Below are 144,179 nucleotides of genomic sequence, written 5' to 3'. Positions count from 1 at the left end.
ACAGGGAGGTTGTCATGAATGAAGTTCACAAGACTAGATACTCCGTTCACCCAGGTTCAGATAAGATGTATCTGGATCTCAAACAACTCTATTGGTGACCGAACATGAAAGAAGAGATCGCTACCTTCATGGGAAAGTGCCTGACTTGCTCCGAGGTGAAGGTGGAATATCAAAATCCCTCAAGTCTACTTCAGTAGCTAGAAATACCTGAGTGGAAGTGGGAAAGTATTACAAGGGATTTCATTACTAAGTTTCCTAAGTCTCCGAGTGGGCACGACGCCATCTGAGTAATTGTCAATCGACTAACTAAATCCGCCCACTTCCTGCCAATCAAAGAAAACTTCAAAATGGAGAAACTAACACGAATCTACCTTCGAGATATAGTTCGCCTGCATGGTGTACCTATATCTATTATCTCCGATCGAGATAGCAGGTTTACATCGCGATTTTGGTAGTCTCTGCAGAAGGCTCTTGGAACTAAGTTGGATATGAGCACAACTTACTATCCACAGACAGATGGGCAGAGTGAGAGAACCATTCAAACATTGGAAGATATGTTGAGAGCCTGCTTCATCGACTTTGGCATGTCGTGGGACACTCATTTGCCCTTGGTCTAATTTTCCTACAACAACAGCTACCATACCAGCATCAAGGTTGCGCCGTTCGAAGCCCTCTATGGCCGTAAGTGCAGATCCCTTCTGTGCTGGGCTGAGGTAGGTGACACGCAGTTTGTCACACCCCAAAACTAAGAACGGCGGAAACGTTCAGGGGTGGAGGACGTCATGTAAAGTATCATAACAGTGCAAAGTAGTAAACAAGGAACAACATCATCCATTGCATTAAAAGTAAAGTTTTAATACATGAGTGTTCTTTCGTAGTAATAAGACACCAAAATATGTAATCAAAATAAAAGACGAGTCTTGTCTGTGCTCCGTCTTCTCAAAACCTGGTCATCGTACCTATCTACAGGTGACCTGAGAATACAAGTTATTTTGAAAGAGTTGATCAGCATAAAGCTGGTGAATTCATAAGTATTATGGTGTCATTGATTTGAAAAGCTGTTATGAAAGACTTGTAAATGTTTAATAAAACATTTAGTATAAGTGTGAAAACCCTAGAAAATCCCATATTTCCTACTAGTATAAAAGGTAGTCTTCTACCTAGACCTGAATGCTTTGAAAGTTGAATTTCTGTATCAATGAAAGTTTTTCCCATGTGTGACTATTATTATAAATACATAGTCTACCTCATCGTTTATGTGAATGTGTCACAAAATAAAAGTAATAGGGAAATTTATATAATCATTGAAATCGTATCCTGTTGCCATAGGATAAACACGACGTGGAAACTCGCAGAACAGTACAACCGAGAACATCCGTCGATGAACAGGTCCCGCTGTAGCTAGCAGCCAGGTGTAGGATGGCCAGTCCTGTAATGTATATATATATATATATCGTATCTCTCTCTGTATAGTATATAGTATTTCTCTCCGTATAATAAGTAAGAGTATCTCTTCATATATTAGTATAGACTCATGAATGAACTGACTCTGGTGTAATTCCTTGTAATAGGAATAGTAATTTGTATCCCCTAAACTATACCTATAATAGTTTACTGGAATGTAAATTGAATGTCCAAGTAGGTTTATACACCCTTGCTACACAAGAGTGTTGGAACTGAAGAAAGAATGAAAGCTCTCATATCAATACATATGTATATGAAACATAAGTGTATAGATATGGTTTTTAACAATAAGTTGAAAGAGGTTTTGAAATACATTTCAGAGTTTTGAACAATAAATAATAATGACTTGATGTCAGTTTATAAAAAGATTCAAAATTAAATCATTTGATAACAAAGTATAAAACAACTTAAAACTATTGTATTTATCACATTTTGAAGTATGTGAAATCAGTTGGTTGAAAACACAGTTATAAATCACATGTGATTGATTCTATAACTTCCTGTTTTCTATTTGTATTCCCCTCATGAAAGCATTTAAAATCATTTAAAAGATTGATTACGGGGTATGAACTCACCTGTAATGAGTGGTTTGGATGAACGGAATGTATAGGATGCTAGGTGTCAAGTGAAGACTTGTACACACCCAAAGATCCTAGTTAACATATAATCACACATATATGTATCAAATTAGTCATTTAAACAAGTAATTAACCATGTTAAGACATCCTAGGACATGATTAACACTTTATTTAAGTGTTACAAGTACTAAGGATTGCATCTAAGTTTTGTAGAACATTGCTATTGAGTTTGGGGTTTAAGGGTAAACTCCCTTGGAGTTTACGGTTTTGTGACCATAACTCATTGAGTTTACGGTCATAAACCCATGAGTTTACGGCCTTAAACTCATGATACTTGACCATTTTGTGTTTTGAAGCCATAAATATCATAAGAAGCATTCCTACTTCTTGTTTAAGCCTTAGGAAGAGATTAGGGCACCATTTCACTCCTTTAGGGAGTTTATGGTGCTTTGACCACTTCTCCTTGGGTTTACGGCCGTAAACCCAAATGGTTTATGGTCTTTTGATGTTTTCAAGTACTAAGCACATCAAGGAAGGGGTCAAGGCTAGTTTCCAAGGCTTGGTAAGGGACTAGGGTCACTTTGGCCCCTTTGTTAGGGTTTACGGTCCAAGAACACCTTGGACCGTAAACACCTTTGATCTTGATCCTTGGGTATTTTCTTTATGATTAAGAAGTGTAAATAGCCTTATAACTCACTAGGGTAAGAAAACTTACAATAGAGAAGCTTGAAAAGTGCTAAAAGTCCAAGAACACTAGTGTGTGTTCTTGGTGTTCTTGGTGAAACTTGAAGATCTACAAATTTGGAATGATTTCACGGATGGAATCATGTAAGATCACTAGATTAAGGTAGATATCAACTTATTAGGGTAACAAACACTTACAAGTTGAAGGTCAAGAAGGAAAATTCGGATGCTACTTGAGAGGATTTGAGTTCTAGCTTGAAAATGGTGAAAAAGTGCTAAAAATGGCTAAGTGACATATTTATACCCTTGGGGTTTACGGCCGTAAACACCCTGTTTAGGCCGTAAACTCCAAACTCTTGGAGTTTTGGGACATTATTGCTACACAATAAACCCTAGGGCATCCTCTCTCCTGTTATTTCCTGAAGTACTAACTTTAAAAACACTCAAACTGACTCTACACAGCTCAAAAGTTAGCAGAAACTGTTCTGACTTCTATTGAAATGAATGGTTGTACAGAATAGAAATTTCGGGTTGTCACATCATCCCCCCGTTAGAAGGAATTTCGTCCCGAAATTAGAGTTTAAGTAAATAAGTAGTTACAAATAACTAAGTAAAAAGACGAGAATATTTCAGTTTCATCTGATCCTCTCGCTCCCAAGTGAATTCAGGTCCTCGCTTGGTGTTCCAGCGAACCTTCACCATCGGGATACGGCTTTGTTTCGTTTGTTTGACCTCCCAGTCCATGATCTCTACTGGTTCTTCTACGAAGTTGAGGCTCTCGTCGGATAGACACTTTTTCAAGTTCGAGACGTGGAAAGTAGAATGTACGTTACTGAGTTCGCGCGGTAAGTTAAGTTTGTAAGCTACAGGGCCGACTCTGGCAAGAATCTCGAAAGGCCCTATGTACCTTGGATTTAGCTTTCCACGCTTTCCAAAACGTATCAAGCCCTTCCAAGGTGAGACCTTCAATAGAACACGGTCTCCCACCTATAATTCCAATGGTTTCCTTCGTTTATCAGCGTAGGTTTTCTGTCGGTCTCTAGAGGCTTTCAATCGTTCACGAATCTGAACGATCTTCTTTGTCGTTTCCCGAATGATCTCCGGACCCGTGAGAGTGCTTTCAAGAACTCATCCTTTAGCTAACTGGGTATCACCCACCTCAGCCCAGCACAGAGGGGATCTGCACTTTCGTCCATAGAGGGCCTCGAATGGAGCAGCCTTTATGCTCGTGCGATAACTGTTGTTGTAGGAAAATTCGACAAGGGGTAAATGAGTATCCCATGCCTTCCCAAAGTCGATCATAAGGCTCGCAACATATCTTCCAAGGTTTGGATAGTTCTCTCACTTTTCCGTCGGTCTGTGGATGGTAGGTTGTACTCATGTCCAGCCTAGTTCCTAGGGAGCTTTTTAGCGACTGCCAGAACCTCGAAGTGAATCTACTATCTCTGTCCGAGATAATGGATATGGGAACACCGTGTAGTCGTACAATCTCCCGAATGTAGGTTCTTGTAACCTTCTCCATCTTGTCTGTTTCTTTGATAGGAAGGAAGTGTGCGGACTTGGTCAATCTGTCGACGATGACCGATATGGTATCAAGTCCACCCGTTGTCTTGGGCAACTTGGTTATGAAGTCCATAGTGATCCGCTCCCACTTCCATTCCGGTATCTCTGGTTGTTGTAGAAGACCGGAGGGTTTCTGGTATTCGACCTTGACCTTGGCGCAAGTAAGGCATTTACTTACGAAGGTAGCAATCTCTGCTTTCATGTTAGGCCACCAGTATAGCTTTTTAAGATCCAGATACATCTTATCTGAACCTGGGTGGACGAAATAACGAGTGTTGTGTGCCTCGGTCATGACCAAGTCTCTGAAGCCACCATGTTTCGGTGTCCAGATCCGATCCATGAGGTATAAGGCTCCACCACCCTTGACTTCCAAGTTCTTATCCATCCCTCTTAGGGATTCACTCGCCACATTTTCAGGTTTCAAAGCGTCGAGCTGAGCCTCCTTAATTTGCGTGGACAAGTGTGAATGGATAGTTAGAGTCAAAGATTTGACTCTACGACCAGAGTATTCTTTCCGACTTAGGGCGTCGGCTAGTACGTTGGATTTACCCGGATGCTAACGAATTTCACATTCGTAATCACTAAGTAGCTCGACCCACCGTCCTTGTCTCATGTTGAGCTCCTTCTGGTCGAATATATGTTGTAGGCTTTTGTGATCTGTAAAGATAGTACTTTTTGTACCATACAGGTAGTGTCTCCAGATCTTCAGAGCAAACACAACTGCTCCTAGCTCAAGATCGTGGGTGGTGTAGTTGACCTCGTGTATCTTCAGCTGTCTCGAGGCATAGGCGATGACCTTACCTCGTTGCATCAAAACACAGCCGAGCCCTTGATCTGAAGCATCGCAATAGACAACGAAGTCTTCTATCCCTTCGGGGAGGGATAGTATTGGTGCGGTGCACAAGGCTCGCTTGAGCTTTTGGAACGCTCTCTCTTGCTTCTCTTCCGAGTCAAAGGCCACGCCCTTCTGGGTCAGTGTTGTAAGAGGTTTCGCAATGCGGGAGAAGTTCTGAATGAACCTGCGATAGTAGCCAGCGAGACCTAGAAATTGACAAATTTCTGTAGGTGTTTTAGTTGCTGACCAGTTCTCAATGGCCTTGATTTTGGAAGGGTCCACGTGAATTCCCTCTTCACTAACTACGTGGCCCAAGAATTCGACTCTTCGAATCCAAAATTTGCACTTGGAGAACTTCTCATAGAGCTTCTCCGATCGTAATGTTTCTAAGACTTGACGAAGATGTTGACTAGGTTCCTCCTTACTATGAGAGTATATGAGTATGTCATCGATGAAGACGATGATGAACTGATCCAAGTAAGGACGACACACCCTATTCATTAAATCCATGAATACTGCGGGCGCGTTAGTTAATCCGAATGGCATCACTACGAATTCGTAGTGCCCATAACGAGTTCGGAAGGCTGTCTTGGGAACATCCTCCTCTAACACTCGTAGTTGGTGGTATCCGGATCGTAGATCTATCTTCGAGAAGTAGTTGGCTCCTTGAAGTTGATCAAATAAATCGTCAACGCGAGGTAAGGGATAACGATTTTTAATGGTAAGCTTGTTGAGTTCCCTGTAGTCGATGCACATACGAAACGATCCGTCTTTCTTCTTGACGAACAAGACCGGTGCTCCCCATGGTGAGAAGCTTGGCCTAATGAATCCCATCTGGAGAAGTTCGTTAAGCTGACTGGAAAGTTCCTGCATCTCTGCTGGTGCCAGACGATATGGAGATTTGGCTATTGGAGTAGCCCCTGGCACTAAGTCGATTATGAACTCGACTTGGCGTTGTGGTGGTAATCCTGGAAGTTCTTCTGGAAAGATGTCGAGAAACTCGCGTACTTCTGGGATGTTCTGAATATCTTTGACTTCTTGACTAGCATCGACGATGTGTGCGAGGAATGCATGATATTCCTTTCGCAAGCACTTCTGAGCTTGTATGCACGAAATGATGCGAAGGTTCGTACTAGGTTTGTCGCCGTAGATAACTAGAGTTTCGCTGCTAGGACGGTTAAGACGAACTGCTTTTTCAAAGCACAAGATGTCGGCGCGATGAAGACTCAACCAATCCATGCCGATAATGACGTCGAAACTTTTAATTGGGACCGACATGAGGTCTATCTTGAAAGTATGGCCATCTAAAGTTAGAGTACAACCTACGTATGTGCAGTTAGTACTTTCCGTTTTCCCGTTTGCCATTTCTGCAGTGAATGATTTATCTAGTGCACGTGGTTTTTGTCTAAGCAAGTGTGCAACTTTCTGGTTTACGAAGCTTTTCTCCGCTCCACTGTCGAAAAGTAAGCAAGCATATGAGTTATCGAGGAGAAACGTACCAGTAACTATCATAGGATCAGCTACGGCTTCCTCGTGGCCTATGGCCAGAACTCTCCCTACTCCGCCAGCTAACCCTGCCTTAGGGCAGTTTCTCTTGAAGTGGGCCACTTCGCCACAACCGTAGCAAGCTTGGGCCACGCCGGCGTTAGGAACTTGAGCAGTCGGCCTTGCTGGAGTCTTGCAGAAACGGGCAGTAGGCCCCCTTCTGTTGCAGTTGGTGCACTGCATTTCCTGACAAGGTCCGTTGTGATGGAAGGTGCATTTGTTGCACTTCGGAAGATTACCGGCGTAAGGCTTCGCTGGTAAGGGATTAGCAAGGACAACAGGAGTTACCATGGTAGCATTGATTGTAACTAGTTATTGTCTCTTTGAGGATTCTTGCGAAGTCCCGATTTTCCTCTTGTTCCACCCCTTTTTCTTGTTGTTGTTGTTGTTTCCCTTTTGTTGCTCGGTTGTAGAAATCGTTGGGTTCTGGTAGTTTCCGTGATCTATAAGAGATCGTGCCAGCTCTTTAGCGCTATCAAAAGTAACAAGCCTTGATGCTAACACACTTGACTGGATCTGGGGCGAAAGTCCCCAAATATATCTCTCTATTTTCTTGCTCTCTAGAGCAACCATATCAGGGCAAAGAATTTCCAGATCACAGAATCTATTAGTATAGGTTGATATGTCAGAACCAACCATTACAAGACCCCAGAGTTCCTGCTCGAGATTTTGAATTTCCCCTCATGGACAGTACTCTCTCATCAGCATGGCTTTCAAGTTCTCCCAGCTTATTGAATTTTCCACTATTAGGGTCAGTGACTTAACGTGGCCATTCCACCAAGTTAAGGCCCTGTCAGAAAAGGTACAAGTAGCAAACTTGACCGTGGGGTTTACGGTCAAGTTTGAGTTCTAGCTTGAAAATGGTGAAAAAGTGCTAAAAATGGCTAAGGGCCATATTTATACCCATGGGGTTTACGGCCGTAAACACCCTGTTTAGGCCGTAAACTCCAAACTCTTAGAGTTTTAGGACATTATTGCTACACAATAAACCCTAGGGCATCCTCTCTCCTGTTATTTCCTGAAGTACTAACTTTAAAAACACTCAAACTGACTCTACACAGCTTAAAAGTTAGCAGAAACTGTTCTGACTTCTATTGAAATGAATGGTTGTACAGAATAGAAATTTTGCGTTGTCACACAGTTAGTCAAGGGTCAAGTCCCTGATAGCACTCTTATAGGCCCAGAGATCATCCGAGAGACTACTGAAAAGATCATACAAATCCGAGAATGACTAAAGGCTTCAAGAGATAGACAAAAGAGCAACGCCAATAAGAGACAAAAACCCTTGGAGTTCCAGGTTGGTGACCGTGTTCTATTTAAGGTCTCACCCTGGAAAGGCATGATACGCTTCGGGAAGCGTGGAAAGCTAAATCCAAGATACATTGGACTATTCGAGATCCTCGCTAGGATCGGTCCCGTAGCATACAAACATCGCCTACCACGAGAACTAAGCAACGTACATCCCGTCTTCCACGTGTCGAACCTAAAGAAGTGTCTGTCCGATGAGACACTTGTGATACCCCTCGATGAGATCGAACTAGACAAGAGCTTACACCTCATGGAAGAACCCGTAGAAATCATGGATCGAGAAGTCAAGCGAACAAAACAAAGTCGTATCCCGATAGTGAAGGTTCGCTGGAATGCCAAGCGGGGACCTGAATTCACTTGGGAGCACAAAGGTTCAATGAAACAGAAGTACCCTCATCTTTTTCCGAGCCCATGATTTGTATTCTGTGTCTGAATTTCGGGACGAAATTCCCTCTAACGGGGGGATGATGTGACAACCCGAACCTTTTTCCGTTTCCATTAACCGATTTTCGTTAATAAAATTTGAATTTTTTTAAGTTCCCGTCAAACTTCTTGGTTTAGGAAATCATCTAGTTTTATATATAATTAAATTTTTATAAGAGTGGGGACCAAAACTTCGCGAAATTTCGAGTTATCCTTCGATCAAAACATTGGTTTTTGTCCTGACTGAGTTTACAGCCGTAAACCCGTGTACGGCCGTACACTCGTTTACAGCCAGCGTCGGGTGGACCCCACCACTGTAACACTAGTCAAAATAGGTCAATAGACAATCACATGTGATTATGCCAATCATGTAATGTGATAAGAGTGCTATGTAGTTCATGATAATTTCTAATACAAATATGAACTTTCTTTATGATACAACGCAAAGTATACGTCCATACGATTCCAAAAATATAGAGAATGTCTGAATCTGACTTCGCATGAAGAAGTTATGATAAACCGAACACTATAAATCTCTATAGAAGAAGGAGGAATTTAAAATAGACTTAGAATTAGCTCTTGGAGTCTAAAATATAGTTGTAGTGCTTGTAAATACCTATGCGTGCATATAAAGAACGTCAAAAACGGAGTTGGTATGTTAAAGTTACGACCTTCCGAAGATTCAGCTGTCAGAAACCCGAATCTGACTGAGCTCACGACGTGAGCACAAAAACTCACGACGTGAGGAGTCATTTTGCCACATCTCGGAATCTAGAAGGTGTGTTACGAGGCTGCGAGGGGATAAGATCCAGACCCACGACGTGAGCAAGGATATCTCACGACATGAAGAGTCACATGGCCACCTTCCGAAGCTAGGGACGCAAATGGCAAGTCTACGGGGATAAGATCCAAACTCACGACGTGGGCCTTATCAAACTCACGACGTGGGGGTCCAAAATCCTTACTATAAATAGCAAGTCCGACTTCAGCCATTCTTACACCTAAACTTATTTGTCCTCCCTCCTTTGCTGAAGCCATCTTGCATCCCGAGCTCCGACGACCTCGTACGCTGACCGTTTCTGCTTAGATTACATAAAATCACACTCCTAGGGTGAGTTTCATGGCCCCACTTTCTAATATTTTGGAGGAAAACGCATGCTAAATATTGTATATACATTACTATTATGTCTATATGATAGTATATACTTATAATAGTCGGGGTATAGTTGTTCTAAATATAATATTTTGAATATATACAACTATTATCAACATGTCAGCATGTTATTATACTAATGTAGATCTTGAGTTATACTTAGTATTCTATATATATGTTGTGTGCGATATAGTTCTGAGGTTATATTCGGAAGTTCTATAAGATAATTTATAAAGTATGTTGCTTTTATTGGTTTTATGTCAAGATAAAACTTGGTATGTTGTATGTTGTTATTGTTAGTTTTATGACACGATAAAACTTGGTATGTTATATGTTGTTGTTGTTATTTGTTTTATGTCAAGATAAATCCTAGTTTTACTTCAAGTTATAGCTGTTATACTGCCTAAATGTTATGATGTTAGTAGTAATGTTTAAAAGCATAGTCTAGTAACTTAGGGTTTTAGACATGAAAATGCTTTTGTTGTTAGAGTTATAGGAAGCCGTCGAAGTCTACATGAGTAATTGTATTCATCAACTAAGACTGGGGATCTTAGTGGAAATCCTATGAACTGTAGCTGTTAATCCCGTGTGAGCGAGGAAGTCGTGTATAAGTAGTATACGGGTTGACCACCCCACTTGTGACTGTTAGCTACAGTCAACCAAAAGCGAGTGATGAACTATCCTTTTACGTGTTATAGTTCCAGCGTCGATGAAGCGTACGGTGTTGTTTCTCATGGTAAATCATGAGTGTGTTGTTTCTCATGGTAAATCATGAGTGTGTTTTATCAGAGGTATTGTGTCATAGCAGCGGTTACACGCTCATGGTAGCAAATTGTTAGAAACATTATACTTTGTTGTATACAAGTATTAATGTTAAGTATAAGTTTCCCCCTACTTATACCTTAGGTTTAAGGAATGTTTAGGTATAACACTTAATTGATAAGTAAACTATTATTCCTAATATACATACTAAATGTTGGAGAGTCAAAATGATACTTTCAAAACTATACTTTTGAAGGTGGAAAATATATTATTTTATGGAGTCAAAACCTGTGGACTCACCAACTTTATGTTGATGTATTTTAAAATGCATGTGTTTTCAGGAACTTGAAAAGCTGGTATGTATTCGAACAGAAGAAGTTTTACTATTACCTTTCTTTTCATTAAGAAGTATGCCATAGTCGGATATTATGTAATAGGTCCTAGAAAAACAGTTATGTAACTTTCAATTATCAATAAAGGTATGTATTTTCTGTAGTACTGTTCAATGTATGTTATATAGTTGTGATACGAAGAATGACGTTACACCACCCGGTGTTTCCGCCGATGGTTGGGGGTGTGATAACCACCGACCACGAAGACCCCTATAAATACGAGACCCTGCCCCCTCATTTACACTTTTCTGGCCGAACACTCACCCCCTCCTCTCTCTACCTCTTGACCGTACACCCCAAAAACACCCTTATTCTTCCTGGAAACATCGAGAATCATCATTTGGGGTCATTTCGGAGCATCTAGAACACGTTTTTCATCGATTTCAATGCGACAACCCGAAATTTCTATCTTGAATAGTTGTTCAAATCAATCAAGGTTGGACTCATTTTGCTATCTTCTAGCATTTTTAGGGTCTATTTGAGAGTTTTAATCAATGTACATCCAAGGATCGGGTATTAAGAAGTAACTGCTTGAGTCCATTGTGCACTAAGTGAGCCATAAACTTCATCATGTGGAGTTTACGACCACACCATATGAGTTTACGGCCGTAAACTCAAGGTGGCCGTAAACTCAAGGTGGCCGTAAACTCACCCTATAAACATGATATTCCACCCTTTCTTCCTCATTATTCACCATTTCAACCTCAAATAGTCGAATTCTCTCTCAAGCATCATAAGGATCTTCATTTTATTCTTCAAAAATATAAGTGTTTCATCCTTTGTTTAGTTGATACATCTCATTGTCTAGTATCAACCTTTGATTTCATCCATTAACTTCATCTTTTTGTGTTTGATCTTCAAGATCACGAAGAACACCAAGAACACACACTAGTGTTTTAGGCCGAAATCAACTCTATTTGCTTCCATATTGTCAGTACCTTCTTCCTATACATGCTATCTAGTAGGAACCCTCGATTTGCACCTGCAAAACATCCTTTTCCCATGAAAAATAGGAGTTTACAACCAAGAGCATCTCCCTTGGCCGTAAACCCTTGTTAAAGGTGCATTTGTTGGCCATAAACTCCCTTAAGCTAAGCATTGAGTCTAGAACACTTCCTTGATGTTTGCAAGGCCTTAACAACACTTTTTGGCACAAAATTTCTTGAGTTTATGGTCGTAAACTCATAGGGCCGTAAACCCTATGGCCGTAAACTCATGAGGCCATGAACACATGGCAGTAAACTCTAAGGTCGTAAACCCCATGGCCGTAAACTCCAATGTTTGGCCATACACTCCTTAGATGCAATCCCTTGTGATTATAACACTTCCATATAAGTGTTTCCTAGTTCCTAAGGTGTGTTCCTTACATGATTAGTTGTTTAAACACTAATTATATACATATATGTGTCATTATATGCTTATTAGGATCCGTTGTGCTCAAGACTTCACTTGGCACTTAACATCCTTCAAATCGATCTTTCATTCGTATAACTCAGCAGGTGAGTTCATACCCCTTAACTTATCTTTTAAATGATTTTAAATGATTTTATGGGGGAATACAAAGTAGAAGTATTATAGTTATTATATCAATCACATGTGATTAATAACTATCAAACAAGTGGATTTCTTATATTTCAAACTGTGTTATCAATCAAACTGCTTAAAATCATTTTATAAACTCTTTTACATGTTAAATTCTTTCTATTAAACTCTTTCAAACTTATATTTTGTCAAAAGCATATCTATATAGATATAGTTATATAAGTAGGGTTGAAAGGAATTAGGACTGATAACTCGCATTACTTCCTGTTCCTTGTTTGGTTGTGGGCTTAGGGTATCGGTTGTTTGTCCGAAGGTCGATTGAATCTTAATTATATATTATGTGTATGTATATAGATATAAACGTTCATCCTTCAATTCAATACCTTTGGGTAGCAAAGGTGTATAAACATGTTCATTCAAACAAACAACATTGCTAGTAAACTATAATAGGTATAGTTTAGGAAGTCACTAATACTATTACTAGAACAACGAAACATACAAAGAGTCGGCTCATACATGAGTCAATACATACTATAAGGAGAAACAATACTTACTATAAAGAGAAACGGATAGAGAATACTATAACGAGAAACAATACTCACTATAAAGAGAAACAGATAGAGCATACTATAACGAGAATCAATACATATTACACACTATACACTAGAGAACATACTACATACTAGACAGAGAGAACATACACTACACTAGTACATACTATACAAATACAAGAATATTATAACATTAATGTGGGATACTACTTCAAGGCTCGGCAATATACTGCTGCGTCACGTTTTGTACCCAGAGTCTCCTGGAGGGAGAGCGTGAATTTGTGTATAGATCTATACGGGACTGACCCTCCTACACCTTGCTGCTAGCTACAGTGGGACCTGCAAGTCTGCGGGTGACGAATGTCATATCATTTCGACGTCTCGAACGTCGTGTATTACTGGTCGATCAAGTATGGTTACAATCATATCACATTTTACCTTAATTAACTAACAAGTTAAAGGTAGTTAGTACATTAGTAGTTACCTAGATAAAACTACAGTACATCTTTATTTTCCCAATTCATTCACATTGTGATCTTCTCACATAAACGGTAATGAGAAACTATATTTTGGTAATGATAGTCATACTTTGGGAAAACTCACACTTTTACAAAAGAACAAACATAGAGATCAGTTGAGTCTTGGTAGAAGACTACTTTAGTAGAAAATATAGGATTTTATAGGAAGTTTACAAACATTTACATCAAATACTTACAAACTTTTACATCAAACATTTACAAGTACATTCTCCAAACTTATACAAATAATGACACTAAAATACTTATGAACTCACCAGCTTTAATGTTGATCTGTACTTTCAAAATAACTTGTACTCTCAGGTCACCAGTAGACAGGTACCGATGACCAAGTTTTGAGAAGATGGAGCACCATCAAGACTAATCTCTTATTTTGATTATTCATTTTTGGTGTCTTATAAACTTCAGAACACACTTGTATTAAAATATTACTATTAATGAAATGGATGATGTTGTTGCTTGTTTACTATTATGCATTGTTGTGATACTATACATGACGTCCTCCACCCCCGAACGTTTCCGCCGTTCCTGTTTTGGGGTGTGACAGATTGGTATCAGAGCATTGTTTATTGTGAATTGAGTATATCAACCCATAAAAGATATACATCTATAAACACAATGGGATTAAAATACTCTGACCAAGAGTTTATACTTTTAAATAAGAAAATATTTAACCTAAGTATACATACCTGCATTCATACTAAAATCAGTGTCACTAGGACAAAAGAAAAGTATTACGATTGTTGAACAACACAAGTATGCTTGGGGACATATAATCAGATCTGGGAGTGATATAGCCTGATCAACTATATCTTTCCGAGAAGTGATTGCATGTGCCTAGGAATGGTTGTGGCGTTGCAGCAAGTCTAAAAACTTACCAACACTACTACAATGAAAACATTAGAACAGAACATAAACTTAAAATACTATAGGAGTATTTTGTGTTACCATAATTACTTATGTGCAAACTAAAAAGGTCTTTATTAGTATGTCAATAGTTGTTCAGTGGATACGCTAAGGTTATATGTGACTAGGGTGTTATAGACTTAGAATCTGTGATCTCTGCTTTACTTCATGTTCCTTGTTTGGTTGTGGACTTAGAGTTAGGGTCACTTATTCGAAGGTCTATCCTGGTTTGGTTACATATGGCTGGTATGCACTACGCAAATGTTGGAGTAACTGGTAAGCATCATCTTATAATTATCTTAATTAGTACGTCTATTAATTATTTCTTTTACCCCTTTTCTCGCTTAGATAACATGGTTGGATTCCATATCCTCGGAGACCCGTACTTTCCCAACCAAGGCGACGGAGGATGGCACGATGTTGAGCCAGAAGAGGAACCTGAAATTCCATTGGATGATGACTTTGCTAAGAACTTCCCGGAGGATTCTGACTCCGAGCCAGAAGTCAACGATCAACCCCTGGTATCTCCAAACCCAAATCCAAACCCACGCCCGACTTTTCAAGGCCCGACGCCTCTGTGGGTGGAAAGTCTGGAGACCTGGACTCAGGAACAGGGCCAACCCATACCGTACAATGGAGATCGAAGTTTCTACAATGTGAGCGAACGAGGCTCAGCGGACAGGGTCCTGCCTATCCTGGTCCGCAGGGTTGCTCGTAACGAAATTCAGGGTAGGACAGCCCTCCAATGAATTGCGGAACTTGATGCCAATACAGGGATCAACACTATCCGAATTTCTCGGCTGGAAGATGCTCTTGAGAGAGCTGAAAGAGACCGTGAGTCTCTACTTCAAGCACTAGCTGAGACTAGAGCTGAAGTCATAGAGCATCGCGTGCGCCAGCGAGTGTACGAGCGATACCTTCTTGAAATGGAACGTCAGATGGGTGATTTAAGGGTTCGTCCAAGGGGTTTCCGTCGTCAGTAGGGGATGCTCTGCTCATCTTTCCTTTTGATCTAAGGATTAGCCTTTTTATCTATGCTCTCAGTAGTACTTTTTCCTGTAATTTCCTATTATTGTAAGACCTTGAACTTTCGGTCGATAGGTCTTTATTCTGTCAAAATTTTCTTATCTTGGTGTGATGTAGGACCTAATTTTAGGTCATTTTCCCGAACTTATTACATCTGTAATACCAATATATTTGGCAGATATCTAACCTCTTGAAAATTATTATCCAAATTCTTTCATCTTTCTAGTACTAGACTTCTATCCAATCATACTTTCATCTGTGTTGTTGGGCTATGGAGAGTTAGTCCATGAGTCACTCTCATCATACTTTCTATTAAATTCTCATCAATATCTTCATCTTTTAAACTTATAGCTACAAGATGCCTCCACGCCGAGTAACGAGGCGCAACCCTCCGAATCAAACTCCACCTCCTCCTCCTCAATACAACCCAGCAGCTATCCAAGTTGCTGTGAATGCGGCTGTTACGTCAGCTCTAGCATAATTCACCACTACTGGTACTAGCGGGAGTGGGACTAATGTGCCTCCCACCGTGGTCGAAGCTCTAGTGCGCTCTAGGGAGTGCTCATACAAGGACTTCACCAGCTGCAAACCCAGGGCCTTCAATGGGACTGGCGGAATCATTGCCCTCTCGCAATGGTTCGAGAAGACGGATTCGATCTTTGAGATCTGAACCTGTCCGGAAGCGAGTAAGGTAAAATTTTCCGCTTGCACCTTCGTGGACCGAGCTTTGACGTGGTGGAACAACCATGTCAAGTCATTATCTCTTATAGTGGCAAATGCTATCGGCTGGGAAGCTCTTAAGGAGCTCATGATCGAAGAGTACTGCCCGAGGGGCGAAGTTCAAAAGTTGGAGCAGGAACTCTTGAGCCTAACCATGAAGGGTTCCGACATAGTTTCCTACACTGCCAGATTCAGCGATCTGGTGGCACTATGTCCATCCATGGTCTCAAGTGAGGGGAAGAAGATAGAGAGGTATATATGGGGGTTGGTGCCTCCATTTCAAGGGAACGTACTAGCTTCTCACCCCACTACCTTCGATAGTGCCAAGCGATTGGCACAAATGTTGGATATAATGTCTAAGTCCATAACTATATTTGGTATGTACTTGACCCGACCCGGCATGGTCCATTTGGGTTGCACTTCACCCGAACAATTTATGGATAATCGTTTGAGAATAGTATAAGTTATGATTTATTAATATATTATAAGTCCTAATATATTAATATAAAATCATATTATTTAATTAGTATTGATCTATAATTAATTTAGAATTAATTTAGAGATCAAAAGTATGACTAATTAAATATGGGCTCTTGTATTTATATAGTGTGGGCTAATGCTTATCTGGAATGGGCTAGGCTTGCATGGAAAGTCCATGGATACTCCATGGAGCTTTAACCCATGGATCTCATGGAAATGAAAATACATGCGTATTAGGGTTTACATAGATGTAACCCTAATCCACCACACTATACAAAGGAGGCTTTGGTTCTTGAAATTGCACTAGTTGATGTGTGTAAACCAAGATGGCCGATTTCAAGAAATTTGTGACTATTCTCTCAAGTTTCCAAGTTTGTGGTGATTTGTGACTTCCATTTGAGGCATCCACATTATTGGTGCTAGGCTCTCAAACTCCAAGCAATCAACTACTACTGCAAGGTAAGTAATTCTACTAGTTTTATTTGATTCAAGTATCCCATGCCATGCTAGTTAGGATAAGAACCTTGGAAAAATAATTATTTGCATGTATCTTAGTCAAACATAGATCCAAGGTTTCTAGGGTTGCATGTACAACATAGGAGTGTTAGAATGCTCAAAACCCATCAGTGGTATCAGAGCCTGGTTTGTTTATTTGATACTTGATGCAAAAAAAAAAAAAAAAAAAACTTGAAAATCGAAGTTTTGTTCAAAAGCTCGTATCAAAATTTTAAGTTTTGTATATGTACTTACGATTCTTGAAATTTTTGATATGAACATTCATAAACATATGAGTTTAGAAGATCATAGAAATTATGTGCTAATAATTGATTAGATTAATTCTTGATCTTTATGTGTTTTAATGGAGTCCATAACTAATTCTTAAGTTATGGATAACCAAACGTCACATTTATAAATAACCATTAAAAGAACACATAGGTTACAAAAAATGAAGAGTCTTCATTTTTAATAACCATTAACTCATAAGTTATGAGAAATGAAAAGTTTTGAAAGTTTACAAAACTTGCCCTCAAGTTTTGGAACATGTAAAGTCATATTAAAAACTTTAGTTCCAACCCCTAGAATTTTAAAAGTTAAAATTCAACCCTTATACTTTATAATATTATAAGTTTAATAATATTTATATATATGTATAAGATCAAGTCGTCTTACCGCTAGTACGCCTCAGTCACGAAGCCGGTTTATAAGGGGGGTATAAGGTTGTTACCTATAAAATGGCAACTTAATGGGTGTCCACTCTCGCCCACCGCTTCCTTGATCGGTGGAGGGTCGTTAGCCGAACGGGTAGGACAAGGACTTATAAATTCTCATTAAAAGTATAATGATAATACTAAAGTAACTAAACTTTATTGAATTCCCAATCTTAGTTATTTTAGGAAAATGTGAATAAGGTGCTAATCCATGAAATTACACTTTACACTTTGTTTAAGTCGTTAGTGGAGCGTGTGTGGTTAACCGGCACACTAACTTGAACTTAACAAGGTAGGTAAAGGGTGACTTAATGTTTATCATAGTATCGATGGAGCGTGTGTGGTTAACCGGCACATCGATTGAGGGGTAATACATTAAGGGTACCAAGTAATTTGCATGGTTACTTCACACCTTGTTTTGTGATCCTCGGCATCCCAGTCACAAAACTTGAAGGGCACACTCGAGATTGAAACATGCCATTGAAGAAAGTTCAATGAATCTCAAAGAATCTAGGAGTTTCTACACCAATTAAAACCTAATTAAATATTTTGTTTTTCATAGTGGAAATTGGTGAATCGTCATTCACCTACCTTCAAATATCTTATAGCTTAGATTACGGCATCCCTCTTCTAAGTTATAAAATATTGTGTTGGGTCCTAGCCTTAATATTACATTTGGGTGTTTTGTTAAGGACTATCTCTATATCTAATCTAATCTATTCCCTCTTTTTTTCAGATGTCTTCCAATAACAATGCTTCTGGCTCAATCCCTACTAGCTCCTTCTCTCTCATGAATCTTTGTGGGAGAGTCATCTTTGATGGGTCCAACTTTACAGATTGGATCAGAAACATCAGGATGGTTACTCGGTATGAGAATAAAGAATATGTTCTCGACAAGGAGCTGAAGGTACCGAGCCAACTGCTACTCCTGAAGAGCTTGCTGAATATGAGGTACATGAAAGAGATGCTACAAAAGTGGCATGCATCATGATGGCCACCATGACAGCCGAGCTCCAAAAGTCCTATGAGGACTATTATCCTTTTGAGATGCACCAGGACTTGATGGACCGCTACCATCAAAGTGCTCGTCAAGAGCGATATGAAATAATCTCCTCCATGATAACAACTCGAATGAAGGATGGTGAACCCACCACGGGCCACATGCAGAAAATGCAAAGGTATGTGGACCGTTTACTGAAGCTGAATGTGAACTTCCCTGAGGAGTTAGCAATAGTCATCATTTTGCATTCCTTGCCATCGTGTTATGATCAATTCCGCATGACATATCACATGAACAAGGAAGAAGTCACCCTCAGCAAACTTCAAGGACTCTTGAAGACCGCCGAAAGTGGTCTAAAGGGTAAGTCGGTTGTTACTACTCCTACTCCTACTCCAACTGCGGCCAATGTCTTGGCAATCGGGCATGGCAAAGGGAAGAAGAGAAAGAACCCTTCTAAGGGTACCAAGGGTAAGACCCTTGAAGGCTCCTCTTCAAGTAAAACCAAGAAAGGTTTTATCGCTCCTTCCGCTAACCCTAATGAGGCTGAATGCTTCTATTGCCATGAAAAGTCACACTGGAAGCGAAACTGCCCAAAGTACCAGCAAGATTTGAAGGATGGGAAAGTAAAAACCCAACCATGCAGGTATATACACTATATTGTCTAATAACTCACCTCATTCTAAGTCTTGGGTCCTTGATATAGGTTGTGGTATTCACATATGTTGTGATTTGCAGGGACTAAAAAGAAGTGAGAATGTGGAGCAGGGAAAGATAAACTTGATCATGGGAAACAGGAAAGCTTCACCTGTCACCAAGATATGAGTTTATTCCTTAGTGCTAAATAGTGGGTTTACATTAGATTTGAATAAATGTTATTATTCGCCAGAAATGGCAAGAAATGTTATTTCCTTTCATGCATTGTATAAACAAGGTTTTACCTTTTATTTTGATAATAATAATGGTAGTATTGATGCTTTCTTTAATAATGTTCTTTATTTTAAAGCATTACCTTGTGATGGCGTGTATGAAACTGTATCTGTTGTAGATAATCTAGGAAATAATGTATTGTGTATTAACTCTTCCACTAGTTTAGATAAAGCATCCTTATGGCATTGTCGTCTTGGACATGTAAGCAAGAAAGGCATAGGCCAAATCCAAAAGGATGGAGTCTTGGAGTCATTTGACCTAAAGTCAGATGATAGTTGTGAATCTTGTTTGCTTGGTAAAATGACAAAGTCACCTTTTACTGGCACTTGTGCTAGGGGTGAAGGTTTGTTGGACCTCATACACACGGATGTGTGTGGATCCTTCAGAACCGCCACAAGAGATGCTAATCGGTTCTATGTGACTTTTACTGATGATTTTAGTAGATATGGATATGTCTACCTAATCAAGCATAAGTCAGAAACCTTTGAGAAATTCAAAGATTTTAAGCAAGAAGTGGAGAATCAGTTGGGCAGGAACATTAAGATGCTTTGATCCGATCGTGGTGGTGAGTATCTTAGTACTGAGTTCCTTGACTATCTTAAGGAATGTGGGATTGTCTCACAATTGACACCTCCTAGGACACCACAGTTGAATGGTGTAGCTGAGAGGCGCAATCAGACCTTGTTGGACATGGTTCGTTCCATGATGAGTCGAGCTTCGCTACTAATTTCATTTTTGGGGTATACCTTAAAGACTGCCGCCCATATCCTTAATCTAGTCCCTACAAAGAAGGTTGCCAAAACACCTCACGAGGTGTGGACTGGAAAAGTTCCCAATCTAGACCACATCAAGATTTGGGGTTGCGAGGCTTTCGTGAGACGCGAGACTCACGATAAGCTCGAACCCCGAAGCAAAAGGTGTATTTTCATCGGCTACCCACAGAAATCCTTTGGTTACATCTTCTACAGACCCAGTGATAATGTGGTCTTTGTAGCAAGAAGAGGATTCTTTGGAGAGAGAGAATTCATGAGCCAAGGAGACAGTGGGAGGAAAATTGACCTTGAGGAAATTCAAGAGTCAAGTGGTGAAGGAACCTCAAACCCTAGCCCTCAACCTGAGGAGGAAACTCCTGTTGAGCCGACTGAAGAATCTATACCTCTGAGGCGTTCCACTAGAGTTAGGAATGCACCTAAGCGTTATTTTGGTTTTCATATTACTGCAGAAGGTGAGACACTTATCAGTGATAACACACTGGTAAATCTGCATGAGCCTAACAGCTACACGGAAGCCATCGCAGGCCCTGAGGCTGCTAAATGGAAAGAGGCTATGGATAGCGAGATACAGTCCATGTATGACAATCAAGTTTGGAACTTGGTTGACAATGTACCTGATCGTAAGATAGTTGGGTGCAAATGGATCTTCAAGAAGAAGACCGACATGGATGGAAATGTACACACTTATAAGGCACGACTGGTTGCAAAGGGTTATTCTCAAACTCCGGGAGTTGATTATGATGAGACCTTTTCACCAGTGGCCAAGATTAAGTCTATTAGGGTTCTGTTAGCCATTGCTGCATTTCATTATTATGAAATATGGCAAATGGATGTCAAAACCGCTTTCCTTAATGGAAATTTGGCAGAAGATGTTTACATGGTTCAACCAGAGGGTTTTGTCAGCACAGAGTACCCCAATAGAGTGTGTAAGCTCGAGAAATCCATTTACAGATTAAAACAGGCACCTCGCAGATGGAATCTTTGCTTTGATGAGAAAGTCAAAGAATTTGGCTTTTCAAGGAGTGAAGATGAATCTTGTGTCTATATCAAGGCTAGTGGGAGTATAGTCAGCTTTTTGGTACTGTATGTGGATGACATACTACTCATAGGAAATGACATTCCAACCCTGCAGGAAGTAAAGTCCTGGCTTGGGAAGTGTTTCGCTATGAAGGACCTTGGAGAAGCTGCCTATATCCTAGGGATAAGGATTTTGAGAAACAGGAGTAAAAGACTAATTGGACTTAGTCAAAGCACCTATGTGGACAAAGTGTTGAAAAGGTTCAACATGCATAACTCCAAGAAAGGAGAGTTACCCATCCAGAGTAACGCCAGATTGAGTAAGACACAAAGCCCTAGTACTGAGGCTGAGATAGCAGAAATGAGTCGAATACCTTATTCTTCAGCTGTAGGATCGATCATGTATGTTATAACGTGTACTCGACCTGATGTAGCCTTTGCTTTGAGCATGGTTAGCAGGTATCAGAGGAACCCTGGCAAGGCACACTGGACTGCGGTAAAGAATATCCTCAAGTACCTACGGAGGACTAAGGACTGGGTCCTTACCCTCGGTGGCAGTGAGGACTTGAGAGTTGTAGAGTACAGTGATGCTAGCTTTCAGACTGACAGGGATAATTTCCGCTCTCACTCGGGCTGGGTCTTTACTCTAAACAGAGGGGCAATTACTTGGAAAAGTTCCAAGCAGGAGACAGCGGCTGATTCCACTTGTGAATCAGAGTATATAGCAGCAAGCGAGGCAGCAAAGGAGGCTATATGGCTAAAGAACTTCATCGGAGACCTTGGAGTTGTACCAGCTCTAAAGGAGCCAATGGAGATTTTCTTTGACAGCAATAGTGCGGTTGCCTTAGCCAAGGAATCAAGAGATCATGGGAGATCCAGACACATTGACAGAAAATATCACTTCATCAGACATCGAATAGAAGAAGGAATCCTCATGGCAAAGAGGGTATCATCGGATGAGAACCCAACAGATCCCCTCACGAAGGGACTGACTCGGGCTAAGCATCTCTAACATGCTCGGAGCATAGGGCTGAAGGATGATATTAGTTTTAGTAGTTAGATAATCTTGAAATTTGTAAAATGTAATTGACATTTGATGATAAATAAACGCTGTTATTTATGAGTAAAGTGTTGCTATCTCTTGTCAATCGTTTACTATTATTTCTTTTTGCATGTTTTGACTTCCAGAATAATTATGTTATGGTTTATATCATATTATTCAAACTCTCCACAGTCGGTCATATGTTGGAAGTAGATATGAATCAACACGGTCATGGGTTGGCTTGTAGAGGTCTAAGATGTTAGACAAAGCGGGGCTACAACACTCATGAGTGCTCATAAGTTCTGAGTATTGGATTCAACCCACGCTCACTTGTATCACTTCATGGAATTTATTTCGAGTGATCGTGAGATGGTAATATCATATAAGTCTTCAAACCTAGAGATATGATTTGTTGCCTATGAGTTGGTTATGCATTGATTGCACAAAAACGCATTGGTAACTCGATGTTATAAACCGTGCTTTTGTGTGTAATTCAACAAGTAGTAGAGCAAACATATGAGTCGAAGTTTATCTGTTCCTTCTAGGATTAGAAGCGATATCTGGGCCCCTCGATGATTTTGTTTTGACCTATGTACCGGGCCCGATCAGAACTAAATTGATGTGTTTAGTTAAGTTCTATGTCAAACAAATCGGAAATCGGGAAACAAATGTTGGACAATAAGCAAGACCATGTTCCATGTATTTGTCCGGCTGATATCTTGAACAGAGGATTATATGATCACTTATCTAAAATGGCGCTTCATAGTTCAACAGAGTTTAAAGAGCTACGATTGCTGATCGGTTCCTGAAGTCATACTTGCAACTATAGTTATTAGACTTATCCAAGTGGGAGACTGTTGGATATAGTGTCTAAGTCCATAACTATATTTTGTATGTACTTGACCCGACCAGACATGGTCCATTTGGGTTGCACTTCACCCGAACAATTTATGGATAATCGTTTGAGAATAATATAAGTTATGATTTATTAATATATTATAAGTCCTCATATATTAATATAAAATCATATTATTTAACTAGTATTGATCTATAATTAATTTAGAATTAATTTAGAGATCAAAAGTATGACTAATTAAATATGGGCTCTTGTATTTATATAGTATGGGCTAATGCTTATTTGGAATGGGCTAGGCTTGCATGCAAAGTCCATGGATACTCCATTGAGCTTTAACCCATGGATCTCATGAAAATGAAAAGACATGGGTATTAGGGTTTACATGGATGTAACCCTAATCCACCACACTATATAAAGGAGGCTTTGGTTCTTGAAATTGCACTAGTTGATGTGTGTAAACCAAGAGGGCCGATTTCAAGAAGTTTGTGACTATTCTCTCAAGTTTCCAAGTTTGTGGTGATTTGTGACTTCCATTTGAGGCATCCACATTATTGGTGCTAGGCTCTCAAACTCCAAGCAATCAACTACTACTACAAGGTAAGTAATTCTACTATTTTTATTTGATTCAAGTGTCCCATGCCATGCTAGTTAGGATAAGAACCTTGGAAAAGTAATTATTTGCATGTATCTTTGTCAAACATAGATCCAAGGTTTCTAGGGTTGCATGTACACCATAGGAGTGTTAGAACGCTCAAAACCCATCAACAAAGGCTCATTGACCATGGGGTCCGAACCCCGTCAGCAACAACGACCCTAGCCATCTCATAACCCTCCAAAGCCGCCGACGACAAGCGGAAGTTCTGGGATGACAAGAAAAAGCAGAAAGCTTCCAAAAAGCAGCAGGTCGTAGCTGTTCACGCTGCGATACCACCTGTCGCTGCTACACCGGTAAAGCAGTACGCGGGAAACTTGCCGAAGTGCAACAAATGCAGCTTCCACCACAATTGACCCTGCCGGGAAATGCATTGCTCTAACTGCAACAGGAAGGGGCACACTGCCCGTTTCTTCAAGGCTCCAGCAAGGCCAATCACCCAAGTCCCCAACGCTGGTGTGGGCCAGGCTTGCTACGGTTGTGGCGAGGTGGGCCACTACAAGAGGAACTTCTCGAAGGCAGGGAATGCCGGCAGAGTGGGAAGGGTTTTGGCTATAGGCCACGACGAAGCAGTTGTCGACCCTACAGTGGTCACTGGTACGTTTCTCCTCGATAACTCATATGCATGCATACTGTTTAATAGTGGCGCGGAGAGGAGTTTCGTGAATAAGAAATTTGCTCAATTACTTAAGCAAAAAATGCATGCACTTAAAGAACCATTCACAGTAGAAACGGAAAATGAGAAGACAGAGAGTACTAGCTTCATATACTTAGGATGTACACTAACATTAGATAGCCATTCATTCCCAATTGACCTCATGCCGGTCTCAATTAAAAGTTTCGACGTCATAATCGGCATTGATTGGTTGAGTTCTCATCGTGCCGACATTATGTGTTACGAAAAGGTTGTTCGCCTTAATCTGCCATCTAGCAAAAGCCTAATTATCTACGATGACAAACCCGGCACGAACCTTCGCCTCATCTCGAGCATTCAAGCCCAGAAATTCTTGCGAAAGGAATGTCGCGCATTCCTTGCTCATGTTGTCGCCGTGTAACACCCGTCAAAATTAGGTCAACAACAATCACATGTGATTATGCCAATCATGTTATGTGATTTTGTTAAACTAGTAATATGATAAACTTACTATGTAAATCATGTTAAAGTATGAACATTCATACATAATTTATGATACAACTCAAAGTATACATCCATACGATTCCAAAAATATAGAGAACGTCTAAATCTGACTTCGCGTGAAGAAGTTATGATAACCCGAACACTATAAATCTCTATAATACGATGAATTTAAAATAGACTTAGAATTAGCTATTGGAGTCTAAAATAGAGTTGTAGTACTCGTAAATACTTACGCGTGGATATAAAGAACGTCAAAAACGGAGTTCGTATGCAAAAGTTATGGCCTTCCGAAGATTCGTATGCAAAAGTTATGGCCGCCGTGAAATATCAAAATTCACGACGTGAGGAGTCATTTTGCCACATTTTGGATCTAGAAGGTGCGTGATGAGGCTACGAAGTGATAAGATCCAAACTCACGACGTGAACATTGATATTTCACGACGAGAGGAGTCATATGGCCACCTTCGGAAGCTAGAAGACGGATGGCAAGTCTACGAAGATATAAGCTCGAAACTCACGACGTGAACAATGAGTTTCTCACGTCGTGAGGGTCTAAAATCCTTCTTATAAATAGCAGGTCCGACTTCAGCTATTCCTTACACCATTCCCCTTGCATCTCGAGCCCTGACGACCTCGTACGCTGACCGTTTCTGCTTAGATTACATAAAATCACGCTACTAAGATGAGTTTCACGGCCCCACTTTCTAATATTTCGGGGGAAAACGCATGCTAAATATTATATATACATTATTATTATGTCTATATGATAGTATATAGTTATATTAGTCGGGTATAGTTGTTCTAAATATAATATTTTGAATATATACAGCTATTATCAACCTATCGGCATGTTATTTTACTAATGTAGATCTTGAGTTATACTTAGGATTCTATATATATGTTGTTTGCGATATAGTTCCGAAGTTATATTCGGAAGTTCTATATGTCAAGTTATAAAGTATGTTGCTATTATTGGTTTTATGTCAAGATAAAACTTGGTATGTTATATGTTGTTATTGTTAGTTTTATGTCAAGATAAATCTTAGTATGTTATATATTGTTATTGATAGTTTTATGTCAAGATAAAACTAAGAACGTTATATGTTGTTATTATTGGTTTTAGGTCAAGATAAAACCTGGTTTTACTTCAAGATATAGCTGTTATACTGCCAAAATGTTATCAAGATAGGAGTAATGTTTAAAAGCATAGTCTAGTAACTTAGGGTTTTAGACATGAAAATGCTTTTGTTGTTAGAGTTATAGGTATTGTATTAATGTCTAAGTCCATAACTATATTTGGTATGTACTTGACCCGACCCGGCATGGTCCATTTGGGTTGCACTTCACCGGCACAATTTATATGGATAGTCTTTTGAGAATATTATATTTATGATTTATATTAATATATTATAAGTTCTAATATATTAATATGGAATCATATTATTTAATTAGTATTCATCAAGAATTAATTTAGAATTAATTAAGTGATCAAAAAGAACTAATTAAATATGGACTCTTATATATATGGAATGGGCCAAGTTCATTTAGGTTGGGCTAAGCTTTCATGGATAGTCCATGGAGTGTTTAACCCATGGATCATATGAAATAAAAGGCCATGGGTATTAGGGTTTAACCCTAATCTCCACACTATATAAAGATGTCCTTGGTTGGTGAAATGGGCACTAGTGTGTGTATACAAAAGGGCAAGGCCGATTTCACTAGAGAGAACCAAAGTATCCTTATTCTCAAGGTTATTCCAAGTGTTCATGGTGTTGTGTGAACCATTTGAGGTGTCACACTTGGGGCACTAGGCACTCAAGCTTCATGAAGACAAGTTACATCAAAAAAAGGTATGTATTATATCTATTTTATTACCCAAGTATATGATATTTGTATGCTAGTATAGGGTAATATCTTGGAAACTTCATATTTGCATGTATAATAGAGAAAACATAAATCCAAGGTATTTAGGGTTGTATGTGCACCATAGGATGTTGTAGTATACTAAAACCCAACAGTGGTATCAGTGCCATGGGTTGTTTTCTGTTATATTCATGCAAATGTTTGATTTTCAAAGTTGAAAAAAAAAAGAAAAAAAACATGAAGTTTGTCAAATTTTAAGATAATTACTTGTTTTGTGAAAAACTAATTATTTGTAAAATTTGAATCATTTGCTATATGAGTTGAATTAAGTCAAATTTAGTAAAAGATAAAATGATATGACTAAGTAGATACTCCGACTAAGTCCAATTAGTCTTTTACTCCTTTCTCTTAATATCCTTATCCCTAGGATATAGGTAGCTTCTCCAAGGTCCTTCATAGCAAAGCACTTCCCAAGCCAGGACTTAACCTCCTGCAAGGTTGGGATGTCATTTCCTATGAGTAGTATGTCATCCACATACAGTACCAAAAAACTAACTATACTCCCACTAGCTCTGACATACACGCAGGACTCATCTTCAATTCTTGAGAAACCAAACTCTTTGACCTTCTCATCGAAACAAAGATTTCAACTTCGAGATGCTTGTTTCAATCCATAAATGGATTTCTCAAGCTTGCACACTCTATTGGGGTACTCTGAACTGACAAAACCTTCTGGCTGATTCATGTAAACATCCTCAGCCAACTTTCCGTTAAGGAAAGCGGTTTTGACATCCATTTGCCATATTTCATAATCATGAAATGCAGCAATGGCTAGCATAACCCTAATAGACTTAATCTTTGCTACTGGTGAAAAGGTTTCATCATAATCAATACCCTGAGTCTGAGTAAACCCCTTCGCAACCAGTCGAGCCTTATAAGTGTGCACCTTCCCATCCATGTCGGTCTTCTTCTTGAAGTTCCATTTGCACCCGATTGTCTTACGGCCTGGTACATTGTCAACCAAGTTCCAAACTTGATTGTCATACATGGACTGTATCTTGCTGTCCATAGCCTCCTTCCATTTAGCAGACTCTAGGCCTGCCATGGCTTCCTTAACACTGTTAGGTTCATCCAGATTTACCAGTGTACTGTCACTGATAAATGTATCACCTTCTGTAGTAATATGAAATCCATAATAAAACTCAGGTGTGTTCCTAACCCTTGTGGAACGCCTCGGAAGTATAGACTCATCAGCTGGATCAACAGGAATTTCCTCCTCAAGTTGATTGCTAGTGTCTGAGGTTCCTTCACCAATTGAGTCTTGAATTTCTTCAAGGTCAATTTGCCTCCCACTGTCTCCTTGGTTTATAAATTCTCTCTCTCGAAAGACCCCTCTCCTAGCCACAAAGACCACATTCTCACTGGGTCTGTAGAAGAGGTAACCAAAGGATTTTTGTGGGTAGCCGATGAAAATACACCTTTCACTTCGAGGTTCGAGCTTGTCATGAGTCTCGCGCCTCACGAAAGCCTCACAACCCCAAATCTTGATGTGGTCGAAATTGGGAACTTTCCCAGTCCACATTTCATGAGGTGTTTTGGCAACCTTCTTTGTAGGGACTAGATTAAGGATGTAGGCGTCAGTCTCTAAGGCATACCCCCAAAAAGAGATTGGTAGCGAAGCTCAACTCATCATAGAGCGAACCATGTCCAACAAAGTTCGATTGCGCCTCTCAGCTACACCATTCAGCTGTGGTGTCCTGGGAGGTGTCAATTGTGAGACAATCCCACACTCCTTAAGATAGTCGAGGAACTCAGTACTAAGATACTCACCACCTCGATCGGATCGAGGCATCTTAATGTTCCTGCCCAATTGATTTTCTACTTCCTGTTTAAACTCTTTAAACCTTTCAAAAGTTTCTGACTTATGTTTGATTAAGTAGACATAACCATATCTACTAAAATCATCAATAAAAGTCACATAATAACGATTAGCATCCCTTGTGGCGGTTTTGAATGGTCCACATACATCAGTATGTATAAGGTCCAACAAACCCTCACCCCTTGCACAAGTACCAGTGAAGGGTGATTTTGTCATTTTTCCAAGTAGACAAGACTCACAACTATCATCCGACTTGAGGTCGAACGACTCCAAAACTCCATCCTTTTGGAGCTGGCCTATGCGTTTCTTGCTTACATGTCCAAGACGATAATGCCACAAAGATGCTTTATCCAAGCTAGTAGAAGAATCAATACATAATACATTATTCCTTAAATTATCTACAACCGATACAGCTTCATACACACCATTACAAGGTAATGCTTTAAAATAAAGAATATTATTAAAGAAAGCATTAATACTACCAACTTCATTATCAAATGAAAAGGTAAAACCTTGTTTGTACAAAGCATGAAAGGAAATAATATTCCTCGCCATTTCAGACGAGTACACACATTTATTCAAATCTAACTTTAACCCACTATCTAGCAACAAAGTATAAACTCCAATCTTGGTAACAGGTGCAACCTTCTTGTTCCCCATGATTAAGTTTATCTTTCCGTGCTCCACATCCTCACTTCTTCTTAGGCCCTGCAAGTCACAACAGATGTGAATACCACAACCTGTATCAAGAACCCAAGAATTAGAATATGGTGAGTTATTAGACAATATAGTGTAAATACCTGCATGGGATGGTTTCACTTTCCCATCCTTGACATCCTGTAAGTACTTTGGGCAGTTTCGCTTCCAGTGCCCCTTATTTTGATAGTAGAAGCATTCAGCATCCTTAGGGATGGCAGAAGGAGTGATAGAACCACCTTTGGTTCCAGATGAGGAGCCTTCAAGGGACTTTCCCTTGGTACCCTTCGAAGGGTGCTTCCTCTTCTTCCCTTTGCCTTGCCCGATAGCCAAAACAGGGGTAGTAGTAGGAGTAGGAGTAGCAACCGACTTACTCTTAAGACCACTTTCGGCAGTCTTCAGAAGTCCTTGAAGCTTACTGAGTGTGACTTCCTCCTTGTTCATGTGGTATGTCATACGAAATTGATCATAACACGAGGGCAAGGAGTGCAAAATGATATCAATTGCCAACTCCTCAGGGAAGTTCACATTCAGTTTCATTAGACGGTCCACATACCTTTGCATTTTCTGCATGTGGCTCGTGATTGGTTCGCTATCCTTCATACGGGTAGTGATCATGGAGGAGATTATTTCATACCGCTCTTGACGAGCACTCTGATGGTACCTTTCCATCAGATCCTGATGCATCTCAAAAGGGTAATAGTCCTCATAGGACTTTTGGAGTTCAGCTGTCATGGTGGCCATCATGATGCATGCTACCTTGGTGGCATCTCTTTCATGTGCCTGATACTCAGCGACCTCCTCAGGAGTAGCAGCGGACTCATCAAGCTCCTTTAGCTCCTTATCGAGGACATATTCCTTGTCCTCGTAACGAGTAACCATCCTGATGTTCCGGATCCAATCCATGAAGTTGGAAACATCAAAGATGATCCTCCCACAAAGGTTCATGAGGGAAAAGGAGCCAGTAGGGTTAGAGCCCGAAGCTTTGTTGTTGGAAGACATCTGAAAAGAAGAAAACAAGTTTAGATTAGATATATCGAATCCTTAATAATACACCCAAATGTAATATTAAGGCTAGGATCCAACACAATATATTATAACTTAGAAGAGGGATGTCGTAATCTAAGCTATAATATATTTGAAGGTAGGTGAATGACGATTCACCAATTTCCACCATGAAAACGAAAAGAATTATTAGGTTTAATTGGTTTTGAAATTCCTAGATTCTTTTGAGATTCATTGAACTTTTCAATGGCATGTTTCAATCTCGATTGTGCCCTTCAAGTTTTGTGACTGGGATGCCGAGGATCACAAAACAAGGTGTGAATAACCATGCAAATTCACTTGGTACCCTTAATATTATCACCTAATCAATGTGCCGGTTAACCACACACGCTCCACCGATCTATGATAAACATTAAGTCACCCTTCGTGATCCTTACTAGTCCAAGTTAGTGTGCCGGTTAACCACACACGCTCCACCAACGACTTGGTAAGGTACAAAGTGTGAATTTCATGGGTTAGCACCATATTCACATTTTCCTAAAGTAACTAAGATTGGGAATTTATAAAAGGTTTAGTTACTTTATAATATTCATCATACTTTTAATGAGAATTTATAAGTCCTTGTCTTACCCGTTCGGCTAACGAACCTCCACCAGTCAAGCAAGCGGTGGGTGAGAGTGGACACCCATTAAGTTGCCATTTTATAGGCAACAACCTTATACCCACCTTATAGACTGGCTTCGTGAATGAGGCGTACTAGCGGTAAGACGACTTTAATCTTATACATATATATATAATAATTAACCATTAATGTTATAAATAGTATAAGGGTTGAATTTTAACTTTTAAAACTCTAAGGGTTTGGAATTAAAGTATATTAAAGTGTGTGTGACTTTACAAATTCCAAAACTTGAGGACAAGTTTTGAAACTATTCAAAACTTTTCATTTCATAACTTATGAATTAAAGGTTCATAAAAATGAAGACTCTTCATTTCCATGTAACTTATGTGTTTTAAGTGTGTGTTTAAAAGAAGTGACCTTTGGATATCCATAACTTGAGGACAAATTATGGACTCCATTAAAACACATAAATGATCAAGAATTAATCCTAAACAATTCAGCAAATAATTCCTATCATCTTCTAAATTCATAAGAACATGAACATGATCATCAAAGTTTCAAGAATTATATGAACACATACAAAACATGAAATTTTGATATAAGCTATTGTAAATGGATTAGAACAACCATTACACCAACTAAAACAAGTTTTAAAACACCAAAACAGTTTAGGGTAATGTTTCTAGTCCATTTCCAGCAGCAAAAGTCGAAAATCTGCATTCTGAGGCTCCTACTCGCCGAGTGCACGAACCTACTCGCCGAGTAGGATGAGTTTACTCATGAACTCGGCGAGTCCCCCCATGGACTCGGCGAGTTCATCAGGCAGACAGCCAAAAATTCTACTTTTTTTTCACTATTTTGCATCAAGTATCAAACAAACAAGCCTAGGCTCTGATACCACTGTTGGGTTTTGAGCATTCTAACACTTCCTACGTGTACATGCAACCCTATTAAACCTTGGATCTATGTTTGTCTAAGATACATGCAAAATATTTTTTTCCAAGGTTTATAACCTGTCTAGCATGACATGGGGTACTTTTAACCATAAAAGAACTAGATGAATTACATACCTTTTGTTGATTGTTGATTCCTTGGAGTTTGAGAGCCAAGCACCAATAATGTGAATGCCTCAAATGGAAATCACAAATCACCACAAACTTGGAAAATGTATGAGAGAGTATTCTAACTCTTGATTTTGGCCACCACACTTACACACACATTAGTGTCTTTTTCATGCAACATAAGCTTGTTTATATAGTGTACATGGTTAGGGTGAAACCCTAATAACCCATGTCTTTTCCTCTTCCAAGGATCCATGGGTAAAAGCTTCATGGATCATCCATGGACTTCCATATAAGCTTAGCCCATTCCAAATGAGTGTTAGCCCACACCATATAAATATAATAGCCCATGATTTAATTAGTCTTCCTTTTAATCACTAAATTAATTCATAATTAATTCAAGATTAAAACTAATTAAGTAACATGAGTTAATATTAATATATTATAACTTATAATATATTAATAAATTGTAAGTATACAACTCTCATAAAATTATCCATAACTAGTTCGGGTGAAGTGCAACCCAAATGGACCATGCCGGGTCGGGTCAAGTATATACCAAATAAGTTATGGACTTAGACACCTTATCCAACAAGATCAACTATCTTGAATATCTCCCAAAAGTTGTCTAGTTCAGACATCTATGATCTTCCCAAATCTCTTGGAACTTTACTTCCTCCACGTCCTCCAATTATTCTCCCTAACCCACAAGTTCAAGGTCACTCAAGCCCTAATGGCAAGCAAGGTCTATATGTGATCACATCTTAGAGATGAAGACACATATTGACAAGCCGGGAGAGTTGGGTGTCAAAGTCTTGAGAAAGTTGGATGTTCAATCACTTTCTAAGTCACATAGTGAGTTCCTTTGGGACTACTATGAAACAGACTATGACATGAACCTTAATGATCATATCTATTTGCTTGGTGCTGCTGAATCAGTAATGATTTGGAACGATAGTAAAGCAAATTGATTAGAAGATCAACTTCCCAAAAACTTTATGGACAGTGACAATGGTGACACTGGAAATCCAGAAAAAGCATTCTCTTCCCAATGAAAAGGGATTGGCCATAGTCAACCCGGTTGACCAAATGGTAAAGAGAAAGGCCAAGTCTGAGATAGTCCCATTACCAAAGGGTCCATATGTTCATTTTGCCAAAGGAAGGGGCGTTGATTGCAAAGCTCCCAAATTTACCTAAGGATGTTAAAGTCAATAAGTTTGAATCTACATCAGGTAGAGCCCATTATCTAACTCTGTTAAGTTCTATTCTGAGATCCTCATTACATGATGTGACTGGGTCACATGTTGATGTTTTAAGAATCAAAGAATAGAGAGACATCTTAAAGGAAGTATATGCTGATTCTGATCACGAAGGTGGATTTCGATCGCATCAGAATTTTGAGCAGTTGCTTAAGAAGTTATGATATATTGCTAAGGAATAGATAACAACAATTTTCCATGTGGATTGTAAGGATAAGTTTTTCCGCAAAGTTTTAAAATAAAAGAAAATTGTTTAATTTTATTTATTTGAAGTATCCTTACAATGGCATTTGTGGAAAATTGTTGCTTATATAATTCCACTGACAGCAATATTGGAAAATGGATTTGATTCTTTCATTTGTGGTAGTGTCTAAATTTACCAAATCAGGAAAGTTCCTCATCGCCCAAGTTTCAATTGGACCGAAACTTGGAATCATGCAAGTTGAATAGTATGATGAATGAGAACTTTCAACCATTGGAAAATCAAGACTAATTACTTGTTCACATGGATGTGTGAGTCAAGTGAAGGACTAAAAGGATCGAGTGCACATTCTTGTGCACTGGTCATGTCCACCACAAAGCTCATTAAGACTATTTCATTTACTAAAGCTTAGTAAATATGGTTATACTTACAAGTTTAAGTATAATTCTGAAACATTGGAAAAGTCTCAATGTATGGCAGAACGAATGGAAAGAATCAAATTAGGCAGAAAGATAAAAGTTTCTCAAATCTGAAAAGATAGGAGAGTACTTTAGTATCATGTTTGTGATCATCTTAATGATTTACAAATCATATCACAATTAGTCCTCTAAAGGTCATCTTAGTGCATTCTTATGACTAAGAAGAGGAGTCATGAATTGTTGAAATGGTTAGATCAGGAAGATGAGTCATACTCCAAGATTGTAACTTGGGTGACATATCTTAAAGAAATGTTTAAAACACTTGTAAAATGTAAGAGTAAAAGTGTCCTACTCTTGTACATTTGAAATTGGTAAGTTGTGATGTTTTGGATAAAACAAAGACCAACTAAGGCCAATTGTGTGAAGTGTTTGTCTTGATAAAGAATTCGTACTATCTCTTGAACATTTGGCAAGATAGTCTTATATGTCAAGAGGATAGTGGGAGTCTTAAAGATCCTAAAAAGAATTTCAAGAACTAATCAAGAATAAAAACCTGAGGTTCTTCACTAGCACACGACTTGAGGTTTATAACCTATCGTGTTGACATATTCTGTGCCCATTCCAGTTAAAGTTGGCTTTGCATAGGAGTTCTGAAAGTTCTCAATTGGTTGCATAACAACTTGGAAGCAATGGCAGGCCCTGTACTGCCAGGTGGCAAGAAGTTAAGATTGCATAAGTTCAGTCCATATGAGTTTGGATTTGTCATTATCCTTGACTTGTGACTATGGTTTTGACGATTCACGTGGATAAGAACACATACACCATAAAATCTAAGGGTCATAAGGTTTCTCTCCGATTCATGAAAATGATGGTGAGGAAACACTTCCACCAAGTAGATTTGAAGCAGATGGCAAAAGGTCTAAACAATTGAGACTATGATTACGGCATCCCTTTTCATAGTTCTGAAATTGTTTAGACACACATGCATGCTATCTAAGGAAAGGTGTATGATTTTGATAAAGTTTTATCAAAGCATCTCTTATCAGAAATCTGAACTTTGGTAAGAAAGTCAATAAAGTATTGATTTGTAGAAGTCCAACTGATTTCTGAGTACATGTCAAAGCTAGTGGGAGCATAAGTGTTATGCTAATAATCATCATGTTAGTGGGAGCATGATAATTATTGTTAGTGTTGCAAGTTAGCAGTGTTAATTATAGAAAATAAAAGTTTTAATTCGTGAGGTTGCAGGGATTGAAAAAGTTGTTTTGCTATAATTAAGGGAGAGGATATACTTCATTTCAGTTCTAAATGCTTAGATTGAGACCTTAATCATCTTTAGTCAAGAATATATATATATATATATATATATATATATATATATATATATATATATATATATATATATATATATATATATATATGAATTTCATGTTGGATTGGTTCAACTTAAGGAAATTCTATATATTGCGCTCTCAAAATTCGATTATGGTTACGGAATCCTTCTTCATAGTCAAATTTTGAAAACATGGCAAATAAAAATTTTGTAGCAAAAGACTGGTCTAGAATCATGTCTTTATGTGAGACATCATGAATCGTGTACCATTTGCCTTGGGTACAGGATCGATTGCATGTGCTATAATATTTGTCATTTCTAAATTTTTCCAAATGCCCAGAGACATTAAAAAGGGAAAAGGTCTAGAATTGGATATGACTAAAATGATTAAGCAATTGTCGAGGACAATCTGAGGTTTACTAAAGACTGGTTGCTCAAGGACAGTTGGAAGTATAGTGCTAATTTTGGAAGGACCATATTGACATATTCTGAAAAGAGGCATCTCTTGTTCAGAAGTGATAATCAAAATGAGAATATGGAGTTGTCTCCATAGGTGGAAGTTATCTGTGTAAGATTAGAAAACTTAATGCAAGAAGCATGTCCAAAGCAATGTACTTTGAATATGAGACTTAGTTTCCATGGAGTTGATCTCCATTGGAATACCTTATAATGACTGTTGACAAGTCTTTGTGACTTTGTGCATATTCATTACAGGAGGGTCAGTGCATATAAGTTTAAAATCTAAACAAATTTCGATAAATGATAGGAATTTGAAATTCTCACATTTTTCGATAAGGATTTGAGAGTGTGAAATTAGAATCATTGAAATTATGTTCAATTGGTTTATTGCACAAAGTAAGGATCATAGACAAACATAGAGTGCATACTTAGTGTATGGCAAAGCTATTGTTTAACAAAAACATAGTGTACATGCTTGGAGAATGGGACAACTAGTGTTTTTAATTCAAGTATAAAGTTGATAAAACCGAAACAATGAATAATGAGTAATCAGTATGGTGATAAATAAAAGTGTTTATTTGTATTCATAGGGTTTGATACCATATTTGATTCATTTATTCTTGTGTTTCACTTTGTATGTTTTGACTTCCAGAATAACTAAGTCGCTCTTCCTGAATGATTAAGTTATTCAAACCATCCACAGTCGGTCATATGTTGAAAGTAGATATGAATCAAGACTGTCATGGGTTGGTTTGTAGAGGTCCAAGTTGGTGGACAAAGTGGTGCTACAACACTCATGAGTGCTCATAAGTTCTGAGTATTGGATTCAACCCGCGCTCATTTGAATCACTTCATGGATTTTATCACGAGTGATCATGAGACGATAATATCTTATATTCTTCAAACCTAGAGATATGAGTTGTTACTATGAGTTGGTTATACATTGATTGCACGAAAACGCATTTGGTATCTCGATGTTATAAAACGTGCCTTTGTGTATGATTCAACAAGTAGGAGAACAAGCCATATGATGTGAAGTTTATCCATTCCTTTTACCTTCGGGATAAAAGCGATATCTATGGGCCCCTCGATGAATTAGCGATGACACATGTGAGTGCTTGGCCAAGCCAGGACTGATTTGATTTGTTCAATCAGTCAGTCATCATAAATCGAAAATCGGGAAACAACAAATGGACAGAGAGAATGATTATAATCCATGTCTCAGTCCATATGATATCTAGAATGGAGGAATATATGATCCCTTTTCTAATGGACAATTCATTGACAAGGTCAGAGTTCGACAGCGGCTTTAAGAGCTACGATTGCCAGTTAGGTTTTGAAGTCATACTCAATAATAGTTTTAGACTTATCCAAGTGGGAGACTATTTTATTAATGTCTAAGTCCATAACTATATTTGGTATGTACTTGACCCGACCCGACATGGTCCATTTGGGTTGCACTTCACCGGCACAATTTGTGTGGATAGTCTTTTGAGAATAGTATATTTATGATTTATATTAATATATTATAAGTTCTAATATATTAATATGGAATCATATTATTTAATTAGTATTGATCAAGAATTAATTTAGAATTAATTAAGTGATCAAAAAGAACTAATTAAATATGGACTCTTATATATATGGAATGGGCCAAGTTCATTTAGGTTGGGCTAAGCTTTCATGGATAGTCCATGGAGTGTTTAACCCATGGATCATATGAAATGAAAGGTCATGGGTATTAGGGTTTAACCCTAATCTCCACACTATATAAAGATGTCCTTGGTTGGTGAAATGGACACTAGTGTGTGTACACAAAAGGGCAAGGCTGATTTCACTAGAGAGAACCAAAGTATCCTTATTCTCAAGGTTATTCCAAGTGTTCATGGTGTTGTGTGAACCATTTGAGGTGTCACACTTGGGGCACTAGGCACTCAAGCTTCATGAAGACAAATTACATAAAAAAAAGGTATGTATTGTATCTATTTTATTACCCAAGTATATGATATTTGTATGCTAGTATAGGGTAATATCTTGGAAACTTCATATTTGCATGTATAATAGAGAAAACATAGATCCAAGGTATTTAGGGTTGTATGTGCACCATAGGATGTTGTAGTATACTAAAACCCAACAATAGGAAGTCGTCGAAGTCTGCATGAGTAATTGTATTCATCAAGTAAGATTGGGGATCTTAGCGGAAATCCTCTTAACTGTAACCGTTAATCCCGTGTGAGCACAGAAGTCGTGTATAATTAGTATACGGGTTGACCACCCCACTTGTGACTATTAGCTACAGTCAACCACCCCACTTGTGACTGTTAGCTACAGTTAATCCTTTTACATGTTATTGTTCCGGCGTCGATGAAGCGTACGGTGTTGTTCTCATGGTAAATCATGAGTGTGTTTGTTTCTAATGGTAAATCATGAGTGTATTTTATCAGAGGTATTATGTCATAGTCGTGGTTACAGGCTCATGGTAGCAAATTATTAGAAGCATTATACTTTGTCGTATACAAGTATTAATGTTAAGTATAAGTTTCCCCCTACTTATACCGTAGGTACTACTTGTATATTAAGTAGATAATTATACCTTACACACATACTCGTATAGAATTGAAACAAGATTTATTCGTAGCAACTTTCATTTGTATGGAATTACAAACACTTATATTCATAGTATATGAGGCTTATAGGTAAACTACTTATTTGGTAAGTAAACTTTTATACCTAGGATATATATACTAAACGTTGGAGTGTCAAAATGATACTTTCAAAACTATACTTTTGAACTTGGAAAATGTATTATTTTATGGAGTCAAAACCTGTGAACTCACCAACTTTATGTTGAGGTATTTTTAAATGCATGTGTTTTCAGGAAGTTGATAACTATGATACGAGAAATGACGTTACACCGCCCGGTGTTTCCGCCGACGGCCGGGGTGTGACACGCCGTGAGCCAATAGACGAAAGACATAAAGAACATTCCAGCAGTACGCGATTTTCCTGAAATATTTCCAGAAGAACTCCCAGGATTACCTCCGCAACGTCAAGTCGAGTTCAGAATCGACTTAGTTCCAAGGGCTACCCCAGTAGCCAAATCACCCTGTCGTCTAGCACCAGCTGAGATGCAAGAGCTATCCAGTTGTGACAATCCAAAATTTTTATCTTGTACTCTTATTCAAATCAATGAAGGTCAGACTCGTTTTTGCTATCTTCTAGCTCTGTTTGGAGTCAATTAGAGTGTTTAAAACTCAGTATAATCAGGGGATAAGTCATGGGATGAGTATTGTGAGTGTAACACCTTGCAAATGAGCCAAACACACCAACACAAGGTGTGTGCGGCCGCACACAAGAGTGTGCGGCCACACACCCATCCCAACCGCACACTCTCCCCTATATATTCAACACTTAGTCATTTGAACATTTTTCCACTTCTTCAAGACTAGAAATCGAAATCCTCTCAAGTATCATCCAAATATTCATCTTGATCTTCATAAAAGTAAGTAATTCTTCCTTTTGATTTGTTGATGCACGACCCTAACTAGCAAAACCCTTTGCTTTGATCCATGAAAACATCTTTTTATAGTCAACAACACCAAGAACACCAAGAACACACACTAGTTTTGGACCTTAATCACCCTTTCAAGCCTCTATAACGTGTATACACTTATCATAACTTGTTATATGCTAAGAACACATGACGATATACTAGAAAAACACGATTTTATCATCTTCATAAAGGGTGTGCGGCCGCACACATCATGGAGGCCGCACACACCCTTTTTAGGTCCAAAAATGGCAATGAACTCCTTATAAGGCTAAAGCATGAAGTAAGAAACCTTCCTAGATGAGTCCTAAAGCCTTAAAATACGTTTTGGCACATTTCATAGGGAGTGTGCGGCCGCACACACACCCTGGCCGCACACCCTGGCCGCACACACACAAATATTGTGTATTTTGACCATACACTCCCTTGTATAGCCATATACCCCTTATATACAATCATATATGGTTGTAACACTTCAAAATAAGTGTTTACTAGTCCCTAAGGTGGTTCCAATTCAATAATTAGTTGTTATAAGCACTAATAGTATTCATATATTTATCATTATATGTTAAATAGGATCTGCATGTGTGCTCAAGTCTTCACTTGACACTTAGCATCCCATCCAACAGTTTCATCCAAACCACTCACTACAGGTGAGTTCATACCCCTAAATCAACCTTTTAATTGATTTTAAATGCTTTTAGGGGGGGGGGAATACAAGCTGAATTATTATAGTTATTATATCAATCACATGTGATTAATAACTACCAAACAAGTGGATTTCTTATTTTTCAAACTGTGTTATCAAACAAACTACTTCAAACAGTTTTACAAACTCTTTTACATGTCAAATACTTTTATTAAACTCTTTTAAACTTATATTCTGTTAAATGTGTATCTATATAGATATAGTTATATAAGTATGATTGAAAGGACTTAGGACTGATAGCTCACCTTACCTCCTGTTCCTTGTTTGGTTGTGGACTTATGGTATCCGTTGTTTGTCCGAAGGTCGTTTGAATGATAGTTATATATTATGTATATGTATATAGATATAAAAGTTCCATCTTTCTATTCAATACCTTTGGGTAGCAAAGGTATACAAACATGTTCATACATACAAACAATATTACTGGTAAACTATAATAGGTGTAGTTTAGGAAGTTACTAATACTATTACTAGAACAATGAAACATACAAAGAGTCAGTTCATACATGATTCAACACACACTATTATGAGAAACAGAGAGAACATACATACATACTAGACAGAGAGAGAACATACAATACAGCTAGTACATACTATACATTATACAATAGAACACACTATTATGAGAAACAGAGAGAACATACATACATACTAGACAGAGAGAGAACATACAATACAGCTAGTACACACAATACATATACAAGAATACTACTACAGTTATGTGAGCCACGTAACGGGGCATGGCATCACCTGTCATGGCTCGTTTTGTATCCAGAATCTCCTTAAGTGGAGAGCGTTGAGTTTGTGTATAGATCTATACTGGATTGACTATCCCACACCTTGCTGCTAGCTACAGTGGGACTTGCACGACTACGGGTGTCAAACGTCATTCCTTCCGACATCTTTCATCATTGTGTTTCTAGTCGGTAGTATGGTACAGGCATATCACATGGTACCCTAAATAACAAATGGTTTAAGGTAGTTACTACAGAAGTAGTTATTTAATACAACACTAGAGTACTATTTTATTTCCCATTGCATTCACTTTGTGATCTTCACACAATGAACAGTAATGTAAAAACTATATTTTTGGTTAATGATAATCAGATTTGGGAAATTACATACTCTTACAGGAGACACACACACAAACACTTGATGCCTTGGTAGAAGGCTACTTTTAGTAGAAAAACATAGGGTTTTCTAGGAGATACAAACATTTACAAACTTACAAATCACATACTTACAAACACTTTCATACAAGCAATGACACTAAAATACTTATGATCTCACCAGCTTTAAAGCTGATAAACTCTTTCAAAATAACTTGTATTCTCAGGTCACCAGTAGACAGGTACCGATGCCAGGTTTTGAGAAGATGGAGCTCGTTCAAGACTCATCTTTTATTTTGATTCATATTTTTGGTGTCTATTAAACTTCACAGAACACACTTGTATTAAATTATATTATTAATGCAATGGATGATGTTGTTGCTTGTTTACTACTATGCATTGTTGTGATACTGTACATGACGTCCTCCACCCCTGAACGTTTCCGCCGTTCCGGTTTTGGGGTGTGATAGGTATCAGAGCATTGTTTATAGTGAATCAAGTATATCAACCCATAAAAGATATAGAAACTATAAACACAAACGGGATTAAAATACTCTGACTAAGAGTTTATACTTTTAAATAATAAAATATTTAACCAAGTATACATACCTGCATTCATACTAAAATCAGTGTCACTAGGACAGAACAAAAGTATTACGATTGTTAAGCAACACAATTAGACTTAGAGACATATGGTCAACCCTGGGAAGATATGGCCTGATCAACTATATTATCCGAGGAGTGACTACCATGTGCCTAAGGGTGGTTGTGAGGTTGCAACAAGTCTAAAAACTTACCAACACTACTACAATGAGAACAATAGAACAGAACATAAACTTAAAATACTATAGGAGTATTTTCTGTTACTATAATTACTTATCTGAGAACTAAAAAGGTCTTTATTAGTATATCAATAGTTGCTGAGTGGATACGCTAAGGTTATATGTAACTAATATGTCATAGACTTAGAATCTGTGATCTTTGCTTTACTTCATGTTCCTTGTTTGGTTGTGGACTTAAAGTTAGGGTCACCTATTCAAAGGTCTATCCTATTTTGAGTACATATAACTGGTATGCACTAAACAAGTATTGGAGTAACTGATAAAGATCGTCTTATAATTATCTATTTAGCGCGTCTATTTAGTTATATCTTATACCCCTTTTCTCGCGTAGATATCATGGCTGGATTCCATATCCCCGGAGACCCGTACTATCCCAACAACGGCAATGCAGGATGGCTGGGAGAAGAACCAGAAGATGATCATCCAATCCCTTTGGATGATCACCTCATTGAAGGCTCTTCTGATGGTTCTGACTCAGAGCCAGAAGTCAACAACCTACCCCCAGTAGGTCAAAACCCAAACCCAAACCCTCGTCCAACATTTCAAGGACTCACACCTGTGTGAGCCACAAACTTGAACAGATGGAGTCAGGAACATGGTCAACCCATTCCCTACAATGGGGACAGAAGCTTTTACAACCTAAACGAGGGAGGTTCAGCTGACCAAGTCCTGCCCATCATGGTCCGTAGGATTGCTCGGAACACCGAGCAAGGTCGAGCAACTATCGACCAAGTCGTGGAGATTGACGCCAACTCTGGTGTTAACACGGTCCGCATCGCCAACTCGAGGTAGCTATGGAGAGGACTAGGATAACCAATGGGAATCTGCAGCAACAGCTAGCTGCATCCCAAGCCGAAGTCAGGGAACTTCGAGCTCAACAAGTAAGATCTGACAGGCGCGTGAGGGACATAGAATGCCTTCTGTCAGAATCAAGAACTCACCCTAGTAGTTCTCGTCGGAGATAGAGTCTCCTCGACTTCTCTTTTGGATATAACCTAGTTTATGTAAAAACTCTAGTCTAATTTCCTATCTTTGTTAAAACTTGGACCTGTTAGGTCTTGATTAGGTCGTAGATCTTTCAAAATTTTCCCATCTTGGTTGATGTAAGGCCTACTTCTAGGTCATTTTTCCCAAACTTGTTACATCTGTAATTTCAGTATTATTGACAGATATCTAATCTCCTGGAAATTATATCCAAATTCTTTCATCTTTTAGTACTAAATCTACATTCAATCATACTAATCAATTGTGTTGTTGGGCTACGAAGAGTTAGTCCATGAGTCATTCTCACCAAATTCTCCCTATTAAATTCTTATAAATATCTTCATCTTTGTAAACTTATAGTTAAAAGATGCCTCCACGCCGATCAACGAGACGCGATCCTCCGATAACTGCAACACCACCTGCTCCTCAAATCAATACGGCAGCTCTAAATGCTGCAGTAGCTGCGGTTGTGGCAACAGCCATGGCTCTATATCATTCTTCGAGTGCCACCGGAGGTGGTACACCTGTTCATTCTACCCATGGTGAAGTCCCTGTGCGCTTAAGAGAGTGCTCCTATAAGGACTTCACCAACTGCAAGCCATTATCCTTTAAAGGGATTGGCGGAGTCATTGCCCTCTCGCAATGGTTCGAAAAGACAGAGTCGATCTTTGAGATCTGCTCATGCCCGGAAGGAAGCAAAGTCAAATTTGATGCGTGCACCTTCGAGGCAAAAGCCCTGAGATGGTGGAATAGCCATGTCAAGTCACTATCTCTCATAGTGGCTAATGTTATGGGCTGGGAAGCTCTGAGAGATCTGATGATTGAAGAATACTGCCCGAGGGGCGAAATCCAAAAGCTGGAGCAGGAACTGTGGAGCCTAACCATGAAAGCCTCCGACATAGTCTCCTACACCGCCAGGTTCTGTGAGCTGGTGGCCCTCTGTCCCAACATGGTTTATACAGAGGGAAAGAAGATAGAGAGATACATATGGGGGCTGGTGCCTCTATTTCAGGGGAATGTGTTAGCCTCAAACCCCACCACATTCGATAGTGCCAAGCGGTTGGCACAACGGCTCATAGACCATGGGGATCATACCCCATCAGTAACAACGACCCTAGCCATCTCGAAACCCTCCAAAACCGCTGATTCCAAACGGAAGTTCTGGGATGACAAGAAGAAGAAGAAGGCTGCCAAAAGCAGCAGGTCGTGGCAGTTCATGCTGCGATAGCACCTGCCGCTGCTGCTCCGGTCAAGCAGTACACTGGAAGTTTGCCTAAGTGAAACAAATGCAACTTCCACCACATCGGAGCCTGCCGGGAAATGCAGTGTTCAAACTGCAACAGGAAGGGGCACACTGCCCGTTTCTTCAAAGCTCCGGCGAGGCCAATCAACCAAGTCCTCGGTGCGGGAGTGGGCCAAGCTTGCTACGATTGTGGCGAGGTGGGCCACTATAAGAGGAACTGCCCTAAGGTAGGGAATACCGGTGGAGTAGGAAGGGTTCTGGCTATAGGCCACGAGGAAGCGGTTGCCGACCCCACAGTGGTCGCTGGTACGTTTCTCCTCGATAACTCTTATGCATGCATACTATTTGATAGTGGAGCGGAGAGGAGTTTCGTGAACCAAAATTTTTCCCATTTACTTAAGCAAAAATCACGAGCACTAAAAGAACCGTTCACTGTAGAAATGGCTAATGGAAAGATGGAGAGCACTAGCAGTATATTCATAGGGCGTACCCTAACTCTAGATAGTCATTCATTTTCGATCGACCTCATGTCGGTCTCAATTAAAAGTTTCGACGTCATTATCGGTATGGACTGGTTGAGTCTACATCGTGCTGACATCATGTGTTATGAAAAGGTTGTTCGCCTTAATCAGCCGTCTGGCGAAACTCTGGTAGTCTATGGCGACAAACCCTGCACGAACCTTCGTATCATCTCGAGTATTCAAGCCCATAAATTCTTGCGAAAGGAATGTCGCGCATTCCTTGCTCATGTTGTCGATGTGAGCCAAGAAGAGAAAGACATTAAGAACATTCCAGTAGTACGCGATTTTCCCGATATCTTTCCAGAAGAACTCCCAGGATTACCTCCCCAACGTCAAGTCGAGTTCAGAATCGACTTAGTTCCAGGGGCTACCCCAGTAGCCAAATCGCTCTATCGTTGAGCACCTGCAGAGATGCAAGAACTGTCCGGTCAATTTAACGAACTGCTCAGCAAGGGCTTTATTAGACCAAGCTTCTCACCCAGGGGAGCTCCGGTCTTGTTTGTCAAGAAGAAAGACGGATCGTTTCGTATGTGCATCGACTAGAGAGAGCTCAACAAACTAACCGTCAAAAATCGTTATCCTCTGCCTCGTATTGAAGATTTATTTGATCAACTGCAAGGGCCGAACTTCTTTTCAAAAGTCGATCTAAGATCCGGATATCATCAACTACGAGTGCTAGGGGAGGATGTCCCGAAGACAGCCTTCCGAACTCGTTATGGGCACTACGAATTCGTAGTGATGCCGTTCAGATTAACAAACGCGCCCGCAGTATTCATGGATTTAATGAATAGGGTGTGTTATCCTTACTTGGATCAGTTCGTCATCGTCTTCATCGATGACATACTTATCTACTCTCGTAGTAAGGAGGAGCATAGTCAACATCTTCGACTAGTCTTAGAAACGCTGCGTTCGGAGAAGCTTTATGCGAAGTTCTCGAAATGCGAATTTTGGATCCGAGGAGTCGAATTCTTAGGGCACGTGGTTAGCGAAGAGGGAATACACGTGGACCCGTCCAAAATTAAGGCCATTGAGAGCTGGTCAGCACCAAAGACGCCTACAGAAATTCGTCAAATTCTAGGCCTCGCTGGCTACTATCGCAGGTTCATTCAGAACTTCTCCCGAATTGCGAAACCTCTTACAACACTGACCCAGAAGGGCGTAGCCTTTGACTGGGAAGAGAAGCAGGAGAGAGCGTTCCAAACGCTCAAGCGAGCCTTATGTACCGCACCAGTACTATCCCTCCCCGAAGGGATAGAAGACTTCATAGTCTATTGCGATCCATCCAACCAGGGGCTCGGATGTGTTCTGATGCAGCGAGGGAAGGTCATCGCCTACGCTTCGAGACAGATAAAGAGACACGAGGTCAAATACACCACACACGATCTTGAGCTAGAAGCAGTTGTGTTTGCCCTGAAGATCTGGAGACACTACATATACGGTACGAAAAGCACGATCTTTACAGACCACAAATGCCTACAACATATATTCGACCAGAAGGAGCTCAACATGAGACAACGAAGGTGGGTCGAGCTACTCAGTGATTACGAATGCGAAATTCGTTATCATCTGGGTAAAGCCAACGTAGTAGCAGACACCCTAAGTCAGAAAGAATACTCTGGTCGTAGAGTGAAATCATTAACAATGACTATCCATTCACACTTGTCCACGCAAATTAAGGAGGCTCAGCTCGACGCTTTGAAACCTGAAAATGTGGCAGGTGAATCCCTGAGAGGGATGGATAATAACTTGGAAGTCAAGGGTGGCGGAGCTTTTTATCTCATGGATCGGATCTGGACACCGAAACACGGTGGTTTCAGAGACTTGGTCATGACCGAGGCACACAACACTCGTTATTCCGTCCACCCAGGTTCAGATAAGATGTATTTGGATCTTAAAAAGCTATATTGGTGACCTAACATGAAAGCAGAGATTGCTACCTTCGTGAGTATATGCCTTACTTGTGCCAAGGTCAAGGTCGAATACCAGAAACCCTCAGGTCTACTACAACAACCGGAGATACCAGAACGGAAGTGGGAGCGGATCACTATGGACTTCATAACCAAGTTTCCCAAGATAACGGGTGGACTTGATCCCATATGGGTCATCGTCGACAGATTGACCAAGTCCGAGCACTTCCTGCCTATCAAAGAAACAGACAGGATGGACAAGCTTACAAGAACCTACATAAGGGAGATCGTACGACTGCATGGTGTTCCTATATCTATCATCTCTGATAGAGATAGTAGATTCACTTCGAGGTTCTGGCAGTCGCTACAAAGTTCCCTAGGAACTAGGTTGGACATGAGTATAGCCTACCATCCACAGACCGACGGGCAAAGTGAGAGGACTATCTAAACCATGGAAGATATGTTGCAAGCCTGTGTTATCGACTTTGGGAAAGCATGGGATACTCATTTACCCCTTGTTGAATTTTCCTACAACAACAGTTATCACACGAGCATAAAGGCTGCTCTATTCGAGGCCCTCTATGGCCGAAAGTGCAGATCCCCTCTGTGCTGGGCTGAGGTGGGTGATACTCAGTTAGCTAAAGGACGAGTTCCTGACAGCACTCTCACGGGTCTGGAGATCATTCGGGAAATGAAAGAGAAGATCGTTCAAATTCGTGAACGATTGAAAGCCCCTAGAGACCGACAGAAAAGCTACGCAGATAAACGAAGGAAACCGTTGGAATTCCAGGTGGGCGACCGTGTTCTATTGAATGTCTCACCCTGGAAAGGCTTGATACGCTTCGGAAAGCGTGGAAAGCTAAATCCAAGATACATAGGGCCTTTCGAGATTCTCGCGAGAATCGGCCCTGTAGCTTACAAACTTAACTTACCTCGTGAACTCAGTAGCGTACACTCTACTTTCCACGTCTCGAACTTGAAAAAGTGTCTGTCCGACGAGACTCTTGTAATCCCACTCGACGAGATCGAGATCAATGAGGGCCTCAACTTCGTGGAAGAACCTGTAGAGATCATGGACTCAGAGGTCAAGCAAACAAAGCAAAGCCGTATCCCGATAGTGAAGGTTCGCTGGAACGCCAAGCGAGGACCTGAATTCACTTGGGAGCGAGAGGATCAGATGAAACTGAAATATCCTCATCTTTTAGCTTAGTTATTTGTAACTACTTAATTGCTTAAACTCTAATTTCGGGACGAAATTCCTTCTAACGGAGGGATGATGTGACAATCCGAAATTTTTATCTTATACTCTTATTCAAATCAATGAAGGTCAGACTCATTTTTGCTATCTTCTAGCTCTGTTTGGAGTCAATTAGAGTGTTTAAAACTTAGTATAATCAGGGGATGAGTCGTGGGATGAGTATTGTGAGTGTAACACCTTGCAAATGAGCCAAACAAACCAACACAAGGTTTGTGTGGCCGCACACAAGAGTGTGCGGCCACACACCCATCCCAACCGCACACTCTCCCCTATATATTCAATAATTAGTCATTTTTGAACACTTTTCCACTTCTTCAAGACTAGAACTCGAAATCCTCTCAAGTATCATCCAAATCTTCATCTTGATCTTCATAAAAGTAAGTAATTCTTCCTTTTGATTTGTTGATGCATGACCCTAACTAGCAAAACCCTTTGCTTTGATCCATGAAAACATCCATTTTTAGTCAAGAACACCAAGAACACACACTAGTTTTGGACCTTAATCACCCTTTCAAGCCTCTATAACGTGTATACACTTATCATAACTTGTTATATGCTAAGAACACTTGATGATATACTAGAAAAACACGATTTTATCATCTTGATAAAGGGTGTGCGGCCGCACACATCATGGAGGCCGCACACACCCTTTTTAGGTCCAAAAATTGCAATGAACTCCTTATAAGGCTAAAGCATGAAGTAAGAAACCTTCCTAGATGAGTCCTAAAGCCTTAAAATACGTTTTGGCACATTTCATAGGGAGTGTGCGGCCGCACACAAACCCTGGCCGCACACCCTGGCCGCACACACACAAATATTGTGCATTTTGACCATACACTCCCTCGTATAGCCATATAAACCTTATATACAATCATATATGGTTGTAACACTTCAAAATAAGTGTTTACTAGTCCCTAAGGTGGTTCCAATTCAATAGTTAGTTGTGACAAACACTAATTGTATTCATATATGTATCATTATATGTTAAATAGGATCCGTGTGTGTGCTCAAGTCTTCACTTGACACTTAGCATCCCATCCAGCACTTTCATCCAAACCACTCACTACAGGTGAGTTCATACCCCTAAATCAACCTTTTAATTGATTTTAAATGCTTTTATGGGGGGTGTGGAATACAAGTTGAACTATTACAGTTATTATATCAATAACATGTGATTAATAACTACCAAACAAGTTGATTTCTTACTTTTCAAACTGTGTTATCAAATCAACTACTTCAAACTGTTTTACATATCAAATACTTTTATTAAAATCTTTTAAACCTATATTCTGTTAAATGTGTATCTATATAGATATAGTTATATAAGTAGGATTCAAAGGACTTAGGACTGATAGCTCACCTTACCTCCTGTTCCTTGTTTGATTGTGGACTTAGGGTATCGGTTGTTTGTCCGAAGGTCGTTTGAATCCTAGTTATATATTATGTATATGTATATAGATATAAAAGTTCCTTCTTTCTATTCAATACCTTTGGGTAGCAAAGGTATACAAACATGTTCATACATACAAACAATATTACTAGTAAACTATAATAGGTGTAGTTTAGGAAGTTACTAATACTATTACTAGAACAATGAAACATACAAAGAGTCAGTTCATACATGATTCAACACACACTATTATGAGAAACAGAGAGAACATACATACATACTAGACAGAGAGAGAACATACAATACAGCTAGTACATACTATATATTATACAAGAGAACACACTATTATGAGAAACAGAGAGAACATACATACATACTAGACAGAGAGAGAACATACAATACAGCTAGTACACACAAGACATATACAAGAATACTACTACAGTTATGTGAGCCACGTAACGGGGCATGGCATCACCTGTCATGGCTCGTTTTGTATCCATAATCTCCTTAAGTGGAGAGCATTGAGTTTGTGTATAGATCTATACTGGATTGACTATCCTACACCTTGTTGCTAGCTACAGTGGGACTTGCAAGTCTACGGGTGTCAAACGTCATTCCTTCCGACATCTTTCATCATCGTGTTTCTAGTCGGTAGTATGGTACAAGCATATCACATGGTACCCTAAATAACAAATGGTTTAAGGTAGTTAGTACAGAAGTAGTTATTTAATACAACACTAGAGTACTCTTTTATTTCCCATTGCGTTCACTTTGTGATCTTCACACAATGAACAGTAATGTAAAAACTATATTTTTGGTTAATGATAAAAACATAGGGTTTTCTAGGAGATACAAACATTTACAAACACTTTCATACAAGCAGTGACACTAAAATACTTATGATCTCACTAGCTTTAAAGCTGATAAACTCTTTCAAAATAACTTGTATTCTCAGGTCACCAGTAGACAGGTACCGATGCCAGGTTTTGAGAAGATGGAGCTCGTTCAAGACTCATCTTTTATTTTGATTCATATTTTTGGTGTCTATTAAACTTCACAGAACACACTTGTATTAAATTATATTATTAATGAAATGGATTATGTTGTTTCTTGTTTACTACTATGCATTGTTATGATACTGTACATGATGTCCTCCACCCCTGAACGTTTCCGCCGTTCCGGTTTTGGGGTGTGACACCAGTCAACTTAACGAATTGCTCAGCAATGGTTTCATTAGGTGAAGCTTCTCACCCTAGGGAGCATCGGTCTTGTTCGTCAAGAAGAAAGACGGATTGTTCCGTATGTGCATCGACTACAAAGAACTTAACAAGCTAACAGTCAAAAATTGTTACCCTCTGCCTCGCATAGACGATTTGTTTGACCAACTTCAAGGGGCGAATTTCTTTTCAAAGATTGACCTGAGATTCGGCTATCACCAATTACGAGTGCTAGGGGAGGATGTTCCGAAGACAGCCTTCCAAACTTGTTATGGGCACTACGAGTTTGTAGTGATGCCGTTCGGATTGACCAATGCGCCCATAGTATTCATGGACTTAATGAATAGGGTGTGTCGTCCTTAATTGGATCAGTTCGTCATTGTCTTCATCGATGACATACTTATCTACTCTCATAGTAAGGAGGAGCATAGTCAACATCTGCGTCAGGTCTGGGAAACACTGCGATCAGAGAAGGTCTATGCGAAGTTCTCAAAATGCGAATTTTGGATCCGAAGAGTCGAATTCTTAGGGCATGTGGTTAGCGAAGAGGGAATACACGTGGACCCTTCCAAAATCAAAGCCATTAAAACTGGTCAGCACCAAAGACGCCTACAAAAATTCATCAATTTCTAGGCCTCGCTGGCTACTATCGCAGGTTCATTTAGAACTTCTCGCGGATTGCAAAACCTCTTACAACACTGACCCAGAAGGGCGTGGTCTTTGACTGGGAAGAGAAGCAAGAGAAAGCGTTCCAAACGCTAAAGCGAGCCTTATGCACCGCACCGATACTATCCCTCCCTGAAGGGATAGAAGACTTTGTGGTCTATTGCGATGCATCCAATCAAGGACTCGAATGTGTTCTGATGCAACGAGGTAAGGTCATCGCCTATGCCTCAAGACAGCTGAAGACACACGAGGTCAACTACACCACACATGATCTTGAGTTAGGAGCAGTAGTGTTTGCTCTGAAGATATGGAGACACTACCTGTATGGTACGAAAAGCACTATCTTTATAGACCACAAAAGCCTACAACACATATTCGACCAAAAGGAGCTCAACATGAGACAACGACGATGGGTAGAGCTACTCAGTGATTACGAATGTGAAATTCATTATCATCCTGGCAAGGCCAACGTAGTAGCTGACGCACTGAGTCGGAAAGAATACTTTGGTCGTAGAGTCAAATCATTGACAATGACTATCCATTCACACTTGTCCACACAAATTAAGGAGGCTCAGCTCGAAGCTTTGAAACCTGAAAATGTGGCGCGTGAATCCCTGAGAGGGATGGATAAGAACTTGGAAGTCAAGGGTGGCGGAGCTTTATATCTCGTGGATCGGATCTGGACACCAAAGCACGGTGGTTTCAGAGACTTGATCATGACCGAAGCTCACAACAGTCGATATTCCGTCCTCCCAGGTTCGGATAAGATGTATCTGGATCTTAAAAAGTTATACTGGTAGCCTAACAAGAAAGCAGAGATTGCTACCTTCGTGAGTAAATGCCTTACTTGCGCCAAGGTTAAGGTCGAATACCAGAAACCATCAGGTTTACTTCAGCAACCGGAGATACCTGAATGGAAGTGGGAGCGGATCACGATGGACTTCATAACCAAGTTACCAAAGAGTATGGGTGGTCTCGATACCATTTGGGTGATCGTGGATAGGTTAACAAAGTCCACACACTTCCTGCTTATCAAAGAGACTAACAAAATGGAGAAGCTAACAAGAACATCCATTAGGGAGATCGTATGACTGCATGGTGTTCCCATATCCATTATCTCTGATAGGGATAGTAGATTCACTTCGAGGTTCTGGCAGTCGCTACAAAGTTTCCTAGGAACTAGGATGGACATGAGTACAGCCTACCATCCACAGACAGACGGACAAAGTGAGAGGACTATTCAAACTTTGGAATATATGTTGCGAGCCTGCGTGATTGACTTTGGGAAGGCATGGGATACTCATTTACCCCTTGTCGAGTTCTCCTACAATAAAAGTTATCACACGAGCATAAAGGTTGCTCCATTTGAAGCCCTCTATGGCCGTAAGTGCAGATCCCTTCTATGTTGGGCTGAGGTGGGCAACACTCAGTTAGCTAAAGGACGAGTTCCTGACAGCACTCTCAAAGGTCCAGAGATCATTCGGGAAGTAACAGAGAAGATCGTTTAGATTCGTGAACGATTGAAAGCCTCTAGAGACCGATAGAAAAGCTACGCAGACAAGCGAAGGAAACCATTGGAATTCCAGGTGGGCGACTGTGTTCTATTGAAGGTCTCACCCTGGAAGGGCTTGATACACTTCGGAAAGCGTGGAAAGCTAAATCCAAGGCCTTTTGAGATTATCGCTAAAATCGGCCCTGTAGCTTACAAACTCAAACTACCTCGCGAACTCAGTAGCGTACATTCTACTTTCCACGTCTCGAACTTGGAAAAGTGTTTGTCCGACGAGACTCTTGTAATCCCACTCGACGAGATCGAGATTAACGAGAGCCTCAACTTCGTGGAAGAACCTGTAGAGATCATGGACAAAGAGGTCAAGCAAACGAAGCAAAGTCGTATCCCGATAGTGAAGGTTCGCTGGAACGCCAGGCGAGGACCTGAATTCACTTGGGAGCGCGAGGATCAAATGAAACTAAAATATCCTCATCTTTTCGTTTAGTTATTTGTAATAGCTTTTTTTGTTAAACTCTAATTTCGGGAAAAAATTCTCTCTAAAGGGGGGATGATGTGACAACGCGAAATTTCTATCTTGAATAGTTGTTCAAATCAATCAAGGTTTGACTCATCTTGCTATCATCTAGCATTATTTAGGGTCTATTTGAGAGTTTTAATCATAGTACATCCAAGGATCGGGTATTAAGAAGTAACTGTTTGAGTCCATTATGCATCAAGTAAGCCATAAACTTCATCATGTGGAGTTTATGGCCACACCATATGAGTTTACGGCCGTAAACTCAAGGTGGCCATAAACTAACCCTATAAACATGATATTCCACCCTTTCTTCCTCATTATTCACCATTTCAACCTCAAAAACTCGAATTCTCTCAAGTATCATAAGGATCTTCATTTTATTCTTCAAAAATGTAAGTGTTTCATCCTTTGTTTAGTTGATACATCTCATTATCTAGTATCAACCTTTGATTTCATCCATTAACTTCATCTTTTTGGGTTTGTTCTTCAAGATCACTAAGAACACCAAGAACACACACTAGTGTTTTGGGCCGAAATCAACTCTATTTGCTTCCATATTGTAAGTACCTTCTTCCTATACATGTTATCTAGTAGGAACCCTAGATTTGCACCTGGAAAACATCATTTTCCCATGAAAAATAGGGGTTTACGGCCAAGATCATCTCCCTTGGCCGTAAACCCTTGTTAAAGGTGCGTTTGTTGGCCATAAACTCCCTTAAGCTAAGCATTGAGTCTAGACCACTTACTTGATGTTTGCAAGGCCTTGACAACACTTTTTGGCACAAAACTTCTTGAGTTTACGGTCGTAAACTCATAGGGCCTTAAACCCTATGGCGGTAAACTCATGAGGCCGTGAACACATGGCCGTAAACCCTAAGGCCGTAAACTCTAATGTTTGGCCATACACTCCTTAGATGCAATCCCTTGTGATTATAACACTTCCATATAAGTGTTTCCTAGTTCCTAAGGTGTGTTCCTTACATGATTTGTTGTTTAAACACTAATTATATACATATATGTGTTATTATATGCTTATTAGGATCCGTTGTGCTCAAGGGTTCACTTGGCACTTAGCATCCTTCATATCGATCTTTCATTCGTATAACTCACTGCAGGTGAGTTCATACCCATTAACTTATCTTTTAAATGATTTTAAATGCTTTTATGGGGGGAATACAAGTAGAACTATTATAGTTATTATATCAATCACATGTGATTAATAACTCTCAAACAAGTGGATTTCTTATATTTCAAATTGTGTTATCAATCAAACTGCTTCAAATCGTTTTATAAACTCTTTTACATGTTAAATTCTTTCTATTAAACTCTTTCAAACTTAGATTTTGTCAAAAGCATATCTATATAGATATAGTTATATAAGTAGGGTTGAAAGGACTTAGGACTGATAACTCGCCTTACTTCCTGTTCCTTGTTTGGTTGTGGGCTTAGGGTATCGGTTGTTTGTCCGAAGGTCGTTTGAATCTTTATTATATATTATGTGTATGTATATAGATATAAAAGTTCATCCTTCAATTGAATACCTTTGGGTAGCAAAGGTGTACAAACATGTTCATTCATACAAACAACATTGCTAGTAAACTATAATAGGTATAGTTTAGGAAGTCACTAATACTATTACTAGAACAACGAAACATACAAAGAGTCAGTTCATATATGAGTCAATACATACTATAACGAGAAACAATACTCACTATAAAGAGAAACGATAGAGAATACTATAACGAGAAACAATACTCACTATAAAGAGAAACAGATAGAACATACTATAACGAGAATCAATACATATTACACACTATACACTAGAGAACATACTACATACTAGACAGAGAGAACATACACTATACTAGTACATACTATACAAATACAATAATACCATAACATTAATGTGAGATACTACTTCATGGCTCGGCAATATACTGTTGCGTCACGTTTTTTACCCAGAGTCTCCTGGAGGGAGAGCGTGAATTTGTGTATAGATCTATACTGGACTGACCCTCCTACACCTTGCTGCTAGCTACAGTGGGACCTGCAGGTCTGCGGGTGACGAATGTCATATCATTTCGACGTCTCGAACGTCGTGTATTACTGGTCCATCAAGTATGGTTACAATCATATCACGTTTTACCGTAATTAAATAACAAGTTAAAGGTAGTTAGTACATTAGTAGTTACCTAGATAAAACTACAGTACATCTTTATTTTCCCAATTCATTCACATTGTGATCTTCTCACATAAATGGTAATGAGAAACTATATTTTGGTAATGATAGTCATACTTTGGGAAAACTCACACTTTTACAAAAGAACAAACATAGAGATCAGTTGAGTCTTGGTAGAAGACTACTTTAGTAGAAAATATAGGATTTTCTAGGAAGTTTACAAATATTTACATCAGATACTTACAAACTTTTACATCAAACATTTACAAGTACATTCTCCAAACTTATACAAACAATGACACTAAAATACTTATGAACTCACCAGCTTTAATGTTGATCTGTGCTTTCAAAATAACTTGTATTCTCAGGCCACCAGTAGCCAGGTACCGATGACTAGGTTTTGAGAAGATGGAGCACGATCAAGACTCATCTCTTATTTTGATTATTCATTTTTGGTGTCTATAAACTTCAAAACACACTTGTATTAAAATATTACTATTAATGGAATGGATGATATTGTTGCATGTTTACTATTATGCATTGTTGTGACACTGTACATGACGTCCTCTGCCCCCGAACGTTTCCGCCATTCCGGTTTTAGGGTGTGACATCCAACACCCTTGTTCTTTAGTGTACGGTCGTACACCCTTCAAATCTGCAAATCTTCATTGAACGCACACCAGTTTACGGTCGTACACACTTCAAACCTTCAAAGCTCGTAAACCCTTCAAGAGGCTATTCACGGTCGTACACTTGTTAACGGCGGTACACACTTCCTAAGTAGTGAATTAGACTGAAAACCCACTTTCCTCGATTCAATCAAGTCCCGGTAACATTCCTTAACCGAGAGCAAGTATTTTTCTAACACTTTATCTAACGAAATCGCTAATTTAGATACATATATGTACTTAGTTGTTGTTTGGATTACGTTAAGTGCCACACACTGCAACTCGAGGGTCTTCATTTCAGTCCGTTGATTCTACACTTGTACACAACTAACGGTGAGTTCATACCCCTACGCTTTTATGATTTTTAATGTTTTCAAGGGGGGAATACAAGCCAAACACAAATGATTTTGTGAACTAAAACAAAAGGTTTTAACAAGTTTAAAACTTATGCAATTGATACAGTCAAACGATTCCCCGTTTTATAAGATATTTAGATATTTTATCCCTTTTGTACTATGTTGATCATAAGGGATACTTTTATATTGGAAACATAATTGCATAACTTTCAGAACGATTTACAAACCAAGTACATAAGATTTTAAGCAAATTATAATGGGTATAGTTTGGGGAATTCAATACACAACTTTTACCGATTCAAATTACATACATGGGTAAACATATAAACTATGACAGATTTAGTTTATGATATACACTACTACAAGAGTATAACATTTAATAATTATTTAAGCATAATTATTACCTTATACAATATACAACGGATTCAAATACAAGAGAACAACACAGAACCACATGTAAACTAGTTAATATAGGATTGTGAGACAACACTTCAATTGTACCCTTTGGGGTACAGGTTAAATCCTATCATAGTATAACCAGAGTCTCCTGGAGGGAGAGCATGAGATTTGTGAATGGATCTATTGGGGACTGACAATCCTACACCTGAACTGCTAGCTACAGTTAGGCAGGCATGCCTGGGGTGACAAATGTCATTTAACCGACACTTGAAGAATGTCGTAAAGGTCACTAGGTCATATCAAGCATGGTTATACGACTCACAATAGTATAAACTAACCATTTGTTTACGGGATTTCATTTTTCATTAGTTTTATTTTAAGTAATGAAACTGCTATACATACTGGTGGTATCCAGGGTTTTCAAACAGTACATACTATGCATACTGGTGGTAGCCAGGGTTTTCAAACAGAACATACTATATAAAGGTTTTTGTACAAGAATACACACATACTACGATTGGTAGTAAACAGACATACAAACTAATGTTTTCCTATACTAAAACAGGATACAATAACAAACATTCATAGTTAATTCTATAATTACATAGTTTAGGCATCAGGGCTATGTATGGAGAATATTCGATAGACTGTAGATTGTGTGGTTTCCGCCTCATTTCCTGTTCCTTGTTTGGTTGTGGGCTTAGGGCAGATCCATATAATCAACTGTCTGTTCGATATTGGTTTATACATGGCTAGCATGAACTAAGTGATCATAGATGGAACTGATATTATTACACTTTTACTAACGAAAATATTGGATTTTCTTGGAAATATACGAACATTTTTACAGAGTCATCAACAGGTTTTCATTACAAAAACACCGCTTATGAATTCACCATCTTTATGCTGATACTCTTTCAAAACTTCTTTTATTCTCAGGAAATCAGTGGACAGTTACCTCCTGGAGTTTTGAGAAGACGGAGCGTATAGAGTCATGTCTTTTTCTTTTGATTATACTTTTGATGTATAAAAACAAGAATCAAACCGATGTAAATACTCTATTCATATATATATTCAATGTAATGGTTGTGTTCACTATGAATACTATGATAGAATTGTTGTGATACTACATATGACGCCATCCACCCCCGAACGTTTCTGCCGTTCTGGGTTGGGGGTGTGACAAGTACTATGCTTTGATATGGTCAAATGTTGTTCCTTAACCGGGCAGTTATAAAAGCCATTTTTAGGTATGGTGTGAACTATGCAAGAGACTTATGTAGTCAAGATGGGATTCGTTCCTCTTATGTGTTGAGAGTTAGACATCTAAGGCGCCTTACCAAAAGTTAAACAACTAATGAGATTGACCGCGATCCGTATCTCATGTTCAACATGATGTCTGTAGCAAAGGGATAACTAATAAACTTACTTTATACACCACTTGTAGCTTTGAGCTTTTTAGGATTTGGGTGTTGATAGAATCGCACAAGTCGTATGTTGTTGGGGGCAGTTAAATGTTACTAGACGTTCACCACTGTCTATATCAGTCTAGTATGAGTCTTGCGTAAGTGGGAGATTGAAAGGTCTAGTATGCTCAAGAGTCATATTAAAGTGATATTGCTAATTAACATATGATACTAATGAGATACACTAACAACAACTTGATATAATTTATTATTTACTAGAAATTGATTTAATAAATATTCATTAAAATCTTATAATTAAATTGGGAATTATATATATTTGTAGGAAATATTAATTTTCATTAGCAAGTAACATTATATGTAATTCATATGGTATGAATTAATAAGTCATGCACAACATTTTGGACTAGACAAATTCTTTTGTCTCTTACCAAAAAGTTACAGTTTATATTTTATAAACTTGGTTTATAAAATATAAAGCTTTTGCCTTCTTCCTTTTATTATTTTATAATATAAGAGTCAAAAGGAAGATCATGGCTTTTTGATTATTTAAATAAGAGAATGGCTCTTTGAATATTTAAATAAGTGTATGGATTTTTGATTATTTAACTGAGAGAATGGATCTTTGATTATTTAAATAAGCGTATGGACTTTTGATTAGTTTATTCAAAAAGTAGGGTATTGTTTCTACTATATATACAAGACTTGAGGCTTTCATTTGGTCTTGGATTTGATAGACGAAACCGTAACACACACACACACACATATATATATATATATATATATATATATATATATATATATATATATATATATATATATATATATATATATATATATATATATATATATATATATATATATGCATATATATATATATACATATATATATATATATATATATATATATATATATATATATATATATATATATATATATATATATATATATACGTAGAGAGACAGAAAGAGATGATACTCTCTCATCTTTTGTTCTTGCCTTGAAGTTTACTTCCATTTCCTTACTCTCTTTGGTGCATATTTTGATATGAACTAAATCTTAAGAGTTCTTAAGAGTTTATGGACTAGCATGTTCATCAAGTTGAGTCATTGTTGGTGTCTCAAAGGTTCCACATTCTTCATCAACTTCCAAGCCTCCCAAGAGGACCCAAAGAACTACAAAGGTTGTTATCTCTTCATCCTTTCTTTGTTTGGTGTTTAAATCTTTCTATAACTTGCAAGAAGATCCTTGGTGGGTATAAAATGCTTATGTTATTTCAAAATTTTAAGTCTTCCGTTGCCATATTTTTCTAGTTTATGAAACTATTTTTGAACGCAAACCCAACCAAAATTATTACCATGACCACACTTGTGACAAAATATCTTGGGTTTGTCTGACTTCGGATTATCATTGGATTCCGAGGGATAACTTGATGACGAGATATTAGGTTTCTAAGCAGGTGGGTTCTCTGAAGTTCTAGGAAATGGTTGAGTATTATTTCGGTGAGGGGCTTGGAATCGATTTTGATATGGTTTGTGACTGGGATTCCATGGACGCTTGCATTTCATGGACAATAGTGCAAACTCCTGTTGGAAGTGAAGTTAGAACTCAGCTGCATCGGGATCGAAAATTTCTAGATGGTTCGGAACAGGTGGAGTTGATGGAGTAGGGAAAGTTTGTTAAATCGGCGTAACCATTAGGGATAGTTCGGAAGGGATCTAACACGGATAGGGTCGGAATAAGTGGGTTAATATGACTAACCAAGGCAAGAGGACCTCCAAATATTTCTCTTAATGTTTGTGCAACATTTGATTCGTGGCCTTGTAGTTCGTCAAAGAGTTGATAAAGCTTTAGCTTCTTCAGAGATCCATTACTTTGAAGACATGATTTGAGATTCCATCAGTCTTTTCCGAGGCTATTTATAAACTTCAGTTTGTACTCTAGAGGAGTTTTGTTTATTCTGTGTGCATTCATGTTGTTTACAACAATGCAATACGTATTTCATATTTTCGAACCCTTCAAACAGATCCTAAAGAGTGTCCCAAATCTCCTTTACGGGTTTGCGCAACTTGATGTGCAGAAAGAGACATGGAGGAACACCGAAAACCATCTCGGAAAATTCAACCTAGTCTGCATGGAACTCCTCGATGTATGTAGCAGTGAGAGGTGATGGGCATTGCTCTTCTTGTCCCATGAGACTTGCACCGACATCTCTCACCGTTTGTCTGACCGGAACATGTGGACCTTCGTTTACAGATCTCCATATTTCTTAACCTTTTTCCTTACCAAGTAAATATATTTCCATTCTACCTTTCCAGTGATCATACTCTTCAACAACTATGAGTGGGGCACGAGAAGGGCAACCCATGCTATTTGCTATTTGTATTGGATACATTATTGAGATGGATTAGGAGCAGCCATTCAAATTAAGATATAAGAGCAGAAGCGGTATATAGAAGAACTTTTATCCTGAACAAAGAAATGATTGAGATACAAAGGTAATCTCAGATCAATTATAATCGTTTCTTGTGGATTCAAAGGACAACCACTCAAGCTATGATACCAATTGTGAGTACAAGAATCAATGGGCAAGGACAAGGTTTGAAAAACTCAAACCCTTAGTTAATCTTTAAGATCAACGTTTGCTCTTAATATGTACTTCCAGTCGAACCTGGTAAACCAATTAAGACTTGAATATAAACAATCAACAAAGAATTCAATTAATAAATGAAGTAAGATTTAGTATAATCAATGCGAAGACAATTTAAAAAAGAAGAATGTAAATGAAAGATGTTTGACTTGCAAGAGATAATAGATTGATGTGAAGAGAATATCTAGTTCTATCGTTAGTTAAAAACTCATGAAACATTCACTCCTTATATAGCAAAGAAGGCACTTGGTACAAACCGTTGACACATTCTAAGTATTGGATATAACTAAGTGTTTGACAAATTGACACTTAAAAGATTCACACGATTTAGTCCTAAGAACTGTTACATCAAAATAAGGAAAAAAATATTCAATGCTAGCACACACTTATGACTTCTAAATATCTTGATCTCGGAATTGACCTGGCTTCGGAACATCATCACATCTCAGACACAAGCTGACTTTGGATCTTGATTGCTTCGGATTGCTAGAGATTCACTTTTCATGTATCAACAATGGGCAACTGTCTCAAAGTCATAGCCCCAAAATGATATAGGGAGTGAATTTCGACTCATCATGGAATGAACCATGTCAAGCAAGATGAAATTTCACCTCTTACCTAAACCATTAAGTTGTGTTGTCCTAGGAGGGGTGAGTTGCGAGACAATTCCATATTCCTTAAGATAGTCGTTGAACGCGATACTAAGATATTCTCTACCTCTATCAGATTAGAGCATATGTATCTTCTTATCAAATTGATTCTCTACTTCGTTCTTAAACTCATTGAAATTTAAAAAAAAAATTGATTTATGCTTGGTTAAACACGTATAGCCATAGCTACTATAATCATCAGTAAACGTCATGTAGTAGCAACTAAAATCCCTTGTGGCATGTCACACCCCAAAACCGAGAACGGCGGAATACGTTCTGGGGTGGAGGACGTCATGTATAGTATCATAATAATGCATAATAGTAAAGACAAGCATCAACATCCATTGCATTAAATAATAATTGTAATACAAGCGTGTTCTGTATAGTTTGTAAGACACCAAAAATATAATCAAAATAAAAGAGGAGTCTCGTATGTGCTCCATCGTCTCCAAAACTGCATCTGTACCTGTCTACGGATGACCTGAGAATACAAGTTATTTTGAAAATGAGTATCAACATAAAGCTGGTGAGTTCATAAGTATTTAGTGTCATTACTTGTATAAAGATGTTTACAACAATGTGGTATAATAACTGACTTCAATGTTTGAAAATAGTATACTCCCTAGAAAACCCTACGTTTTCCAATAAAAGTATACCAAGACCCGGTTATTTGCATGTTTGATCCTTTGGAAATGTAAAAGTTTTCCCAATGAAACTATTAGTATGAAAATATAGTTTTGAACTTCATTTATGTAAAGTAATTGGGAAAAATAGTGTTTTACCCCAGCAGTGCAACTGCCGGTTACATGTAATGAAAATGCAGGCTCCAGGTAGTATTAAATGTACAATACACCTCGGGGAGTCTGTTTTGCCTCTAATTCTAAATGTGTTAATTAAAGCTCTGAATGTGAACTCGTATGTAACCATGCTGATTGACGATTGAATAACCGATGACCCTCCGAGTCATATGTAGAAATGTGACATTTTGTCACCCCTTGGCCTTTCGGCTGGGACTGTAGCTAGCAGTCGGGATGTGGGAGTGTCTGTCCCATATAGATCTATACACACAATGCCCGCTCTCCCTCCAGGAGACTCTGGTTACACGGTGATACCACTGTGAAGTGTCGTATCCAGAAGTAGTATGTCACATTCTAATTATAGTATATTCTCTTGTATATTGTATAATGTATTTTCTAGTATAATGTATAGAGTGTTCTCTTGTATAGTATATAGTATTCTCTTCGTATAGTATTTAGCATGTATTGACTCATGACTGTACTCACTCTAGTAAGTGTCATTGTAATAGTAGTAATGAGTAGTAATCCTTAACTATACATATTATAGTTAAATGGTAATTTTGGTTGCATGCCTTTGTTACACAAAGGTATCGAACTGAAGTGAAGACTTTTATATCTAACACAAATATATATGATATATAACTAAGAATTCAACGACAGTCGGACAAATAACCGAATACCCTAAGTCCACAACCAAACGAGGAACAGGAAATAAGGTGAGCTATCAGTCCTATGTCCTTCAAGTCTTACTTATATATATATATATATATATATATATATATATATATATATATATATATATATATATTAGTATAGATATGGGTTTGAAAATAAAGTAAGTTTAAAAGAGTTTGAAAACAGTTTTGGCATTAAAAGAGTTTGATAAAAGGTTTGAAACACTTGAAAAATCCAAGGTCTGATGGTAATTTGAAAGCAGTAGCAAATCTTGTAGTATGTTCTAGTTATTAATCACATGTGATTGATATAATAACTATAACAGTTCAACTTGTATTCCCCCCCCCATAAAAGCATTTAAAATCATTTAAAAGGTTGATTCAGGGGTATGAACTCACCTGTAGTGAGTGGAGTGGATGGAAGTGCCGGGTAGGATGCTAGGTGCCAAGTGAGGACTTGGACACACACACAAATCCTATATAACATGTAGTGATACATAAATGTATCTAATTAGTTATTTAATCACTAATTAAGTAAGTAAAGACACACTAAATCAATGAAAACACTTTGTTTCAAGTGCTAGGAGTGCTAAGGGTTGCATCCAAGGAGAGTATGGCCTCACCTTGGAGTTTACTCCTCAAATGGGAACCCTATATGTGTTTACGGTTGATGGACCATTTCCCCCATGAGTTTACGGCTGTAAACTCATGGTAATGGTGCATTTGTGTGTTTCAAGGTCCTATATCTCACAAGGAAGGGTTCTAAGTTCGAATCAAAGGCTTAGGAAGTGGTTAGGGCACAAAAGGACCCCTCATTGGAGTTTACGGTCCTTGGACCATCCTTGAGAGTTTACGGTCGTAAACACTTGGGTTTACGGTCGTAAGCCCATGATTTTACGGCCGTAAACTCATGTATGCCTCAACCTTTTCGTGTTTTGGTGTTTCTAGCCCATGCATGCAAGTTTCTAGCCTTTTATCCAAGCATTTGAAGGTGTTAGGGGGATCAAAACACCATTTGGGGGTGTTTACGGTTTTGGGAGATCCCCAAACCGTAAACACATATGTTCTTGGGGATTTTGATGATTTTCCAAAGGATTAACAAGTATACTAAGTAAGTAACTAGATAGGAAGGGTACACTTACTTATATGAAGCTTGTAAGAGTGATTAAAGCCCAAAAACACTAGTGTGTGTTCTTGGTATTCTTGGTGTTTTGAAGAACACTTGAAGATCTAAGTAAAAACCAAGAATCCATTGATGAAATGATGTATAACACTAGATTAAGTGTTGTATGAACGAATCTAGGAAGGAAACACTTACATTTTTGGTGGATTTGAAGAAATGAACTTATGATACTTGGGAGAAAAAGCTTGGTGTTCTTGAGGTGGGAAGTGGAAAATGAGGAAAAGGTGTGTAAACTCATGCTACATGCATGAGTTCTTGGGAAAAATGATGTTTACGGCCCAAACACCTCTTGTTTGGCCGTAAATACCTAGTTAAGGTGTTGATTGTCTTGTTTGCTACACATCACTAATAACGGCACTTCCTTTTATTTAATCGTTTGACGAAAAATAAAATAAAACACCCAAACGGACTTAAATCCGGCCAAAAATGTACTGAAATGTTTTTTTTTTAATATTATATGAAGTGTTTAACTGTAGAGATTATACAAATGAAAATTTCAGGTTGTCACATGGCAAATCTAAAAGGACAACATACATTAGTATGGACGAGGTGTAACAATCCTTCACCTATTTCAAAAGTACCTGTGAAAGGTGACTTACTCATCTTGCCTAATAAACAAGATTCCATTCATCATCTTACCTTAGGTCAAATGATTCCAACACTCCATCCTTTTGGAGTTAGGCAATGAATTTCATGTTAATATGCCCAAGATGACAATTCCATAAGTATCCCTTGTCTAAACTGTAAAAAGATATTAAAACTAAAGCTACTATTGCCAAGTTTATTCACACACACAACATTTTCATACACGTCATTACAAGGATAAGCTCTAAAAATAAAAACACCATTTTTATCAACCAAAATCGAACCATCATTATTGTCATACACATAACTATAAGTTTGTCTAAATAATGCATGAAATAAAATTATATTTCTTGTCATTTCTAACGAATAACAATAATTGTCTAAATCAACCCTAAGATCAAACACACGCTCATAAACTCCAATCTTGGTAACGGTCGACGTTCGCCTATTCCCCATGATTAGATTTAGCTTCCCAAGCTCGATCTCTTTACTTTCCCTTTTTCCCTTCATATCATAACAAATATGGAAACCAAATCCTGTATCAAGGGTCCAAGAGTTTGAAACATAAGTGTTATTGGTTTTAACAGAGTACATACCAGATGTAGATCCAAACAAATTGTCCTTTGCTTCTCTCACTTCTTGTAGATACTTGGGGTAGCTTCTCTTCCAATTTCCTTTTTGGCCATAATGAAAGCAAATGAATTATTTCGGATCACCCGTAGGAGGAGCACCAAAGTTGACCTTTCCCTTTGAGCCACCACTGGACTCTCCGATGTGGCACTCATAGAACTGTTTGAATGAGACTTCTTCATTACAGCTTCAGCAGTTTGCAGTAAAGTATGAAGCTCAATCAATGTGGTTTCAGCGTTGTTCAAATGATAAGTTCATATAAACTTATCATAACTACTTGGGAAGGAGTTGAGCACAATGTCAATGGTTATCTCCTTATCTAAATTCACATTGAGCTTGTCTAATCTTTCTACGTGTCTCTACATTCTTTCCACATAAGCACACACAGATTCCCATTTTTCAACGTGCATGCCATTAGGGACTTACCGACTTCATAACGCTCTTGCCTCATTTTCTTGTGGAACATTTAAGCCAGATCCATGTTCATTTTGTATGGCCAGTAGTCCTCGTTGGACTTTCGAAGATCAGGTGTCATGGTTGCAATTATAATCCAAGCTATCTTAGTGGTGTCGTCAATGTGTTGTTTGTGTTCAGCAAGTTCCTTAGGTGTAGTTGTCGCTTCATTCATTTCAGGAACATGAGTCTCGAGAACATACTCTTTATTCTCATAGAGAAGTGTCATATTCAAATTCCGCATCCAATACAAATAGTTTAGACAAGTAAGTTTCTCTTTTGACAAAATCGACAATAAAGTGAAATTATGAGTGGGTGGTGGAGGAGGAGGAAGATCACCATTTCCAGACATCTTTAATAACTGATAATATTTTATTTAGTTGATTAAATCCTTAACATTTTAACCCAAAATAGTATCTGAGGCAAGCATCCATAAATACAGTTCGAAATTAAAAAGAGTGATATTGTAGTCTAATTACAAATATATTTTAGATAGGTAAAGAATTTTACTAATTTCAATCTATTATAGAACTCCTAGATCTTTTGAGATTCATTGAAATTTTCAATGGCATTTATAATATTTTATTTAGTTGATTAAATCTTTTGAGATTCATTGAAATTTTCGATTTATGACACCCTTGAGGTTGTTTATGATCTCACATTGATGTGCCGGTTAATCACAGTTGCTCCATAAACAGTCATAAATTTCATGTTTCTACCTCCATTTCGTCATTGTAGTCCCAAATTAGTATGTCGGTTAACCAAGCACGCTCCACACACGACTCACAAAGAAACAATGTACATTTTCATGGATTAGCATACAATTTCACATTTTTCCTAAAGTAAATAGAGTGGTATTTTGTAGAAGGTTCTAGTACTTTTACATTATATTTTTTAATGTGATTATTGTCCTTTCCACCATACAAAGAAGCGGTGGGTGAAAAGGACACCCATTCAACGGTCATTTTATAGGTCATTCGATTCTCCAAATTATATTATAGTTAGATAATTACCTTTTATAACTTCCTCAATTTTCAAATTATGATTTCTTAATTATCTAGTTTTAATGTCCAAATTTTAACAATTTAAAATAACATTTAATTACTATAATTACCCTACAATTTGAAAAAATGGAAAGTAAATCCCAAAATTAGCTTTTAAGAGATCACCACGACGTGGCATAGAACTAAACACGTCGTGGTCTTAAAATTTTATCGATTTTTAGGTTTTTTATGTTACTTTCATAGCATGCACTAATAATTGATAATCCTAGTCTATGATACAAATGATGTGTTTTCTAGGTTACAAGGTAAAGATTTGCACATCGGATTTTACACGTAAAATCTTATGGACACTTGCAACCTAGAATATCTATGGCATTTTCACTATTTTATCAACATACATTACAAAACAATAATTTGACCTACTAAAATCAAAATCTAGGAGGATAAGAAACATACAGTTAGCAATAAACAATTTATGCTAGAACACTTCTTGTAGTTATCCTTGGAAAGACTAACTCAAATAGTGTTGTAGACTCTAATGTGTCACATCCAAAACCATAGGAAACCCTAGGATCAATATTTATGAGAAAGCAAGAGGGAAAAAACCGATTTCTCTATCTTGGAGGCTAGGGATCAATTTTACAAAGGGTTAGGACCCTTTATATAGCTTCCAGATAACCCTGAAACCCTACATTTGAATATTTAAATAATAATATTTCAAACCTATTCAAATATTCTTTCCTTATCTAATTCAGATGCTTCCAAAACCTCTCCTGAAGCTTCTTAAAAGCGTCCATAGGTAGGAGAGTTCTAGAATTGCATTCCTTGTTAATGTATTAAACAATTGCAATTTAACCCTTACACATTTTATTAATTCTAATTGATTCCAATTAATTTTGATTAATTATTAATGAAATATTACTATTTATAGTTATTATATTAATCATATAATATATTATCAGATCATTTTATTTCTCTCTTAATAACAATCCTTGTTATTTCCTGGTTACGAGGGAAAGCGAAAAAGGTATTTACTTTTATTCTTTAGATTATACCAATTTTTTAAGACCTTATACACTTAATCGAATAGATATGGGTTGTTGTTTCAAGTCCATTGTCACACCCCCGACCGAGGCGGGGGAACATGCCGAACTGCGCGACTTAGTTCATGGATCACAGGTAAACTAAATATATAGCACAAGTGCAACAATTAACAAAACAACTTTTGTATTCCATCTTGATGTTTCAATACATGGTTCTTACTGATGATAGTATAGTACATGAATTGTCTTAAACAGATAGACAGACATAAAAAAAAACTAGTAAGCTGGATATCCTAAAATCCATGACTAATCTAACGTCTAATTTCTTGATTACTGAGTCCCTGAAAATACATGTAGTTTTGAGGGTCAACACAAGGTTGGTGAGAGTTATAGGTTTTCTACTAACACCAGTAATACTTTAAAAACGTTTAAAAAGTGTTGTCTTTGTAAGTAAAAACCATACTGAAAACTTGGCTTATAAAGAGTCTATGAATAAACAATGAAAACCAAAAGATGTCTTTGCATAAGTAAATCCATACTTAAAACTATTTTGTAGTGAGAGAAACCATAAGTAAATCCATACTTAAAACTGTTTTGAGAAAAACCAAGCCCATGGTTTGTAGTGAGAGATAGAGATTTTATTTAATGTTTATAGTGAGTCTTATAACCGAGCTATGTGACTGAATGTACCCCCTACAACGTTTCATTGTATGTCATAGTTACGATAGTAAACACTTATCTCCCACATTGATTAATCGGTCGAGGTTGTAGCTAGAAACCGCAGGTGGGGATATCAACCCCGTATAGATCTATACATACATATATCGCTTCGAAGATTAACGGTTATAGTATTGTGGGTATCCTAAGTGTTTTAGACTTAGGTAATGAATAGTGTCTCACTGTAAAGCCCTTAACTAAGGTACATGAAAAGCTCTCATCCCTAAATTATATGTTAATAAGTCACTAGGCATAATGAATTGCATAAAGTTTATAAAAGTTGAGTGTGGCTGGTAAGTAGATACGTAAAAGTGTAACGTACTCGCTTTTATAAAGAGGTACGTTTTAAATTTGTTATCATAAGTGTATGTATAAACTCTAGGTTATAATAGTTATAACTTGTATAAATATGTATTTAATCATATATATATATATATATATATATATATATATATACATATATATATATATATATATATATATATATATACATGCATGTTGATAGTTTAATCTTTGAAATACTAAAAGGTGGAAATGTCACATATCACATATATATGTATTTGAAAGACAAAACAAGAAAACTAATCTAGAATGTCGATTTTGTTATTGTTCAAAAAAATTCTTGAAAAACCATCAGGAGTCGGAATTAGGATTCGTAAACTCTTAAGGCTTCGAAATTGAGTCTACTTTGTCCCTAATTTTTTCCCTGGCCTGATATGAAACCTAACTAAGGTTAAAACGACCGTTTTTACAGACTGATCTGAAAAACGACTACAACGATATGTAGTTCTAAAAAATCATAATAAATTCCATAAAGATCGTATGAACATGTATGAGTAGTCCCTGAAAAAGTATCGATTTGAACTACTTGCATACAAAACAGTTTTGCAAACCATAGGGTTTAAGGTGGGCATAACAGGGCTTGAATTAACCATAATTTTTCACATAAAATCATAGCATTTTGTAGTATGTTTTTTTAAGAATGTTTTTGCATAAAAAAGCATATGAGCACATGTATCCCCCCCCCCCCCCGGGAAGTATATAAAATCTATAAAAAGGATCCGTAAGCACTCACCTTAATGTGTGATTTCTGGTTTTGAGGTGACAATGTAATTTGTCCGGGAAGCACCGCAAGATAGCACCGATTAGTAACTAACTTTGAATCCGGAAATTGGGACTTGAAACACCTACAAAATAAATACTAAAACTTGAGTCTATAACTTGGAAAATGCCATATAAAATGACAGCAAGGTGGTGGGACAAAGCTGGTGGTTTTTTATCATGAAAACAATATGGAAGAAGGGGTAGTACTGTGGTGGTTTACGGTGGTTTTGATGGTGGTTCTTGGAAAATCCCATACCTTGTACTTTTGAAGAAGGAGTACACTCAATTAAGAAAAAAGTAAATGTTCTTTGGCATGTGGGTAAGGCAAGGAGGAGAATGAGTTGGCTGATTTTGGTTACCACTTGCAAGGATGATGAGGCATGTTGATGTCACACATAACAAAAAGTCCCATAAGTCCTTTAGTTTTGCATGCCAAAATCCTGAAGTCTAATATTTTCTTCAAAAATGTTGTATGATAGAGTAGACTTCAAGGATTCCAAAAATCCAAACAGATTAATTTTTCGAGTTGTAGAACTACTGGAAGTCGCGTTCAAAGTTTTGTGTCTAATTGACCCAAAACGTCTGATTTGAGATGTGCAAGTGCCTTAATGGATAGAAACGGTTTTAGTAGTTTAAAGAAAGTCAATGTTCTACCGGTTTGGTTTCTTATAACGGCTGTATATTTTGCATACGAACTCGGTTTTGGACGTTCTTTGTATTTTTGGAAACATGTGAACATGTACTATGAGACTAAAGTGTTTGCTTCGCTCACAACTACTTAATACGAAATTTCAGTTTTTTAGACGTTTTAACAAGGGTTGCAGTTTATGATGTGTGATTCGTTTGAGATTTTCCACAAATGAAAGTAAGATAACATATTGTATCTTTTAATAGTTGTAATGACACTATATATTTTTCAAAATATGCATTTAAGATCAATAGATCAAATTACAAAGAGGTTCGCAGAGAACTGACTGACCACAATTTTAGACCTAAATTTCGGGATGTCACACTACCACCTCGTTAACGGAATTTCGTCCTGAAATTATTAAGTTCTAGACTATTTAAATCCACTAGTGGAGGGAGCACCGCTGAGCAGTTCTGGGTACTTTTGTTTCATCTGATCTTCGTGTTCCCACCTAAACTTCTGCCCTCTATGAGAGTTTCATCAGACTTCTACTATAGGTATGTCGCTTTGTTTGAGGAATTTGATTTCTCGATCCATGATTTCTACTGGTTCCTCCATAAAGTGAAGTTTAATGTTGACCTGGATCTCATCAAGAGGAATAAAAAGGTTCTGATCACAGAGAGACTTCTTAAGAGTACACACGTGAAAGGTATCGTGAACATTATTGAGTTCTTGAAGTAACTTGAGCTTGTAAGCCACCAGACCAACCCTTTCCAGGATTTCAAAAGGTATCATGTATCGGGGGTTTAGTTTACCTTGTTTTTAATGAATGATTTCAGGGCCATTAAGTAGGGTATCTCCCACATGCTTTCTAGCCAATTGAGTATCTCTAACTTCTGCCCAGCATAACGGAGAATGACATTTGCATTCGTATAAGGCCTCGAACGGAGCAACCTTAATGCTAGTGGGATAGCTATTGCTATATGAAAACTCAACTAACAGTAAGTGAGTGTCCCATGCATTACCAAAGTCTGTCCAAAAAGCGCGGAGTACGTCTTCCAAATTTTGTATCATTCTTTTTCTCTAGCCATCCATCTACGGATGATACGTAATACTCATGTCTAGCTTGGTTCCTAAGGACATCTTAAATGATTGCCAAAATCTAGAAGTGAATATGCTATCTCGATTCGAGATAATAGATATTGTCATACCATGTAGCCTAACTATCTCCTTGAGATAGGTCCTGGTGAGTTTCTCCATCTTGTCGATTTCTTTGATGGCTAGGAAATGGCGAACATGGTTAAACCGTCAACCACTACCCAGATGGTTTCATAACTGCTTGAAGTTCTTGGAAACTTCGTTATGAAGTCCATTGTTATTTGTTCCCATTTCCATTCCGAGATTGACGTTTGTTGTAATAGTCCTGATGGCTTTTGGTACTCTACTTTGACTTTGGAGAAAGTCAAGCATTTACTGACAAGGGTGGCAATTTTGGTCTTCACATTGGGCCACCAATAAAGCTTCTTAAAATCGAAATACATCTTAGATGATATGTGATGTATCGAATATATTGACTTATGAGCTTCATTTAAGACTAGAATCCTGACTTCACCAAACTTTGGGGGCCAAATTCGACTCATGAAATATCGTGTTCCGTCTTCCTTGAGGTCGAACTGTTTGTCCATACCTCGTAGGTTTTCTTCTATGATATTTTCAGGTTTGAGTGCTTCCAGCTGAGCATCTCAAATTTTGGTGGTGAGATTGGAGTGGATGGTTAGGTTTAATGCTTTTACACGAAGTGGCTTTTCTCACTCTTTCCTGCTTAAAGTGTCTTCTATGACATTCGCTTTTCCAGGATGATAACGAAATTTCACATTCATAATCATTTAGCAATTAAACTGACATTCGTTGTCACATGTTGACTATTGAATTAGGAATCTAAGCCCATAACTATTATTTGTATGTACTTGACCAGAGAGTAGCATGGTCCATTTGGGTTGCATGGCATCGGAACAATTTGGATAGACTTTTGTGAGAAGAGGATATTTATGATTTATTAATATATTATAAGTTCTAATATATTAATATTATTTAATTAGTATTGATCAAGAATTAGTTTGGAATTAATTTTGTGATCAAAAGAGACTAATTAAATAAATGGGCATTGATTTGCTAAATCATTCATTCTTATAAAGTGGACTTATGATCCATAGTTCTTCATGTTGGGCTAAATCCATGTGGTGACCCATGGATACTCCATGGAGGTTAAAACCAACGGATCATGAGGAATATGGAAAGTCATGAGTTACATGGTGTAACCCTAATGTGCACACTATATAAGAAGCCTCAAAGCTCATGAAATTGGCACTAAGGAGTGACTAGTGATAGACACATGAGGGCTAGCCGATTTTGAGTGTGAATGATCTTCTCTCAAGTTATTCCAAATGTTGGTGGTGTTGTGTGAACCATTTTAGGTGAAACACTTGGGGCACTAAGCTCTTTAAAGGTACAAGGAATCAAGCTACAACAAAAGGTATGTCATTCAACTATATTTCATATTGTATATACTCCATAGTATGCTAGTTAGGATGATACCTTGGAAATATTGATATTTGCATATATAATAGAGAAAACATAGATCCAAGGTATTTACGGTTGCATGTACACCTTAGGAGTGTTAGAATGCTCAAAACCCAACATTGACCTCCTTTTGATCGAAGATGTGTTGAAGGTGTTTGTGGTCAGTGAACAAGACACACTTCATTCCGTAGAGGTAGTGTCTCCAAATTTTTAAGGCAAACACTACATCTCCCAACTCTAAGTCATGGGCAGTGTAGTTGGCCTCGTTTGGTTTTAGTTTTCTGGATGCGTATGCAATGAATTTATTCCTTTGTATCACTACGCATCCTAACCCTTGGTAAGAAGCATTACAGAATACTACAAAGTCTTTTGTTCCCTCTAGAAGAGACAAAATTGGTGCACTGCACAACAATTGTTTCAATTTATGGAAGTCAGACTCTTGTCTGTCTCCCTAATCGAACTTCTTGTCTTTCTAGTTTAGAGCAGTAAGAGGCTTGGCTATTTTAGAGAAATTCTCAACGATTCTCTGATAATAACCCGTAATACCTAGGAATTGGCGTACTTTAGTTGGCGTCGTTGGTGCTTTCCAACCCTTAACCACTTCGATCTTTGTGGGATCGACATGAATCCCTTTGCTACTGACCACATGACTGAGGAAATGCACTTCGTTAATCCAGAACTAACACTTAGAGAACGTTGCATAAGGCTTCTCCTTTCTTAACAGTTATAGAATTAATTGCAAGTGTTGGCCATGTTCTTCCTTGGTTCGTGAATATATCAATATGTCCTCGATGAAAATGATCACGAATTTATCCAAGTAAGGTTTACACACCCGATTCATAAGGTCCGTGAATGCGGCTGGTGTGTTGATCTGTCCGAATGGCATAACCAGAAACTCTTAGCAAGATCCTTGTAGTTGATCGAACAAGTCATCAATCCTTAGGAGTGGATATCGGTTTTTGATGGTGAGTTTGTTCAACTCTCGATAGTTGATGCACATCCTGAACGATCCATCCTTCTTTTTGACAAACAATATTGGAGTTTGTCTCTTGTCTTTTACTTTTAGGGATCATTTACACCTCCAACATATTCAAATGTCGGGGAATTGGTGTTGGATTAATGTCTAAGTCCATAACTATAATTGGTATGTACTTGACCCGACCCGGCATGGTCCATTTGGGTTGCACTTCACCGGCACAATTTATATGGATAGTCTTTTGAGAATAGTATATTTATGATTTATATTAATATATTATAAGTTCTAATATATTAATATGGAATCATATTATTTAATTAGTATTGATCAAGAATTAATTTAGAATTAATTAAGTGATCAAAAAGAACTAATTAAATATGGACTCTTATATATATGGAATGGGCCAAGTTCATTTAGGTTGGGCTAAGCTTTCATGGATGGTCCATGGAGCTTTTAACCCATGGATCCTATGTAAATGAAAGGTCATGGGTATTAGGGTTTACATGGATGTAACCCTAATCCTCCATAATATATAAAGGGGTCCTTGGCTCACAAAATTGGCACAAGTGTGTGAAAATAAGAGTGGGCCGATTTTAGTGTGCATACCTATTCTCTCAAGTTCTTCCAATGTGTTTTGGTGATTTGTGATTCCATTTGAGGCTTCTACACTATTGGGGCTAAGCTCTTAAAGCTTGAAGACATCAAGCTACATCAAAAGGTATGTCATCTAACTAGAACTTTCTAGTATAGGTGCTTCATAATATGCTAGTTAGGATGAAACCTTGAAATAGTTAATATTTGCATGTATAATAGAGAAAACATAGATCCAAGGTTTATAGGGTTGCATGTACACCATAGGAGTGTTAGAATGCTCAAAACCCAACAGTGGTATGAGAGCCATGAGTTGTTTTCTGTTATATTGATGCAAATGTTTTATTTTCAAAGTTGGAAAAAAAAGAAAAAAAACATGACGTTTGTCAAATTTTAAGATAATTACTTGTTTTTGTGAAAAACTAATTATTTGTAAAATTTGAATCATTTGCTATATGAGTTGAATTAGGTCAAATTTAGTAAAAGATAAAATGATATGATTATTTTATTAGTTTTAAAAGTTTGATCTAAAGAGTTTTTTGAAACCTCCATAAGTTATGCATATGAAAAGGTTTTTAAAAAAAAAATTGATTCAAAGTTTTTTATGGAGTTACAAAACTTGGTCTTAATGTTTTAAAGAATTCCATAACTTGTTCTTAAGTTATGGAACATGAAAAGTTTCATCATAAAACAAGTATTTAACTCCATAAGTTATGGAATCCAAAAGTTTTCAAGAGTTACAAAACCTGCCCTCAAGTTTTGGAATTTGGAAAAAGTTTTTTTATGATAAAAAAAAGAAGAATTGAATTCTAAAACTCTTGGGTTCATAACTTAAACAATTAATTAAATGGTTTTAATTTTGAATTTAATAATTGGAATTATGATGTTTTATTGAATAATTCAATTAACTCTTATGGACTTTATTAATAGATAATTAAAGTGTTTAATTAAAAGAGAATTAATAATTCCATAATGACATGGTTTAAATTTAATTAAATTAAGAGTATAGTTTAATTAATAGATTAAACCACCAAGTATTTTAAATGTCTAAAATACACCCTTATACTATTATAATATTAAAAGTTTAATATATTATATGTATAAGAGCAAGTTGTCTTACCATTAGTAGGCCTCATTCACGAAGCCGGTCTATAAGGGGGGTATAAGGTTACTGCCTATAAAATGGCAATTTAATGGGTGTCCACTCTCACCCACCGCTTCCTTGACTGGTGGAGGGTCGTTAGCTGAACAGGTAGGACAAGGACTATAATTCTCCCTTCATTAAAAGTATTAATGATAAATACTAAGTAACTAAAGTTTTTATAAATTCCCAATCTTAGTTACTTAGGAAAATGTGAATAAGGTGCTAATCCATGAAATTACACTTTGCACTTTGTTTAAGCTGTTAGTGGAGCGTGTGTGGTTAACCGGCACACTAACCTGGACTTAACAAGGTAGGCAAAGGGTAACTTAATGTTTATCATAGTATCATTGGAGCGTGTGTGGTTAAACGGCACATCGATTGAGGGGGAAATATTAAGGGTACCAAGTATATTTGCATGGTTACTTCACACCTTGTTTTGTGATCCTCGGCATCCCAGTCACAAAACCTGAAGGGCACACTCGAGATTGAAACATGCCATTGAAAAGTTCAATGAATCTCAAAAGAATCTAGGAGTTTCAAAACCAATTAAAACCTAATAATGCATTTCGTTTATCTTGGTGGAAATTGGTGAATCGTCATTCACCTACCTTCAAATATTTTATAGCTTGGATTACGGTATCCCTCTTCCAAGTTATAAAATAGTTTGTTGGTTCCTAGCCTTAATATATCATATTGGGTGTTATATTAAGGACTTAAATCAACTTTACGTGAATTTCTCCCATTGTTGATGTCTGGTTTTGACAACAATGATCTTCCCAAACCAAGCTTTCCTAATGAATATGACTTCCCGAGTTTGGCTCATGGAAGTCATACTTCTCTTCCTCCACCTCCTCCAATTATTCTCCCTAACCCACAAGTTCAAGGTCACTCAAGCCCTAATGGCAAGCAAGGTCTATGTGTGATCACATCTTAGAGATGAAGTCACATATTGACAAGCCGGGAGAGTTGGGTGTCAAAGTCTTGAGAAAGTTGGATATTCAATCACTTTCTAAGTCACATAGTGAGTTCCTTTGGGACTACTATGAAACAGACTATGACATGAACCTTAATGATCATATCTTGTTGCTTATATGATTCCACTGACAGCAATATTGGAAAATGGATTTGATTCTTTCATTTGTGGTAGTGTCTAAATTTACCAAATCAGGAAAGTTCTTCATCACCCAAGTTTCAATTGGACCGAAACTTGGAATCATGCAAGTTGAATAGTATAATGAATGAGAACTTTCAAGCATTGGAAAATCAAGACTAATTACTTGTTCACATGGATGTATGAGTCAAGTGAAGGACTAAAGGGATCGAGTACACATTCTTGTGCACTGGTCATGTCCACCACAAAGCTCGTTAAGACTATTTGATTTACTAAAGTTTAGTAAATATGGTTATACTTACAAGTTTAAGTATAATTCTGAAACATTGGAAAAGTCTCAATGTATGGCAGAACGAATGGGAAGAATCAAATTAGGCAGAAAGATAAAAGTTTCTCAAATCTGAAAAGATGGGAGAGTACTTTAGTATCATGTTTGTGATCATCTTAATAATTTAGAAATCATATCACAATTAGTCCTCTAAAGGTCATCTTAGTTCATTATTATAACTAAGAAGAGGAGTCATGAATTGTTGAAATGGTTAGATTAGGAAGATGAGTCATACTTCGTTCCAAAACAAATCTTAGAGTCATACTCCAAGATTGTAACTTGAGTGACATATCTTAAAGAAAGGTTTAAAACACTTGTCAAATGTAATAGTAAAAGTGTCCTACTCTTCTACATTTGAAATTGGTAAGTTGTGATGTTTTGGATAAAACAAAGACCAACTAAGGCCAATTGTGTGAAGTGTTTGTCTTGATAAAGAATCCACACTATCTCTTGAATATTTGGCAAGATAGTCTTATATGTTAAGAGGATAGTGGAAGTCTTAAAGAACCTAAAAAGAATTTCAAGAACTAATCAAGAATAAAACCCGAGGTTCTTCACTAGCACACGACTTGAGGTTTATAACCTATCGTGTTGACGTATTCTGTGCCCATTCCAGTTAAAGTTGGCTTTGCATAGGAGTTCTGAAAGTTCACAATTGGTTGCATAACAACTTGGAAGCAATGGCAGGCCCTGTACTGCTAGGTGGCAAGAAGTTAAGATTGCATAAGTTCAGTCCATATGAGTTTGGATTTGTCATTATCCTTGTCTTGTGACTATGGTTTTGACGATTCACATGGATAAAAACACATACACCATAAAATCTAAGGGTCATAAGGTTTCTCTCCGATTCATGAAAATGATGGTGAGGAAACGCTTCCACCAAGTAGATTTGAAGCAGATGGCAAAAGGTCTAAACAATTGAGATTATGATTACGACATCCCTTTTCATAGTTTTGAAATTGTTTAGACACACATGCATGCTATCTAAGGAAAGGTGTATGATTTTGATAAAGTTTTATCAAAGCATCTTGTATCATAAATCTGAACTTTGGTAAGAAAGTCAATAAAGTATGGATTTCTAGAAGTCCAGTTAATTTCTGACTACATGTCAAAGCTTGTGGGAGCATAAGTGTTATGCTAATAATCATCATGTTAGTGGGAGCATGATAATTATTGTTAGTGTTGCAAGGTAGCAATGTTAATTATAGAAAACAAAAGTTTCAATTCGTGAGGCTGCAGGGATTGAAAAAGTTGTTTTGCTATAATTAAGGGAGAGGATATACTTCATTTCAGTTCTAAAGGCTTAGATTGAGACCTTAATCATCTTTAGTCAAGAATATATATATGAATTTCATGTTGGATTGGTTCAACTTAAGGAAATTCTATATATTGCGTTCTCAAAATTTGATTATGATTACGGCATCCCTCTTCATAGTCAAATTTTGAAAACATGGCAAATAAAAATATTGTAGCAAAAGACTGGTCTAGAATCATGTCTTTATGTGAGACATCATGAATCGTGTACCATTTGCTTTGGGTACAGGATCGATTGCATGTGCTATAATATTTGTCATTTCTAAATTTTTCCAAATGCCCAGAGGCATTAAGAAGGGAAAAGGTCTAGAATTGGATATGACTAAAATGATTAAGCAATTGTCGAGGACAATCTGAGGTTTACCAAAGATTGGTTGCTCAGGGACAGTTGGAAGTATAGTGCTAATTTTGGAAGGACCATATTGACATATTCTGAAAAGAGGCATCTCTTATTCAGAAGTGCTAGTCAAAATGAGAATATGGAGTTGTCTCCATAGGTGGAAGTTATCTGTGTAAGATTAGAAAACATAATGCAAGAAGCATGTCCAAAGCAATGTACTTTGAATATGAGACTTAGTTTCCATGAAGTTGATCTCCATTGGAATACCTTATAATGACTATTGACAAGTCTTTGTGACTTTGTACATATTCATTACAAGAGGGTCAGTGCATATAAGTTTAAAATCTAAACAGATTTCGATAAATGATAGGAATTTGAAATTCTCACATTTTTCGATAAGGATTTGGGAGTGTGAAATTAGAATCATTGAAATTATGTTCAATTGGTTTATTTCACAAAGTAAGGATCATAGACAAACATAGAGTGCATACTTGGTGTATGGCAAAGCTATTGTTTAAGAAAAACATAGTGTACATGCTTGGAGCATGGGACAACTAGTGTTTTTAATTCAAGTATAAAGTTGATAAAACCGAAACAATGAATAATGAGTAATCAGTATGGTGATAAATAAAAGTGTTTATTTATATTCATAGGGTTTGATACCATATTTGATTCATTTATTCTTGTGTTTCACTTTGCATGTTTTGACTTCCAGAATAACTAAGTCGCTCTTCCTGAATGATTAAGTTATTCAAACCATCCACAGTCGGTCATATGTTGGAAGTAGATAAGAATCAAGACTGTCATGGGTTGGTTTGTAAAGGTCCAAGTTGGTGGACAAAGTGGTGCTACAACACTCATGAGTGCTCATAAGTTCTGACTATTGGATTCAACCCGCGCTCATTTGAATCACTTCATGGATTTTATCACGAGTGATCATGAGACGATAATATCTTATATTCTTCAAACCTAGAGATATGAGTTGTTACTATGAGTTGGTTATACATTGATTGCACGAAAACGCATTTGGTAACTCGATGTTATAAAACGTGCTTTTGTGTATGATTCAACAAGTAGTAAAACAAGCCATATGAGTCGAAGTTTATCCATTCCTTTTACCTTCGGGATAAAAGCGATATATGTGGGCCCCTCGATGATTTAGCGATGACACATGTGAGTGCTTGGCCAAGCCAGGACTGATTTGATTTGTTCAATCAGTCAGTCATCATAAATCGAAAATCGGGAAACAAAAAATGGACAGAGAGAATGATTATAATCCATGTCGCAGTCCATTTGATATCTAGAATGGAGGAATATATGATCCCTTATCTAATGGACAAGTCATTGACAAGGTCAGAGTTCGACAGCGGCTTTAAGAGCTACGATTTCCAGTTAGGTTTTGAAGTCATACTCAATAATAGTTTTAGACTTATCCAAGTGGGAGACTGTTGGATTAATGTCTAAGTCCATAACTATATTTGGTATGTACTTGACCCGACCCGGCATGGTCCATTTGGGTTGCACTTCACCGGCACAATTTATATGGATAGTCTTTTGAGAATAGTATATTTATGATTTATATTAATATATTATAAGTTCTAATATATTAATATGGAATCATATTATTTAATTAGTATTGATCAAGAATTAATTTAGAATTAATTAAGTGATCAAAAAGAACTAATTAAATATGGACTCTTATATATATGGAATGGGCCAAGTTCATTTAGGTTGGGCTAAGCTTTCATGGATGGTCCATGGAGCTTTTAACCCATGGATCCTATGTAAATGAAAGGTCATGGGTATTAGGGTTTACATGGATGTAACCCTAATCCTCCATAATATATAAAGGGGTCCTTGGCTCACAAAATTGGCACAAGTGTGTGAAAATAAGAGTGGACCGATTTTAGTGTGCATACCTATTCTCTCAAGTTCTTCCAAGGTGTTTTGGTGATTTGTGATTCCATTTGAGGCTTCCACACTATTGGGGCTAAGCTCTTAAAGCTTGAAGACATCAAGCTACATCAAAAGGTATGTCATCTAACTAGAACATTGTAGTATAGGTGCTTCATAATATGCTAGTTAGGATGAAACCTTGGAATAGTTAATATTTGCATGTATAATAGAGAAAACATAGATCCAAGGTTTATAGGGTTGCATGTACACCATAGGAGTATTAGAATGCTCAAAACCCAACAATTGGATCATAACCTTCCAAATTTGATAGTGCACAGGTGCTACTTGAGTTAATCTGTTGGATTTTAATCCAATTCACAGTGAAGTCTTATTCACTAGTTTTGTTGATCCAGTTTGAATTAGTCTTTACTATTCTTTAGCAGTCAGATAAGTAGTCTTGGTTACCAAAGGAGTGGTAGAAGTAGTCCAACGTTCTAGGCATTGGTCGAGCACCGAAATCCTAGTATTTCGTAGTCTTTTATCTAAAATCCATGTGTCAGTCGAAAAGTTCCCCCACGAGTTCTTTTTAGCATCTTTTATCACCCCTGTTTTCTCATGTTTTTAATGATTCATTTTCTTCAGTAGAAGTATGCTTCCAATTATTTTATATTGGTTGTTCATGCTCCAGTTCTAATCCCAATCACAGAACATGAGGTGATTAAAATTTTCTTTCTTATTTGGTCAATGACTTGATTTTCTAAAGTCAAATGTCTTCTTATTAATTAGTTATTTCTGTTGATTCACATTCTCCTTATCATGGAATAATGCATACCATAAATCGTGTTTCAAAGAGCTTATACATCCCAAGTGTGAAGTCTGTTTTAATTTGTAATAAATTATATATAAAACCCTCCTTCTTTTATTCACTTAACTAATATTTGGAGATTTTGGATCAAATGCTAGTTAATGTGAATCTAAAATTTAAAATTATAAAGATTCCAATAAATGGAGGTCGGTTGATTGTGAACGACTAGAGGTATATATATATATATATATATATATATATATATATATATATATATATATATATATATATATATATATATATATATATATATATATATATATATAAAGTTTCTTCAATCTTTTCACATTTTAATTAATTAATTTATTTATTAATATTTGTGATTTTATATATAGTATGTGAATGTGAGATACATATCTTTGGGAAATGGCTCGAGTTTATGTTTGGAGTGCATGGAATCTGTAATAATGAATACCTATGACTGCCAAGTCTTTGAATACAAAAATAACTTTTTTTTCAGTGCTTCCATCATATGCTTAAAACAAGAGGTCTTTGTGTTTCCGAGGAGCAGACTGTTGCAAGTGTATATTTAGTGGACCTTATCTTTACGAATCTTCTTCGAGTTTAACAATTTTTTCTTGTATGACACGTGATAATGTGACATGTATGGGTCAAAATTAAGAAGAGGATTATGTATGCATTTTGTAACTCATAAGTAATATCTTCTATACATTTATTATATAATTTATAATCTAATCTAATAGAATGATTTCAATGCAGGAGTTTGTCTTCTGAGATTATCGAAGGCCTCAATAACAATCAACTTGTCGAGAAAATTAAATATAGTATGATAAGTTCCCTAACTTATTTCCATAGAAGCAGCATGTATGCTAAGATTACCAGAATATTGTGCTATCAGTATTATACTCTACTTTATTAAAATTTATACTCAATAATGGCCAGAAGGAATTACATATCAAAACTTGAAAATTAATCTAAAAATGAAAACACTTAATAGTAAAGAGTTTAGGTCATAACTCATCTTTGCTGAAAGATGTAATGGCAGGTAGTTATTTAGGGTTCTCTCTATGAACACGCCTGAATACATGCTTTAAAGTACTTTATTTTTGACTTCTTCAAGCTTTAAACTTCTTAGGATTCATCTTTTTTGAAATCATCCCCTTTCTATTGTTATGATTTTTCTTACATGCTTTTTTCATTCTTCATTTTGAAAGATATATTAAAGGAACCAAAGTGCTCAAAGGTATGGTTCTACATCTACCAATATCTCCACTCATATTATTTTGCTTAATATTCCTCTATTTTTTCCATTAATTGAAAATCTTTATGCTAAATCTTATTTTTATTTCACTTTAATCTACCAGGAAATTCCACCTTTAGATTTCCAAGAACTTCTCGCATGTCTAGTTAGACAATTTGGGCATTTCAGATTACCTTGGTGTCAAAAGGGTAATGAAATTAAAAAGTTCTTAATAGATCCATTACGTCAAACAGTAAACACTACTGTTGTTGCCAAACGATCCTCTTTCCTTTGTGTTGTTTAATAGAAGTCTCACCTCCAAGGATGCTATTAGCAGAAGGTGAACTCCATCATAAATTACTCGAGGAGTTACTAGATAGATTCGCCATCCCAGTTCCCATGTGATTTTTTTACGATTACCCTTGAATACATAATGGTCGTTTAACATATTGGTTTCTATGTATGTCAAAAATAGGTTAGAGAATCAATTGTTATTTCCCATTCTATGTTGTTCTCAAATCATTCATTAATAAGGTGATATTTATATTTGTTGCATTTTATCTTTTGTGCCATTATGGTTAGGTAAAAAAAGGTGTTGAAATGTCAAGAAAGCTTCGCTTATTTAAAGATCGGATACACAAGGATAGTTTACTATCTTATGCTCGTCCTTGGTTGCAAAGAGGAATTGAGGAAATGGTTGTTTTTATGGTACATTTATTGTTTGAAATAGATTTTTTTGTATAAAACACAAAGTAGATTAGATAAATGAATGTTGGTACATTTATTGTATGAAATAGATTTTTTTTGTTATATAATGTCTTTTATGTTGTGTTATGAGATATTAATTGTCCTTTAATTTGAAAATTAGTAAATGTATAAAAAATATATTTTTTAAAAACATTTAAAATTATGACACGCAATGCATGTCTTAAATGCACGTCATAAGGTTACGATACGCGAATGTGTGTCGTCTTCCTTTATGACAGGGCTTCCTTGATACGCATTGTGTGTCATCTATGTGCGTTGTACATGCGCATTATAAGGTCACGACACGCAAATGTGTGTCGTCTTCCTTTTTTACAAGTCCTTTCTTGACACACATTTGTGTGTTGTTTGTGGGTTTTATGAGACGCAATGCATGTCATTAAAGGGTATTTTTGTAGTATTGGTCACTAGAGGAGGAGGAGGTGGAAGAGATAAAGAAGGACTATGTCCAATTCCACCATTACCCAAAGAAGGGAAGACATTTTCACCTTGATCAGAATGTGAAGGACCATATCCAGAAGAACGAAGAAGACCATTTCTATTTTTGTAAGACATCTAAAATTTGGGAGAAGAGAGAATTCAAGTTAGTTGATTATTAATCCTTAATTATTAAACCGTAAATTAGATTAAGTCTAGGATCCATATTTTCATTTTGTAATATGAAGATGGATGTCGTAGTCATATCACAAAACTATTTTAGGTAGGTAGAAACATTTCACCAATTTCAATAAGATGAAATTCCTAGAGCTTTTGAGATTTTCATTGAAACATCAATGGCATGTTTAATCTCAGATTATGCTCTTACCAACTGTGACTGGGATGGCGACGATCACAATTAAGATGTGAATAACCATGCAAACTCGCTCAAACTCCCCCGATCAATTTATAATCTCTTATTGGTGTGCCGGTTAACCACACACGCTCCATCAACAATTATAAACACGATTAGTTTCATTATTTCATCTTTATAGTCCTACATTAGTGTGTCGCTTAACCACACACGCTCCACTAATGACTCATAAAGAAATGATGTGTGTTTTCATGGATTAGCATACAATTCCATATTTTCCTAAAATAACTAGAGTGAGATTTTAAAAGAATGTTATAGTACTTTATAGATTATACTTTTAATCTTTTATGTCCTATCAAAACCATGTTTGGCTAACAAACCTCCACCATGCAAAGGAGCGGTGGGTGAGAAGGACACCAATTCAACAGTCATTTTATAGGTCGTTTCCTTGTACACCTCTTATAGCATGGCTTCGTGAAGGAGGAACATTATTAATTCGAATGACTTTTCTTATACATATAGTATTAAACATTTTAATATATATAAGGTTTTATTTTAAATCTTTTTTAAAACACAAGGTTTAGATAAAAGTTATCTAAATTAATAAATTGAAAACTAACATGGATTTATAATTATCTGTTAATTAATCTTATAATTAAATTTAATATTAAATATATAAGGATAATTCAATTTAATGAATATTATGATTAAATATTATCTATTCAAGATTATCACCAAATATTTAGGGTTTTATTTTAGTTATCTAGAATATGTAAAATTGGATTTTGGCAGAATTCAAATAAGATAATTACCAAAATTGACCACCACAAATCAGATTAGGCAAAAATCCTGAAGTTTAGATTAACGCTGAAATGACGACGTGACAGAGACACTGTCATGATGTGAGAAAAAATATTTTGAAAAATTTTGTTCGATTCAGCTTATGCACTTTCAGTGTTAGACACGCCAAGGCTCCGATATCACTGATGGGTTTTATAGGTTATAACATATATACAATTTAGAAAAACATTTAATTGTTAAGATGGGCACATTCAACCTATAAGGATCTATGTCTTACACATTGAAAGAAACATACATGAATAACAAAAACTAGATAAACCATAATATAATCAAAATCATCAAGGTAGGATTACATACCTTTGATTTATTGTAGTAAACAAATCACTTCAATCCCTTGTAGTTGTTGGACTTAGAAAGTTTAGCACCAAAAGGATGACGCCTGTAATGACTCATTCCCAAACCCTAGAACTAGAAGACAAGAGAAGACATAAAAAGAAGGTATAATTTTTGTTCACAACCTTCTAGGAAGTAAGAACCACGAAATTAAGTGTCCCAAGGGTTCTATCTATAGTTTACGTAACTTAAGGACAAAGCAAGATTCGAATGATTAAATAATAGATTTAATGTTAGTTCAAATCCTTTCCTTATCTACTACCAGCAGACTCCTAGAAACCCTAAAAGAGCTCCCAAAACCGTTCATATGATAGTAGGTTCTAGAATTGTCTTTCTTTGCTTAACTCCTGAAACCGTCCATATGATAATAGGTTCCAGAATTCCAATTAATCCTGAATTAATTACAGATTAATTTTGATTAATAATTAATCAATTCTAATTGATTTCATAGTAACTTATTAATCATATAAATTAAAAAAGGGACTATCTATTTCCTATATATATATATATATATATATATATATATATATATATATATATATATATATATAAATCATATATTATATTACCAAATCATTTTCTCATAATTTCCAATTCGTTTATTAATCATATAATAATCTAATAAATTATAAATGTCATTCTAACCAAGTTCTAGTTATGAGGACAACTCAAAAAGGATTTTGATTCTAATTACAAGTTTATACCAATTTAGTTATGATCTTAGTGTTGGATTAAGGTGTCTAATCCAATAACTAAATTATTCTTATAATTAGAAGCAAAGTTCTTTTGGTTTTCCCTCCTAACTAGAACTTGGTTAGAATGACATTTATAAAGAGAGGATGATTTATTAGATTATTATTTGATTGATAAACTAATTGGAAGTTATGTGGAAATAATTTGTTAAGATATTGTGTGGTTAATGTATTAATGGAAAATAGAAAGCTGGTTTGTTAATTTATATGATTAATAGATTAATGTGAAGTGAATTAGAATTAATTGATTATTAATCAGAATTAATCTGGAATTAATTAGGGATTAATTGGAGTTAATTAAAGGTGTAAGTGGTGAATTGTAATTGTTCATAGTTGAGCAAGGAAAGACAATTCTAGAACCTACCATCAAGGTAGACGGTTTTGGGAACCTTTTTAGGGTTTTAGAAGCCTCCCGGTAGTGAATAAGGAATGGATTTTATTTGGGATTAAATCTATTATTTAGTCATTCAAATATTGGTTTGTCCCTAAGTTACCTAAACTATAAAAATGAGACCCCAAGGCTATCGATTTTCGTTCATACTCTTCGTTGAAGGATTCTACGGCCGAAAATCTCCTCACTCCTCTCTCTTTTTGTCTTTTATTTCTAGGGTTTGGGTGTGAGCCATTAGATGCACCATCTTTTTCGTGTTAAGCTTTCCAAGGTCTATACTACAAGGATATTGAAATGATTTGTTTACTACAACAAATCAAGAGGTATGTAACTCTACACTTGGTAATTTCGAATTACACTAGGGTTATTGATGGGGGCCCTAGTGTGGAGGATCGGGCACTTGCGTTCCTAGAGGCCCGCGATCGTGTGACTAAAGGGGCTTCACGGAAACGACCATAACTTTGGCTACGGATCTCCGTTTTGGGCCTACGACCACTCAAATCGAAGCTTGAAGCAAGGAGCACGTCTAAATAAGTCCCCAAAGGGGACTTACCCATTCTTGAGTCCAGAAATCGCTTTCTAAATTGAACTTATGGACATTTTTGTGTTTTTTTCATAATTTTTGGACTTTGTTTTTGGGTTTGTGTTTGGCCCTTGCTTCTTATTTAAGTCTTTTTGATGTAATTTGGATGGTCATTGATCAGTTTAAAGAACTTTCATTTTTCTCTCAAAATTTTGTGTGTGTTTACCGAATTTTGAAGCCAATCCCACAGTATTCATAGAATCAACGTGGTTTGGGCAAGATTATCCTAGGTATTCTTCTAGAATCAACAGTTTTGATCTTTGTTCATTTGTTCGCTGCATCAGTTATACTAGGCTTAGTTATTAGTTGTATGTTGCTATCAAGGTATGTGACATAGATCTTTTATAGGTATGTAACTCTACACTTGTCAAACATTGATTGCACATGAGATGAATCGAACTAAACTTTTTTTTCTTCAAAATACTAATCTCACGAAGTGAGATTTAGTGCTTACGACGTGAGCACAATTTTTTTTTTTCAGATTTTCGGTACTTATCTCGCTAATCTAATTTATTTTGTTACTTTTGGTAATTATCCAATATTGATTCTAGTAGATTCTGAATTTTGAATATCTTGTGCGATAATCTTTAAAACCCTGAATATTAGGAGATATCATTATTTGATAATTTTTAAGTAGTTATATTAAATTGAATTATCTCTTATGAATTCAATAATTAATTCAATAGTAATGTAATTAAAAGATAATTATAAATTCATAATATGTTTAAATTGATTAATTAATTATATGATAATGAAGATAAATAATATTTAAATCTCGTATTTTGAAAATATTTAAAATACACCTTATATTATATATGATTACAAGTTTAATATGTTATACATATAAGACAAGCCAATCGAATCATTAGTAGTCCATACTCTAAGGATAACGACCTATAAAATGACCATTGAAGGGGTGTCCACTCTCACCCATCGCTCCCTTCTATGGTGGAGGGTCGTTAGCCAAACGGGTTTGATAGGACATAACCTCTAAAAGTATGATACTACAAAGTCACTAAACCTTTTAAAAATCTCACTCTAGTTACTTTAGGAAAAAGTGTAAAATTGTATGCTAATCCATCAAAAAGCACATTGTTTCCTTATGAGTCGATAGTGGAACGTGTGTGGTTAATCGACACACTAATTTGGGACTATAAAGTTGAAATGATGAAACAACTCATGTTTACGATTGTTGATGGAGTGTGTGTGGTTAACCGGCACATCAACGGGAGATCATAAATCGATCAAGGATGTTTAAGCGGGTTTGTACGGTTATTCACATCTTAATTGTGATCCTCGGCATCCCAGTCACAATTGGTAAGAGCATAAACGAGATTAAACATTCCATTTATAAGATTCAATGAATCTCAAAGATCTAGGAGTTTCATATGATTGAAATTGGTGAGATGACTCTACCTACCTAAAATAGATTTGAATTTGATTATGCCATCCCTCTTCAAAGGTCGAACAGAAAATCTGCATCCTAGCCTTAATTTAAATTTGGGTTAATAATTAAGGATTAAAAATCAACTAACTTGAATTCTCTCTTCTCCCAAATTTTAGATGTCAAATCAAGACAATGATGGTCTTCCTCGTTCTTATGGTAATTGTTTTCCTCAATCTTCTGGAAATGTGTAACAAACCATTATTTCAAACCTATGTAATAATGTAGGTCAATTTGCAGTTCTTTTTAAAACAATAAAGAGAAATTTTAGCATACTGTGTATATTTACATAATTGACCCTCAAAAATAAATTATTAAACAATCTCGATTGGGATTAACCAAGTGATAGAGATTGTAACAAGGTTTCCAAAAACATAAATAACACTAAAATTCGAGTTATAACGAAGAAGTTATGACCAATCGAAGATCCGCGACAAAACCGGCAAAACACTATTCAGTGTAAAAACTAAATTTCCAATAAAAGGCTTTTTAGCCATGACAATCTAAATGAATGTTGTAGTTTATGTTAAACCGAGAACTTTCATAAAAAGAACGGCAAAATCTGACTTCATATGAGGAAGTTACGATTTTTCAAAGTTTCAGTATAGCAGCGTACAGCTAAAAACTCGAAATAAAGATCGATTGATTTATAGCTGACACAACCTAAACGAGAATTGAAGGTCTCGTCAATAGTAGTACAACGGTAAAAAGACAGACAAAAACGGACGTCGGATGAAGAAGTTATGAATTTTTAACGGATTTTTTGTCCCGGTCTGTTAAAAATAATAATATTAAAAATAAATTCAAAATTAGTCGACAAAGTCTAAATGAAAGTCGTAGAGTATAATTTTACCTACGCGTGCATATAAAGAACATCGAAAACGGAGCACGTATGCGAAAGTTATGATTTTCGCAAGTTTTTGGCACAAAAATCGAGAAATATTGAGAACCGGGCAATTTCGCATGGCTGACCTTCGGCCACGTCACCTCGCATGCGAGGCCTCCACCTGTCACCTTCTGATTGGACCGCAGTTCCCCGTGTCGCATTCTGATTGGACCGCAGCCGAGGTGCAATAGGCAGTCGGCACCCTCGCAAGAGACACCCCTCGGACCCTCGTGGCACCTTCCCATTGGACCGAAGTCCGGTCCAGTCCGAAGCCAACACCTCCGAGCCACCTGTCCGAGCCTCGCCCCGTGTCGCCTTCGCATGACCGACGCATGCCAGCGACTCACCCCCTTCGGTCCGAGACTTCAGCCTATTTAAGCCATGCAAGATCTTCCGAGAATTTTACACTTTTCACCCCAAATTTCACACACTTTCATATTTTTCACTTCCACAAACATATATACAACCCCTAAAGCCCTGATATCAAGTCTAAAACCCTAATCAAGCCTCGATGCCCCGAGATTCCCGAGAAGTTAACCTCTCTCCAGTCGAAACTCTGCCCGATTAAAGCCGGTTTTTCGTCAAATAAAGTCCTTTCCGGGAAACGAAACGCTGTCCAAATCACCACCTATCAAGTGAGTTCATACCCCCGTATTTTCATAATTTCTACTGTTTTAATGGGGGGAATACAAGCATAACACAAGAATTTTGTGTTATTAAATCATGATTTCAAATCATGATAAAACGACATTAAATCATCAAAAATACTCAAAACATCAAACTCTTTTATAAACTTATATTTTTCCCCAAAATTCATATTTATGTATATATATATATATATATATATATATATATATATATATATATATATATATATATATATATATATATATAAGATTTAAAAGGCTTAGGACTGATAACTCGTTCTGGGTCCTTTTCCATGTTTGGATGTGGGCTTATAGTACCGGTTATTTGTCCGAGTGTCGTTTAAATTTTACTTATATATAGAATTGTGTATATATATAAATATAAAAGTTATTTCATCAATTCAAATACCTTTGTAACATGTTGAGCAAGGGATTACATGCAAACATAGTTAAATACCGATTCAGAAAGTACATGTATATTATAATAGGTATAATTTATGATACATAGAACAATAATTCATGATTCAAGTATACTAGAATATACTGTTTTACAACAAACAAGGGTTTTGATTCAGAACAAATCAAGAGTTTACACTTGTCAAATACATGTTCGGAATACTAATTCAAGAACATACTGTCAATCATTTATTTCAGAATGATTGTGTTTTCATAACTAATATACATGTAACGTTTATATGCTTTTTATGAGTCATTCAATTCAGGTTGTTTAATTCATCTAGACAACCAAGGTAAAGTCCTGACATTATAACCAGAATCTCCAGCCAGGGGATCGAAACAAGTTGTGTGTAGATCTATATCGGGATTGACAACCCCGCACTCAGGCTGCTAGCTAAAGTCAGGCATACACGCCAATGAGTGGCAATTGTTATCAACAGTTTAAAATACACCTTATATTATATATGATTACAAGTTTAATATGTTATACATATAAGACAAGCCAATCGAATCATTAGTAGTCCATACTCTAAGGATAACGACCTATAAAATGACCATTGAAGGGGTGTCCACTCTCACCCATCGCTCCCTTCTATGGTGGAGGGTCGTTAGCCAAACAGGTTTGATATGACATAACCTCTAAAAGTATGATACTACAAAGTCACTAAACCTTTTAAAAATCTCACTCTAGTTACTTTAGGAAAAAGTGTAAAATTGTATGCTAATCCATCAAAAAGCACATTGTTTCCTTATGAGTCGATAGTGGAACGTGTGTGGTTAATCGACACACTAATTTGGGACTATAAAGTTGAAATGATGAAACAACTCATGTTTACGATTGTTGATGGAGTGTGTGTGGTTAACCGGCACATCAACGGGAGATCATAAATCGATCAAGGATGTTTAAGCGGGTTTGTACGGTTATTCACATCTTAATTGTGATCCTCGGCATCCCAGTCACAATTGGTAAGAGCATAAACGAGATTAAACATTCCATTTATAAGATTCAATGAATCTCAAAGATCTAGGAGTTTCATATGATTGAAATTGGTGAGATGACTCTACCTACCTAAAATAGATTTGAATTTGATTATGCCATCCCTCTTCAAAGGTCGAACAGAAAATCTGCATCCTAGCCTTAATTTAAATTTGGGTTAATAATTAAGGATTAAAAATCAACTAACTTGAATTCTCTCTTCTCCCAAATTTTAGATGTCAAATCAAGACAATGATGGTCTTCCTCGTTCTTATGGTAATTGTTTTCCTCAATCTTCTGGAAATGTGTAACAAACCATTATTTCAAACCTATGTAATAATGTAGGTCAATTGGCAGTTCTTTTTAAAACAATAAAGAGAAATTTTAGCATACTGTGTATATTTACATAATTGACCCTCAAAAATAAATTATTAAACAATCTCGATTGGGATTAACCAAGTGATAGAGATTGTAACAAGGTTTCCAAAAACATAAATAACACTAAAATTCGAGTTATAACGAAGAAGTTATGACCAATCGAAGATCCGCGACAAAACCGGCAAAACACTATTCAGTGTAAAAACTAAATTTCCAATAAAAGGCTTTTTAGCCATGACAATCTAAATGAATGTTGTAGTTTATGTTAAACCGAGAACTTTCATAAAAAGAACGGCAAAATCTGACTTCATATGAGGAAGTTACGATTTTTCAAAGTTTCAGTATAGCAGCGTACAGCTAAAAACTCGAAATAAAGATCGATTGATTTATAGCTGACACAACCTAAACGAGAATTGAAGGTCTCGTCAATAGTAGTACAACGGTAAAAAGACAGACAAAAACGGACGTCGGATGAAGAAGTTATGAATTTTTAACGGATTTTTTGTCCCGGTCTGTTAAAAATAATAATATTAAAAATAAATTCAAAATTAGTCGACAAAGTCTAAATGAAAGTCGTAGAGTATAATTTTACCTACGCGTGCATATAAAGAACATCGAAAACGGAGCACGTATGCGAAAGTTATGATTTTCGCAAGTTTTTGGCACAAAAATCGAGAAATATTGAGAACCGGGCAATTTCGCATGGCTGACCTTCGGCCACGTCACCTCGCATGCGAGGCCTCCACCTGTCACCTTCTGATTGGACCGCAGTTCCCCGTGTCGCATTCTGATTGGACCGCAGCCGAGGTGCAATAGGCAGTCGGCACCCTCGCAAGAGACACCCCTCGGACCCTCGTGGCACCTTCCCATTGGACCGAAGTCCGGTCCAGTCCGAAGCCAACACCTCCGAGCCACCTGTCCGAGCCTCGCCCCGTGTCGCCTTCGCATGACCGACGCATGCCAGCGACTCACCCCCTTCGGTCCGAGACTTCAGCCTATTTAAGCCATGCAAGATCTTCCGAGAATTTTACACTTTTCACCCCAAATTTCACACACTTTCATATTTTTCACTTCCACAAACATATATACAACCCCTAAAGCCCTGATATCAAGTCTAAAACCCTAATCAAGCCTCGATGCCCCGAGATTCCCGAGAAGTTAACCTCTCTCCAGTCGAAACTCTGCCCGATTAAAGCCGGTTTTTCGTCAAATAAAGTCCTTTCCGGGAAACGAAACGCTGTCCAAATCACCACCTATCAAGTGAGTTCATACCCCCGTATTTTCATAATTTCTACTGTTTTAATGGGGGGAATACAAGCATAACACAAGAATTTTGTGTTATTAAATCATGATTTCAAATCATGATAAAACGACATTAAATCATCAAAAATACTCAAAACATCAAACTCTTTTATAAACTTATATTTTTCCCCAAAATTCATATTTATGTATATATATATATATATATATATATATATATATATATATATATATATATATATATATATATATATATATATATATATAAGATTTAAAACGCTTAGGACTGATAACTCGTTCTGGGTCCTTTTCCATGTTTGGATGTGGGCTTATAGTACCGGTTATTTGTCCGAGTGTCGTTTAAATTTTACTTATATATAGAATTGTGTATATATATAAATATAAAAGTTATTTCATCAATTCAAATACCTTTGTAACATGTTGAGCAAGGGATTACATGCAAACATAGTTAAATACCGATTCAGAAAGTACATGTATATTATAATAGGTATAATTTATGATACATAGAACAATAATTCATGATTCAAGTATACTAGAATATACTGTTTTACAACAAACAAGGGTTTTGATTCAGAACAAATCAAGAGTTTACACTTGTCAAATACATGTTCGGAATACTAATTCAAGAACATACTGTCAATCATTTATTTCAGAATGATTGTGTTTTCATAACTAATATACATGTAACGTTTATATGCTTTTTATGAGTCATTCAATTCAGGTTGTTTAATTCATCTAGACAACCAAGGTAAAGTCCTGACATTATAACCAGAATCTCCAGCCAGGGGATCGAAACAAGTTGTGTGTAGATCTATATCGGGATTGACAACCCCGCACTCAGGCTGCTAGCTAAAGTCAGGCATACACGCCAATGAGTGGCAATTGTTATCAACAGTTTAAAATACACCTTATATTATATATGATTACAAGTTTAATATGTTATACATATAAGACAAGCCAATCGAATCATTAGTAGTCCATACTCTAAGGATAACGACCTATAAAATGACCATTGAAGGGGTGTCCACTCTCACCCATCGCTCCCTTCTATGGTGGAGGGTCGTTAGCCAAACAGGTTTGATATGACATAACCTCTAAAAGTATGATACTACAAAGTCACTAAACCTTTTAAAAATCTCACTCTAGTTACTTTAGGAAAAAGTGTAAAATTGTATGCTAATCCATCAAAAAGCACATTGTTTCCTTATGAGTCGATAGTGGAACGTGTGTGGTTAATCGACACACTAATTTGGGACTATAAAGTTGAAATGATGAAACAACTCATGTTTACGATTGTTGATGGAGTGTGTGTGGTTAACCGGCACATCAACGGGAGATCATAAATCGATCAAGGATGTTTAAGCGGGTTTGTACGGTTATTCACATCTTAATTGTGATCCTCGGCATCCCAGTCACAATTGGTAAGAGCATAAACGAGATTAAACATTCCATTTATAAGATTCAATGAATCTCAAAGATCTAGGAGTTTCATATGATTGAAATTGGTGAGATGACTCTACCTACCTAAAATAGATTTGAATTTGATTATGCCATCCCTCTTCAAAGGTCGAACAGAAAATCTGGATCCTAGCCTTAATTTAAATTTGGGTTAATAATTAAGGATTAAAAATCAACTAACTTGAATTCTCTCTTCTCCCAAATTTTAGATGTCAAATCAAGACAATGATGGTCTTCCTCGTTCTTATGGTAATTGTTTTCCTCAATCTTCTGGAAATGTGTAACAAACCATTATTTCAAACCTATGTAATAATGTAGGTCAATTTGTAGTTATTTTTAAAACAATAAAGAGAAATTTTAGCATACTGTGTATATTTACATAATTGACCCTCAAAAATAAATTATTAAACAATCTCGATTGGGATTAACCAAGTAATAGAGATTGTAACAAGGTTTCCAAAAACATAAATAACACTAAAATTCGAGTTATAACGAATAAGTTATGACCAATCGAAGATCCGCGACAAAACCGGCAAAACACTATTCAGTGTAAAAACTAAATTTCCAATAAAAGGCTTTTTAGCCATGACAATCTAAATGAATGTTGTAGTTTATGTTAAACCGAGAACTTTCATAAAAAGAACGGCAAAATCTGACTTCTTATGAGGAAGTTACGATTTTTCAAAGTTTCAGTATAGCAGCGTACAGCTAAAAACTCGAAATAAAGATCGATTGATTTATAGCTGACACAACCTAAACGAGAATTGAAGGTCTCGTCAATAGTAGTACAACGGTAAAAAGACAGACAAAAACGGACGTCGGATGAAGAAGTTATGCATTTTTAACGGATTTTTTGTCCCGGTCTGTTAAAAATAATAATATTAAAAATAAATTCAAAATTAGTCGACAAAGTCTAAATGAAAGTCGTAGAGTATAATTTTACCTACGCGTGCATATAAAGAACATCGAAAACGGAGCACGTATGCGAAAGTTATGATTTTCGCAAGTTTTTGGCACAAAAATCGAGAAATATTGAGAACCGGGCAATTTCGCATGGCTGACCTTCGGCCACGTCACCTCGCATGCGAGGCCTCCACCTGTCACCTTCTGATTGGACCGCAGTTCACCGTGTCGCATTCTGATTGGACCGCAGCCGAGGTGCAATAGGCAGCCGGCACCCTCGCAAGAGACACCCCTCGGACCCTCGTGGCACCTTCCCATTGGACCGAAGTCCGGTCCAGTCCGAAGCCAACACCTCCGAGCCACCTGTCCGAGCCTCGCCCCGTGTCGCCTTCGCATGACCGACGCGTGCCAGCGACTCACCCCCTTCGGTCCGAGACTTCAGCCTATTTAAGCCATGCAAGATCTTCCGAGAATTTTACACTTTTCACCCCAAATTTCACACACTTTCATATTTTTCACTTCCACAAACATATATACAACCCCTAAAGCCCTGATATCAAGTCTAAAACCCTAATCAAGCCTCGATGCCCCGAGATTCCCGAGAAGTTAACCTCTCTCCAGTCGAAACTCTGCCCGATTAAAGCCGGTTTTTCGTCAAATAAAGTCCTTTCCGGGAAACGAAACGCTGTCCAAATCACCACCTATCAAGTGAGTTCATACCCCCGTATTTTCATAATTTCTACTGTTTTAATGGGGGGAATACAAGCATAACACAATAATTTTGTGTTATTAAATCATGATTTCAAATCATGATAAAACGACATTAAATCATCAAAAATACTCAAAACATCAAACTCTTTTATAAACTTATATTTTTCCCCAAAATTCATATTTATGTATATATATATATATATATATATATATATATATATATATATATATATATATATATATATATATATACATATATAAGATTTAAAAGGCTTAGGACTGATAACTCGTTCTGGGTCCTTTTCCATGTTTGGATGTGGGCTTATAGTACCGGTTATTTGTCCGAGTGTCGTTTAAATTTTACTTATATATAGAATTGTGTATATATATAAATATAAAAGTTATTTCATCAATTCAAATACCTTTGTAACATGTTGAGCAAGGGATTACATGCAAACATAGTTAAATACCGATTCAGAAAGTACATGTATATTATAATAGGTATAATTTATGATACATAGAACAATAATTCATGATTCAAGTATACTAGAATATACTGTTTTACAACAAACAAGGGTTTTGATTCAGAACAAATCAAGAGTTTACACTTGTCAAATACATGTTCGGAATACTAATTCAAGAACATACTGTCAATCATTTATTTCAGAATGATTGTGTTTTCATAACTAATATACATGTAACGTTTATATGCTTTTTATGAGTCATTCAATTCAGGTTGTTTAATTCATCTAGACAACCAAGGTAAAGTCCTGACATTATAACCAGAATCTCCAGCCAGGGGATCGAAAAAGTTGTGTGTAGATCTATATCGGGATTGACAACCCCGCACTCAGGCTGCTAGCTAAAGTCAGGCATACACGCCAATGAGTGACAATTGTTATCAACAGTTTAAACGCCCACAAAGCGTTTGTTTCAGGCCATCCTGTCTTAGTATGGTTATAATAACTCATTAAAAATATATTAACAATATGTTATTGTATAAATAACTAAACGAAAGTACACCTTCAAAGTACCAGTTTACAGAATACAAACTACAATAGTTCAATACAGTTTTCAATAATAGCTGGTGGAGCCAGGCACACTCTCAGTTACAAGTTTTACATAAAGGAATACAAATACAAAACATTGATTTACAAAGAGAACGGTTTTATGGGAATAAAACTACTTTTCATATACAACAGAAAATATAGGATTTTCTGGAACAGTTTTACATATGCAAGATATAGAGACACTCTTTCAAACATAAACACTTATGCACTCACTCAACTTTATGTTGATACTCTCTTTTCAAATTACTTGTATTCTCAGCTAAATAATACATGTAAATATTTATACTTTTTAAATACAATGGTTGTTTGTACTTTGATTACTATGATGCATGTGTTGTGATACTACAAATGAAGTCCTCCACCCCCGGACGTTTCCGCCGTCTGGTTTGGGGGTGTGACAGATTGGTATCAGATCATTGTTTATAGTGAACTCAGTATATCAATCCATCAAAGATATACAAACTATAAATACATCGAGGCTAAGAGCTCTGACTACAAGTATACTTTTTAAAAATTTAAGTATTTTTACAAGAAGTATACTAACACACATACCTACAAGTACAATATCACGGTCATAAGAACTTAAAAGTATTTGAATGTTGAACACTATAGTCAAACCTGGGCAGTTATGTAATCATATCTGGAATTAATATAGCCTGATCAACTATATTGATTTGAGATATAACCGACATGTGTTTGGGAGTGATAGTGGTGTTGCGACATATCTAAAACTTACCATATCTATTCAGAAGAACTACAGAACAGAACACAAAGATTAAAATACTACGGAGAGTATTTTACTAACCTTGCTTCTAATACAGAACCTATGGCTGAACACAATTTACCTGGGGACCCCTACAATCCACAAAATACAGGCTGGATCTCAGACTCAGATGAAGAACCCTTTCAGGACAACGAATCAAGTGGTATGGATACAGAGCCACAAGTCTGCAACCCTAGGGAGCGTGCCCTGAGGAAAGATTAAGAAGAACCCATACCCGAGTGGGGCCAATATATAAAACATTGGAGTCAACAAGACGGTCAACGCCCTCATTACGGAATGGCACAAGGTTTCTATAACGTCTCTAGAGGAGGAATAGCCGATAGAGATCTTCCAGTTATAGTAAACCGAATAGCTCGGCAATTCGATCAATCAAGGATTTCGATTAATCGAATCCTTCAAGTGAATACGGTTGCGCAGGCTAACACTGCAGATATCCTTCGTCTTGATGAAATGTAGGATGACACCCAGCACCATACTGAAGCCCTTCAAAGGCAACTTAATGCTGCTGAATCAGAGATAAGAGAATTGAGAGAGCATCAAGCTGCCCAAGAAAGGCGCTGGAAAGCACAAGACGAAGCGGAACCCAGCAAGTAGTGTTCGCACTTCTCCTACTTTCTATTTTCTATATCGAATGTATATATTACTTTTCATGATATGTACAAAACCAAGTATCAATAAAACAATAAGCACTTTACTTCAACAAGAGTTAGTACAATTCTCATAAACATCCTATTCCAAAGTTTTGGATCACAGAAATGTTCCAGTGTTATTTTTCATGCTTTCAATATGACCGCGGAAATTTTATTTTCGGTAGGTCGGTTTGATGTCGACACTTCCTCAGTATTGTGGTATATTATAGACCTGCTTTAAGGTCAAGTGTTCCAGATTACACATACTTAATATACAAATACAGCCGACATGTACATTCATACTCTTTGAAAAATAACCATTCAATTTCATATTATCCTATTGCAAGTTGTTTTGCAATAGATTTCTATTTCCAATCCTTTACAAGTTTCACCTTGAGTTAAGTGTTTCGTTCAAAGATATCAAATTCATATTCATTCTTGATATCTTACCATCTCTTATCTTTTAACTTGTATAGAAAAGATGCCTCCTCGTAGAAGTCCAAGACGTGACAATGAAGCACCGACGCCACCCCCACCACCACCTCCTCAATTCGACCCCCTATGTTTCAAGCGGCGGTCACGGCGGCTGTAGCGGCTGCCATGGCTCATATCAATACTCTTGGTGCTAGTGGGTCGGGAGTTGGTTCACATCCTTCTAACCATGGCGAGGGTCATGAGCACTCGCGAGAGTGCACTTATAAAGACTTCTCGAACACCAAACCCAAGACCTTTAATTGAACTGGATGAGTAATGGTTTTAAGGCAATGGATTGAGAAGACAGAAGCAATCTTTGAAATTTGCTCCTGTCCGGATGGTAGCAAAGTTAAATTAGTTGCCTGTACTTTTTCAGATAGGGCCCTAACATGGTGGAATGGCCATGTTAAGTCACTAACTTTAGTAGTGGCTAATACGATGAGCTGGGAGAACTTAAAAGCCACGATGATGCGGGAATACTATCCGCGCGGAGAAATTCAAAAACTTGAGCAGGAATTCTGGGGTCTTGTCATGGCCGGTGCAAACATAACAACTTACACGAATCGATTTTGTGACTTGGCGATTCTGTGTCCTGAAATGGTTGCTCTGGAGAGCAAAAAGATTGAAAGGTATATTTGGGGATTATCGCCCTAAATACAGGCAAGTGTCATTGCTTCTAGGCCTGTCACCTTTGACAGTGCCAAGGAATTGGCACAGTCACTTATTGTCCACGGAAATCGTCAAAATTTTGTGGTTACTGCTCCAAAACAACCTAAGGAGAACAACAACAACAGTAAGAAGAAGGTTTGGAACAAGAGGAAGGGCAAATCTCCTCTGGAACCAGCAAAGAAGCAACAAGTAGTGGCAGTCCATGCTACTACTGTACCTGCTACCATACCTACTATTGTGCATGCTGCTGTCCCAAATAACCTTGCACCAACTAAGCCCTATGTTGGTAATCTCCCTGAATTCAACAAGTGCAATTTTCACCACAACGGAAATTGCCAAGAAATGCAGTGCCGCAACTGCAACAGGAAAGGGCATACTGCCCGATTCTGTAGAATACCACCACAACCACTTAACCAAGTACCTGCCGCTGGAGTAGGCCGAGCATGCTACCAATGCGGTGATGTGGGGCATTTCAAGAAAGATTCTCCAAAAGCTGGAAATGCCGGTGGAGTTGGGAGGAATCTAGAACTGGGTCATGAAGAAGCAGTGGTAGACCCTGCAGTGGTCACGGGTACGTTCCTTCTCAACAATACTTATGCATGCATTCTATTTGATTGTGGTGCTGAGAGGAGCTTCATGAACCATAATTTTAAACATCTACTAAGTCAAAACTCCCAACCACTAAATGAAACTTTCATAGTAGAAATGGCTAACGGGAAATCCGAATCCACCAGTGATATATACATAGGATGTACCCTTACCTTGAATGACTTGTCTTTTCCAATAGACCTTATGCCGGTCTCTATCAAAAGTTTTGACATCATAATAGGTATGGATTGGTTGTGCCCCAACCATGCCGACATCCTATGTTATGAAAGAGCTATTCGTTTGAACTTACCAACTAATGAAACTCTTATTATCTATGGCGACAAACCCGGAACGGACCTTCAGATCATTTCTTGCATCAAGGCACATAAATACATTCGCAAGGAGTACTGTGCATTCTTAGCTCACGTGGTAGACAAAAAGCAAGAAGTGAAAGACATTGCGAGCATTCCTGAGGTCTGCAACTTTCCCGATATTTTTCCCGATCATCTTCTAGGAGTGCCTCCCGAACGACAAGTCGATTTCCGAATCGACTTAATCCCTGGAGCTACCCCTATAGCTAAATCCCCCTATCGTCTTGCACTGTCACAACTAGCATTCTAGCTAGGAAATTCTGTACTCTTGTAAACATTATCTACTATAAACTCGTAACCCTAATTCATGTTATGCTTGAAGTTCAACCTATGGAAACAAATTCAAACCTAGATTCATCAAATAAAGTTGAAAACCCTAAAAATCCCGGTTTAAGCTCATTATGGACTAGAATTTTCTTATTGGGCCTAATGGGCCAATAAGCCTCCAACTTGACTTTGTCGGGCTTAGAACCTTCAAATGGGCCATAATTAGACCCACATTCATGAAACCTAACCTGTTGGGCCATCATGGGCCTAAAATGGAATGGCGTACCTCTTTTGGGCCTTACTGGACCATATCTAATCAAATTAGCCCTAATGAGCCATAAATCCATCCCCTTAATATCACATTGGGGCGTGAACATTCACAAGGACCCAATGGGCCGAGAAATACTCTTTGGGCCTTAGAATTTCGAAATGAGGGAAATAATGGCCCAAACTAAGAAACTCTTTTCTTCTAGCCCATGTTTTCGGCCCAAGCATAAAACAAAAAAAAGGATGAAATGAGGGTTGACATTAGTGGTGTCATCTCATAAATGTACATAGGATATCAATGCACCATTCTCATATCTCCATGCAAGTCAACTCACCTCTCTCCCCCTCTCCTTTCTATCCTCAGCCGAGACCACAAACCCCCACCACCCTCTTCAATCTTCTCCCTAAACTCTCTCAAATCTTACAAGAACATTTCCTCACTTTCATCACATTTTCGAGATTTACTTAGGTTTCAAGAGGATCTTCACAAGATAATCATCATTCTTGGTAAGCCTTTACACATTCAAGTTTCATAACTCCATCTTCATGATAGATCACTCTCTTAAACAAAGTGTTTGGTGATCATACTCCTAGAAATCTTCTTGAGTTCGAGATCTACTCAAGGGAGTTGCTGTCACACCCCGCTAAAGCGGAAACACGAGGTGTGGCAGTATAAAGGGTTTCATAGCAAAAGTTAAAAGACAACACCAACCATAGTATTAAAAATCATTACAATTTTACAATGGGTTTGAACAACTTTTAAAAGAAATTACAATGTAAATTGAAATACAACACATGCGAATGCTCCTAAAAGTGAAGTGTCCCTAAGTGCCACTTACTCGATGATTCCTGAAAAAGCATGTAAAACGAGCGTCAACTATAAAAATAGTTGGTGAGTACTCACAGATAAACAAAATAATATTGGTTCCATGAATTGAAATCAAAGTTTTGATAAAAGTTTCCAATAATAAAAGTATATTGTTAAAATGAGTAAATAAGTTTGTAAAAACAAAGTTCTTTGGCATCATGAGAGATAAAGTATGTTGCCCAAACAAGATGCAACATTCATATTCTCATGGAAGATAAAGTTCGTTACTCAAACGAGTAAACAAGTTTCATTGCAAAAATGAGCAATCAATTTCGTTGCTACAAGGAGCAACCAATTTCATTGCTAAAACATGTATATAAGTTTTCAGTAATAAAAGTTCGTTGTTGTAATGAGAAACAAAGTTCATTGCTATAATTAATAAACAAGTTTATTGCTATAATAAGTAACGAGTTTGTATGTGTATGAGCAAACAATGAGTCTCAACCAAACCTATGACTGAAGCCCTATCAAGATCTATGCTTATCGTTCCATAGATGAATATGGTATCATGCACTCCAGCAATAGGGCGAGTGAGGAGTTGTCAATTCCTAATAGCGCTATCCATAATGACCATTGGCTCAAAGAGTTAATGGTTAGAGATAAGGGAAGGGCCTTAGTACGATAACTTCTCATGTTCCGTGTTGCATAGACATACATAGAGAGATATAGCAATAAAATAGCAATCATGTTTGATACAAATCAATTTAAATACAACATTCAAATAATAGTTTTTCGGGACATGCTTTTCCACCCCAAAACATAAGAACTAAAAATACGGGAGTGCGTGAATACTCACGATATGCAAAATATAGTAATCAAGTTTATACGAGTCAATTAAATATAACGAACATAAGTAGTTTAGGACATGCTTTTCCACCCCAAAACATAAAAACCGAAAATAGGGGGAGTCGTGAATACTCACAATATGCATTGAGATGATGCAAATGGTGCCTTGAACTACGCTCCACTCGTACCACTATCGTTTTCCTACAACGATGTTACACACTAATGAGTCTCTAATCGAAATCTAACACTAGTATACATACTACTACAATAGAATTATGCCAATAGTGTGTCAAAATTTAATATTGATATGTTACAAACATTTTTCTGTGAAAATTTAATTTCAATGAATCAATTGTTATATAACAATTTAAGTGGAAATTTCCCATTATTGAAATGCTAATATTTAACATTTTAAGAGGTGTTCCAATGATTAAATATTCAAAAACTAAATTAATTTAGTTCTAAAATTTCCCAAAGTTTTCATTTTAGTTTTAATTGAAGTCAAAGACCTCAAGATAAATTTTCTTGAATTTTTGATTTGTCTTACTATTTTTCACGATTTTAGTTTCTTGAATAACCATAAAATCATGAAAAATACTAAACAGTTAATAAAAATTACCAAACTTCAGATTTTGGTTCTAAATGTACTAAAAGACTTCTAGATAAATTTTCATGGATTATGAATATGTATAACCATTTTTCATATATTTAATTCTCTAAATAGATACAAATTCATGAAAAATAGAAATCAGTTTCGAAAATTACCCAAACTTTTTTTATTACTGTTATTAAACATTATTAAGCTGGGAAAAATATAAAAATTGATTTCTAAACTGTTTAACCAAATTTTATGATTTTTGAGAATTTATTCTAATAAAAATTGAAATAAATAGGAAACAGTTTCCAAAATTGCCTAAAATTTTTGTAACACTTTTATTATACATATAGAAGCTGTGAAAAATATAAAAGAAATTTTTCAGTTAGTGTTGCTATTTTTCCTTGCTTAATCCTCTTAAATAATCATTAATTGAATAATAATTATTAAACAGTTAAAGTAAATTACCAAAAATTTTGTACACTTCATTTACAGAGTAAATAATCTGGGAAAAATATCAAATGTGATTTTTATATACAGAAATCCGATTTTGTGTATTTAAGTGTATTTAATCTTAGAAAATAGGAGAAAAATAGTATATAGAAGAGAAAAATCATCAAAAATTTTATGTAGCATCCTAATGTACTACAAGGTGTTCTGGTAAATTTTTAAGAATTTTGGATAAGCATAACTATTTTTCCTATTTTTTAGTCCATAATATACACAAAAATCAGGGAAAAATAGGAATACATTATGAAAAATTCTGAAAATATTTTTCTAAGTCTTCCACAGAGAGTATAAGCTGCGAAAATTATTATATAATCTTTTCAAATTATCTAGAGCGGTTTCATGATTTATTGGGGCTAAACAAAAAGAAAACTCAAAACCATATTAAACAGTAACAAAAATCGATGAAACTTAATGAGCGATCATTATTTAGCATAGGGGTCATCCACAAATTTAACTAGGATTTATAGACCCCAGAAAGTATTTTATATGATTTATTGCCCTATTTTCTTGCATTAATTATAGTAATTCGAGATAAATGAATTATCTTCTGGAAATTTACAGAGCATCTTATTTTGTTGATGGGAATCTGGGAAAAATCGGATTTGGTCAGAAAATGAGTTTTAGATATTTATTTGGAAATAAATCCTTCATGAACATATTTGAAAGCTTTTAACAACATACTTTGATGATCTAGCATCTAAGCTTGAAGATCATCACATGCATGTTTGTTTGAAGTTCATTCATGAGTTTGAAATGTTTAAAATTCGTTTTTGAAAGAAAACTTTGGATGCATGTGGTGATTTTCCACCAAAACGTGTAGAAAAGCGCATTTCCATGGTTTTGACTTAGGTTTAGGTCATGGATCTTCACCATTTTGTAACATGCAAGATGTTTTTGGTGAAAATCTACCACCATCATCATCAAAACTGAAGTGAATGAACATTCACACAAATTTTCTAAAAGAATGGTGTAGAAGAACAAGGAAATGCAAGAAAAACCTTTAAAACTAGAAAGAAAAGTGAAGGAGATTGAAGGATTTTCGCGATTACCATGAAGAACAACCCTAGAAGATGAAGATTTGTAGGTTAAGAGATGTTCTTGGCTGGAGAATTTCGTGGTTTTAGAGAGGGAAAGAGAGAGTTTGAGTGTGGTAAATGGTGGAGTGTGAGAGAGAGAGAGAGAGAGAGAGAGAGAGAGAGAGAGAGAAGTGAAGGAGATGGAGTGTGAGAGAGGAGTGATTATGTGTTTTGGGAAGAGGGGAAGCATCTTGGGAAGAGGGTGGACGGTTTTGAGTGTAAAATTCCCTCCCTCTCTTTTAATTTTATAAAAAAATTCAATTCTTTTATAAAAATATCAAACTTTTTATAAAATATACACCCTAACCAAGTTTTTGCTCATGAAACCTTGATTTTTGACTTATAAATTTAGGGCAATTGTTAATGACTTAAATTTTATTTTCCTTAAATGAATTTTCATAATTTTAATTATTAAAAGATAATATTAGAAGCTTCATAATTATTTTTATAGAATTTTTAAGGTTAAAGTTTATAATGTGAGTTTTTAGGGCATTTAGGGCTTTTGAGAGTATGTAAGTCTTTGGATATCAAAATTAATTAAATATTTGAGACTTGAAATTATCTTATGGTATTATAACTCTTTTATAGTTATAAATAATGTTTGTAACTTATTTTATCGGCTTATTGGCATTCTATGTAGTGGTTTCGAGATTCAAGCGAAATTGAGGAAATCAAGTATACTAGTCCTAGTTTTCAACTTTGACTCAAGTTTCTATGAGATTATGACCTAATTTCTACTACTAGGTCAAGTGCAAGATGGGTGTATATGATTCATGAAATGGTTTTCAAGTCAAGGAATGACCCGAATGTGGATAGTCATTAAAGTTAAGTAGTTGTAGAATTCACATAACCATGTGAAATCTAAGTACACTATGATTCGATTCTACTTGTTTCCAAGTTTCTAGTAGGTTATAACTTAGCTTCTAGTAACTAAGTCTAGTATGTGTCGTGCCTATACGTGCAACTAAGTTTAGTCAAATCTAGAACAGACTCGAATTTTGACGGTTGTCACAGTTGCTAGGGCCGAAAATCACTTCATCTTTCCACATCTTCTTCAAAAACCGAATCCACAAACTCAAGGTGAGTTCATACCCCTCTATTTCCGGTTTTCATATGATTTATGGGGGAGAATACAAGTAAAATGTGAAGATCTATGTGTATTTGTATGTTATGTTTGATTTCTTGTGTTTATGTGGTAAATATGTGCTAAAAATGAAAGATATTTCGAGATCTATAGTTCAAGAAGGAAAAATATGTGATCTAGGATATATTTCACTTAACATGTCGAGATAAACTACCATACAAAGTTTATAATAAACATACTACAACATAAAATTTGTTATTAGACTATTTTTGATAAATAAACAAAAGATGGGAAAAAAGATGTCATTCACGGTTTCTACAAGGATCAAAAGGTCAAAACAGCTAAAATAAGAGTTTTTATAAATATTAGGCTTTTTAAAGAACTAAAATGTAAATTTTAGCCTAATGGGCTAAAATTTGGGCTTTTCGGCTATTTAGGCCCAAAAATGCGAAAAATCAAATTTAAGGTGGCTGAATTGGAAAATTTTTCTCAAAACAGGGGCTATAAACGTAAATAAACCTATTTTAGGGGTTAAAATGGCCTTATTTATCAAAAGGGACTAAAAATGCAAAGATTTTGGATTTTGGGTAAAAATTGTAAAAATTGCGAAAAGTGTGGATTTAAATGCAAATCTTTTAACTAAGGGGCTGAAACTGTCCAAAATAAAATTTTGGGCTTAAAACATTATTTAATTAAGTGTTTAGGCCAAAAATGTCAAGAAAAATAGTTCAAGGACCTAATATGACATTTCTCATAAAAAGGGCTAAAAATTGCCAACTTTACCAAAATAACGGGCTGAATAGTTCAAACTAATATTTTTGGTCAATTATGTTAATAATAAAATAATTGGGTCAAACTATACAAAACTTTATAACTTATGGGTTTTAAATAGAAAAATATCTATTTTTATAAATCTATGAATCGTTATAAAAACAATTTGGTGATTATTACAACATATCGATTAAACAACTTCGCAACACTAATACTATACAAAACAAGTAAACATTCTAACTGTTGGGCTTGAAAGATTCTAATCATGCTTATTGGGCCTTCGTGACCCATTAACATGACTATTGGGCCTAACATAAATAATACATGTTATTGGGCCTCCTGTGACCCGATTACATGCTTAAGGGACCATCAATGGCTTTTACATGTTATTGGGCCTCGGTGGCCCATTAGCATTGCTAGTAAGGTCCAAATAAATCATATGTGAAATGGGCCAATGCGTCTTTCATATACTCGACAACCTTAAATAACATACGTAATTAGTAGGGCCTAGTAGTCCTCTTCTCCTCGTCTGTTAGGCTTACCTTCTATTCAAGTAAACAAAATCAGGTCGTTAATCAAGGTTAATCAAATTCATTTGGATTAAGTGATTAATAACGGGCGACACCAATAAGTGTGGGTCGTAGTCTGTAGTTATAATCAAAGTCTCCTGGAGGGAGAGCGAGGGTTTGTGTATAGATCTATATGGGGATGACTCCCCCACACCTAAGCTGTTCGCTATAGTTAGACTCGGCCAGTCTAGGGTGACAAAATCTTAAGATCAATTTCGGCGTTCACTATAATGCCAAGACAGACGAACTAGTATCACAACATTCCGGGGCGGAGGACGTCATGCGTAGTATCACAACAATTGTATCATAGCAAGCATAGTAAACACAACCAAACATTAAATACATACATGAAAAAGATTTACATTGTCATAATACATAGTTTATACATATCAGTATATAGCAAAAGCAAAAGATGTGACTTCAGGATGTTCCATCTTCTCTAAAAGTTGGCAAAAGTACCTGCCTATTGATGTCCTGAGAATACAAGCAGTTTTAAAATATCAGCATAAAGCTGGTGAGTTCATAAGCGTTTACTTCTGGTGAAAGAAAGGTTTCTTTGATCCTTTGAAAAGTATTTATCAAGAAAATCCCATATTTCTTATGAAAGGTGTTTGATTTCCCATTAGTTATATGATAAACCACCTGTTTATGAAAGTTTGAGTTATCCCAAGAAAATCCCATATTTTCTTATGAAAGATGTTTGGTTATCGATTCTGAAAGAAAAGTACAAGTATCTACCATACTTGTGTCGTTAGATGTAGTTTCCTTGAAAGACCCTGTTTATTCTCCGTGAGATGTATTAGTCTTATTACGAAAATAGAACTAATGAGTAAGTAGTGAACTAGATCCTAAGGGTATTATCAACACCCTCTAGTAATCAAATCGGTTATTACTTTGAGGTTAGTTCACTAGATTCATTATTACCAAAGTAAATCTTTGTTATCTAGGTTGCGAGTTTCATAACCATACATTAAACTGGATATGGCACGTACGGTGGCCAGTATCATTTTATGACTTTGTCACCCGTAGACCTGACGGTCCCACTGTAGCTAGCAGCGAGGTGCGGGATAGTCAGTCCCGTATAGATCTATACATAATAGTCACGCTCTCCCTCCAAGAGATTCTGGTTATAAGGGTAGTCCTACACTAACAAATTTACAAGTAATAATACAGAAAACCCTGTTTATGGTTGGTATGAATCCTTTGTAAAATATCACAATTTATGACAAGATTCATAAGTTCCGTGCTTTAGTTTTGAAAACTGTTTCTACGAGTTGATTTCTAAATCGGATGGTAAAACGGTTTTCTGTGTTTGAAAGCATACTGAACATGTAATTATTTTAAACAAAATAATATATTTGAGCACAAGTTTCCTTGTACTTTTCCTTGTATTCCCCCCCCCCCCTGAAAACATGAAAAACTCGGAAAAGTATAGGGGTATGAACTCACAGTTTGACGTAGGATTCGGATGTACGATCGGTTTCGAGCACTGAGTGTCAACTGATGTTTTGTACACGAGTGGATCCTATTGACATATAATAATGATTATACGTATTAGGTTAAGGCATTTCACGATAAAATATGATGGGAAACCACCCTAGGGACTTGGAAATACTTGGAACTAAGTGTCGGAGCCATAGGTGATCGAATAAAGGAAGTGTGCGGCCATCAGTATGTGTGTGCGGCCAGGGTGTGCGGCCAGACTGTGTGTGCGGTTGCACACAAGAGTGTGCGGCCGTACAGAGGGTGTGTGCGGCCGTACACAGGAGTGTGCGGCCGTACACTCCTCGTTTGTGTCCGAAATGTCGATTTTGAGGTGTTTTCGAGGTGTTCTTGTGCTAATACCAAGTCCTACTAGAAAAGGAAGGCCAAACTCTTCACTTTGGAGAGTTTTAAGGTGTGTGCGGCCACCTTATGAAGGTGTGCGGCCGTACACCTTCAAAGGATGAAGAACACGAAGAACACTATGAGTTTTAGGCTTACATTCAAGTGTCTTACCACTATAACAAGCTGAATGATGAAATGGTTCACATTTTTGAGGCCTTTTGAGTGTTCTTGGATGAAGTTTTTAGAGAGAGAAAGTAGTGAGAGAAAGTAGAGTGCAGCCAAAGGAAAGAAATGAGTGAAAGGGGTCTTCTTATATATATAAGGGGGAGTGTGCGGCTGGAGGATCATCTGTTTGAGGATGGTAATAATGCTATTAAGAATGATTGCACAGGATAAAAGTTTCGGGTTGTCACATCATCTCCCCGTTAGAGGGAATTTCGTCCTGAAATTCGAATATAGGATACAAATCATGGATTAGAAAAGAGATGCAGATACTTCTGTTTCATCTGGTCTTCGCGCTCCCAAGTGTATTCAGGTCCCCGCTTGGCATTCCAGCGAACCTTCACTATCGGGATGCGACTTTGTTTCGATCGTTTGATCTCTTGATCCATGATTTCGATTGGTTCTTCCACAAAGTTTAGATTCTCGTCGATTTCAATCCCATCGAGAGGAATAGTAAGAGTCTCGTCGGATAAGCACTTCTTAAGGTTTGAGACGTGGAAGATGGGATGAATGTTACTAAGCTCTTGAGGTAATCGGAGTTTGTAGGCTACAGGACCGATCCTGACGAGGATCTCGAACGGTCCTATGTACCTCGGGTTTAGCTTTCCACGCTTTCCGAAGCGTATCATGCCTTTCCAGGGTGAGACTTTTAGCAGGACACGGTCACCAACCTGGAATTCCAAGGGTTTTCGTCTTTTATCGGCATAGCTATTTTGTCTATCTCGAGAGGCCTTAAGTCGTTCTCGGATTTGGACGATATTTTCGGTGGTTTCACTGATGATTTCTGGACCAGTGAGAGTATTGTCGGGGACTTGCCCCTTGGCTAGCTGCGTGTCGCCCACCTCATCCCAGCATAGAGGGGACCTCCACTTGCGACCATAGAGGGCTTCGAAAGGTGCAGCCTTGATGCTGGTATGGTAACTGTTATTGTAGGAAAATTCAACCAAAGGAAGATGAGTGTCCCACGATGCGCCGAAATCGATGACGCAGGCTCTCAACATGTCTTCCAAGGTTTGGATGGTTCTCTCACTCTGTCCATCTGTTTGAGGATGGTAAGCTATGCTCATATCCAGCTTAGTTCCAAGAGCTTTCTGAAGGGACTGCCAGAATCTCGAAGTGAACCTGCTATCTCGATCGGAGATAATGGACACAGGTACACCATGCAGTCGGACTATCTCTTGGATGTAGATTCGTGTCAGCCTCTCCATTTTGAAGCTTTCCTTGATTGGCAGGAAGTGAGCGGATTTAGTCAGTCGATCGACTATTACCCAAATGGCGTCGTACCCACTCGGAGATTTGGGTAGTTTGGTGATGAAATCCATAGTAATCCTTTCCCACTTCCATTCGGTAATTTCCGGCCGTTGGAGTAGATCTGAGGGTTTCTGATATTCGATCTTTACTTTGGCGCAAGTCAGACACTTGCCCACGAATGTAGCGATTTCTGCTTTCATGTTTGGCCACCAATATAACTTCCTGAGATAGAGGTACATCTTGTCCGAACCTGGGTGAAAGGAGTATCTGGTCTTGTGAGCTTCGTTCATTACAACCTCTCTATAACCACCGAACTTTGGGATCCAGATTCAGTTTATGAAATAATAGACTCCGTCTCCCTTGATCTCTAGTTTCTTATCCATTCCTCTTAAGGCTTCATCCGTGACGTTCTCTGGTTTTAAGGCTTCCAGCTGAGCCTCCTTGATTTGCACGGATAAATAGGAATGGATAGTCATAGTTAGTGCCTTCACTCTGCGACCTGAGTACTCTTTTCGGCTGAGGCCATCTGCCACCACATTGGCCTTGTCGGGATGGTAGTGGATTTCGCACTCGTAATCGCTGAGTAGTTCGACCCAACGCCGTTGTCGCATGTTCAGCTCCTTCTAGTCGAAGATGTGTTGTAGGATTTTATGGTCAGTGAAGATAGTACACTTGGTTTCGTAGAGATAATGTCTCCATATCTTCAATGCGAAGACCACTGCTCCCAACTCCAGGTCGTGCGTTGTGTAGTTAACTTCGTGTATTTTCAGCTGTCTTGAGGCGTAAGCAATAACTTTTCCCCGTTACATGAGCACACAGCCTAGGCCCTGATTGGATGCATCACAGTAGACAACGAAGTCCTCCGTCCTTTCGGGCAGAGACAGGACAGGTGCGCTGCTTAGGGCCCGCTTCAACGTTTGGAACGCAGTGTCTTGTTTTTCACTCCAACAAAAGGGTACGCCTTTCTGAGTTAGAGTGGTTAAGGGTTTGGCAATTCTGGAGAAATTCTAGATAAATCTGCGATAGTAGCCAGCGAGACCCAAGAATTGACGGATTTCTGTGGGCATCTTCGGTGCTGACCAATTTTCTATCGCTTTGATTTTGGAGGGGTCCACGTGTATGCCTTCCTCGCTTACCACGTGACCTAGGAAAGTTACTTTTCGAATCCAGAATTCGCACTTGGAGAATTTTGCGTAAAGCTTCTCCGTACTTAGAGTTTCCAGCACTGCTCTCAAGTGTTGTCGATAATCTTCCTTGCTTCTGGAATAGACAAGTATATCGTCGATGAATACGATGACGAACTTGTCCAAGAAAGGACGGCACACCCGTTTCATCAGGTCCATGAACAATGCCGGTGCATTGGTTAGACCGAAGGGCATTACTACGAACTCGTAGTGACCATATCGAGTCCGAAATGCTGTCTTAGGAACATCATTCTCATGGACTCTAAGCTGATGGTACCCTGATCTTAGATCTATTTTCGAGAAGTAGCTGGCTCCCTGAAGTTGGTCGAAGAGGTCGTCGATTCGAGGAAGAGGGTAACGGTTTTTTTACAGTGAGCTTGTTCAGCTCTCGATAGTCAATGCACATCCGAAAGGATCCATCCTTCTTTTTCACGAACAAGATCGGGGCTCCCCAGGGTGAGGAACTCGGTCTGATGAACCCTTTGCTGAGCAGCTCATTGAGCTGACTTGATAGCTCCTGCATTTCTGCGGGTGCTAGACGATATGGAGATTTGGCTACGGGAGTAGCTCCGGGAACTAAGTCGATACGAAACTCGACTTTACATTCGGGAGGGATTCTCGGAAGCTCCTCGGGAAAGACGTCCGGAAAGTTGCAGATGTCGGGAATGCTCTCAAGGTCTTTAACTTCCTGTTTTGCATTAATGACGTGGGCTAGATATGCATAACACTCCTTTCGCATGAGTTTCTGGGCTTGGATGGATGAAATGATACGGAGGTTCGAACTGAGTTTATCGCCGTAAATTATGAGAGCTTCACCAGAGGAGAGATTGAGACGGATAACTTTTTCATAACAAAGGATATCAGCATGATTGGGGCTCAACCAATCCATGCCGATGATAACGTCAAAGCTTTTTATGGAAACCGGCATAAGATCGATGGAAAATGAATGATCGTTCAAGGTAAGGGTACATCCTACGTATATCTCATTAGTGCTCTCCTTCTCACCGTTAGCCATCTCGACGGTAAATGTTTCGGTTAAGGTTCGGGATTTATGTTTATGAAAATGCTTGAATGCATGACTAACAAAACTTCTTTCAGCACCAAAATCGAAAAGAATGCATGCATAAGAGTTGTCGAGGAGGAACGTACCCGAAACAACTGTGGGATTAGCGACTGCCTCCTCGTCTCCCATCGTCAGTACTCTTCCTGTGCCACCAGCTGTTGTTGCCTTGGGGAAGTTTCTCTTGTAGTGCCCGACTTTTCCACAATTATAGCAGGCTTGACCGACGCGTGCTCCAGATGTTTGCTTGGTTGAGCTGGTGTTTTGCAAAATCGAACCGTGTGCCCCTTTTTGCCATAGTTAGAACATGACATTTCACGACATGGGCCGGGGTTATGGTGGTAGTTACACTTGTCGCACCGAGGGAGGGTACCAGTATATTTACTGGTAGGTGCTTGCACGGCAGGAGTAGCAGCAGGAGTAGTGGCAGCGTGGACTGCTACCGTTTGCTGTTTCTTTGAGGGCTCCTGCGAAGACTGGCCCTTCTTCTGTTTCCAAAATTTTCTTTTCTCACCACTCCCTTTAGCCGGTTCAGGAGTGGCTGTCACTTCATCGAGATCGACTCCATGATCTATGAGGGTCTGCGCCAGACACTTAGCGCTGTCGAAGGTTTTTGGCCTAGCAGCAAGGACATTTCCTTTGGTCGGTTGGGTCAGCCCCCAAATATATCTTTCAACCTTCTTGCTTTCCGGGGTGACCATTCCCGGGCAGAGAAGCGCTAGGTCTTCAAACCTAGATGTGTAGGCGGCAATGTCAGAACCCTTCATCTTTAGGTTCCAGAGTTCGTGCTCCAGTGTCTGGATTTCGCCCCGTGGGCAGTACTCAGCAAGCATGAGCTCTTTCAAGCTCTCCCAACCCATAGCATTTGCTATTAGCAGGGTTAAGGACTTGACCCGGCCATTCCACCAGGTCAATGCTTTGTTGGCGAAAGTGCAAGCGGCGAATTGCACCTTGTTGACCTCCGAACAGGAACAGATTTCGAAGATGGACTCAATTTTCTCGATCCATTGAGTCAAGGCAATGACACCTCCAGTGTCGTCGAATGATGTGGGTTTTGCGTTCATGAAGTCATTATAGGAACACTCCTTCTGGTGTCCTTGACCACCTTCATGATTTTGGGGATGCGTACCACCTCCCTGTCCACCAGATCCGCCATGGTTCATTTGTGACATCGCGGCTGCCACAGCAGCAGTAACAGCTGCTTGGAACATAACGGAATCAAACTGAGGGGCGGTGGTGGTGGTGGAGCGTCGTCATTCCTTCTGTTAGGTCTTTTACGGGGAGGCATCTTGTTCTAAAATCAATCAGGAGGAAGAGGATGGTAAGTCCTCTGGAATCGAATCATGAGATATGAAACAACAGATATATCTCACTATGATAGTTAGAGTGTTCTACTAAGCGATAATCAAAGAAAGATTACTGATGCAAGTAAGTTATCGCTAAGAGGGATGAGTGGCAACACTTGGAATGAATTTCTACGAAATATTCGGCTCTAACTAAAATACTCTTATAGTATTTTAAGTTATATGGATACGGGGTAAGTTTTAGGCCTGTTGCAACACCAAAGTCACTCCCAAGCACATGTTGGTCATGTATCGAATAAATATAGTTGATCAGGCTATATTGACCCTAGACATGATTACATAACTGCCCAGGTTTAACCGCGGTGTTCAATATCCAAAATACTTTTGTTTTATTCTACTTAAGACACGGATTCTGGTACTCGGGTATACTTGTATACTTTTTGTAAAAATACTTATATATTAGAAGTATAGTTTTAGTTCAGACCACTATTGGCCCTTAGTGTTTATAGTTGTATACCATGTAAGGTTCAGTATACTTAGTTCACTAAAAACAATAGCTCTAATACCAATCTGTCACACCCCGAAACCGAAGGCGGAAACGTTCCGGGGCGGAGGACGTCATGCGTAGTATCACAACAATTGTATCATAGCAAGCATAGTAAACACAACCAAACATTGAATACATACATGAAAAATATTTACATTGTCATAATACATAGTTTATACATATCAGTATATAGCAAAAGCAAAAGATGTGACTTCAGGATGTTCCATCTTCTCCAAAAGTTGGCAAAAGTACCTGCCTATTGATGTCCTGAGAATACAAGCAGTTTTAAAATATCAGCATAAAGCTGGTGAGTACATAAGCGTTTAGTTCTGGTGAAAGAAAGGTTTCTTTGATCCTTTGAAAAGTATTTATCAAGAAAATCTCATATTTTCTTATGAAAGGTGTTTGATTTCCCATTAGTTATATGATAAACCACCTGTTTATGAAAGTTTGAGTTATCCCAAGAAAATACCATATTTTCGTATGAAAGATGTTTGGTTATCGATTCTGAAAGAGAAGTACAAGTATCTACCATACTTGTGTCGTTAGATGTAGTTTCCTTGAAAGACCCTGTTTATTCTCCGTGAGATGTATTAGTCTTATTACGAAAATAGAACTAATAAGTAAGTAGTGAACTTGATCCTAAGGGTATTATCAATACCCTCTAGTAATCAAATCAGTTATTACTTTGAGGTTAGTTCACTAGATTCATTATTACCAAAGTAAATCTCTGTTATCTAGGTTGCGAGTTTCATAACCATACATTAAACTGGATATGGCACGTACGGTGGCCAGTATCATTTTATGACTTTGTCACCCGTAGACCTGACGGTCCCACTATAGTTAGCAGCGAGGTGCGGGATAGTCAGTCCCGCATAGATCTATACATAATAGTCAGGCTCTCCCTCCAAGAGATTCTGGTTATAAGGGTAGTCCTACACTCACGAATCCGGTGGAGTGTTACCAAGGACGTGTCTCTAATCCTTAAACTAACAAATTTACAAGTAATAATACAGAAAACCCTGTTTATGGTTGGTATGAATCCTTTGTAAAATATCACAATTTATGACAAGATTCATAAGTTTCGTGCTTTAGTTTTGAAAACTATTTCTATGAGTTGATTTCTAAATCGGATGGTAAAACGGTTTTCTGTGTTTGAAAGCATACTGAACATGTAATTATTTTAAACAAAATAATATATTTGAGCACAAGTTTCCTTGTACTTTTGCTTGTATTCCCCCCCTGAAAACACGAAAAACTTGGAAAAGTATAGGGGTATGAACTCACAGTTTGACGTAGGATTCGGATGTACGATCGGTTTCGAGCACTGAGTGTCAACTAATGTTTTGTACACGAGTGGATCCTATTAACATATAATAATGATTATACGTATTAGGTTAAGGCATTTCATGATAAAATACGATGGGAAACCACCCTAAGGACTTGGAAATACTTGGAACTAAGTGTCGGAGCCATAAGTGATCGAATAAAGGAAGTGTGCGGCCATCAGTATGTGTGTGCGGCCAGGGTGTGCGGCCAGACTCTGTGTGCGGTTGCACACAATAGTGTGCGGCCGTACAGAGGGTGTGTGCGGCCGTACACAGGAGTGTGCGGCCGTACACTCCTCGTTTATGTCCGAAATGTCGATTTTGAGGTGTTTTCGAGGTGTTCCTGTGCTAATACCAAGTCCTACTAGAAAAGGAAGGCCAAACTCTTCACTTTGGAGAGTTTTAAGGTGTGTGCGGCCACCTTATGAAGGTGTGCGGTTGTACACCTTCAAAGGATGAAGAACACGAAGAACACTATGAGTTTTAGGCTTTGATTCAAGTGTCATGCCACTATAACAAGCTGAATGATGAAGTGGTTCACGTTTTTTAGGCCTTTTGAGTGTTCTTGGATGAATTTTTTAGAGAGAGAAAGTAGAGTGCAGCTAAAGGAAAGAAATGAGTGAAAGGGGTCTCCTTATATATATAAGGGGGAGTGTGCGGCAGGAGGATGGGTGTGCGGCCGCACACCCGTGTTTGCGGCCGTACACACCTCTCATGAGGGTGTATGGCCCGATTTTGCTTCTAAACGACATGTTGACTCATTCCTAATCTCATTCTCAACTATACCCAAGCTTAGAACACTTAAACTAACTCTTAAATGGCGTTAAAATATGATACAATCGAGTTTAATATTGCTATTAAGATCGATTGCACAGGATAAAAGTTTCGGGTTGTCACATGACGATACAATAATACAAAACAATCATACTATTTTATCGGAAAACATCGGGTTTTCCGGGGAAACCAATCTTATTCACTTGTACTTTCAATAACTATAATGCAAAACTTCTTATTTATACACATTTTGAAATCATTCACGCATATACTTACAGGATCATCACAACATTTTCGTGAAAATCTTATTACAGAAAATATCAGATTTTTTGGGTTTTACAAACGACATAAACTATTTTATATCAAACATACTTATGAACTCACCAACATTATATATGTTGACCTTTTTCAAAATAACTTGTATTCTCAGGTAACCTTAGAACGAGGAAGCATCCAGTGTGTTGAAAGTTTCTTTTGTAGTTGCTAATCATCAAACACTTTATATTTTGGGATCATGTAATGTAAACCATGTACTTGATGTAAACAATGCCACTTGTACTATGTAATGTTTGGTGATGAATGTGTTATGTTTCATGTATATTCATTGTGATGATATTTCAATTTAAGTCACGCGAGCCCTCGGACGTTTCCGCCGTCTGGTTCGGGGGTGTGACAGGTTGGTATCAGAGCTCTGTTTATAGTGAACTGGCATATCTAACCACACATTGATATGCAACTATAAACCCAGCAAGGGACTAAATAACTCTGAACAAAACAAATAAAATGTGCTAATAAACACTCTTACTTGTGCGACATAGAAAAATGAACATAATAACAAATCAAATAAGATGATTTGGAGAACCTGACATCCCGGTTAAGCCAGGACTGTTCACAGTTGTATTAGGGATGAATGTAGCCTGATCAACTACATTTCTTCGTAATACAACTATCACATGCCCTGGAACGATCGCGATGGTCGGTAAACCTAAGGCATACCCTATTGTTATACAAGCAGAACGCATCAACCCAATTTTTTTTTATATATAAATAACAAATCTTAGGAGTAATAATAGTTTATTTAAATACCCTCTCGCAGACAGTATGGTCGGCTTCCATCATCCTGGAGATCCGTATTTCCCTAACCAGGGAAATAACGGATGGCTGGAAGAGGAACCTGAAGAAGACCCCGAGGAGGAGTCTGAAGAGGAACCTGAAGCGGAAGTCGAGGGCGGACCTGCTGCAGTGGTAGACTTGGAGGCCGAAGAAGACCCCGAAGGGGAGTCCGAGGAAGAACCCGGTGATGACGGCGATGGCGATTCGGACGCGGGGTCCGAAGTCATCAACCCACCTTACCCGATTAGGGTGCCCGCTCATTGGATAGGCCCAAATGGCCCACGCCTCCATGGGGCGTGAATATTTGGAGATGGAGCAGGTAGCAGGGGCAGCGACCCCCATATGGGATGGCCAGCGAATTTTATGATCTGAGAGACGGAGGGCCAGCCGACCGGGCACTTCCTATCATGGTGAGGCGGTTACGGAACACGGGCGACCTAGCCCAGGACACGGCCGAGCAACTGAATCAGATGTGCGCCATAGTGGCAAGAGCGGAACAAGAAACTGAAGAAGTAATCCATAACTTTCAGGTACGTCAAGCAATTTGGGAGGATCGACTACGAGCCACAGAGCGGCAAGTGGCGCGTCTTCAGGGCGCATCCACATCATCAGCCCCACCACCCGACGCATCTCAGAGCACTTTGGACCAGTAGACCTCTCTACTAGTGCTAGGTTTCTTTTGTACGCACTATATTATGTACTACCGACTCCATGTTTAAGTGATTACACTACTCATAGAGTCTTTATGTTGTCGATCTTTGTACCTCTATGTATGCTCTTTCGAGCAAATTTTCATATATCAAAGTGCGGATAATATTAGTGGAAAATATTATGTGTTTACTTGTGATGTTGTTATCTGTTATGTGTTTTATGTTCTTATTGCTTAGTGTAAATTATGGAAACACTTAGATGCGCAAACCGATTCACGAAATTCCCAACTTAAAAACAATACATACTCAACATCTTTCTGTTCTGTAACAACAAGATGCCGTAGAGACCAAACCGCAGAAATAACCAACCACCGACACCACCGGAAGTTGACTCAACTGCGTTTCAAGCAGCTGTATCTGCTGCAGTCACAGCAGCCATGGCGCAAATCCACCAAGGGAACAATGGCGGAGAAAACGGACAGGGGGCTGGAAGTTCAAACAACGGAATAAATCAAGGACCTACCAAGACATGCTCTTACAAAGACTTTGCCAACGCCAAGCTACGAACCTTTAATGGAACGGGAGGTGTCATAGCCCTAAAGAGGTGGATTGAGAAAATTAAATTCGTCTTTGAAATTTGCGGGTGTCCAGATGGGTGAAAGGTCAAGTTCGCAGCATGTACCTTTGTTGATCAAGCTCTTTCATGATGGAACGGTCACATCGAAGCCATGACCCTTCCAGTGGCAAACGCGATGCCCTGGGAAGAACTGAAGGAAATGATGTTTGCAGAATACTGCCCTCGAGGCGAGATACAAAAGATGGAACAAGAATTGTGGAACTTGACAGTTCAGAACTCCAATATTGACGCATACATATCCAGGTTTAGCGAGCTATCCCTTCTGTGTCCGGGTATGATCACCTCAGAAGGGAAAAAGATTGAGAGGCTCATCTGGGGATTGAATGCACCTATCCAAGGGAATGTCATTGCGGAAAACCCTGAGACGTTTGATAGCGCCAAAAGATTGGCCAAGAAACTGTATGATCATGGCAGCAAGAAGAGTGTTAAGATTGTGGAAGCGGATGTTAAGAAGGAAGAAGAGAATAAGAAAGGGAAGAACAACAAGAGAAGAGGAAAAAAGAACTCTGAATCATCTAACAAACAATAGACAGTGACTGTCCATGTAGCAACCCAAGCTACCACAGCACCACATGCTCCAGCCTCATCCACGCCGAATGTAGAGAGATGATGTGCACAAGATGCAACCGGAAGGGCCATACAACAAAGTATTGTAGGACCCAGCTTCCACAAAACCATATGCCCAACAACAACAACAACAACAACAACACAAAGGATGGAGCCATTTATACCTGTTATGGGTGTGGGAAGACTGGACATTTCAGGCGAAATTTTCCCAATGCAAACAACCACGCGACAGGAGCAACAGGAAGAGTGCTGACTATGGGTCAAGGAGTAGCGGTTCAGGATCCCGTTGTTGTCACCGGTACGTTTCTCATTAACCACTCATATGCATGCATCCTGTTTGATACCGGGGAGAGCGAAGCTTTGTGAGTAATAAATTCAAACACTTGCTAAAACAACAACCCCAAAAGCTTAATGAAACCTTTACCGTGGAAATGGCTAATGGGAAAATAGAATCGGCTGGGGAAATCTATGTAGGATGTACCCTAACTTAAATCATCACGCCTTTCAATCAAACTTGATGCCTGTAACTATTAGGAGTTTTGATGTGATTGTCGGCATGGATTGGTTGAGCCCCCCCATCATACCGAAATTATGTGTTGCGAGAAGGCCGTTCGCCTTCATCTCCCTAACCACGAAACCCTAATTATATACGGGGACAAACCCAGTACGAACCTACGTCTTATCTCGTGCATTAAGGCACATAGGTATCTACAAAAGAAGGACTTGGCGTTTCTGGCTCACATAGTGGATAAGTCCAAGGAAGAGGTCAATATTCGAGACATCCCTGTGGCTTGCGACTTCCCGGATGTCTTTCCTGAAGATCTTCCTGGGATACCCCCAGAAAGACAAGTCGAGTTCCGAATTGACCTGGTGCGGGGAGCTACGCCCATTGTCAAATCACCCTATAGGTTGGCTCCTGCGGAGATGCAAGAACTATCAAGCCAACTTAGCGAACTCTTGAGCAAAGGATTCATTCGACCTAGCTTCTCACGCTGGGGAGCTCCGGTCCTCTTTGTTAAGAAAAAGGACGGATACTTTAGGATGTGTATCGATTACAGAGAACTAAATAAGCTCACTATCAAAAATCGCTACCCACTTCCGCGAATCAACGATCTATTCGACCAGCTCCAAGGAGCAAGTTACTTCTCTAAGATAGATCTGCGATCCGGATACCACCAACTCAAAGTCCGAGAAGAGGATATCCCCAAAACTGCTTTCCGAACTCGATATGGACATTATGCATTTGTTGTAATTCCCTTCGGTCTAACGAAAGCCCATGCCGCATTCATGGACCTGATGAATCGAATATGTCGACCATTCCTCGACAATTTTGTCATTGTTTTCATCGACGATATCCTAGTCTATTCTCGAAGTGAAGAGGAGCATGGCTGACATCTCCGGCAAATCTTGGAAACCCTACGAACCGAAAAGTTATACGCAAAACTCTCTAAGTGTGACTTCTGGCTCCGTAGTGTGAACTTTTTGGGTCACGTTGTCAGTCAAGAAGGGATACATGTGGACCCTGGTGGATATAGTGTCTAAGTCCATAACTTTATTTGGTATGTACTTGACCCGACCCGGCATGGTCCATTTGGGTTGCATGGCATTGCAATACTTGGATAGACTAAATGAGAGAATAAGGCACTTATGATTATTAATATATTATAAGTTCTAATATATTAATAATAGTATTATTTAATTAGTATTGATCAAGTATTAATCTAGGATTAATTTGGTGATCAAAGTGAGACTAATTAAATATATAGGGTTGATTATGACAATCATCAATTCTTTTATGGTGGATTAATGATCTATGGTTTATGGGTTTGGTTATAACCATATGGAGCTCCATGGATAGTCCATGGGAGTTACAAACCCATGGGTCATGAGAAATCAAGAGTCATGACAATTAAGGGCATTCATGTGTAAACCCTAATTGTGACAACACTATAAAAGGAACCCTATGGCTAGCAAAATCATGACCTAGTGTTACTAGAGAGGGCATAACCGATTTTGAGGCTAAGTGACATTCTCTCAAGTTATTCCAAGTCTTGTGGTGTTGTGTGAAGCATTTGAGGCACAACATTTGGGGTGCTAGGCTCACAAAGTCTTGAAGGAATCCAAGCAACAACAAGGTATGTATTTCTACTAGTTTTTATGTTTTATGTAATCCCCATGCCATGCTAGTTAGGAAATAACCTTGAAAAAGAAATTTGCATGTATATAGAGAAAACATAGATTCAAGGTTATTAGGGTTGCATGTACACTTAGGAAGTGTTAGAATGCTCAAAAACCCATCAGTGGTATCAGATCCTAGGATTGTTTTCTGTATACTTGATGCAAAACTGCTTAAAAAATCGAAAATTCTGCATTCTGACGACTGGACTCGCCGAGTCCATGGGGAGGACTCGCCGAGTCCATGAACAAATTCATTCTACTCGCTGAGTAGATTAATGCACTCGGTGAGTAGGAGCGTGCTGGGCAGTTTTTTCGAGTTTTGTTGCTGGAAATGGATTAAGATCATTATCCCAATCTGTTTTGGACTTGTAAAATCTGTTTTTCAAAATGATAATGATTATGTTAACCCATTTTACATGGCTTTTATCAATTTTCAAGTATTGTATATAGTTATATGATTTCTTGAAATTGCTTGATATGAATTTGTGTTCTTATGAGTTTTTAGAAGAACATAGGAATTATATGTAACCTCCATGTATGTTTAATTCATGATCTTAATGGCTATGATGGTGTCCATAACTTGTCCTCAAGTTATGGATAACCAAAAGTCACTTCTTTTAGTTATGATTAAAGAACTAAAGAGGTTTCATAAAATGAAGAGTCTTCATTTTTATGAATCATTAAAACTCATAAGTTACAAATTGAAGAGACTTGGAATAGTTTCAATTATTGCCCTCAAGTTTTGGAATTTGAAAAGTCTTATACTTTAATACTTTAATTCCAAATTAAACCTTAGATTTTTAAAAAGTTTAAAAATCAACACTTATACTATTATTATAATTTTATTATATAGATATGTATAAGAATATGAAATTTTTACCGTTAGTAGGCCTCATTCACGAAGCCGGTCTATAAGGGGGGTATAAGGTTGTTGCCTATAAAATGGTGACTTAATGGGTGTCCACTCTCACCCACCGCTTCCTTGATCGGTGGAGGGTCGTTAGCCGAACGGGTAGGATACGACTTTAAATACTTGCCAAAAGTATAATGAATTATAAAGTAACTATACATTATAAATTCCCAATCTTAGTTACTTTAGGAAAATGTGAAATTGGTGCTAGCCCATAAAATTACACTTTGTACCTTACCAAGTCGTTAGTGGAGCGTGTGTGGTTAACCGGCACACTAACATGGACTAGTAAGAGTGGCAAAGGGTAACTTGACTTTATTATAGATCGGTGGAGCGTGTGTGGTTAACCGGCACATCGATTAGGTAATATTGTTGAGGGTACCAAGTCAATTTGTATGGTTATTCACACCTTGTTTGTGATCCTCGGCATCCCAGTCACAAACTTGAGAGGGCACAATCGAGATTCAAACATGCCATTGAAAAGTTCAATGTATCTCAAAAGATCTAGGAGTTTCAAAACCAATAAAACCTAATAATAAAATATTTCGTTCTTATGGTGGAAATTGGTAAATCGTCATTTACCTACCTTCAAATATTTTATAGTATTGATTACGGCATCCCTCTTCCAACTATAAATAGTTTGTTGGATCCTAGCCTTAATATTTCATTTGGGTGAATTATTAAGGATTCCTAATCTAATGAAACTTGTCTTTCTTTCCTTTCAGATGTCTTCCAACAATGCTTCTGGCTCAAACCCAACAGGCTCCTTTGCCCTTATGAACTTGTGTGGTAAGGTCATCTTTGATGGATCCAATTTCAATGAGTGGATCAGAAACATCAGAATGATTACCCGCTATGAGGACAAAGAATATGTCCCCGATAGGGAGCTTAAGGTTGTGAATGAAGCCACTGCTACTCCTGAAGAGTTTGCGGAGTTTGTTGCACATGAAAAGGATGCTACTAAAGTAGCATGAATCATGATGGCCACCATGACTCCTGAACTTCAAAAATCCTATGAAGATTTCTACCCCTATGAGATGCACCTGGATCTGATGGAAAGGTACCATCAGAGCGCGCGTCAGGAGAGGTATGAAATCATCTCCTCCATGATAACCGCAAGGATGAAGGATGGTGAACCCATCACCGGTCACTTGCAGAAGATGCAAAGGTTCGTTGACCGGTTGCTGAAGCTAAATGTTGACTTTCCTGAGGAAATGGCGATTGACATCATTCTCCATTCCTTACCTCCAAGTTATGATCAGTTTCGTATGACTTATCATATGAACAAGGAGGAAGTCACACTTAGCAAACTTCAAGGACTCTTAAGGACAGCTGAAAATGGCCTTAAGAGTAAAGCGGTTGCTACTTCTACTCCTTCAACAGCCCCTGTTCTGGCTATTGGGCAGGGAAAGGGTAAGAAGAGGAAAAGCCCTTCGAAGGGTACCAAGGGTAAGACTCTTGATGGTTCCTCTTCAAGTGGGACAAAGAAAGGTCCCATTACTCCTTCTTCAAACCCAAAGGAAGCACAGTGCTTCTATTGCCAGGATAAGGGACACTTCAAGCGAAGCTGCCCTAAATATCTGCAAGATCTAAAGGATGGGAAGGTTAAACCCACCCATACAGGTATTTACACAATATTGTCTAACAACTCATCTAATGCTAATTCTTGGGTGCTTGATACAGGTTGTGCTATTCACATATGTACTGATTTGCAGGCACTAAGAAGAAGTGAGCAAGTGGAGCACGGGAAGATAAACTTAGTCATGGGCAACAGGAAAGCATCACATGTTACCAAGATAGGAGTTTATTCGTTATTGCTTAATAATGGGTTAATGTTAGATTTGAATAAGTGTTTTTACTCGCCCGAAATGGCGAGAAATATTATTTCCTTTCATGGCTTGTACAAACAAGGTTTTACATTTTCATTTGATAATAAAAATGGTGCTATTAATGTTTATTACAATGATGTATTTTACTTTAAAGCATTACCTTGTGATGGTGTATATGAAGCCGTGAATGTTGTAGACAATCTAGGAAATAATGTGTTGTATATTGATTCTTCAGATAGCTTGGATAAAGCATGCTTGTGGCATTGTCGTCTTGGACATGTTAATAAGAAGCGCATAGGCCAACTCCAAAAGGCTGGAGTCTTGGAATCATTTGACCTCAAGTCAGATGATAGTTGCGAGTCTTGTTTACTTGGAAAAATGACAAAGTCACCCTTCACAGGTACTTGTGATAGGGGTGAAGGTGTGTTGGACCTTGTACACACGGATGTGTGTGGGCCCTTCAGAGTTGCTACAAGGGATGCTAATCGCTATTATGTGACTTTTACTGATGATTACAGTAGATATGGATATATTTACTTAATCAAGCATAAGTCAGAAACCTTTGAAAAGTTCAAAGAGTTTAAGCAGGAAGTTGAGAATCAATTGGGCAGGAACATCAAGATGCTCCGATCCGATCGAGGAGGAGAGTATCTTAGCATTGAGTTCCTTGACTATCTTAAGGAATGTGGGATTGTCTCACAATTGACACCTCCCAGAACACCACAGTTAGCTGAGAGGCGCAATCGAACCTTGTTGGATATGGTTCGTTCCATGATGAGTCGAGCTTCATTACCAATCTCTTTCTGGGGGTATGCCTTAGAGACTGCCGCCCATATCCTTAATCTAGTCCCTACTAAAAAGGTTGCCAAAACACCTCACGAGATGTGGACTGGGAAAGTTCCCAATTTGGACCACATCAAGATTTGGGGTTGTGAAGCTTTCGTGAGGCGTGAGACTCATGATAAGCTTGAACCTCGAAGTGAGAGGTGTATTTTCATCGGCTACCCACAGAGATCCTTTGGTTACCTCTTCTACAGACCCAGTGATAATGTGGTTTTTGTAGCAAGAAGAGGAGTCTTTCATGAGAGAGAATTCATAAGCCAAGGGGACAGTGGGAGGCAAATTGACCTTGAAGAGCTTCAAGAGTCAAGTGGTGAAGGAACCTCAAATGCTATCGACCAACCTGAGGAGGAAACTCTTGTTGATCCGATAGATGAGTCTGTACCTCCAAGACGTTCCACTAGGGTGAGGAACACACCTGATTTTTATTATGGTTATCACATCACCACTGAAGGTGATACACTTATTAGTGATAGTACACTAATAGATTTGGATGAGCCTAATAATTACAGGGAAGCCATGGCAGGCCCTGAGTCTGCTAAATGGAAGGAGGCTATGGACAGCGAGATTCAGTCCATGTATGACAATCAAGTTATGAACTTGGTTGACAATGTACCAGGTCGTAAGACAGTTGGGTGCAAATGGATCTTCAAGAAGAAGACCGACATGGATGGGAAGGTAGACACTTATAAAGCGCGACTGGTTGCGAAGGGCTTTACTCAAACTCCGGGAGTTGACTATGATGAGACCTTCTCACCAGTAGCTAAGATTAAGTCTATTAGAGTATTGTTAGCCATAGCTGCATTTCATGATTATGAAATATGGCAAATGGATGTCAAAACCGCTTTCCTTAATGGAAAGTTGGCTGAGGATGTTTACATGGCTCAACCAGAGGGTTTTGTCGATACAAGATACCCTAATAGAGTGTGTAAGCTTGATAAATCCATTTATGGATTGAAACAAGCATCTCGCAGATGGAATCTTTGCTTTGATGAGAATGTCAAGGAGTTTGGCTTTTCTAGGAGTGAGGATGAGTCTTGTGTGTATGTCAGGGCTAGTGGGAGCATAGTTAGCTTCTTGGTGTTGTATGTGGATGACATACTTCTCATAGGAAACGACGTCCCAACCTTGCAGGAGGTTAAGTCCTGGCTTGGGAAGTGTTTCGCTATGAAGGACCTTGGAGAAGCTGCCTATATCCTAGGGATAAGGATATTGAGAGATAGGAGTAAGAGACTAATTGGACTTAGTCAAAGTACTTACTTGGATAAGGTACTGAAGAGGTTCAGTATGCAAGATTCCAAGAAAGGAGAATTACCAATCCAGAGTAATGCCAAGCTGAGTAAGACTCAGAGTCCGAGTACAGAGGCTGAAATAGCTGAGATGAGTCATATACCATATGCTTCCGCAGTGGGCTCGATCATGTATGCTATGACTTGTACTCGCCCTGATGTGGCCTTTGCTTTGAGCATGGTCAGTAGATATCAAGGGAACCCTGGCAAGGCACACTGGACAGCGGTAAAGAACATTCTCAAGTATCTGCGGAGGACTAAGGATTGGGTCCTTACCCTCGGAGGCAGTGATGACTTGAGAGTGGAAGGATATAGCGATGCTAGCTTCCAGACTGATAGGGATAATTTCCGCTCTCAGTCAGGCTGGGTCTTTATCCTAAATGGAGGGGCAATTACTTGGAAAAGTTCCAAGCAGGAGATAGTAGCTGATTCTACTTGTGAATCAGAGTACATAGCAGCAAGTGAAGCAGCTAAGGAGGCGATATGGCTAAAGAACTTCATCGGAGACCTTGGAGTTGTACCAGCTATAAAGGAGCCAATGGAAATTTTCTGTGACAATGAAAGTGCGGTTGCTTTGGCTAAGGAACCGAGAGATCACGGGAGATCTAGACACATTGACAGAAAATACCATTTCATCAGACATCGAATAGAAGAAGGACTCCTCGTGGCTAAGAGGGTATCATCAGATGAGAACCCGGCAGATCCCCTCACGAAGGGACTGAGCAGGGTTAAGCATTTACAGCATGCGAGGCGCATTGGGCTGAAGGATGATATTAGTTTCAATAATTAGATTCCTGAAACTTGTAAAATGTAATTGACATTTGATGATAAATAAAAGTTGTTATTTATTTATGAGTAAGGTGTTACTATCTTGTGTTGATTGTTTACTATGTTTCAATTTTGCATGTTTTTACTTCCAGAATAATTATGTTATTATTCAAACCATCCACAGTCAGTCAAACTTTGGAAGTAAGTATTGATTTAAGACTGTCATGAATTTGGCTTGTATGATTTGTCTAAAAGTGCTTTGGACAATGCAATGGTTGCTACAACATTCATGAGTACTCATAAGGGCTGAGTATTGGATCCAACCCACGCTCACTTGCATCACTTCATGGAATTTATCTCGAGTGATCGTGAGACGGTAATATCATATAAATCTTCAAACCTAGAGATATGAGTTGTTGACTATGAGTTGGTTATTCATTGATTGCACGAAAACGCATTGGTAACTCGATGTCATAAAACGTGCCTTTGTGAATAATTCAACAAGTAGCTAGTACAAGCATATCAGTCGAAGTTTATCTGTTCCTTCTAGAAATAGAAGTGATATCTGGGCCCCTCGATGATTTGGTTTTGACCTATGTACCGGGCCCGGTCAGAACCTAATTGATGTGTTCAATTTAGTTCTATGTCGAAACAAATCAGAGATCGAGAAACAAATGCTGGACAATAAGTAAGACCATGTTCCATGTGTTTGTCCGGCTGATATCATGAGAACAGAGGATTATATGATCACTTATCTTAAATGGCGTATCATCATCATCTCAGTTCCGAGAGACTTTGAAAGAGCTACGATTGCTAGTCGGATTTTGAAATCATATTTGCAAATATAGTTATTAGACTTATCCAAGTGGGAGACTGTTGGATATAGTGTCTAAGTCCATAACTTTATTTGGTATGTACTTGACCCGACCTGGCATGGTCCATTTGGGTTGCATGGCATTGCAATACTTGGATAGACTAAATGAGAGAATAAGGCACTTATGATTATTAATATATTATAAGTTCTAATATATTAATAATAGTATTATTTAATTAGTATTGATCAAGTATTAATTTGGTGATCAAAGTGAGACTAATTAAATATATAGGGTTGATTATGACAATCATCAATTCTTTTATGGTGGATTAATTATCTATGGTTTATGGGTTTGGTTATAACCATATGGAGCTCCATGGATAGTCCATGGGAGTTACAAACCCATGGGTCATGAGAAATCAAGAGTCATGACAATTAAGGGCATTCATGTGTAAACCCTAATTGTGACAACACTATAAAAGGAACCCTATGGCTAGCAAAATCATGACCTAGTGTTACTAGAGAAGGCATAACCGATTTTGAGGCTAAGTGACATTCTCTCAAGTTATTCCAAGTCTTGTGGTGTTGTGTGAATCATTTGAGGCACAACATTTGGGGTGCTAGGCTCACAAAGTCTTGAAGGAATCCAAGCAACAACAAGGTATGTATTTCTACTAGTTTTTATGTTTTATGTAATCCCCATGCCATGCTAGTTAGGAAATAACCTTGAAAAAGAAATTTGCATGTATATAGAGAAAACATAGATTCAAGGTTATTAGGGTTGCATGTACACTTAGGAAATGTTAGAATGCTCAAAAACCCATCAGACCCTTCTAAGGTCAAAGCCATAGAAGGATGGGCGGTCCCAACGACACCTACATAAATTCGTCAATTTTTAGGTCTCGCAGGCTATTACAGGAGATTCATTCAGAACTTCTCCAAAACAGCCAAGCCACTTACCATGCTTACACAAAAGGGCGTGCCATTTCAATGGACAGAAAAGCAGGAGGTTGCTTTCCGAACTATGAAGCGAGCTCTCTGTAGTGCACCAGTACTATCACTACCAGAGGGAACAGAGGACTTCGTAGTTTACTGTGATGCTTAGAATCAGGGTTTAGGCTATGTACTCATGCAACGTAGAAAGGTGATAGCTTATGCATCCCGACAACTAAAGACACATGAGGTGAATTATACCACCCATGATCTCGAATTGGGAGTTGTGGTCTTCGCCTTGAAAATTTGGAGGCACTACTTTTATGGTACCAAGTGCACCATTTTCACCGACCACAAGAGTCTCTAACACATTTTAAATCAAAAGGAGTTAAACATGAGGCAGCGAAGATGGGTTCGGCTTCTAAACGATTATGAGTGCGAAATCAAGTACCACTCAGGCAAGGCTAACGTGGTAGCTGATGCCTTGAGTCGAAAATAATACTCAAATCATCGTGTGAGGACTCTTTCAATAACCATTCAATCCCATCTGTCCTCGCAAATCAAAGCAGCCCAGTTCGATGCCATGAAGATAGAAAACAGATCAAGCGAAGCATTATGTGGAATGGAGAAGAACTTTGAAGTCAAGGAGGACGGAGCATATTATTTCATGAACCAAATTTGGATCCCTAAACTTGGGGGATTCAGAGAAGTAGTCATGAATGAATCCCATAAGACACTATACTCCATCCAGCCGAGTTCAGATAAAATGTAGTTGGATATCAAGCAGCAGTATTGGTGGCCTAACATGAAGGCAGAAATTGCCACTTACGTTAGCAAGTGCCTCACTTGTGCTAAAGTGAAGGTAGAATATCAGAAACCCTCGGGACTATTACAACAGCCGGTAATACCTGACTGGAAATGGAAGAGGATTACCATGGATTTCGTGACCAAATTACCCGAGACAGCGGACGGATTGGATGCCATATGGGTAATAGTCGACAGATTGACAAAATACGCTCATTTCCTGCCAATAAAGGAGTCATACAATATGGAACGATTGACAAGAATATACATCAAGGAAATTGTGAGACTCCATGGAGTACCAATATCTATCATCTCAGATCGAGATAGTAGATTTACTTCACGCTTTTGGCAATCGCTTCAGAAAGCTATGGGAACACAACTCGATATGAGCACTGCCTACCACCCACAAACCGATGGTCAAAGTGAGCGAACCATTCAAATGCTTGAAGATATGCTTCGCGCATGCGTGATAGACTTTGGAAGGTCGTGGGATACCCACTTGCCTTTAATTGAGTTTTCGTACAACAACAGTTATCACTCAAGCATCAAAGTTGCTCCTTTTGAAGACTTATATGGACGTAAATGTAGATCACCGTTGTGTTGGGCTGAGGTAGGTGACACTCAGCTAGCAAGAGAACAGACACCAAGCAAAGCATTAACAGGACCAGAAATCATACGCGAAACGACAGAGAATATAGTTCAAATCAAAGCTCGACTTCAAGCATCACGAGACCGACAGAAGAGTTACGCTGATAAACGGCGAAGGCCCTTGGAATTCCGAGTCGGGGATCGGGTGTTGTTAAAAGTCTCTCCCTGGAAAGGGGTGATTCGTTTTGGGAAATGGGGAAAACTAAACCCACGATACATTGGACCATTCAAGATTCTTGCCCGAATCGGTCCAGTGGCTTATAGACTGCAGCTACCTACCGAGCTTAGCAGTGTACACCCCGTGTTCCATGTTTCAAACTTGAAAAAGTGCTTATCCGACGAGACTCTCGTCATCCCGTTGGAAGAAATCGAAATAACCGAGAATCTCCTGTTCGTGGAAGAACCCGTCGAGATCATGGACATGGAGGTGAAGCGTACTAAGCAAAGTCGCATTCCAATAGTGAAGGTTCGCTGGAACGCAAACGTGGACCGGAATTCACTTGGGAACGCGACGACCAGATGAAACAGAAATACCCTCACTTATTCTCGCATTCTTAAACTCTAGCTTCAAAAAGAATTTCGGGACGAAATTCCCTCTAACGGGGGGATGATGTCACAACTAGCATTCTAGCTAGAAAATTCTGTACTCTTGTAAACATTATCTACTGTAAACTCATAACCCTAATTCATGTTATGCTTGAAGTTCAACCTATGGAAACAAATTCAAACCTAGATTCATCAAGTAAAGTTGAAAACCCTAAAAATCCCGATTTAAGCTCATTATGGACTAGAATTTTCTTATTGGGCCTAATGGGCCAATAAGCCTCCAACTTCACTTTGTTGGGCTTAGAACCTTAAAATGGGCCATAATTGGACCCACATTCATGAAACCTAACCTGTTGGGCCATCATGGGCCTAAAATGGAATGGTGTACCTCTTTTGGGCCCTATTGGACCATAACTAATCAAATTAGCCCTAATGAGCCATAAATCCATCCCCTAAATATCACATTTGGCCGTGAACATTCACAAGGACCCAATGGGCTGAGAAATACTATTTGGGCCATAGAATTTCGAAATGAGGCAAATAATGGCCCAAACTAAGCAACTCATTTCTACTAGCCCATGTTTTCGGCCAAAGCATAAAACAAAAAAAAAAGAAAAGAAAGGATGAAATGAGGGTTGACATTAGTGGTGCCACCTCATAAATGTACATAGGATATCAATGCACCATTCTCATATCTCCATGCAAGTCAACTCACATCTCTCTCCCCTCTCCTTTCTATCATCGGCCGAGACCGCAAACCCCACCATCCTCTTCAATCTTCTCCCCAAACTCTCTCAAATCTTACAAGAACATTTCCTCACTTTCATCACATTTTCGAGATTTACTTAGGTTTCAAGAGGATATTCACAAGATAATCATCATTCTTGGTAAGCCTTTACACATTCAAGTTTCATAACTCCATCTTCATGATAGATCACTCTTTTAAACAAAGTGTTTGGTGATCATACTCCTAGAAATCTTCTTGAGTTCGAGATCTACTCAAGGGAGTTGCTAGGGCTTAAAATCACTTCATCTTTCCACATCTTCTTCAAAAACCGAATCCAAAAACTCAAGGTCAGTTCATACCCCTCAATTTTCGGTTTTCATATGATTTATGGGGGAGAATACAGGTAAAATGTGAATATCTATGCGTATTTGTATGTTATGTGTGATTTCTTGTGTTTATGTGGTAAATATGTGCTAAAAATGAAACATATTTCGAGATCTATAGTTCAACAAAGAAAAATATGTGATCTAGGATATATTTCACTTAACATGTCAAGATAAACTACCATACAAAGTTTATAATAAACATACTACAACATAAAGATTGTTATTGGACTATTTTTGATAAATAAACAAAATATGGGGAAAAAGATGTCATTCACGGTTTCTGAAAGGATCAAAAGGTCAAAACAGCTAAAATTAGAGTTTTTATAAATATTAGGCTTTTTAAAGGACTAAAAATGTAAATTTTAGCCTACTGGGCTAAAATTTGGGCTTTTCGGCTATTTAGGCCCAAAAATGCGAAAAATCAAATTTAAGGGGGCTGAATTGGAAAATTTTCTCAAAACAGGGGCTATAAACGTAAATAAATCTATTTCAGGGGTTAAAATGGCCTTATTTATCAAAAGGGACTAAAAATGCAAAGATTTTGGATTTTGGGTAAAAATTGTAAAAATTGGGAAAAGTGTGGATTTAAATGCAAATCTTTTAACTAAGGGGCTGAAACTGTCCAAAATAAAATTTTGGGCTTAAAACATTATTTAATTAAGTGTTTAGGCCAAAAATGTCAAGAAAAATAGTTCAAGGACCTAATATGTCATTTTTCATAAAAAGGGCTAAAAATTGCCAACTTTACCAAAATAAGGGGTTGAATAGGTCAAACTAATATTTTTGGTCAATTATGTTAATAATAAAATAATTGGGTCAAAATATACAAAACTTTATAACTTATGAGTTTTAAATAGAAAAATATCTATTTTTATAAATCTATGAATCGTTATAAAACAATTTGGTGATTATTACAACATATCGATTAAACAACTTCGCATCACTATTACTATACAAAATAAGTAAGCATTCTAACTGTTGGGCTTGAAAGATTCTAATCATGCTTATTGGGCCTTCATGACCCATTAACATGACTTTTGGGCCTAACATAAATAATACATGTTATTGGGCCTCCTGTGACCCGATTACATGCTTAAGGGACCCTCAATGGTTTTTACATGTTATTGGGCCTCGGTGGCCCATTAGCATTGCTAGTAAGGTCCAAATAAATCATATGCGAAATGGGCCAACGCGTCTTTCGTATACTCGACAGCCCTAAATAACATACGTAATTAGTAGGGCCTAGTAGTCATCTTCTCCTCGTCTGTTAGGCTTACCTTCTATTCAAGTAAACAAAATCAGGTCGTTAATCAAGGTTAATCAAATTCATTTGGATTAAGTGAGTAATAACGGGCGACACCAATAAGTGTCGTTCGTAGTCTGTAGTTATAATCAAAGTCTCCTGGAGGGAGAGCGAAAGTTTGTGTATAGATCTATACGGGGGTGACTCCCCCACACCTAAGCTGTTCGCTACAGTTAGACTCGGCCAGTCTAGGGTGACAAAATCTTAAGATCAATTCTGGCGTTCAGTAGAATGCCAAGACAGACGAACTAGTCATTATCATACATGGTTATAACGACTCACATAGAGATCCAATACCATCTAAGTAATCATGGGAAATCATATTCATTCGTTGTGACGATACAATAATACAAAACAATCATACTATTTTATCGGAAAACATCGAGTTTTCCGGGGAAACCAATCTTATTCACTTGTACTTTCAATAACTATAATGCAAAACTTCTCATTTATACACGTTTTGAAATCATTCACGCATATACTTCAGGATCATCACAACATTTTCGTGAAAAGTCTTATTACAGAAAATATCAGATTTTCTGGGTTTTACAAACGACATAAACTATTTTACATCAAACATACTTATGAACTCACGAACATTATATATGTTGACCGTTTTCAAAATAATTTGTATTCTCAGGTAACCGTTAGAATGAGGAAGCATCCAGTGTGTTAAAAGTTTCTTTTGTAGTTGCTAATCATCAAACACTTTATATTTTGGGATCATGCAATGTAAAGGGATATATACAGTAAAGTCCCAATATTTTCATCGATTTGACAAGAAAGTCCTAAACTTTATTTTTTTGACAGTAAAGTCCAAATTACCGGCAGTTTTTGACACTTTTACCCTTTTTTCCCGGTTAGCCGGTAATTAGGACTTTTTTGTCAAAAAAAAAGTTTAGGACTTTCTTGTCAAATCGTCAATTAGGACTTTACTGTCAAAAAAATAAAGTTTAGGACTTTCTTGTCAAATCGTTGAAAATATTTGGACTTCAGTGTATATATAATTTTTTTTCGTTAGAAACTTAATGGTATGATACTCTTTAAGCATAAGAGTTATTGAAATCTTCTCTAATCAGCTAGATCCTATTGAAATCTTTAACGTTTGCTTCTTGTTAAATCGTTTTTTTAATCTCAACAAACCGACATTGAAAAAAATTAAGATAATCAAGAAAGAGAGAAAGAAAGAACCCTTTTGACTAGGCATGTGTTGTTTGTGTTTGTATAAAGCCAGGGCAATTTCGTTTTTTTCGGTTTCTTATTTCTCCATTTTTGGGACTGCAAAAAGCCAACACAACCCTAGTTCTTTCTTTCTTTCTTGATTATCTCAATTTTTTTCAATGTCGGTTTGTTGAGATTAAAAAAACGATTTAACAAGAAGCAAATGTTAACGATTTCAATAGGATCTAGCTGACTAGAGAAGGTTTTAATAACTCTTATGCTTAAAAGGTATCATACCATTAAATTTATAAAAAAAAAATGAGATATACACTAAATTCCTAATATTTTCAACGATTTGACAAGAAAGTCCTAAACTTTATTTTTTTGACAATAAAGTCCTAATTGACGATTTGACAAGAAAGTCCTAAACTTTATTTTTTTGACAAAAAAATCCTAATTACCGGCTAACCGGGAAAAAAAGGTAAAAGTGTCAACAATTGCCGGTAATTTGGACTTTACTGTCAAAAAAATAAAGTTTAGGACTTTCTTGTCAAATCGATGAAAATATTGGGACTTTAGTGTATATATCTCTAATGTAAACCATGTACTTGATGTAAACAATGCCAGTTGTACTATGTAATGTTTGGTGATGAATGTGTTATGTTTCATGTATATTAATTGTGATGATATTTCAATTTAAGTCACGCGAGCCCTCGGACGTTTCCGCCGTCTGGTTCGGGGTTGTGACATGCACCTTCTGAAATGCAAGAATTATTCAGCCAACTTAACGAACTCCTTAGCAAAGGTTTCATAAGACCAAGCTTCTCACCTTGGGGAGCACCGATTTTGTTCGTAAAGAAGAAGGATGGATCATTCTGCATGTGCATAGACTACCGCGAGCTGAATAAACTTACCACCAAGAATCGATATCCTCTGCCTCGCATGGACGATCTATTCGACCAACTTCAAGGTGCGAACTACTTCTCGAAAATAGACTTAAGATCCGGGTATCACCAATTACGGATTTTGGAGGAAGACATTCCCAAGACCGCATTTAGAACTCGTTATGGTCATTACGAGTTTATAGTGATGCCATTCGGATTGACGAATGCACCTGCTGTGTTCATGGACCTAATGAACAGAGTGTGTCGTCCATTCCTGGAAAAATTCGTCATAGTCTTCATTGACGACATCCTTATCTACTCCAGAAGCAAAGAGGAACATGGCCAACATCTTCGTCAAGTATTACAAACCCTTAGGATAGAAAAACTCTATGCAAAGTTTTCAAAGTGCGAGTTTTGGATTAGGAAGGTTGAATTCCTAGGTCACGTGGTCAGTTCAGAAGGAATACACGTGGACCCTTCCAAAATCAAAGCAATTGAAAACTGGCCAGCACCCAAAACACCTACAGAAATCCGACAATTCTTAGGTCTTGCTGGCTACTATCGCAGATTCATCCAAAATTTCTCCCGAATGGCTAAACCGCTTACCACCCTGACGCAAAAGGGTGTAACTTTTAGTTGGAGAGAGAAGCAAGAGACAGCATTCCAAACGCTCAAACAAGCCTTGTGTAGTGCACCGATCTTGTCTCTACCCGAAGGGACAAAGGACTTTGTAGTGTACTGTGATGCATCAAATCAAGGGCTTGGGTGTGTACTTATGCAAAGAGGAAAGGTTATCTCCTACGCCTCAAGACAACTTAAGACACATGAAGTCAACTATACAACACACGACCTTGAGCTAGGAGCGGTGGTGTTTGCTCTGAAGATCTGGAGACATTACCTATATGGCATGAAATTCACAATATTCACGGACCATAAAAGTCTCCAGCATATCTTCGATCAAAAAGAGCTCAACATGAGACAACGACGATGGGTGGAGCTACTGAACGACTACGAATCTGAAATTCTTTATCACCCTGGTAAAGAAAACGTAGTAGCTGACGCCCTTAGCAGAAAAGAATACTCGGGATGCCGAGTAAAGTTGTTGACCATGACAATCCATTCACATCTGTCCACACAGATCAAAGAAGCTCAACTTTAAGCCTTGAAACCCGAAAACGTGGCAGGTGAAACACTGAGAGGAATGGATAAGAACTTCGAAGTCAGGGATGATGGAGTCTATTATTTCATGAACCGGATCTGGACACCAAAGTTCGGTGGTTACCGAGATGTGGTTATGAATAAAGCACACAAAACCCGATACTCCATTCATCCAGGTTCAGACAAGATGTATATGGACCTTAAGAAACTATATTGGTGGCCTAACATGAAGACCGAAATCGCTACCTTTGTGGGCAAGTGCCTTACTTGTGCCAAAGTCAAGGTAGAGTACCAAAAACCTGCAGGTTTATTACAACAACCTGAAATCCATAAATGGAAGTGGGAGCGGACTATAATGGATTTCATAACCAAATTACCCAAGACTTCGGGTGGTTATGATACTATTTGGGTAATCGTCGACAGATTAACCAAATCCGCACACTTCTTGCCAATAAAAGAAGCCGACAAGATGGAGAAACTAACCAGAACTTACCTCAGGGATATTGTTAGACTGCATGGTGTACCAATATCTATTATTTCGGACCGAGATAGTAGATTCACCTCTCGTCTCTGGCAGTCTATACAAAACTCTCTGGAACCAGGCTGGACATGAGTACAGCCTACCATCCACAAACCGACGGACAAAGTGAGAGGACGATTCAAACATTAGAAGACATGTTGCGAGCTTGCATGATAGACTTTTGAAAGTCATGGGATATTCATTTACCCCTTTTTGAATTCTCTTATAACAATAGTTATCACACTAGCATAAAGGTTGCTCCATTCGAAGCCCTCTATGGCCGCAAGTGCAGATCCCCTCTATGCTGGGCTGAAGTGGGTGACATGCGGCTAGCTAGAGGTCAAACTCCTGATAGTGCTCTCACTGGTCCGGAAATTATTCGAGAAACCACCGAGAAAATCATACAAATTCGGGAGCAACTTAAAGCTTCCAGAGATAGACAGAAAAGCTACGCCGACAAAAGGAGAAAACCCTTGGAATTCCAGGTTGGTGACCGCGTCTTGTTAAAGGTCTCACCCTGGAAGGGCATGATATGCTTTGGAAAGCGTGACAAATTGAATCCAAGGTACATAGGACCATTCGGAATTCTTGCTAGAATCGGTCATGTAGCTTACAAACTTCGACTACCCGAAGAACTAAGTAACATTCATCCTACCTTCCACGTTTCGAACTTGAAAAAGTGTCTATCCGACAAGACTCTTGTGATCCCACTCGAGGAAATCGAGTTAAACGAGAGCCTCAACTTTGTGGAAGAACCGGTAGAGATTCTAGACAGGGAAGTTAAGAAAACCAAACAAAGTCGTATCCCGATAGTGAAGGTTCGCTAGAATGCAAAACGGGGACCTGAATTCACTTGGGAGAGGAGGATCAAATGCAACACAAATATCCACATCTTTTTCCCTAGTCTATCTATAATGATAATTTCGGGACGAAATTCTCTCTAACGGGGGGATAATGTAACAAACCGTTATTTCAAACATATGTAATAATGTAGGTCAATTTGTAGTTCATTTTAAAACAATAAAGAGAAATTTTAGCATACTGTGTATATTTACATAATTGACCCTCAAAAATAAATTATTACACAATCTCGATTGGGATGAACCAAGTGATAGAGCTTGTAACAAGGTTTCCAAAAACATAAAGAACACTAAAATCCGACTTATAACGAAGAAGTTATGACCAATCGAAGATCCGCGACAAAACCGGCAAAACATTGTTCAGTGTAAACACTGAATTTTCAATAAAAGGATTTTTAGCCATACCAATCTAAATGAAAGTTGTAGTCTATGTTCAACCGAGAACTTTCATAAAAAGAACGGCAAAATCTGACTTCGTATGAGGAAGTTACGATTTTTCTAAGTTTCAGTATAGCAGTGTACAGCTAAAAACTCGAAATAAAGATCGAGTGATTTTTAACCGACACAACCTAAACGAGAATTGAAGGTCTCGTCAATAGTAGTACAACAGTAAAAAGACAGACAAAAACGGACGTCGGATGAAGAAGTTAAGAATTTTTAACGGATTTCCTGTCCCGGTCTGTTAAAAATAATAATATTAAAAATAAAGTCAAAACTAGCCGACGAAGTCTAAACGAAAGTCGTAGAGTATAATTTTACCTACGCATGAATATAAAGAACGTCAAAAACGGAGCTCGTATGCGAAAGTTATGATTTTCGCAAGTTTTTGGCACAAAAATCGAGAAATATTGAGAACCGGGCAATTTCGCATGGCTGACCTTCGGCCACGTCACCTCGCATGCGAGGCCTCCACCTGTCACCTTCTGATTGGACTGCATTTCACCGTGTCGCATTCTGATTGGACCGCAGCCGAGGTCCAATAGGCAACCGACACCCTCGTAGGAGACACCCCTCGGACCCTCGTGGCACCTTCCCATTGGACCGAAGTTCGGTCCAGTCCGAAGCCAACACTTCTGAGCCACCTGTCCGAGCCTCGCCCTGTGTCCTCTTTGCATGTCCGATGCGTGCTAGTGACTCACCCCCTTCGGTCCGAGACTTCGGCCTATTTAATGCATGTGAGATCTTCCGAGAATTTTACACTTTTCACCCCAAATTTCACACACTTTCATATTTTTCAATTCCACAAACTTATATACAACCCCTAAAGCCCCGGTATCAAATCTAAAACTCTAGTCAAGCCATGAAGCCCCGAGATTCCCGAGAAGTAAACCACTCTCCGGTCGAAACTCTTCCCGATTAAAGCCGGTTTTTCGTCAAATAAACTTCTTTCCGGGAAACGAAACGCTGTCCAAATCACCACCTATCAAGTGAGTTCATACCCCCGTATTTTCATAATTTCTACTGTTTTAAGGGGAGGAATACAAGCATAACACAAGAACTTTGTGTTATAAAATCATGATTTCAAATCATGATAAAACGACATTAAATCATCAAAAATACTCAAAACATCAAACTCTTTTATAAACTTATATTTTTCCTCAAAATTCATATTTGTATATATATATATATATATATATATATATATATATATATATATATATATATATATATATATATATATATATATATATATATATATATATGTATATAAATAAGATTTAAAAGACTTAGGACTGATAACTCGTTCTGGGTCCTTTTCCTTGTTTGGATGTGGGCTTATAGTACCGGTTATTTGTCCGAGTGTCGTTTAAATTTTACTTATATATAGAATTGTGTATATATATAAATATAAAAGTTATTTCATCAATTCAAATACCTTTGTAACATGTTGCGCAAGGGATTACATGCAAACATAGTTAAATACCGATTCAGAAAGTATATATAAATTATAATAGGTATAATTTATGATACATAGAACAATAATTCATGATTCAAGTATACTAGAATACACTGTTTTACAAGAAACAAGGGTTTTGATTCAAAACAAATCAAGGGTTTACACTTGTCAAATACATGTTCGGAATACTAATTCAAGAACATACTGTCAATCATTTATTTCAGAATGATTGGGTTTTCATAACTAATATACATGTGATGTTTATATGCTTTTTATGAGTCATTCAATTCAGGTTGTTTAATTCATTTAGACAACCAAGGTAAAGTCCTGACATTATAACCAGAATCTCCAGCCAGGGGATCGAAACAAGTTGTGTGTAGATCTATATCGGGATTGACAACCCCGCACTCAGGCTGCTAGCTACAGTCAGGCATACACGCCAATGAGTGGCAATTGTTATCAACAATTTAAACGCCCACAAAGCGTTTGTTTCAGGCCATCCTGTCTTAGTATGGTTATAATAACTCATTAAAAATATGCTAACAATACGTTAATATATAAACAATTAAACGAAAGTACATCTTCAAAGTACCAGTTTACAGAATACAAACTACAATGGTTCAATACAGTTTTCAATAACAGCTGGTAGAGCCAGGCACACTCTCAAGTACAAGTTTTACATAAAGGAATACAAATACAAAACATTGATTTACAAAGAGAACGGTTTTATGGGAATAAAACTACTTTTCATATAAAACAGAAAATATAGGATTTTATGGAACAGTTTTACATATGCAAGATACAGAGACACCCTTTCAAACATAAACACTTATCCACTCACTCAACTTTATGTTGATACTCTCTTTTCAAATTACTTGTATTCTCAGGGAAATAATACACAGGTACTCCTCGAGCTTTTTGAAAAGATGGAGCTATTTTGAGTCATATCTTCTTTTGTATAACTATTTTGGTGTCAATATACAATGATTGAACACATGTAAATATTTATACTTTTTAAATACAATGGTTGTTTGTACTTTGATTACTATGATGCATGTGTTGTGATACTACAGATGAAGTCCTCCACCCCCGGACGTTTCCGCCGTCTGGTTTGGGGGTGTGACAAAATGGTCTTCCACATTCGAGTCAAGTTGAAATTGTTTCCCCTTCCCTAGGAAATGGTGGAATTGAACATCTTCCTTAGTTACCTCTTCCACCCCCTCCTCGTGTGACTCTCCCAACGTCACGTTTTCCTCGAGTTGAGAAATATGAAACAACTCAAACCCCATTTCCATGCAAACACGAAGATGGAAAATTTGTGTGTGCGCATGTTCTGAAAAGAAATTGTACATTGACAAATTGGAAAGGATGGGTGTCATATTTCCAAAGGAGAAAGTCATTGATTTGGTTCTTATCTCGCTTCCTAAGTGATATGGTTAGTTTGTTAAGAACTTTCACATGAAGAATCTCGTTGTGACCCTAAGTGATCTGACCTATATATTGATGGTTGCTGAAGTAGAAATGCTAAAAAACATAACTAAAGCATAAATGCTTGTAGGGTTTAATTCCAACGTTTCCATGGACATTGATAATGGTAACATTTGTGATCAAGAAATTTTTTCTCTTCCCAATGAAAAGAGATCGACCAAGGTCAACCCGTTAGGTCATATGGTAAAGAGAAAGGCTCGTTCTAAGATCGTTCCCAATGTTGACCCCAATGAGTCCATTTGTTTTTACTATCAATTAATGGGACATTGGAAGCGAAGTTGCCCAAAGTACCAGAAGAATCTTAAGGATTGGGAAGTCAATTCGTGTGACTTTGCTTCAGGTACATCCATTATCTAACTCAATAAGTTCCTATTCTTAGAATCTTAATACATGATGTGATGATCACATTTTGATGGTGAAAGATGCACTTTGGTCGCATGGTTCGATGGTCAGAATTTGGAGCTACTACTAAGGAGTTAGGATAATCTAATAGATTGCTATTACTCTTCGAAGATGTTTTGAACTATAGTTTTTCATTTCATACATTGTAAGGACAAGTTCCAATTTTTTATTTATTTCAATAAAAGAAAAAGTTTTGGTTTACTTAGTTTCCTTATCTGATTTCCTTGAAATGGCATCAATGAAAAAGTTAATTGTGTTTCTAATAATAACGATATTAATTATGGATTTGATTCTTATGGTATCACTTGTGGCATTGGCATAATTGACCAAATGAAAAGATATCTCACATCAACTAGAAAGATACTTGATGTTGTACAAGTCAAATTGTATAATATATGAGAATCTTGTTCATTGGAAATTATGATTTAATTCATTGTTCACATGTTTATGTGAAGCAAGTGAATGACTAATGGATCTAGTGTATGTTGATATGGACACTTCAGATCCACCACAAGGGATGCTAACTCTATTCATCATGGTTTACTGATGTTTCGGTAAATATGGTTGTGTTTATAAGATTAGAAAGAATTCTAATACTTTTGAAAAGATTTAAAGAGTAACAGAACCAATAAAAGAATCTATTAGGAAGAAAGATAAAAGATTCTCCAATATGAAAAGAAATGAGAGTATTTTAGTATTATGTTTTATGATCATCTTAATAATTGTGGAATTGTATCACAATTAATCCTCCAAGAACATCTTAGCGCAATTGTATGACTGAGAAGAGGAATCGAACGTTGTTGGAAATGGTTCGATCATAAGATTTGTCAAACTTTGTTCGAATCAAGTTTTAGATCCATGCTCTAGAAACTATAAATCATATCTTGAAACTCATTTCAAAGTAAGAAGGTTGAAAACACCTCGAAATATGTGGAGTAAAATGGTTTCTTACTCTAGCACATATAGAGTTGCAGTTGTGATGTTTTTGTTAATCTATAAACAAAAGATAAACTGAGACCTATTCTATGAAGTGTTTTCTTGTCGAGAATCGAAACGAAATTTTGAAGATTTGTTTTAGCTCATCAAGGAATGTTCCTTGAGAGAAAATCTTATATGTCAAGAAGTCAGTGGCAGTTATATTGGTCTTGAAAGTTTCAAGAGTCAATCGACAACAAAGCTTTTAGTTATCACTAGAACACGACCTCATGTTGTAAACTTGTTGTGTTTAATTGACATATTTTTGTGCACTTCCAGTTGAGTTAGTAATGCTTATGAGTTCTATGTTCCACATTTAACTGCAAAAGCAAAAGCACGTTGGTCAGTGAAAGTACATTGGTCAATATGGGTGAGCTACTAACAACATGGAAGCATTAGTAGGCCCTTAAGCTACCATTAAGCTGCAAGAAGTCAAGAAATTAAAAAATAGCTAAGTTCAGTCAATGAAGGATAACTAACTTTGAATTTGGCTTAAACATTGTCTTATGAAAATCAGATTGAAATGATATATCCACATGGATGGGAACATACGCACCTTCAAATCTAGGTGGCAAAAGGTTTCACTCTAATTAATGAGAGTAATTA

The sequence above is a fragment of the Lactuca virosa genome, chromosome 4 (genome assembly GCF_052849685.1).
Source record: "Lactuca virosa cultivar CGN04683 chromosome 4, Lactuca_virosa_CGN04683_v6, whole genome shotgun sequence".
Classification (NCBI taxonomy): domain Eukaryota; kingdom Viridiplantae; phylum Streptophyta; class Magnoliopsida; order Asterales; family Asteraceae; genus Lactuca; species Lactuca virosa.
The sequence above is the reverse complement of the archived record's forward strand: the minus strand, read 5'-3'. Positions refer to the sequence as shown.